This window comes from Myxocyprinus asiaticus, chromosome 45 (genome assembly GCF_019703515.2).
Source record: "Myxocyprinus asiaticus isolate MX2 ecotype Aquarium Trade chromosome 45, UBuf_Myxa_2, whole genome shotgun sequence".
NCBI classification, from domain to species: domain Eukaryota; kingdom Metazoa; phylum Chordata; class Actinopteri; order Cypriniformes; family Catostomidae; genus Myxocyprinus; species Myxocyprinus asiaticus.
This window is the reverse complement of record NC_059388.1, coordinates 15,829,479-15,943,241: the sequence shown is the minus strand read 5'-3', so window position 1 is coordinate 15,943,241 and position 113,763 is coordinate 15,829,479. Positions and strand designations below refer to the sequence as shown.

General features: G+C 38.0%; 4 protein-coding genes and 2 pseudogenes across 5 annotated transcripts in view; 3 read left to right on the top strand and 3 right to left on the bottom strand.

Moving 5' to 3' along the window:
• LOC127435475 (insulin-like growth factor I, adult form) overlaps nt 1–13,598 on the top strand; it is a 21,186-nt gene extending 7,588 nt beyond the window's left edge. The window contains exons 3-5 of the mRNA XM_051689011.1: nt 7,954–8,135; nt 8,782–8,817; nt 11,553–13,598. Of these exons, the coding sequence (XP_051544971.1) occupies nt 7,954–8,135; nt 8,782–8,817; nt 11,553–11,612 (278 nt within the window). The 3' untranslated portion in view covers nt 11,613–13,598. The remainder of the gene's footprint in view (nt 1–7,953; nt 8,136–8,781; nt 8,818–11,552) is intronic.
• Nucleotides 13,599–26,893: 13,295 nt separating this feature from the next.
• On the top strand, nt 26,894–29,899 carry LOC127435476 (pro-MCH 2-like). The gene is made up of 3 exons (XM_051689013.1): nt 26,894–27,136; nt 29,018–29,177; nt 29,850–29,899. The coding sequence occupies exons 1-3, from the start codon at nt 26,897–26,899 to the stop codon at nt 29,897–29,899; spliced, it is 450 nt and encodes a 149-aa protein (XP_051544973.1). The 5' UTR covers nt 26,894–26,896.
• Nucleotides 29,900–29,991: 92 nt separating this feature from the next.
• Nucleotides 29,992–53,829, bottom strand: LOC127435464 (PCNA-interacting partner-like). 2 transcript variants are annotated; one of them, XM_051688992.1, is made up of 11 exons: nt 53,716–53,829; nt 53,312–53,474; nt 48,607–48,840; nt 48,392–48,502; nt 46,810–46,980; nt 45,345–45,499; nt 43,684–43,861; nt 43,398–43,579; nt 42,777–42,858; nt 32,580–32,769; nt 29,992–30,633 (listed from the first exon to the last, which is right to left on the bottom strand). In XM_051688992.1, exons 2-11 carry the CDS (start codon nt 53,459–53,461, stop codon nt 30,314–30,316), a joined length of 1,773 nt encoding a protein of 590 aa, XP_051544952.1. In that variant the 5' UTR covers nt 53,462–53,474; nt 53,716–53,829; the 3' UTR covers nt 29,992–30,313. The 2 variants fall into 2 exon arrangements, with proteins under 2 accessions (XP_051544952.1, XP_051544953.1); XM_051688993.1 differs by having other exon boundaries at nt 53,582–53,726.
• A 613-nt stretch (nt 53,830–54,442) lies between these two features.
• On the top strand, nt 54,443–70,914 carry LOC127435473 (nucleoporin Nup37-like). Its single transcript, XM_051689009.1, has 10 exons — nt 54,443–54,550; nt 54,935–55,143; nt 58,346–58,470; nt 60,165–60,237; nt 61,577–61,671; nt 68,714–68,804; nt 68,989–69,170; nt 70,405–70,455; nt 70,531–70,624; nt 70,712–70,914. The coding sequence occupies exons 2-10, from the start codon at nt 54,988–54,990 to the stop codon at nt 70,823–70,825; spliced, it is 981 nt and encodes a 326-aa protein (XP_051544969.1). The 5' UTR covers nt 54,443–54,550; nt 54,935–54,987; the 3' UTR covers nt 70,826–70,914.
• Nucleotides 70,915–80,614: 9,700 nt separating this feature from the next.
• On the bottom strand, nt 80,615–88,506 carry LOC127435467 (tyrosine 3-monooxygenase-like; annotated as a pseudogene).
• A 1,113-nt stretch (nt 88,507–89,619) lies between these two features.
• Nucleotides 89,620–102,324, bottom strand: LOC127434927 (phenylalanine-4-hydroxylase-like; annotated as a pseudogene).
• Between the last annotated feature and the right edge of the window lie 11,439 nt (nt 102,325–113,763).

Sequence of the window (113,763 nt, the reverse complement as noted above, 5' to 3'; positions counted from 1 at the left end):
CCCCGGGATAGCGAGTGAACCTCTGCTACACTACAGTTTTATGTTGCCTCATTTAGAATTATGAGCAACTCCTCATTCTGTTTCCGATTCTAGTTCCACTTAAAGGAATATTCTGGGTTCAATACAAGTTAAGCTCAATCGACAGGATTTGTGGCATAATGTTGATTACCACAAAAATTAATTTAGACTCGTCCCTCGACTTTTCTTTAAAAAAAGCAAAAATCGAGGTTACAGTGAGGCATTGGCAACACAGTTGTAAAATTTTATATAACTCCAGCCTAAAGTATAGATAAAACAGTAATAGTTTTTGGTTCTATTTGAGATGGACATAACCAAATAAATGACTCATGATCAAATGATTATCTTAAGCACCACTCTAACCAATTCCAACCAATAATACAACAATGACTGATTTGTGAGACTTTTGATCAGTTCATTAAAAAAACTACGTCGGACTACACTGGTTGCGCTGTAAGTTTGTTGTTGTGTTCAACCAGTAAGAGCAATGCAGTTGAAAGTGTGTTGTCTATTTATTGTCTTTGTATAATTTCTTGGCACCCAGTCTTTCTATCTCATCACATTCAATTCATACTGCAAACTCACATCTCAGCAAAAAAATAATTTATTTTGTAGTGGCGCTGTAGATTTAGTGGTAACATAGCAGCTGAACAGCAGTGCAGAAAACACAACAAGGGGCCATTCACACTGAAAAAAAAACAAAACCTAAACACAACACAATGACTATAACAGAATAGGGGCAGTGGTGGCTCAGCAGTTAAGGCTCTGGGTTACTGATCAGAAGATTGGGGGTTCAAGCCCCAGCACTGCCAAGATGCCACTGTTGGGCCCTTGAGCAAGGCCCTTAACCCTATCTGGTCTAGGGGCGCTGTATCATGGCTGACCCCCAGCTTAGCTGGGATATGTGAAAAAAAGAATTTGACTGCAAATGTGTGATAAATTAATTAAATAAAATTAGAATGCAGCTGTCTCAAGACATATTTTTTAAAAGTTGAAGATCTTTTTAACTTGGCACAGCATCTAAAAAACACAGCACTCCTGCACAAGATGCTGAAAAACAGTGAGACACGGCACAGTGATCAAAGACATCCATCTAGCACATATTTATATAGAAAAACAGCACAGATGGACGCAAAAATGCATTCAGTGGGAACGGCCCCTGATAGTATTTCAGCACAGAGTTCTGTCTGCATCAGTGGGACATTGCAAGCTTTCACAGACTGTTAACAGAACCAAACATTATGAAAATCATTGTGTTCTTGTTGTTTTTAATACGACATTCACATTTTCAACCTTCTGTGACACTTTAATGGAATTTTAAATAAATGAATGACACAAGAATTGCTGGTTCAGTAGCAAAGACGAAAGGCAAAAAATCGTCAAAATGAATGGAAGTAACGTTTCATAAACATCACTGATAGGACTACTTTTCACAGTTTTGTTTGTCTAGTTTCATTATGTTTGAAGCAGCTGGAGAAGAGAACATATCAACAGCTCAAACACATAATCTTGGCTCTTGTCCTAGAGCAGTACAGGATTATGGGGGATTACAGGAGGATCAGGATGCCCCCTCCCGCCCTGTTGTTCTGCTGGACATGAGCACATTGCAGAAGGCACTGGGCATTCTGTGAAGGCCTCATGCGTGCAACACTTCCCTACTGAGAGGAAGGTGATTGTTTCCCACAAGGCATGAAATAAAAAGCTTTGAAAAGCTTTTCTGAATGCAAAGCTAAAATCTATCTGGCAATACAATGCCTTTCAATGCAAGCAAAACTTTCCTTGGCTGTTGAGAACTTTTATTCTATGGATAGGGAGGATGGTCGATCAGTTGTTCATTGTCCAAATTGATTAATGAGGTCAAATAGATGTCAAATAAAAGACCTAAACATCCAAAAATAAACAATACTGTCGGATTTCAAATTGCCTGCTATGAGCATAAAATAATGTTCCTGTTATACGCATATATGTATAACGGTAGCCAGCTGGTAGGTAGCTGTGCAGTGTGTAAACCTCACTCCCCTCAAGAGGCGCACTAGTGACTGACACTAGAGGCTGTAGCCTTTAGCCTCATCATTAGCGCACCCACCTCCCATGCCAGAGACACTGGTTCAAATCCTGCTCAGAGTGGGTTGTGCAGGACTGGTTACAGTGGTGCCGTGACCCAAATGGGAGTGAGGTTAAGGGGGGTGAGTGTAACGGTAGCCAGCTGGTAGGTAGTTGTGCAGTATGTGTAAACTTCACTCCCCTGGCCTCAAGAGGCACATTAGAGGCTGTAGCCTTTAGCCTCCTCATTAACGTACCCACCTCCAATGCCAGAGACCCTGGTTTGAATCCCGCTCAGAGCAGGTCGAGCAGGACCGGTTACATATGCATGTATGTATCTGTTGTTTAGTGATAAGTATAATATATATATATTGTATTATGTAACTGGCTAATAATATTATGTATACACTGGCAGTCAAAAGTTTGGAAAAATGTACAGATTTTGCTGTTTCGGAAGGAAATTGGTGCTTTAATTCACCAAAGTGGTATTCAACTGATCACAAAGTATAGTCAGGACATTACTGATGTAAAAAACAGCACCATCACTATTTGAAAAAAGTCATTTTTGATCAAATCTAGACAGGCCCCATTTCCAGCAGCCATCACTCCAACACCTTATCCTTGAGTAGTCATGTTAAATTGCAAATTTGGCACTAGAAAATCACTTGCCATCATATCAAACACTGCTGAAAGATATTTGGTTCATTAAATGAAGTTTAATATTGTCTTTGCGTTTGTTTTTGAGTTGCCACAGTATGTAATAGACTGGCAAGTCTTAAGGTCAATATTAGGACAAAAATGGTAAAAAAGAAACAGCTTTCCCTAGAAACTCATCAGTCAATCATTGTTTTGAGGAATGAAGGCTATACAATGCTTGAAATTGCCAAAAAACTGAAGATTTCATACAAAGGTGTACACTACAGTCTTCAAAGACAAGGGACAACTGGCTCTAACAAGGACAGAAAGAGATGTGGAAGGCCAGATATACAACTAAACAAGAGGATAAGTACATCAGAGTCTCTAGTTTGAGAAATAGATGCCTCACATGTCCTCAGCTGACAGCTTCATTGAATTCTACCCGCTCAACACCAGTTTCATGTACAACAGTAAAGAGAAGACTCAGGGGTGCAGGCCTTATGGGAAGAATTGCAAAGAAAAAGCCACTTTTGAAATAGAAAAACAAAAACAAAAAGTTAGAGTGGACAAAGAAACACAGACATTGGACAACAAATAATTGGAAAAGAGTGTTATGGATCTTAACCCCATTGAGATTTTGTGGGATCAGCTAGACTGTAAGGTGCGTGAGAAGTGCCCGACAAGACAGCCACATCTATAGCAAGTGCTACAGGAAGTGTGGGGTGAAATGTCACCTGAGTATCTGGACAAACTGACAGCTAGAATGCCAAGGATCTGCAAAGCTGTCATTGCTGCACGTGGAGGATTTTTTGATGAGACCTCTGTTCTGAAAAGTTCTGAAAATGTTTTTCAAATTGTAATAGTAATTTTTCACATTATATATATAAGATATTTGGCCTATTTATTTATTTGTCTGTCTGTTTCAATTCAAAATGAATTTGTTGCAATCTGTGCTATTTTTTAATCGTTAGGGTTAGGTTTGTTACATTCTGCTGTGCTCCATACATCTGTTCAAGAATGCACCCTGTGTAAATGCCCCTTTAGAAACATGTCTGATTAGGGTCACAAACTAAAAATATGTTGTTGTTTTTTTGCACATTCTTACTTTTTATACCACAAAGATTAACTGTTCCTACTGTCTGTCTCATTGGGCTCCCCCTCAGACCACTATAGGCTCCCGAGTGAGATCACTAATGCCAGTAAGTGTCATCATCTTATTGTGTAGCAAATAGTGCCAGAAAGAGCCAAGAGGCAAAGAAAAATAAATAAAAATAAAATAAAATAAAATAAAATAAAATAAAATAAAATAAAATAAAATAAAAATACAATAAAAAAAAATTGGGAAGGAAACTTCATCTTGCTATAACCTCTTTGTGGTACCATTGATAAAGAGGCAGTTTCCAGGACTATAGCATCTTTCATAGTCACCAGTGAACAATACATTTCCTGACACTCCACAGGCAGTGTATGACACCGGCTCCAAGTACTCACTGTTCTTTAATAACAAGTGTATGACTGTAAAAGTCAGCTTCCTCAGAGGAGCAATCAGATCCTTTACAGCAGTGTTCCTCAGAGGAATGTACGCTTTGTGATGCAACTGTTTAGCTAAAAGGGTATTGATTTTCAGATTCAGATTCAACTTATTCTCATTGTGTAGTGTACGCATACAGAGACAATGAAATGCAGTGTAAATGCTGGTTCACAAGCTAGACCAGTACCAAACCACCTGGACCCCTTTTCAGTGAGGTAAGCATCAGAATAAGCAATCTTAATCTGTATAAAGGAGACGAGGAAGTGATTTGCTCAGGTTTCAAAGCTCTCTCACTATGTTATGAATGGGTTTTATGGTTTTATTGGTCTGCTGAGTTGATAGCTAATATATCCCTATCTCATAAAGCATTAATCTTAAATGCATGACTTAATCTGTGGACAATTAATATGGATGATGAAAATCACAAACAAAAGAGTGTTACTAATCTGCTCCCCATAATGACAAAAACAAGAAAATTAAAACAGATTTTTATGTTTGTTCATGACTGATCCCACAATAACACCTTATTTTAGGATTAACAACTATGACCTCTTCAAAATCTGCACTTAAAAGCCCATTTAAACTGATTACACTGCATTATAAGAACTTCTCTTATTGTTTATTGCACCTGTTTTATGAAGGGTCATATAAGCTATTTTGAGCAGATGTTAATTTGGTAGGCTTTTGTTTAGAAAGGGATTAGTTAATTTTCCAGAAAACTATTTTACTAACTTGTGACAATGCGATTGATTGATTTACCACAAGATAACTCTTGTTTTTCTTTATCACTGTCTCTCGCTGTCCTTTTTGTACAGTACATACAAATATAAGAAAAACCTTCATTCATATGGGACATTTTTATTTTTCAAGTTGACTTTGTAGACTTTGAACACAAAGAGCATCTCTTGCCAGTGACATCTTGTAACTGTGAGAGCCTGTGTGTTTAAATAATAATCTGGGTAATAAATAATCAGGTACTTGCTAATATGACTATTACTGTTGCTCATTCATAGTGTTAGGTTTGTTCTAAACCCTTCATGGGAACAATACCTCAATTTGTGCTGATTGTTGAGGAGACTTGCGCTAGCACTTTTCTAAGTGATCTGACTCCCACTTGGCAAATGGTCAAAAAGGGGACCCAAGCCATATCTAGGGACCAGAATAGGATAGAAACTTGGGCTCTTTTGACTTGGGCCAGTAAGTAACCACCTAGCAACCACCCAGGCCACTCTGTCCACCGCGTAATGGTCTTAAACCCCCTCAGAACACCCTTGCAACCACATAGAAAAGTCCTAAAAACCACACACAAGACCTTCAACATGATCACACAGGAAATTGACATGCTGCGTCCAAAAGTTAATGTACCCTGAAATCAACCCCATTCAGCCCAATTACTGACAAACGGCATGACCATTCAGACATTTTTGCATCAATTCAAGTGTGAATACATCTTCTAGAGCTACTGCATTGCTCGAGCAACCTCTGAGACATGGGTTCTTGTCCTGTGCAAACCAGGAAGTAATCGTGTTCACAAAAAATGATTAGCTTGATTTGGAGGTTGCATTTTCACTCTAAAATTACATTTTTACTCAACTGATGGTTAGGTTTAGGGTTGGGGTTTAGGTAGGGAGTAGAGTTAATAAAATATGCATTCTTGTTGACTGCATTATATCATTTACAACAAAAAATAAAATCACACATGCCCATATGTTCAACAACACATCCAGTTTCAGGCACTGGGGGCAGTAATTAGATTTTATGCAGCAAAACGTTCGACCTACTGTTGCTGAATTCACAGTGTGATCAGTCTAAAACCTTAAGGGGGTCACACATTGGACATGTCTGGCAGATGAAACGGCACATTCTAAAATTCAAAACAATTGTTTTCTATGAATATATGCACACCGCCTAGCAATGACTCTTGAGGTTGCTCAAAATTCTGCAACTTTTAATTAAATTCAACCCTAATCATTATCAAAGGACATGGCAGATTTGGCAACTTCAATTAAACCTATTCAATGCTACATATAGAGAAATTTCATAATATATTATGGCATTTCAAATCATCCGTGTTTGCACAGTTGCACCTGTTTCATACACTAGCCTTCAAACTCTTCAACGTCACTTTGTAAATTAAAACCTTTGTAATTTTTTTGCAATATGGTGACTAGATTCACAACTTTGGACTGCCACCTGTCCTGCACTGACGCCACCTATGTGCAATACCTGTGCCTTGTCCTAGCCACGATGCGGCGTGGTGCTTCTCATCCAGTGTGCAGCAGGCTTTAGCATTAGTCTAAAAAGTGTGCAAACACCATTCCACCACTACAGATTCCAACATAAAACTCTCCGGATGCTTACGGCTCAGTCATACTGGTTGAAGATAACAGCTTCCTCTAGATCTCTCAGAACTGCTCTGCACCCAAGAGTTATGCAGTGTACAGGGATGTACCTTTGTCAGAATTAGAGCCCCTCTCTTTCCGAAACAACACTGTCAGAGTGCAGCAAGTGCAAAGCAGAAGTTAATGTATTTTGTCAGCGCTGGCAGCCCTGCGAGCCAAGAGCTATTAACTCTGAAAGGGAAAGGCATTTCCTCCTTGTAAATGCCATATTAAATTATTATTATTATTTCATTTGGTTACAGGGAAAAGCCTATTGGAGCTATATTGCCCTAGGTGAGTGGTGACTTGTAAAATGGAGAGTGGGATATTTTTTAAGGCCACCATGAGATTGGGGACAGGGCAAAAGAAACACTATGTTACTCAGGTGTCTATAGACTACCTTCAACATAAAACTTTGGTGCTACAGAGCTCACGTCTTGGCCTGGACAACCCAAATCTTGAATTATACGTTTAAGTAGCCTAACCCTGTCATTAAACATAATGTCTGAGACATAATAATGCATTGACCTCATTGACAGCACACAAAATGTATTCCCATGAGGCCTTTCTATGTTTACATTTTTTTCACATTGGGTAATTATCACCTAGTTCTGATGCAACAATAACAGGATTAGTTCATCATGGTCTTCTGGAGATTTGGTTCTTCTCAGCAGTGCTGAGATCTCCAGGGCCGGACTGGATTGTCAGGTGCAATTTGCAAAGCAGGGGAGTTTGCTCTGTAGGTTGATTTGACCCCATAGGGGCCGGACTTGGCGTCCCAAACCATTGGACTAGTTTAAAGATATCAAGTTTGAAACTGCAAAACGTGATATTCTCAACTTTTGGGTGAGTGTGACCTCCATTTAACTGGGGAGCTTGCCAAAAAGGGTCTGCTCTGTGCAAAGTGATACCCTGTAAATTTCACACTGAAGAAATGCATGTCATTAACACGTCCATATATCTGAATAATCAGAGCCATGGTCTGGCTACTATACTGAGCTTTTCTAGCACCCATAACTGGGCGCTTAGCCACGGGTTACTACCGAAAGTTTTAGAGATTTAGCATTTTGGTGCATGACCTTACTAGCCATAATTGTTCCTCACAAGCTGGTACCATGCCAAAACTAAAATGGATAAGGTGGATAACTCATGTTGATGACAGGCTTTATTTAATGTACCTGGGGTAAAACTGAAATTGAGCTCACCATTAAAGCATAGGTCCTCCCTCACAGCAAAGATTTAGGAATGCTTTTGCCTTTTTGTATGCTTATCAGACGGTACTTGCGGTAACGAAGGCTGTGATTCATAAAAATGTCTCAGAGGTTCCTTTTATGTGCCCAACAGGCAAACCGACGGGGTATGGGCCTAGTTCGAGAAGGACGCACAACCGTGGCATCGTGGACGAATGCTGCTTTCAGAGCTGTGAACTGCGACGGCTTGAGATGTACTGTGCACCTGTGAAGTCTGGAAAAGCTCCACGATCTCTGCGAGCACAACGGCACACAGATATCCCAAAGACACCAAAGGTGGGCAATAGAAATATACAGATGGATACTCAGCTACTGCGGTCACACTGATTTTACAACAATAGAACACCCTTGTGGGGGCTACAGTGGGGTCCAAATGTCTGAGACCACATTGAAAACCTGGGATTGTTTCTTCTTCTTTTAAACCTGGCAAAGTTTTTGGATTTTTTTAAAGTGTAAAACAAATAAAAGTTAGGACATAAAATGTCAGAAGGTCAGATTTCTTTGCATCAACTGAAGCACACAAGATGCTCTTTGGAACATTCATCAAATCATGCTAGCTAATATGGATCAACATATCTTGTACAAACTTGTGGTGTCCATGTCAGCTCGAGTGCATGCCATCATGATGCAAAATGATGCAAAATGGGGACATACCAAATACTAAGAAATTCATGTCAATTTTTTTTACATTCAAGTTTTCTCTCAAATTGTTGTGCAGATGAAAAATGTGAACATTTTCACTAGTGGTCTCAGACATTTGGACCTCACTGCACATACTTGTGCAAACCTGAGGCAAATGCCATAATATTCTTAGTGGATGCAGGTTGCTACATTTTCTTATTAATTACTAATTTAGTTATTTTTATAAAGAACATATGTCTTAAAAAAATGAATTAACTGTGCTGATTTTGTTCCTCTCCAGAAACCTATAACTGGACATAGCCACTCGTCCTGTAAGGTATGTCTTCCCTCGGTCTGAAAGCGAGCCATTGACCACGTTTACATGCACTTAAGAAAACGGTTTATTTTAGGGTTTTTGCAGAAAGCGGCGCTCTGAAACGTCATTTAAATGAGATCACAGATTTACTTTTGCCGCTTAAGGGATTAAGAGAAAGCAGTTTAACACACTTAATGTGACCATGTAAATGCATAAGCGACGTTCTGATGGGTGTTTAAAGAGTGGACATGTGCGTGAACAGACTGAATAACAAACATCATGGGATGGACCCCAACAACAATTCAACACAATGGAAACAATTTAACATTTCGCAGAGTACAGTGGGAAAAGCACATACACTATAAATTATACCCATTTATACACACCGATGTAAAATATCGACTGTCCCACATGTTCGCATATATGAGCTGGTATATTGGGGGAATCCCTGAATTTTCCGTAAGAGGGAAACCCCACTATTGCAGGGCAATTCCGCTGCAAGTCACAATACAAGTTAAGGAAACAAAAACAGCAACAGCTCTGGAATATCTGGAAGTAAAGCAAAGCAATGAAGAATAAAATAGCAAAGTCTTTCTGGAATGCCATGTTTGTTATTCACACAAGTGTCACTGGGAAATTACGTTGCTGTGGAGAAGGCTGTAAAGTGTGCACCACTTATACAGTGTATCTAAATGGGAACACTGCTTTCTCGCAATAAGCCGCTTTCTGGTGTCCATGTAAACGTTGACTATGCCATTTGTGTGGATGACAATCTTATTGAGCTTGAATGCTTGAATAATAACGTGCAGTGCAGTTTCTCACATTGTGGCTGTATTAAAGGAGTAGCACAAAATTCTGTAATAATTTGCTCACCATCATATCATTCCAAACCATATGACATTCTTTCTTCTGTGCAACACAAAGGAAATAACTTTAATGTTTTTTTTTTTTTGGCTGAATTGAATACAATGGCAGTAAACTTAAAATGACAGCACTTAAAAATGTCATAAAAGTAGTTCATGCATCCAAGTCTTCGGAAATACTTACTATGACTTTGTCTAATAAATAAACCATAATTTAAGTTGTCATTCACTCGCAAATCAGCACTGAAATCCAAAATGACAGCTACGTCAATAACATAGAATCTGGATGTTATTGGCGTGTTGCCATATTGGATTTCAGCACATTTGTCTGTGCTATTTGCTATTTTGATATGACTTGAGAGTGAATAAGGACTGCATCATACAATGTGATCATGTGCCTCCAGAAGAAATTGAGTGACTGTCTACTGCCATTGTATTGAATTCAACCAATGCAATTTTCATAAAATTATTTCATTTTGTGTTCCATAGAAGAAAGTCATACAGGTTTATAACGACATTAGGGTGAGTAAATTATGACAGAATTTTTAGTTTTGGTAAAACTATGACTTACTCATTTTAGACCTGAGAGATTAACATCGGTACATTGTGCTGTGATACATTCGCAAGGAAAAAGCAACTCATCTCTCACCTCAGCTGCCCAAATGTGGGCCATCCTTTTAAGTGCTTTCAGAGTTCCTGTCTCGCAAAAGAAAACCATTAGCAAGTGAACTGCCTAAGTGGTTTTTGTGGTAGACCTGCATACGCTCTCCACAGACATATTTCTGCACCCATACGTCATGCGCTGGAAGCTGAGTCTAAGGTCACCTTAGATTTCTGCATGCTAAGTTCAGAGGGCTCACGTACCGGCCTTTCTCTTTCACTCCCTGCATGTGGTTACATTCTGAGCTTAGCTTTCGTGAATTGCACTTATTAATCTTGCTGCGGTAAAGGCTTTTCATGTATTGCTTTGACAGTTGATTTCCTCAGCATTATGAAATAACAATCCCTTCACCAAACAGCTGTGTTGTTATGGGCACAAACGGCCGATTTGTGACCCAGCACTTTTCTCCTCTCCTTTGTCAGCTTTCTCGTTTCTGTCTCCGTTACTTCTCATGATCTGAACCAACACTAGTTCAGGTTTCCCATGGTCATGGAAATTTCTATAGTTAATACACATATTTCTAGTTTTGCTTTGCTCTAAAAAATTTATTGGCTAGAAATTGCTCTTCTGTAAAGTAAAACTTGCTCACAATACAAAATGACTTTCCATTTTTGGAAGTTCATCCAAAAGTGGGAATTCTGTCATACTTTACTCACCCTCATGTTTTTCAAACCCATTTGACTGTCTTTATTTCTTTCTTATGCAGAAATCTACAAAAATAGATTTTTAAATGAATATCCAAGTCCAGTCTGTCTTTTCAATGCAATGGCAGTTGATAGTGATTCATTTTTAAACTTAAAAAAGGAGGCAAAAGTACCATAAAAGTAGCCCATGCAAAATCTGAAGGCACACGATAAGTTTTGGTAAGAAATCACCTGAAATAAGTAATTTTTCAGTGAAAATTATTCATGAACACTAAAAGTTTGTTCACAGAGACGAGAACTAATGCACCACGTCATTCGGGTTTAAAGTGACATGAGGGCGAGCAACTTTTGAGAACGTTTAATTCTGGGTGAACTATTTCTTGAATCGTTTATTTGGGTCAGTTCTTTTTCAATTAATTTATCAAAATGGTTAAAAGTCTAAATGATTCATTAGTGAATCAGTCTGAATCGAAATTATTAAAAATAATAATAATATCCATTAATTCAAAACTAATGGAAAGCTATAAAAATTCATTGATCAAAAAGGGTAGGGATTGTGCTTATTGCCTTTCTCTCATTCAATTTCAGGAGGTTCATCAGAAGAATTCGAGTCGAGGAAACACAGGGGGCAGAAACTATCGTATGTAGAGGACAGCGGAGGGACTGGTTAAGAAGGACAAATGAAATTGCTGGACAGCAGAAAACAGAGGAAGAGAGAAAGGGTGTGGCCTTACTTGGTCCTCCACGGATGTGCTCCACTGTAAAAAAAAAAAAAAATTAACAACAAGATACTGGACGAATAACCCCAATGTAAGAAAAACAAACTTGCAACTAGAGAGAAAATCTGATGATTTTATACACTGCACCATTCAATTCCAAACTGGGGGGAAAGATCTAATGGAAAAACAAACTAAATTAGCTGCTATATTAAGCCAAATGATAACTGTTCTTTTACCTCCTTGTATGAACTGTGGAACCCAGTGGATGCTGATGCTTCTTATAGTGCCATTGCCCAAATATTGACCCCTCTCAATTGTCCAATTGTCAATATTCCACTGAATTCGAATGGCAGGACAGCCACTGGAAAAGAGGTAATAGGTGACTAGAGCAGAGGTAAAGGCCTTCTCTAAAACAAGTACCCACATGAAAGCATTGAATCACTCATACATAGAATTATGAAAAAGTCAGAATCTAGTGCAAGAAGGTTGCAATAGCATTTTTTTATCTCAGTTATCAACTCAAAAGCTAATTTGATCTCAGACTTGTTAGATGTCTCATATGGTCACGTGTTACAAGCTCCACCGCTGAGAAAGGAGTTCGCAGCCAGATCGTGTTCGACAGATCATGTTGACAAGAAAGGCTGTCTAGACAGTTTATACCAGATGGAAGTCTTGCAAAACAGATGCACAGAGAGATGATTGTCTCATAGAAACAATTATATTCTTATTTGATGTAATGTGCAAGACCAGATCAAGGGAGATTATACAAACACCTTATGCAGAGGTGCTCCAAAGAGGCTGAGAGCCACTACATGGCAATTTAGGATTGATAGAACATGACCTACATCCTATTTTTGTGTGTTTGATAGCCTGGGGAGGATTTTTTTTTTTTTTTGCTTTTTTAATCATTTTAAATGCATGGTTTTCCTTCATTAAAGATGAAAAGGGAGGTGAAAGCCATTCAAATGAACAGTTATCCACATGCATATACACCAGTGTATCAGTACACACTGGAAGGACAGAGGGAAGACTAAATCAACCACAAAAACTGCTACTAATCATAACGTATACACACAAAGAAGAACATACAGTAAGTAAAGCTTATGACACTCATCTGAAACCTAACATGGCAAATGGGATACCCTACGGTGTTGTGGACTTCACGGCTGTGCGCAAAAAAGACTATGAGGCTGTAAGTCAACATCAAGTGCACCATTTGTGACAGGGCCTGAGCAAACGTTGCACACCTTTTTTGAAAATTGGTTATCATACAGGAAGATGCATCTTTTTGGCAAAAGACTGGTAAGGTGAGGCGGACTGATACTCAACAGCTTCATTAAACCCCAATCCAAGCCACTGCCACAGGGGTTGTGGAGTGTGACCTGGCTGTTTGCACATTCCCTCTGCATGGAAACCCCACTCTCTGACCCCAGCGGATCACGTCAACCCACACTGTCTACTCTGTAACTTTATACTCTACCTATATTAACCTTTGCATTCTCTAACCATAATCATATGTGATGGCATCATATAGCTGAACTATATAAAAGATCAACCCACTGTATAATGGTGCTATTTTGTAGTTTGTTACTTGCAGGGGTTGGCTGACATCAAAGATGGCTTAATGTTGGAAGTCTTCCCTTTTGCACAGCCTTGTGGCCACCATTGTAATAATATTCTCTTTTTTTATTTTTAAACTATTTCAAAAAAGGTAACTCGAGTAAGCGTGTAAAAGTATTTTTGAGAGATCTGCTAAAGCATGGAATAAGGAAAGAAAAAATGATATTGCGGACCCCTGCTGATTAATTGCTCTTTTGTTTTCTTTAAGGTTTCTAAATTATTCTCATTCTGAATCATTAATCAACCCTATGCCAAATACAGTTGTGGCCAAAACTATTGGCACCCTTGGTAAATATGAGCAAAGAAGGCTGTGAAAAAAAAATCTGCATTGTTTATCCTTTTGATCTTTCATTTAAAAAAAATAATCACAAAAATCTAACCTTTAATTGAAGTAAAACAATTGAAACAGGGGAAATATCTCATTATTAAATAAATATTTTTCTCCAAAGCATTGGCCATAATTATTGGCACCCATTTATTCAATACTTTTTGCAGCCTCCCTTTGCCAAGATAACAGCTCTGAGTCTTCTCTTATAATGCCTGATGAGGTTGGAGAACACCTGGCAAGGGATCTGAAGAGCATTCATCCATACAGAATCTCTACAGGTCCTTCAAATTCAGAGGTCCATGTTGGAGGACTCTCCTCTTCAGTTCACCCCACAAATTTTCTATGGGGTTCAGATCAGGGGACTGGGATGGCCATGGCAGAACCTTGATTTTGTGGTCAGTGAACCATTTTTGTGTTGATTGTGTTTGTTTTGGATCATTGTCCTGCTGGAAAATCCAACCAGGGCCGATTGTAAGCTTTCAGGCAGAGGCTGTCAGGCTTAGGTGTTTTATCTGTTGGTATTTGATAGAGTCTGTGATGCCATGTATCCAAACAAGATATCCAAGACCTCTGGCAGAAAAACAGCCCCACAACATTAAAGATCCAGCACCACATTTAACCTTGGGCATTGGGTACTTCATCTCTGTGTGCGCCAAACCCATCTCTGACCATAGAACCCGGTCACATTTGAAGTTCCAGTAGTGTCTGGCAAACTGAAGACGCTTGAGTTTGTTGTTGGATGACAGCAGAGGCTTTTTTCTTGAAACCCTCCCAAACAACTTGTGGTGATGTAGGTGATGTCTGATAATTTTATTTTAGATTTTCTGACCCCAAGACCCAACTCATTTCTGCAGTTTTCCAGCTGTGATCCTTGGAGATTCTTTGGCCACTTGAACCATCCTCCTCACCATGCGTGGAGACAATATAGACACATGTCCTTTTCCAGGCTGATTCTTAAGATCTCCAGTTGATTGGAACTTGTTAATTATTGCCCTGATGGTGGAAATGGGCATTTTCAATGCTTTGACTATTTTCTTATAGCCACTTACCATTTTGTGAAGCTCAACAACCTTTTGCCACATATCAGAACTGTATTCTTTAGTCTAACCCACTGTGATTGATGATTAAGGGAATTTGGCCTGTGTGTTACCTCATATTTATACCCCTGTGAAACAGGAAGTCATGGCTGAACAATTTCATGTTCCTAGTCACCCAGGTGTACTAAAAAATGTCAAATATGAATGGAAATATACTACAGATATATTTTACACATACAAATTTCTAGGGGTGCAAATAATTGTGGCCAATGTGTTTTGGAGAAAAATATTTATTTAATAATGAGATTTTTCCCCTCTTTCAAGTTGTTTTACTTCAATTAAAGGTTTGATTTTTGTGAATTTTTCGAATGAAAGATCAAAAGGATAAAAAATGCAGATTGTTTTTTACAGCCTTTTTTGCTCATATTTACCAAGGGTGCCAATATTTTTGGCCAGCACCATAACTTGCCAGAAAGTACTGTGAACTTTACCAAGATTTTCATGCGCTACTTTCATTTATTTAGACATTTTGGCACTGATTCTACAACTTATGATGGATTTGGAAATGATGCAAAACAGTCATAAATGTAATACAGAGAAGAGAAAGACTCTTTCCCTCCCTTTGAGTAATGACACAGTTATACAGTATAGTTCAACCAGCTGGTTACAGTAGTGTGATAAGGCCAAAGTTGATGCCTGGCTGACATAAAGTAGTAGGAATCTATTCAGGGCCTTTGTTTTTCTTTTCACCTGCCTATGTTTATACTCATCGATATGTCTAGGGAGGTTAATTAGGAAAATTACACCATTAGTGCGATGAAAAGGGTTATTTATGTTTTAAATAGCAGCACATTATCCATGTAAAGAGAAATCATCTATCAACAGGATGATACAGATGGCTACATTTAAAAAAAAATGCCAACTACCTTATGCTTTTTCAAATTCTCATCATAAATTTTGGGGTTTAGTGTGTTTGTATGTTTGAACTGGACAGTAAGTCTTTTAAAAGGATGCATATTATCTATTCCATTATCATTAAGAAACAATAGGGAAAAAAACATGTAGAATCATAAACAATAGCTTCAGTCCACCCAGAATCTCTATATCATGTGCACATTAAAACTGAAGAGTTTTTAGAGGTAACAAATCTACAGCAATAAATGAGGTACCGGTACTCATGTAATACCAAAGACTTTAAATATCTGGTTAAAGATTTGTTAGATTAATAGCTTTGTGGCTGAAATCTGGGCAGCATTACCTGTACTTGTTTAATCTTCAATTTGAATGACACACTAAGGAACATATTATTACAGAAATAACATGCTTATTTTGAAGTTCTGTTTCCTCTTAAATTTAATCTAGGACTGGGATTTAAGAGCTTCTAAAATGAGGTTCAGACAGGGGTGGGTAATGTATATCACTGTTGTGTTAGATTATTTTGCTTTTGATAGTTTATTTTACTTGCTTTTGATAATTTTTTATCTGAACATGTCACTACATAAATTCTGAGACATTAACAGAATGGAATGGTAAATAATGGACATTCCGGGCATTTGTCACTCGCATTGATCATTTCATTAAGCATTTTTTTGATTGTAAGGCTTTCATTACTGGTGCTCAATTGCTTTCTGTAAAAAAAAATATGAAAATACTGACAGATTGTTCACCATTCCTGCTGAATAAACCACTTGTCAATATCTAAAGTCTCATAGAGTGATTATTATAATATAATGAGAAGAATTAAATATGGCAGTACTTTGTTTAACCCTAAAATGCATACGCAAATTTAAAAATGTGATTTCTGTGATTTCGACCATGGCATGATTGTAGGTGCCAGATGGGCTGGTTTGAGTATTTCTGTAACTGCTGATCTCCTGGGATTTTTACACACAACAGTCTCTAGAGTTTACTCAGAATGGTGCCAAAAACAAAAAACATCCAGTGAGCGGCAGTTCTGCTGACGGATACATCTTGTTGATAAGAGAGATCAATGGAGAATGGCCAGACTGGTTCGAGCTGACAGAAAGGCTATGTTACCTCAGATAACCACTCTGTACAATTGTAGTGAGCAGAAAAGCATCTCAGAATGCACAACATGTCAAACCTTGAGGAGAATGGGCTACAATAGCAGAAGACCACAACTGGCATTTTATTAGGACCAAAGTGTTCCTAATAAAGTGCTCAATGAGTGTGTATTTAAAATAACAGATGGAACATAAAAACAGTGTTCTACCAGTGTAATACCAGTTTAATTGAATTTAATACCACGGTAAACACATATGGAAAATGTTAAAATTGTAAGTTCTCATGGTCAAAGACGCTTTAATTGAGGCATTCCAGGAGTGTTCGTTAAAATTGATAACAGTTAAAAAGAACTGTTCATTTTTGACCCACATTCTGTATGTTTTATATGGTTAAAGATGATGTGTGGAATTTTTTGAATGTTAAAACATTTTATTCTTTCCCAGTTTAAATGCAGAGAAAACTACAGTATAACTAAGCCCTTTGTTGACTTCATGAAAAGTGTAAAAACTGTGGCTCTGCCATTTATTCAAAACATTCCTCTTTTTGTTCAAGCATCCTGACATAACAACATTGACTTGACCAATAATTTGAGTTAGGGGAGGGACTATCTTTTGGTCTCACCAATGTAGATGGAGAGTGTTCGGGAAACCTCTTCGAAGTTTTTTACTTTGAATGATAAACTTCAACTTTACAGCAGAGAAGCAATATTCCTACACCTTACAAAGCACCCTGGATACTTAAAGGTATTGAAAGAAGAAACTTGCATTCACCAAAAGTTTCATTAATGCATTAACGCAGCCTGGAGATCCTTTCACCATTCCAAAACTACACATTCACCGCATGACAAAGTGATACTTCCTAAAAGATGCCATGTTCCGCCAAGACAAACAAATGAGGCTGTGGCTTTACTGACGAGAAAGCTGCACATTCAGCTCATTCTGGGATAGACTCAGTGACAGGACAAAGCTCTTATATGCTGTCAGCTTTTTAATGGATATATAGTGGAACAATCAAGCCTTTTAATAGATAAATTGGCCACCTGACTTGGGTTCAGCAGACATAACACTTTCAAATGTGGAGCAGGCCGTTGGCAGGCATCATCAACAGTAATTTTTCTTTCCTTTTTTCCTTGTAGCAATACTAAATCAATTATTATCCCCTAATTAGACAAATTACAGTCTGCAAAGTCCTACCAGTTGTAGTTGAGTGGATTTGTTGTAGTGGATTATCCAAACCTGACTTCAAGCTATCTCCAAATTGGTACAGCAAATAAGAAATTACCTTTTTGTAAGTTGCTTTGGTAAGAAACCATCTGCAAAGAATATAAACAATGAATAGAAACTGGACCTCTAAACCACAGTCCACTAAGACACTCAGTGTACTTTCACTCCTCTTAAATCTTGTAGTGCTCCAGTGACATTCTAGTCTCTTAAAGGGATAGTTCACCCAAAAGTGAAAATTCTCTCATCATTTACACTCTCTTTGTTCTTTCAAGCCCGTATGACTTTCTTCCTTCCCAGAAACACAAAAGGAGATTTGTTACATCGGCAGAACAGTATGTTGGCCTTTCACTTCCACTGTATGAAAACAAATTTAAGTGAATGCCGACTGTGACTAACATACTGCCTAACATCTCTTTTTGTGTTCCACATCATACAAGAAAGCCAAACAGGTTCAAAACAACATGAGGGATAGTAAATTATTTTTGAGTAGTGAAAGTACACGGAGTGTCTTTGTGGACTGTGGTTGCAATGCACATTTCTAAGACATACAACACATTAAATTGTTACGCCATATGCCATTTAGCAATGGTAACCAAGGACAACTGTATAAAGAAGCCAGCTTCTCCTCTGCTGATCAAGTTCAGAGGGATTCAAGCAGAAAGCTCATGCGTTTCCCCCCTGATCGGGCCTACGGTAGCTCTCCGAGAGCTGAGTGCATTTGAGGACACTGTTCCTGGACCAAACCCTGAAACTGAAGCTCCAAGCTCATAAAACTTACGTGCGCTATTGTCTTTTGAATGACCTTGTGGTCTTTTTCAATGCTTTCTTCCATTTCCTAAGTTTCCCCACAGTAGTTTGAGAAGAAATATAATTAATGTAGGGCTGAAAAAGACATGTTTTCACTGCTAATGAATACAAGAAATCAGTTAGCCTGCTGGAACAGCTGGCTTTTGATAATAAATTATTAATTTATGTATTCTTAAGGGAACAGCGACTATTAAAACATAGTCTTGGCAGGTTTTTGGACAGGTGCACTACAACATCTGTCATACTATATGAGTTTGAGCATCCAGACATATTGTGTTCAGAAATCTTGAAAAGGTCATCAAACTCATGTAAGTACAGGGACCTAATTGCTGTTGTTTTGATTACTAGGGATATACTTGAGTGACAGCTTTACTATCAGTCCCAAAATCAGCCACATTGTAATGCTTATTCCTAAGAACAAAAATGCAACGAGTGCTACTTGAGTATAAAGTCCATATCTGCTAGTGCCTTTGGAAAAGGGATAATCTATCTCATGAAAAGGATAAAATAATGGCCAATAATAAAAAAACAACGAACCAACGCGTTGCGGCTAGAAAGCTTTCATGAGGGCGTTGGGAAAAAAACACTGAGAGTCCTTAAATAATTTGACTTATTTGACAAAATGGCAAACATCAGTACCAACAAAAATCCATGAAAGGGAAATATTTATGTATCTATTTCCCTTTCATGGATTTTTGTTGGTACTGATGTTTGCCATTTTGTGTGTAGCTTCTCAAGTGTTGTATTTCCCACTTAGAAGGTGTCACTGTCAGGTGATTGTGTCATGTGGTCCTATCATGTGACAATGTCACATGACACAAATTAGTCACATTATTTAAGGACTCTCAGTGTTTTTTCTAGCCGCAATGCGTCGGTTCGTGGTTTTTTATTATTTTGGCCATGGTTTAATAAAGACTTTTCTTAAATTATATATTTAAGTCTGAGTGCCTTGGATATATCCTTCTCATGTAATGGAAAACAGTCTTTAGATCCTTCTGTTGTTATCGTAAGTCATTCATTGTGATTTGCCATAGTAAAATAGACGACTGTAATTGCAGTCATTGGTAACCTGTTATTATCCTCAAGCAACAACTGTCCTCCTATTTCTTCCATTTGTGTCTTATTTCTATAAATATATAGGCAAACAAACCTTAGCATTTAAATACAACATGAAATCAAAATTGACCCTATTTACTTTAAATAAATATCCCTGGTCTTACTATGCACAATGCATCTGAGCATGTTAAGAACATTTTTTTCATAGTCTTTCATCATATTATAATACATTTTCCCACCTCCGAGACAAATTTTCTTTTTTTTTTTTTTTTTTTGTTGACATCACCAAGACCACCATTACCAGAAGTAATGTTAACCAATAATATCATGGCTAACTTTTCAAAATCTAATCAAATCTCAACCACAAGTGGATAAAATGATGTATTGCAATCAGGGGTTTAACTACTGGGAGGGCAGGGTGGGCAGCTGACCAAGGGCCCAGGGTGAGAGGGGGCCCACAAAGGTAGAGCAAAAAGAACCATAAAAATGACTGCGGGCCCAACGGGCAATGAAAACTTACCAAGGCCCCCCAAGGAGGGGCCCAAAAAGTTCTTTACACTGGGGCCTGTAAGATTCAAGTTATGCCACTGATTGCAATTTTATTGACGTGTCGCCATATTGGATTTGTGATCCGTTTTTCATTTTTGGGTGAACTATTCCTTTAATTGATAGTTCCACATACAGTATAGTCCTTCTCAATATACAATAATGAATAAATATATAAAAGATAGCAAGCGATATTCATGCCCCAACATACTCCCCTTCACCCTCTACCTCTAGATTGCCCGCTCCCTCAGCAGTGGAAATTCACTGGGAGCTGATTGTGGCAAGAGTGTAGGCTCAGCTGTGAGCTTTAAGAACCCATGATGTCAGACCCATATTTTCCTTGGAGAGTTTCTCATCAGCTGCATTGTTCCTGGAAACCATGGTCTGTTCTCTAGGCAACAAAGAAGCCAACCCCATCCCACTCCTCTGGTCCTGTCTGAGCCCCTAACAACCCCCTCAGCCCTGAAACTATAATTTACTACACCACCAAACAATATCAGAGTAAAGAAAATGGCTGGGCTGAGAGGATGCACGCCCGGTGCTGAGTTGCCCAATCAGCAGGAGAGAGATATAGGCGGAGCCAGGGATGTCGGAGAGAGAGAGAGAGAGAGAGAGAGAGAGAGAGACATGCACGGGGCTGTGTGTGTGTGTTGACGTCTGTTGTTATGTTTCAGTTCAGCGTTTGTGCTGATTAAAGTCTTGTTACTTGTTAATCCAGTTCCTGCTTCCTCCTTTCCCGAACCTTGTTGCAAAGTCTTTTTGCTTTCCATTGGGTATGACAGTGTGATGATCCTGGTGATGTCATCAAGCCAATTGTTCAGATAGCTTCAAGATTGACCACAAAACACATTTTACCACTTTACAGAAGTGCATCCTGATAGGTGGCTCAACCAGTATGTGCAGCAAAGAAAATAAATGTGCCCATGAGAATGCTCTCTGACAAATTGCTTTGTTCATGAGTCCCAGAGCAAAAATCTTTCAGTGGTATGTTTAAACTCATCACACATTTCCAGTTCTGTTGAAGAACTTATGTCTTTCCTCGAAAGAGAAGCATCCACATGTGATTTTTAATTCAAACCGGCAAAGAATGGAATATCTTCAAGTCAGTGGTTATAATCTGATGTAACTCTATACCACACAAAAAAACAAGTCATTCAGACCACTCTCTCTTTTTTCCATTACTGGGTATTCCAGCTGCCAATTCTGGAGTGGATACCTGATCCATCAATGGCAAAGACCATGAGGTGAGAGATGGGGCGAGATGGGGCCGTGGAGGAATTCAGGGCCAAAAGCGTGATTCTTTGAAACAGAAAAATTGCCAAAATTCTGATGTCATTACATATCCTGTGTCACCTCTGGCAATTCCCATGCAACGAGGACACAAATCGATTTCCATTAGATTGCAAAGTTTAAATTACAGGATGTCCGTGTCTCCAATTTTGGGGCAAAAGGATACAGTTGAAAAGGAGCAAACCAACTATTGTCACGGTTAGTCTGTACTCTTAAAGCACATACTACAACCTGCAGTGAATTTTTGCAGTAGTAAGCAATTGTAAAAAATGACAAATGCACTGCAACAGAGTCCCTTATTTTCACTATTATTATTTTTTTTTACTTATAATAATAGGCCTACTACTAGCATGGCAACATAAGTACTTGTGAATGAATAAAAGCAATTCAATTTACAACTGAATAAAATTAATTTACTTCACTTTAAATTCAGAATAATCAAACAGATGTAAGGAGTGGTTCACACCGAATGCGTCCTTGCGCTAAAAAAAAAGTTAGATGCAGTGCAGCAAATAGAACACAGGTGTCTTGAGATGCCTTTAGAAAAGTTGAAATTCTTTTTAACTTGATCTGGTATCGAAAAATTGTGGCGCTTCTGCGCAAAGCTCTGAAAAACAGAGAGATGCAGCGCTACAAAAGCACATGTTTACATAGCAAAACAATTGAATCAGCATGAAAAATGCAAAAATGCATTCAGTGCAAATGGCCCCCAAGAATGTTTATTTCCTGTATAGCGTATAATACATTCAATAGAGCAATTTATGAAATTAGTTAAATACATTTTTTGAGAAATCAAACATCCTTTTATATAAACCTTTGTTCATTTGCAACTTAGCAGCTTATGACAGTAAAAAAGACAGATCATAAGACCAATGATGTATAGGAGCAAGTCAGGCTAAATGTATCATGCAATACATTTTTGTTAAATCCTATAAATGTTTTTCTTCCTTGCTAATGACTAGCTAGTACATCAAGCTAGGTCCTCCTCAATCTTGGACTTTACCTATAGCTTGTGCAGCTTATCCTATATTAGCAAAGCAGTACCTAGCTAGCCTTCTAGCTAAAATGTATATTATCCTCGTCGAAAGTTCAAAAACCTGCTGGAAATCATAGCTAGTCCATAAATGTACTCATAGTATTTTGCCATGTTAGGGGCATAAAAGGAGATCTGTTGATGTTATCATGAAATTGCATATCAGAACATTAGATTACCGTTATGAGTACAATCAAAAGTGGAAAAAGGTAGATCTGGATGTTTTTCAGAGGGAGGGTGACACATCAGAAAACGTAGTGGCAACAGGCAAAGAGAGGTTACAATAACACAGCATCAAATTCTGAAGTTCAGTTCTACTGTTGCTGGAACAGTCCTGTCTATTTAGACCAGTTGAGTCCTTCAGTAGAGGCCCTCTCACTCCAACAAAAATACTCACTAAATAAAGGCTGAGTGTTCCAAGTAAAATAATTTCAGCTAAGTTCAATAACTATTATTCATGTCCCATTTCTTCTTGCTTGTGCAATAGCCTCTATGATATTAATAAGGAAAGCCCTTATGTTTTCATAAGAACTGAAAAGGAGCATTGGAGACTCTTCTGTTTTCTAATGAAGTATAGTTCTTCATATGCCTTTCTAATTTAATGATATTGTCTTTATACTTGAATTTACTTTTGCACTCTGTAGACATCTTAGGGACCATAACATCTACTTTTCAACTTTTCTTGGCAGGTTAGTCTTTTGAATAAGGCCACAAACACAAGCCCACCTTATCCTTCTTTGCCTTTATAGGCCACGTCGACACTAATAAGTCTTAGATTGAAAATGCACTGATTTTGCTACACTTCCACCTCCAGATTGGAACAGCGTATTCCTCCACAACAAACATAGACTTTTGAAAGCACTCTCTAGCATTGTTCCCTCTAACTTTTGTTCTTGCTGAGCAAATCCTATTTTTACTGGGCAGAACCTTCAGTCACCTGAGCAGAAATATATTTCCAGTGCATTCAGAGAGTATTCAGACACTTAAATTTTTTTTCACATTTTGTTATGTTGCAGCCTTATGATAAAATGTTTTAAATTATTTATTTTTCACATCAATCTACACTCCATACCCCATAATGACAAAGCAAAATCAAATTTTTTATAACTTTGCAAATTTATTAAAAGGAAAAAAATGAAATATCATAAGTATATGTTGACATAAGTATTCAGACCCTTTGCTATGACACTTGAAATTTAGCTCAGGTGCATCCCATTTCTCTGGATCATCTTTGAGATGTTTCTACACTTTGATTGGAGTCCGCCTGTGGCAAATTCAATTGATTGGACATGATTTGGAAAGGCACACACATGTCTATACAATGGTCTCACGGCTGAAAATGCATATCAGAGCAAAAACCAAGCCATGAGGTCAATGGAACTGCCTGCAGAGTTCAGAGACAGGATTGTGTCATGACTGCATTGAAGGTTCCCAAGAGCACAGTGGCCTCCATAATTCATAAATGGAAGAAGTTTGAAACAACCAGGTCTCTTCCTAGAGCTGGCCGCCCGGCCAGACTGAGCAATCGGGGGAGAAGGGCCTTGGTAAGAGAGGTGACCAAGAACCCGATGGTCACTCTGGTTGAGCTCCAGAGATCATGTGTGGAGATGGGAGAAACTCGCAGAAGGACAACCATCACTGCAACACTCCACCGATCTGGACTTTATTGCAGAGTGGCCGGAAGCCTCTCCTCAGACGGTAAAAAATACACCTAAAGGACTCTCAGACTGTGAGAAACAAGATTCTCTGGTCTGATGAAATGAAGATTTAACTGTTTGGCCTCAATTCCAAGCGTCATGTCTGGAGGAAACCAGGCACCGCTCATCAGCTGCGCAATATCATCCCAACGGTGTAGCATGGTGGTGGTAGCATCATGCTGTGGGGGTGTTTTTAAGTGGCAGGGACTGAGGGACTGGTCAGGGTTGAAGGAAAGCTGAACACAGAAAAATACAGAGATATCCTTAATGAAAACCTGGTCCAGAGTGCTCGGGACCTCAGACTGGGCCGAAGGTTCACCTTCCAACAGGACAATGAACCTGAGCACACAGCCAAGACAATGCAAGAGAGGCTTAGGGACAACTCTGTGAATGTCCCTGAGTGGCCCAGCCAGAGCCTGGACTTGAACCCAATAGAACATCTCTGCAGAGACCTGAAAATGGCTGTCCACTGACGGTCCCCATCCAACCTGACAGAGCTTGAGAGGATCTGCAGAGAAAAATGGCAGAAAATCCCCAAATCCAGGTGTGCAAAGCTTGTCCCATCATACCCAAAAATACTTGAGGCTGTAATCGCTGCCAAAGGTGCTTCAACTAAGTACTGAGTAAGGAGTCTGAATATTTATGTCAATGTGATATTTCAGTCTTTTCTTTTTAATACATTTGCAAAGTTATCAAAAATAATTTTTTTGCTTCGTCATTATGGGGTATGGTGTGTAGATTGATGTGAAAAAAATAATTTAAAGCATTTTAGCATAAGGCTGCAACATACCAAAAAATAAAAATAAAATAATAAAAAATAAAAAAGTCTGAATACTTTCTGAATGCACTGCATGTATGTGTATGTATATATATATACACACACACACACACACACACACACACACATTTTTGTTGGTACAAATACTGGTGAAATTTCACAATTCATAATATTTGAAATTTCAATACCACATAAAAACAGATAGGCTAATATGCTGATGAATACAATCCTTTATTTAAAAATGTAAATATTAATGTACATAATAACCTAATTAATTAAAACAATGGCATGTTGCCTTAGAGTTGTTTTCAATTAAGTAAACATTGTTTAATATTTTAAATTATTCAGGTAAATGGTCATAACAATAAAGTAGCCTAAGTATAAAGTAAACTAAGAACAAAGTAGGCCACTATATAAAATAATAATAATAATAATAATAAAGATCAGTCGGCTTTCTTTTCATTATTGTTCTTTGATTAATATTAACAACATGATAGAAACAGAGGCAGATCTATTAATCTGCATTAGTGCATTTACACTGCAACGTCTTATGCACAGATCAGATATGACACATGCCTGATTTTTGTTGCACCTGCTTGAATTCACGTAAGACATAAGCAACTCTTTATGTTAATCACTCGCGAGACGCAACAGTTCGGACGCGCAGTTGTATTTCCGTATTCACCATAGCGCTCGCGCCTCACAGTAAATGTTATTTTGGTTATTTGTATTTTGTTTCACGACTTAATAATGCGTATTTCCACCTTGTTTTCACACAAGATTTCACTCAACGTTTCAGCTCCATACTGGAAAAAATGAACTTTTATATGGACTCCAGCTGAAACACTGAGCATGCATTTAGCTCTAATGAAAGACATCTCTAGGTTTTCCTACATACCTTTGAATCTGCGCGCAGTGCGCGAATGTTTTTTTCCGTCTGCGCGGGAATAATATTAGAAGTGCGCGGCAACGTACGCATCTTAGAGGGAACAGTGCTCTCTAGTACCACATTCTTTGGTACACTATGATGTTAGGAAACGGAAAATGTTACCAACCAAAAACATAGTGTGGACGTGGCCTAAGAGAGGCCAAAGTGCTGCCTAACATAAAATTACGTATAATTCAGCTTTCACCTTCAAACAAAAAAAGGACAAGAAGATATTAGATGTACAATGTGGAGGGGGCACCTAGGGAATTGCATTTATATGATGGATGACAATGTCTCACAACAGGTATTCACCCTTCTTTGAGGCTCATTCCTTTCAAAATCGTGACCTCTTGGACTGGATTATTACTACTGCCTTTAGATTTAGACAAAATGTGACATCAGTGTACAACCTTTGATCTGCTACGTGAGCATGAAGAACCAAGTATGGCAGGGGGTGTGAAAGTGATAATATCAGAGGTGATGTCCCTTTTCCCCATACGGAATAAAATGATCCAGAGCACAGATGTTATTTGCCCTGTAACAAAGCCACAATGGTGCCTTTTTAAAAATGAAGGCGATTTAAAATATAATCCCCACCAGATTAAAGCATCTTGCAATATCAACCCCCCCCCCGGAAGGGGCATGCACCCCTTTTTTATTGATATGAAATTGCCTACTCACCAGGGAGAGCCACAGAAATCATCAATATAGCCTCTGTGACTAATAATAGATTAAATTGTCCAACTCATCATCATCATCGAACACTATAAAAGTAGACATTTGTTTCACTGTGGACATGCAAGAGCAACACCAGACACCTGCAAAACAAGTCACTTCCCAACATCATGGCATCCTCCTTTTCAATCATCTTGGCATTTGCACTTTTAGTTGAGTTTACTACTCACTCAGCCATGGCTTTTCCCAAAGGCAAGCTGGATGAAGATAGAATAGCTCAAGACCTGTCAAATGCAGGAGAAGATGATGTGAGTGAATTGGGGCCTGGACTGCTCTCCCTACGAAGATACCCGGTCATAGAGGGCAGACTGGCCGACGAAGACGGAACCAAACGAATCTTCATACTAGCTGTAAGTGTTTGCATGTTGCATACATGCCAATTTCCTCTTCCCTAGATTAGTTTAACTACAGACTATGTATAGCCTAGTCCATGCTGACAGCGAATAAATCATTGGATGTCGCTAGTAGGTGTTACTACTCAAACTGCAGTCGAATTGTATCAGGTGGAAAATTATTGTTTGCACTTCTAATTGGTACTTGCCACATTTAGCTGCTGTTCATTTGCATAAAGCTAAACTCTACCCCACATAACCCATGGTTGCTGTTGTTCATGTCTGCGCAAACTGCCAACTCTTTTTAAAATGACTTCTGCCAACTGTTTAGGAATGACTTCTGGTTTCTTTGTCCTTCCAAATCACTGTCAGTGTGAATGCTCATTTATATGTGCTCCCAGTTATTTAAATTTGTAGTAATTCGTTGACTTTTACCTTGTGTGATTTCCATGCACTTCTGAGTTATGGGCCATTCAGCCCAAACGTGATCTTGTGCTAAATAAGATAGACAAAGCGTAATGAATGGAACAAAATGATGGTGTCTCGAAATGTGTTTTGAAAAATTCAAGTTCTTTAACTTGACACGGCATCTAAAAAAGTGGGGCTCCTGCACGAGATGCTGAATAAAAAACGAGACATTGAGCAACAGTCAAAAATGTCTGTCTAGCATATATTTACATGTGTGAGAATGGCCACTTAGGCTACCAGTGCTTATATCTTCCAACACTGTAAAATGCTTGAGACCTACAGTACTGTGCAAAAGTCTTAGGCACATAGGATGTTTCACAAAATCATTTGTCTTAAGATGGTTATTTATATTTTCAGCTTTAGTGTATCAATAGGAAATATACATTTCAGACTCCCAAACATTTATTTTGCAAATAGAATAGAAGAACAGGGAGCCCTGCAACAGACGGCATGGTCCCCATAGAGCCCCCCACTGAATATTGAGTCAGTCTGAGATTACAAGAAGAGATAGAAGCAATTGAGACAGCCAAAATAGATAGAGCTGTGGCAAATTCTCCAAGAAGCTTGGAACATCCTATCTGCCAACAACCAAGAAAAAATGTATCCAGGTATATCTAGGAGAATTGGTGCTGTTTTGAAGGCAAAGGTGGTCACACCAAATGTTGATTTAGCTTTTTTATGTTTACTGGACTTTGTATGACGTTAATTGATAAATGAAAACTATTTGTAGCATTATTTTTGAAGACATCCTCACTATGCAACATTTTTCCCAAGTGCCTAAAACCTTTGCACAGTACTGTACATTTCCTTGAACTAAAGTGAACATACTGTAATAAACCACCATAATGTCCATGCATGTTGCCGGAGTTCTTGTTTGTTTTGGTTGCTGATATTTGGTGGGGAGAATTAGATGACCTTTCAAAGCAGAACACCAAGTGTTTGCAGGCATCTAACGGGGGTTTCTCAGTTCAAGGCGGAATCCTTCTCAAGTTGCTCCAATTATCAGTGCAGTAATGGAACAGTCAGAGGAGTATGGGAAGGACACAGTCACAAGAGGGAAATGGATGCTGTGGATAAAAGGGCCCATGGTGATCTTGTGAAAATTGGCTAAGTGAGGCATGGGAAACTTTGTCGCAATTCGACACATTTTTTCCATGTGGGGCTCCATGCACACGGCTTTACTCCAGTAGTTATGAAGAGATTTTGAGGCTGCCCTTGGGCGTGTGTTGTTCAAATTAACTTAAACATCTCCAGGTGTGGTTTCGGAATCACACAGACTTTAAAACACCAGAAAAAACCTGCAGAGGGAGCAGTTTTTTGAGTTTTCCTTTGTGCATCAGGCTGCATCTGTTCAGAGGCCCACAGTGAAGGCAAGTGGGTTTCCCAAAGGTTGTGATGTGCAAACTAAAAATGCCTTTCCCTTTCCACCAGAACACAGGGATAAAGGGGTCTACTGGTAGGGAGGCCAACTTTGCCTTCCCAAGAGCCTTCCCTGTGCTGCCTCTCCGTGAAATGGATCATGCTCTGGATGAATTCAGTGTGAGAGATGAGCGACGTAGCACAGGTGATGTGGACAGGAAGAACATAGACCGTAAGCATCGCCAAGATCCTTTTCTTGTTCCCCTCCACTGATTTAACACCTGATGTTCTTACCTAGGAATGAAAATGGCCTGATGTGTTGTCAAATTGGCTTCACTTTTCCATTCAGTCAAAAATAAACTGGATGGCATCGAGTTTACATGAGTTTAATAAGCAATAATCACATAAGCAGGAGTGTAGTGGGTCCGAATAGACCTTATTCACAATAGCACCATATTTTATTTTTGATGCAAATGAAAACAAGGCTGTGAGGGATAGACTTAATATCTTCTGGGAGTGCACTGTATAAAGCTCCTAGATTACATTTAATTTTCCACAACTCATGTTTTCTGGAGGTTTTTCTAGAGCCTGACATAACATCCAACTAGTAATCATTGGTACCTGTGAGTAAACAAGTAGCCTTATGATCACATAACCAGCCAAATACTAAATCTCAGTAACTGCTCTTTTATTGGACACTTTTACTCATGGATAAAATTAATCATGGCTTACTTTGAGTATTGAATTTCTACAATGACATTGGTAACCGAAAACTTTTCCTTTTGAATAATGCTGCATCCATGCCCCTGTGTGTCAGTGCAAGTCCAAGATGACCCAAAAAAGTACTGAGTGTACCTTTTAATGCTATAATTAATATGATTTGCTCTCTTTGTTCTCTTCATAGTGCTAAGGTGCATGATCGGGAGAGTATATAGGCCATGCTGGCAAGCTTGAACTGAGAGCAGCTGAAGACCCATCTGCATAATTCCATCACCTTTCCCTTTTTCCTGCATGTTATTCAAAATATAAGAAACAAACAACACCTGTATGGTTTTATAACTGAAATAAAAGTTTATTAAAATCTGCAAAGTATGAGTTGTGTTTAAGACATCATACATCATGAAATTAACTTAAAACTCAGTTTGAGAAAGATATATACAGGTTCTTTCCCTGCCAGCTCCACTTATCTTCTCCATTACACTCTCAAACATCTATTGTAATTGTGCTTAAGAGTCCTTATAAAGTCAAGTAGCCCATGTTGACATGATCTTGGCTTGTTCAACATTAAATGCATTTAGGCTACTAATAAATAACATGTGACCCTGTAGCTCAAATGGACCATCGCTACAGATGAGAACTGAGAATAAATTACAATCTAAAAAAGCTTGTGAGTTTGCCCTGACCAACGATGAGCTTCTTGCTGGCAGTTTTAGTGTTCTTTTTCCCTGGACCTCCATTGGGAACTTTGGCAGGGGGTCTCTTCTGAGGGGGCTGGTTCTCTTCGCTTCCCTGCTCCGTGCACTCCCTGTTGGCGAGCTTTCTCTTGGATGTCTCGGCTGCTCTTCTGTGCTGTGCTGGCTGGATCTTCTTCCCACCTGCTCTGTTCCAAGCATTTCCACTATGTTCCCCCAGAGAGGATTGGCCGGGACCTTCACGCCTCAAGATAGTGGCCTCCGAGTCCATATCCACTGAAAAATAAGATGGCAAAAGGGGGGAAGAAAGGGGGGAACAAAAGAAAAACACTAGATTTTGAGAATAAGCTTGAACTATGTGGAAAAAAACAAAATAAGACGGGAGGGCTGAGAATGGGGTAGAAAAGGTTATGATGAAATTGCTGACGTTAGTCTACAGTTTAACAGGCGGTGTGTTTATTTTACAGAGCTGAGGTTGAACATTTGTCATGTAACCTGGTGGAGCGAAGCCCGCGTTCCCACAACGAGAGAGTGAGAAATGGGGGGAGGGAGAAAAATGTGTGCTCTTAAGAGTTTTTACAACAGATGTGGGGGCAGCCAGGTTTTATGGGATGGGGAATCATTTAAAGGTTGATCTTAAGTACCAGTCCCAAAGCAGGGACTGGGCAGGGATCGATTCCTGGGCTGTGGAGATGGACCGGGCATCTTTCCAACTCTATTGCGTCAGAGAAAAAGGGAACAGGGTTGCTGCAGAGTTTTTAAAATCAAATTTAAGACTTTAAGACCTTTTTCAAGACCTGAACAAATAAAATTAAATACCATATCCCGACACCAAAACAAACAAACACAATCTCAACATAAATCATGCATCAGACTCTTAAACAGGCAGGGGCACACATTCAACATGGCCTTAGCATTGCTTATCAGTAGAACAGGGTAGGCTATATGCAAGTTTAAAATATTTAAGACAGTTTTCCACATATATATCACATTAAAATTGGTTTATGTACCATCATATAAACAGATACAAATTAGAGGTCAACCGATATTGGATTTTGCTGATTCGATAATGTGTTGAAAGTAAGCCAGTTAATTTGCCAATATATTTTTTTAATTGGTAGCCTATATTAAATGTTCTTAGTCTTTTCTTCCTGTGATGGGGAGGGCCAGACAGAGGCTACTAAGGCAGATTTGATTAATAGCGTGGAACTTTTAACTTTAAAAGCACTTTAACTGTTAAATACACTGGGGACTCTTATTTTGAAATGTTTGCGCTTCACTGCTTCCAGCTGCTCATTCAAACAAATAAAGGATATAAAATGTACACTCCTACAATAATCTACAACATATTACAATATAAACAAGTAAACATTGTCATATTTCATCAACACTAGATCATCATCATCAACAGTTGATCTTTAGTGATAGTTTGTAATACATTTCCGATATGGCTTAATGATAGCGAACTGCTCTGCAACAGCTGGAAACACAAGTCCCCACGTGCCACGTTTTCACTCTGAAGGATGCAGCGCATGCATTTATTTAATTAAATCTTATTCTTTTTAAGTTTGATAATCACATTAGGTCATATCAAGATTCCTGTCTTTCTGCCCCCAAATTTAAGACCTCTTTAAATAAAAATTAAGACTTTTGTTGTATCATTTAAGAAAACTGAATTTAAGACTTTAAGGCTTTTTAAGGATCCGCAGGAACCCTGAGGAAGCACTTCAGCGTGTGTGTGTGTATGTACAGCAAACAGACCATGCATGAAGGTTATTAAGTACACTAAGAACTGAGCCCCCTTGTGTTTAGTGTTTTTTCCTTATCTCTTCTAGCCCCCATGAAATCAGTTCTCTCTCCTGTGTTGATGCATTTCCTGTTGAAATAGGATGTTAAGGCAGGACATTTCGAAAGGCTCATTCCTTTTTCTTGATAAACAGCCAATAGGCTTTAGTTAGGTCATAGCCCTGAATGATGAGTTGCTACGTACTAGTCTGTAGCAGGTGGTATTAGCGGGAGGGACACTAATTCAAGAGAGCATCTGATTGGACAACAATTTGTGCAGTGCAAGATGCATCAATATTTTTGGTCTTTTTTCCCCAGAAGAGAGTAGACTATAGTTTGAATCGTCATTTTGTCAACTTTTAGCCTTAAAGTATATAGACATGGACTAAAAGCCCCCAAACTAATTTGTTATTTTCTAAACTTGGTAGAGATACTACCTGAGAGTCTGTTATCCATCCCAGTGGGGTCATGCTCTTCCTCCACAGTCACAGATTTGGTTTGTTTGGGTGCAGGGTGTATACAGGTGGGAAGCTGACTGGTACTGGGAAACTCCAACACCCGGTTGAGGGGCAGATCATCATGTTTGTAAGTACAAGCAAACTGAGAGCGGATGGTTGGCCGCAGTTTCTAAAAGAAAGTAAAATGCATTGATGAGAATGAAAATAAAATACTGATGGATTGGAGAAATCAGTGACTATTCAGGGCCAGAAGTTCAGATTTTTACTTTCCCTACCTATATATTTTCATTGGCCCCATCACAAAGAATTATATATATGTTTAGCTATTTTTATATCAGAAAGAAATGTTTCCCATTAAACATCTAGTTTCTTTTACAAAAAAGGTTTATAATTTGCAAAACAGTGCTGTGAAAAAGTATTTGTATCCTGATTTCTTCTATTTTGTGTATACTGTATCTCATACTAAATCGTTTCAAAAATTCAAACAAAATTTAACATAAAACAAAAGGCAATTTGGGTAAACAAAAATTACAGTTTTTAAATGATAAAGTTATTTATTGAAACAAACAAACAAAAAAAGTTATCCAATACCAACTGGGCCTGTGTGAAAAAGTATATAGTATAGTTACTAAATCCCCAAATCTATGAAACTGCATTCATAATGGGGTTCAACTGGACTAGACACACCCAGACCTGATTACTGCCAGCCCTGTTCAATCAAATCAACACAAATAGAACTTTTTCAGCAGTATAAAGTTGGCTAAAAGGTCTCACCCAGTGGCACACTATGCCAAGATCGAAAGAAATTCCAGAAATGAGGAAAAAGTTGATTGAAATACATCAGTCTGTGAAGGGTTACAAAGCTATTTCAAAGGCTCTGGGACTCCAAAGAACCACAGTGAGAGCCATTATCTCCAAATGGAGAAAACTTGGTACAGTAGTGAACCTTCCCAGGAGTGGCAGACCTTCCAAAATTCCTCCAACACAGTGACGATGACATCCAGGAAGTCACAAAAAAGCCAAGGACAACATTCAAGGAACTGCAGGCCTCTCTCACATCAATAAAGGTCACTGTTCATGACTATACTATCAGAAAGACACTGGGCAAAAATGCCATCCATGGAAGAGTGGCGAGGCGAAAACCACTGCTAACCCAGAAGAACATTAAGTCTCGTCTGAATTTTGCCAAAAGACACCTTGATGATCCTCAAAGCTTTTGGGAGAATGTTCTGTGGACTGATGAGTCGAAAGTGGAACTGTCTGGAAGACAGGGGTCCTGTTATACCTGGCATAAATCAAAAAGAATTTCACAAAAAGAACATCATACCTACGGTCAAGCATGGTGATGGTAGTGTGATGGTATGGGGATGCTTTGCTGCTTCAGGGCCAGGACGAATTGTAATAATTGAGGGAAACATTAATTCTGCTATCTATCAGAAAATCCGTGAGTAGAAGCTCAAGTGCAATTGGATTATGCAGCAAGACAATAATCCAAAGCATTTTAGTAAATCCACCTCTGAATGGCTCAAAAGAAGCTAAATTAAAGTTTTGGAGTGTCCTAGTCAAAGTCCTGACTTGAAACCGATTGAGATGCTGTGGCAGGACCTTAAACGGGCAGTTCATGAAAACCCTCCAATGTGGCTGAACTAAAGCAGTTCTGCAAAGAAGAGTGGTCCAAAATTCCACCACAGCGTTGTGAAAGATCTCAAGTTATCGGAAGCATTTGGTTGTAGTTGTTGCTGCTAAAGGTGGCACAACCACCTATTAAGTTTAAGGGGGCAGTTAGTTTTTCACATGGGTGATATAGGTGTTGGATAACTTTCAATAAAAAAAAATATATACATATTTGAAAATGTATTTTGAGTTTACTCAGGCTGCCTTTGTTTTATGTTATATCTCGTTTGAAGATCTTGGTGACATTTAAACCCTGTACCATCAGGCCATCCTTTTTTTGAGCCCTACTGATACAACTATGTGGAAATAACCACATCTAAAATCTTTTGTGAAGAACGTCAGAGAGAAACATTTTATGTAGATAAAATGTATTTATTGCGGTCTGGAGGTCGGCATGAGGAGCATGAAATAAGGAAATGGTTGCGCACACTGGTGTAGTGAACTTTTGAGATCCCAAGGGTCTCTGAGAAGCGCTGATCCACCTCTTTCAGGGCCTTTGATCCATGCCTGCGTAGGATTATCAGGATTCAAGGCTCTCTCCCTTCAGGCTAGCTGGCCGCAATAGGAGAGTGGAATTCAGGAAAGTAAAAAAAAACATACTGCAGGCATAGTTGAGTGGGACTGCAAAGCATGGAGAAACTGGGATGGGGGGGGGATTAAAGCTTGAGTGCAGCTTTTCAAAGCACTTTCTCAAAAGAGCACCTAAAACAAGTATTGCTCAATTGGGTGCTTTCATACAAGAGGTTTATATGGTATGTCTTCACTATCTGCTCATTAGTAAGGGTCTGAACATTTCATCCACTATTATTAAGGACGTCGCGCTAAACATTTCTTTGAAATATTGATTTCTCCTGACACTGAAGTTAGAACTGTCTCTGTCAAAAAGAGGTACATAAATGAGAACACTAGTGTGCAATTTATCAAGGCTATATCTATGACACCGAGTATATCTGCAGGCTGGGTTGATGTTCTCCTCGATATCTTTAACTCAAAAGTTAAAAATGCTTTTGATGGTATTGCTCCTGTAAAGGACAGGATGATTACTGGCTGGCATAAAGCACCTTGGAGAAACACAACAGCAGTGCAAAACATGAAAAGAAAATGCAGGAAAGCAGAACGAATGTGGTGGAAAACACAACTTGAAGTCCATTATAATGACCGGCTTCATGCTTTCAATTTGGAATTAGGCATTTGAGGCAATTGATGGCAAAACCCTGGAAGAAACAGTACAGCATCTTAAAACGTCAACCTGCTGTCTTGACACACTATCCACACAATAAAAAAAAAACAAAAAAAAGTGTTTTCAATCAGCTAAACAAATTCTTAAATCTCAAATGGCTACTTGGACAATTTCCAGTCTGGTTTCCGACTGTATCATAGCACAGAGACGGCACTCATAAAGATCTGATTAAATACTGATTCAGGCAAAATATCAGTGCTGGTATTATTACATCTCAGTGCTGCTTTTGACCACAACATTATCCTAGACAGATTGGAGAACTGGGTAGGGCTCTCTAGGATGGTCCTCAGCTGGTTCAGGTCATATCTAGAAGGGAGGGGTTATTATGTGAACATAGGCAACTATGAATCTGAGTGGACATTCATGACGTGTGAAGTCCCACAAGGCTCAATTCTTGCACCGCTCCTGTTCAACCTGTATATACAGGCTCTAGGGATGTGCGAGACTAGTCGACTAATCGGTTCTGATGCTGCTAGTCGTAGACTTGGCTTTGCCTACCTATTAATTATTTTCAACAATGTCCTCTCTGTTTTAATATGTTAATTAACTTATACTTGGTGAATTCTGCTTAGAACAGGCTGGGTTGCTCTATTGGTCCTGCACTATTCATTCAATTGTTTTCAATAAATATGCCTGTTAAATATTCACTAATGTTGATTCAGTGAATTCATTGCATATTCTATATTTAATGCACAATGATCATAATGCAGGTGAGCACATCGCAGATAAAAGCCCCTTTTCAGTGGAATTTAGCATCAGATTTGGATTAGATTAAGTATTTTTAATGGGTCGCATAAATAAATGTTTTTGACTGTTTTCTGAAGGTTTTTGACTGTTTTCTAAAGGTTAGTCTCTTTTTAGACTAGTCGACTTAAATTTCGTTTAACGTCAGTGAAATTAGTCATTCCACACATCCCTAATATGCTCCCACTAGGCCAAATCATGAAAAAGAACCAAATTAAGAACACCCAGATCTAACTAGCCCAATCGCTAAATGACTACAGCCCCATAGACTCTCTGTGCCAGTGCATTGACGAAATTAACAGTTAGATGTGCCTGAACTTCCTTCAGTTAAACAACGACAAGACAGAGATCATTGTATTTGGCAACGAAGGCTAAATTCCCAAGGTGAACACACACCTTGACTCCAAGGGTCTAAAGACAAAAAAAAAAAAAAAAAATCAAGTAAGGAATCTTGGTGTCATTTTGGAGTCAGACCTTAGTTTCTGTAGTCACATCAAAGCAATAACTAAATCAGCCTATTATCATCTCAAAAATTTAGCCAGAATTAGATGTTTTATATCCAGTCAAGACTTAGAGAAACTGATTCATGCATTCACCACCAGTAGGGTGGACTATTGCAATGGACTTCTCACCAGCCTTCCCAAAAATGCCATTAAACACCTGCAGCTCATTTAGAATGCCGCTGCCAGGATTCTCAGCCGAACAAAAAAAAAAATCAGAGCATATTACTCCAGTCCTCAGGTCTGTACACTGGCTTCCAGTTTCCTTTAGAATTTAAAGTACTATTAATCGTTTATAAATCGCTCAATAGCCTAGGGCCTAAATACATTTCAGATATGCTTGTTGAATATAAACCTAACAGACCTCTCAGATCATTAGGATCAAGTCCGTTAGACATACAGAGGGTTCACTCAAAACAAGGAGAGACAGCGTTTAGCTATTATGCCACCCGCAGCTGGAACCAGCTTCCAGAAGAGGTCAGGTGTGCTCCAACAGTAGCCACATTCAAATCCAGACTGAAAACACATCTGTTTAACTGTGCATTTACAGACTGAGCACTGTGCTGCACTTACTGATTGCACTGCATCATTTTATTTCTGTATTCTTTTTTCTTTTTTATTCACTTTAATAATTTGTATTTGTTTTTTTTAATTAATTTATTACTTTTTATTCTCATTTATTGCTCTTTAAAAATTTATTTTATGTATTTTCTCAATCATTTACGGTATATGTAAAGCACTTTGAATTGCAATTGTGTTTGAAATGTGCTTTATAAAAAAAACTTGCCTTGCCTAGCCTAGCCTATGTTGGGCAGCTCTGGTTGCATGCCAATAGAGAGCACTACAAACTATGACAGACAGAGTCTAACAGTGACTTCCTCTGATAAGCAAGTCATCAATAATTCAATAAGATTAGGTGTGTGTCTGCATGGCCAGCTGACCTGGGGCAAAAAGGGAACAAGGGACCAGAGAAAGTGGAGTATGGCTCTAAAAGAAACATTTGAACAAGAAATATATGCTATGCACAAAACCCTTGTGAACTGCCTACTGAGGCAGCATGTTAAGGCTTCAAATGTGCACCCGATGCAAAGACTGTACTGAAAGGTAGGCAACTTAATAGTACTGCCTCCAAAGATAGCTCATTTTAGGCAAATTCTAAGGCAGCATCACATGTACCCTTCAAGGTGAAGGCAATGGATTGCAATGAGCTTGAGAAGAGTATAGCTGCAGGCATAGCTCAAAAAAGGGCCGTGAGCTCCAAATCGCCATTAAAGATATAGGGAGCCCCTAACTTCACCCTTTCCTTAAAGTTATTCCTTTTGGAGTTGGCGCAACCCCCTTTTGGAGTAACCCTGCCCCCATTTGGAGGTCTCCGGCCTGCAGCTATAGGGCTCAGTGGGAGAAAAAAAAAGAAAAAGTAAAAGATGAAATCTGAAGCGAGAATAATGTATTGGTTTTTTTTCTGCCCAATTTGGAATGCCCAATTCCCAATGCGCTCTAGGTCCTCGTGGTGGCGTAGTGACTCGCCTCAATCCAGGTGGTGGAGGACGAATCTCAGTTGCCTCTGCATCTGAGACCGCCAATCCATGCATCTTTTCATGTGGCTTGTTGTGTGCGTTACCGCGGAGACATAGCGCTTGGAGGCTTCACGCTATTCTCCGCGGCATCCATGCACAACTCACCACATGCCCCACCGAGCGCGAGAACCACATTATAGGGACCACAAGGAGATTACCCCATGTGACTATACCCTCCCTAGCAACCGGGCCAATTTGGTTGCTTAGGAGACCTGGCTGGAGTCACTCAGCACACCCTGGATTCGAACTCACGACTCCAGGGGTGGTAGTCAGCATCTTTACTCGCTGAGCTACCCAGGCCCTGATAAGTGAGAATAATGTTGATTATAAATATTTAATTAAATCCTGAAAATAATCTATAAAATAGCTCTTAAAGCTTAAGCATAATTGGTATAACATTGTGCATGTAAAAATGCTTATTTTTCAGTACGTGTTTTAATGAATACTTGTGGGCAGAAATATGTAACCACCATGCAAACCGTGCTACCATTTTCAATATGCTCAACTTAAACAGAAACAATAAAGCAAGTTAAAATATGACTGCCCCCTCAGAGTACAGACGATGGGGTGGGGGGTTCATTGCAAGTTCATTAAACCTGACAACATAACCGTGCCTTGACCTCTTCCTCTGTGCCAGTCGACGTCAGTTTGTGATGAAACTATTGGAATACAGCAGGATAAAGTAATTCTGCAGACAACAGGAAACAATAATCTTTCAAGTTCCTCTTGCTAGCTGAGTAACGCCACTGATATAGCATGTTCAAAGTGAAATTAATGCAGAAAGCTTCCTCCCGTCCAGTTCAGGAAGCAGTGGGCTGCCCAGGGACCATTACTGCTCACTAACACAGGAAGGCGGCCAGAGAGTGTAGGTCTAAAGAGACATCTGCTAGTGCAATCAAATAAAGAAGCCATTTAACAAAATGTGTCTAGCATACATGTTCATAGAGGGCTCACAGTTTCTTTTTGATGGAGCTACCCATCCCCAAAAAATAAAGCTGCCATTTTTTATCAGTTTTAAAACGTGTGAGCAATCCACAGACTAGTTAAAGGACTAGTTCACCCGGGAATAATTCTGTCATAATTTACTCATGTCGTTCCAAACCTGTATGCCTTTTTCTTCTGTGGAACACAAGGAATTTAAGGACGTCCAGTTTGCAGATTTCAAAAGAACCGAAAATTGTCACAAAAGTAGTCCTTATGGTGTGTGCATCATATTCCAAGACTTCTGAAGGCATACAATAGATTTTCAAAGTAAAACACAATACATTTCAGCTTGTTTGGTTTTTCCTCACCAAAACCAAATGCCTTCTGAAAACTTACAAGTAGTCCATGTGATCCATGCATAATATTCTGACACTTTTGTGTCTTTAAGCTTTAAAGTGATACACTATCAACTACCATTCTGTTGAAATGAGCCAAAGGGACATCCTATAAAATTCCTCCTTTTGTGTTCTGCAGAAGAATACAGGTTTGGAACGTCATAATGGTAAATTTCTGCGTGAACTATCCCTTTAAGGTTTATTAAAAAAAAAAAAAAAAAAAAAAAAAGCTGCTTTACTGGCATCATTTAGTTCCTATTCATACAGTCGGTTTCTATTAAGGATTTATTCCTTTCAATGATTTTATGTCCAAACTGTAAAATAAAACCTTACAAGGCCAAAAGACAATCCTAAAATCTTAGCACATGCAAATTTAATCTTTCTTCCCTCAGCCGTCCAAGACTAGCAACACTTTTTTTTTATGTTTCTGGATAAGATAAATTGGTGGCGTATGGTGTGCAAGGAGCATGCACCCTGCCAGATGTAATTGGATGGAGTCTGGAGTGTAGTACGACACTAAATTTCACACTCGGCGGTTGTTTTTATATACCATAGGAAACCTACTGCACAAGCATCATGCATAAAAACAGCTGTAAAATGTGCATGATACAAGACAGGAAGTAGATTATATAGCTTGTGAAAGTGCATTACTTGCCGTCAGTTTAAAAAAAAAAAAAAACAACATCAAGTGTCACATTCAATTTTGTTCGAGCACTAGGGCTGTCACAATTATGAAATTTGGGTGACGATTAATTGTCAAACAAATAACTGCAATTATGACGATTAACTGTCTGTTTTATGGCTGTGATGATTAATAGTCTCGTTAAAGGTTTTCACGATTAATTCTCATATTTCTTAAGGTGCATGTGTGCTTCATACACCTTAAGAAGCCATTTTTACATATTTAACTTAAAATATATAAATCAAATAATAAAACAGGAATAAACTATGATTTCCTTTTAAGACTTTAAAAACTTATGAATGACATGAAAAATAATGTTTTAAATATCAAAATATTCCTACATACTTAGTCTCACTTTTTGGTTAACTTTAGTTTTGGTCAGTTTTACATTTACAGTTGTTTATTGAACTTGTACTTTTTTATAATTTTTTTCAACTGCTTTTATTTTCAGCAAACTTAACATGTGTATATATTTGTATGAACATACAAAGATTCAATTACGACATAAACTGAACAGGTTTCACAGACTAACAGAAATGGAATATTGTGTCCCTGAACAAAGGGGGGGTCAAAATCAAAAGTAACAGTCAGTATCTGGTGTGACCACCAGCTGCATTAATTACTGCAGTACATCTCCTCCTCATGGACTGCACCAGATTTGCCAGTTCTTGCTGTGAGATGTTACCCCACTCTTTCACCAAGGCACTTGCAATTTCCCATACATTTCTGGGGGAAATGGCCCTAGCCCTCACCCTCCGATCCAACAGGTCCCAGACGTGCTCAATAGGATTGAGATCCGGTCTCTTCACTAGCCATGGCAGAACACTGACATTCCTGTCTTGCAGGAAATCATGCACAGAACGAGCAGTATGGCTTGTGGCATTGTCATGCTGGAGGGACACGTCAGGATGAGCTTGCAGGAAGGATACCACATGGAGGAGGAGGATGTCTTCCCTGTAACGCACAGCGTTGAGATTGCCTGCAATGTCAACAAGCTCAGTCCGATGCACCGCCCCAGACCATGACAGACCCTCCAAATTGATCCCGCTCCAGAGTACAGGCCTCGGTGTAACGCTCATTCCTTCGACAATAAATGCGAGTCTGACCAGCACCCCTGGTGAGACAAAACCGTGACTCGTCAGTGAAGAGCACTTTTTGCCAGTTCTGTCTGGTCCAGCGAAGGTGGATTTGTGCCCATAGGCGACGTTGTTGCTGGTGATGTCTGGTAAGGACCTGCCTTACAACAGGCCTACAAGCCCTCAGTCCAGCCTCTCTCAGCCTATTGCGGACAGTCTGAGCACTGATGGAGGGATTGTGCGTTCCTGGTGTAACTCAGGCAGTTGTTGTTGCCATCCTGTACCTGTCCTGTGGGTGTGATATTTGGATGTACCCATCCTGTGCAGGTGTTGTTACACGTGGTCTGCCACTGCGAGGACAAACAGCTGTCCTTCCTGTCTCCCTGTAGCGCTGTCTTAGGCGTCTCACAGTACGGACATGGCAATTTATTGCCCTGGCCACATCTGCAGTCCTCATGCCTCCATGCAGCATGCCTAAGGCACGTTCACACAGATGAGCAGGGACCCTGGGCATCTTTCTTTTGGTGTTTTTCAGAGTCAGTAGAAAGGTCTCTTTAGTGTCCTCAGTTTTTATAACTGTGACCTTAATTGCCTACCATCTGTAAGCTGTTAGTGTCTTAACGACCATTCCACAGATGCATGTTCATTAATTGTTTATGGTTTATTGAACAAGCATGGAAAACATTAAAATACAGCATCTTGAAAAAGGGACGTTTGTTTTTTTGCTGAGTTTATTATATTTTTATTATATTGTGCAATAGTAAAACATTTCTTTCCTAATTTCTTCACTTTCACACATTATTTTAATGCTCTGAATAAACCCATGAGTCCTTATTTCTCATGAAGCCTTTGAGATTTCATTTCATCATTTTATCATTCCACAGAAATAGAGTAAGCGTGCATCTCCTCCTCTTTGTCACTGCATGTCATTAACACAGCGTGTACGAACCAGGAACATTTGCCATTACACGATCGTTTAAAGTAAAACCGGAGCACTTTGCATTCACTATCAAACTTGTTCCTTTAAATTTTCGCGGGAGTTTGGCGCAAGCCTCTGCTGACAGCGCGCACAGGACAGGAGCTGGTTGACCTCCACGGTGCGTCTCAGTGACGCTCGACTCGGAGTTCAACTGAATGACACACAAAACGCCATTCATGGCATTTATACAGTATATTCGCTTAAAATTCCCTTATTTGGGCATTAAAATGTGATTGGAATTTGAATGCCCAATAATTGCGGTTGTCTCAAATAATTACAGTTAGATTAAATAACAGCGATCAGACTGTTATTTAATAATCGCGACAGGCCTATTGAGCACTATTCGAGACTGGGGTCTCTGCTTACAACCCTGATGATTCTTTACCTTGGACTTGATATGTTCTTGTTGGCTGCAGACGCGGTTCCGTAAAGGCTTTGGAGAAGATCCCGTGGGAGCTTCTGGAGATCTATCGGCACACAGTGGAAAGAGACCATAAAGCTAAATAACCGAAGATTAAAACAAGGTGCTGAATTGCAAATCAAAATTATGATACCACACAAAAATAAACAGATTGGCAACAAACAAAAATTAGCAAAAAAAAAAAAAAAAAAAAGAATCCAGACTCCAAATACTGATTGGATAAGCAGTGTATGAAGCCGTTGTAAAAATGGCAATAAATGCACATACAACCTCACATTATATGCCAAATTGTTACTTTGCAACCATAAAAAGCTTACGGTTAGTAAAATTATCAATAATTTTCCTGATGTTTATTGATTGATTGATTATTCGTTATTAGATTCTTTTTAGTACTAATAACCATTTTTTAAACATTGCTGTCTTTAATAACATGGCTGCTGTCGCTAGATAAGCCACTACAAGCACAATGGTCAAAGACGGCCATCTAGCGAATGTTTACATTGTAAAACAATTGAACAACAGTGCAGCCAGATGCAAAACGGCCCCTTACTTCTAAGAAGTGGGATTTGGAATGGTAAAACTCACTTGAAAAGAGTGAGGAGACAAGCTCCAGCACTCCCATTAAGAACAGCATGATCTTCAGAGAGCAGTTCTGCCTTGTTCCTGCAGGGCAGTGCTAATGCCTCTTCATCCAACAGGGCAATCAGAACCTTGACAGTCTCTCGGCCCCCATATGCAGTGGAATGGTTAATAGCATAAGCTTTGGGCTAAAAAAACAACAACAGCAAGGGTTGTCTTACGAGGTTGACAAAAGGTATTTGGAAAGATCACGTTCATAATAGGCTGAGAGATTAGATCATTTATGGTTTACCCTTGCCGGACTGATCCCTGTGCCAGTTGCTGACTGCGTCTGTGTGGCATGTATTTGACTTATTTTTTCCTTGAGCTCCTTGGCTGTGCCATCTGCTGCAACATACACTGGGTCTCCACCACTGCGGCCTTTGACCAGAGCAGCTCTAATACTAGACACCAGCTTAAATCCAGCTTCTCTGTTTGGGACAAGAAAGTGCAATACAGTCACTTAACAAAAACTGATCTTTTCACATTTCAGCAGCCTTAAAGGGACAGTCACACAAGATTTGGTGCTCAATTAACTTCCATTTATATGCATGCAAATGCGGGAGAGTTGATACGCAAGCAGACAAGTAGAATTTTTGTCTTTCACTGCATACCAAAGTTCAAGTTTACTGAACTCAGACTTCCAAATTTGCATAATGAAAAGATGTTTGACCAATATAGGACATCACATATTGACATCTTGCCTGGGAATCTAGCAAAAAATGATGGTTCATAGCTATGAACTATAAACTAAAGCCCTTCAAAACAGCCCATCTAACTTTCTATTTCAATTGAAAATATAAAAAGAAAGAAAACTGTGCTCATCAAGCCATTTCATGGGTTCTTTAACTTTTTTGTAAGTTTTAATGTCAAACTAGTGCTATTGCTGCACTCCACCTGACTTTGTGTAAATATATGAATTGATTAAATAAATGTAAACATTTGGTCTACAGCGGGAAAGAGGCTCTTGCTTTTGTGAGAGGGAATTACAGTAACAGAATCATCTGGGAAAACAGATGTTAGCTGTATGCGAGACCCCGATTCCTCTGTAAGGACTGTTTGCGTGTGGTAATACAGTAATCCATAAGGTGCTGGGAGGTGGGGAACTGTGCAGGCAGGGCAGCAGGCCAGTGAAAGACCTCTTTTGGCTCAGAGCTCACACTCTCCCATCGCAGAAAAAGATCTGTGGTGGTGAACAGAGTCATTTGCAGCAGGTTCAAGGCACTTCTATCAAAAAAGTTGAAGTCCATTGATTCACTGCAGGAAATGACCTTGTGTTCTCTATTAATAACCCATTCATCTATGCAGTTCACCACCATGTGTTGTGCTGCCAAACGTCTTGTGGAGATTTGGATGTTTTGAAGTGAGTCATCAAGGAGAAATCTCAGCGTTATGACGTTTAATCAAAGTTATCTAACCAAGGAGGGACAAAGTCGTCATTTGTTGTTCGGTACAACACACTTTGATGTTTCTCAGATAAACACATGCTTGAACAATTCAGACGATTTAATTAATACTGGTGCAGACGTCATCACAGGTTGCTTTCGAGAGAAGAGGAGAAAAATATTTAGACAAATGACTGGTAAATGCCTCATAAGGTGAGGGGAGTAGCATTGAATCCATTTTGAAGATAGGACAAGACTAACAGATCCAGATAGCAGATAGGAGGTGTTTGTTGTTAGGCAAAGTGGTACAAAATCAGTAGTATAAATCAAAGGCTCCGTCTACAGCCATCTGGGGGTTTGAACTAATCATTAAGAAGGAGAAGGTCAAATCCAGGTAATGAATGTTTTGAATCAATACCAGAAATTAAGTTTTAGGTCTACATTTCCACTGTCTACTCCAACACTCAACAAACAGAGTTGAAACACAAAATAAAAGCAAGGCAATGTTCGAAAAAGGATGAGAACTTACTTTGGATTAGAGGTTTCCCCTAAGATTTCTTGAAGCTGGTCGACAAAATTGAGAAATTCTGTTAGGCCCTTTACATGCTTCCTTAATGGGTCAGACTCAGGTGGAGCGTACCCCTTTCCCCCTAGCTGTATGGCTCTGACAAATGATGTCACTGTCTGAACATAGAAAAAAGCTATTAATTGATAAAAAGAACATTCCACAATTGAAGTTGCCCATTTAAAGAGCATGTATAAATAAATGATTCTATTCTATTGATATAGTATGGAGGGCCAAATATCTAAATGATATAAGTCATTCAATATTTAAATAAATCTTTAAAATAAATCATAATCATTAATTAAATTTTACTAGCTCTGAATCAGATTTATAACTTACCATTAGCTTTGTTTTTGTTTTTGTTTTTTTTCTTCATTTATGCACAAGCTTTGTTCTTTATTTTATAAATTTGACTCACTAAGGCCTGTTCACACAAAGTGTTTTTGCGTTTAAAAAAACCTAAAGTACCACAAATTTTATGCAGGTTTTTCAAGATGCATTTTAAACATGTGAAGTTCTTTTAACTTGACATCTTAAAGGGGTCATGATATGAAGAATTCAATTTTCCTTGATCTTTTGACATATAAGAGGTCTTTGTACTATAAAAACATACTGTAAGTTTCAGAACTCAAAACTTTCTCCTCACTTCAAAAAGAGCATTTGTTGAAGCCAAGCTGCCAAATCGACTAGTTCTCTACTTCCTTCACATTGTGATGTCACACTGTTAGTCATTTATATCTGACTGCCTCCACAACAACACATCAACGCATGCTTTATCTTATTACTTCCGTGGCTCCGCACAGAAGCAGTGACGGCAAGTAGAAAGCAGGTCAATCAAGAGCAGAGCCAGTCGTAACAGTGGGTGTTTACTGTCAAGTCTTAAAGGACAAGCAGCACCAAAACAGAGCGTTTCTGAAAGAGGGTCAGAATGAGGGTTGAAAATGAACATGTTATAGAAATATATGACTGTTTTTTTGTGCCAAAAACTTAACTAAGATTATAAGTGAACCAGAACTTGAGGAACATAAAAAAAAGGCATGTCATGACCCCTTTAAAAACGCTGGGCTCATGGCATGAGATGCTGAAAAATCAGTGAGACATGACGCAAAGGACAAAGACATCAGTCTAGCACTTGTTGACATAGAAAAACAATTACAGAACGCGTCATCTGTAAACAATCCCTACAAATCTATTTTGGAGGGTAACGCCCACCACTTGCATTCAGTGATGTGCCTTTAACTGTAACCCTGGAAATAAAGACACGGTACTGAACTTGTATCGAAAATCAACACAAAGCTAATGGTAAATTAAAAAATAATTATTTAATAGTTTATAACATTTTTAATTCAGAAACAATTTCTTTAAATAGGTAAAGAAATCGGTAAATATGTAATTTAGGGAATCCATAAAATATATATCATGACTTTACCAGGAAAAGAGATGAGGCACTGTTGCGGGCTGCATGCCTGAGGTCAGTGAAGGCAATATGTCCCAAAGAACGGTTGGGGTTGTCTAGCATGTATGCAATGGCCAGGTCATTCTTGGAGTTTACCAAAAGGCCTAGATATGAACAGAAAACTCTCCTGACAACTCTCTGTATCTGAAAGAGGAGTTGAACAAAGACAGAACTTTACAGACACTTTTTTTTTTTTTTTAAATGATTGTGATTCTACAAAACAGTGATATGAATATTCATTAAAAAAATATTTATAAAAATAGATTTGCTTTATAACAGGAACAGCTCATTGTTTTCTGTCCTTCAATACTGATGAGTCAGTTGGACTTGGACTCATATTGTACAGAGGACAGGCTTTTTCCACAACCCCTTAAACAGGCCAGGCTCATAAACTTCATCAACGCCAGTATTACAGTGGCAAAGCCCAGAGTCTACTTCCACATAAATCAGAGCCCAACAGAGCAGCAGTGAACAGAACTGGGCAAGAGCAGCGCTGGTTTCAGCACACTATAAAGTGCTTTTAAAACATCCAGTTAGTAACTAAATGCACATTGCTCTCTTCTGAATGATATGACATCCTAGGGAGGCCACAAAAGTGATATTTAAAAGGTGAAGTGTGTCGATTCTGCACCACCAAACAGAAAAAAATATATATACACACTGTAAATGAAAAAATAAGGACTGTTTGAGACAGCAGTGTTGTCCCAAATCTCTACAATATTATGTTCCCGTTTCAGAATGTCTATTTACTGACCATTCGCTAAGCTCCGCCCCATTAGTTACTGTTGCTATGTCTGATAAGCTTCATAGAAATTGAGAAATCCTGAAAAATTGTCAGAGTTGCCGTAGCTAATAACAGTTGTCAAGCTATAATTGGACAATTAAAATTTCAGGGTAAAGGGGCAATTTTCCTTTTCATTTAGAAGAAAAAAACAAAACAAAAAAACAACAGGGCCTACACACTCACGGAGCACTTTATTAGGAACAATATGGTCCTAATAAAGTTCCCAATGTTGTCTTCTGCTGTTGTACCATCTTGTGTTCGGTTCGACATGTTGTGCATTCTGAGATGCTATTCTGCTCACTACAATTGTACAGAGTGATTATCTGAGTTGACGTAGCCTTTCTGTCAGCTTGCGTCAACAAGGCGTTTTCATCCATAGAACTGTCGCTCACTGCATGTTTTTTGTTTTTGGCACCATTCTGAGTAAATTCTAGAGACTGTTGTGCGTGAAAATCCCAGGAGATCAGCAGTTACAGGAATACTTAAACGAGCCCGTCAGGCACCAACAATCATGCCATGGTCGATATCACTGAGATCACATTTTTCCCCATTCTGATGGTTGATATGAACAATAACTGAAGCTCCTGACCCATATCTGCATTATTTAATGCATTGCACACCTGCCCCACAATTGGCTGATTAGATAATCGCATGAAAATGTAGGTGATCAGGTGTTCCTAATAAAGTGCTCAGTGAGTGTATATTTATGGTCTACTGGAAATTGAATGTAGTGAGAAGGTTTCTTCATAAATGCCTCAACATATCCTTTACCTGTGGACTGCAGAGTCCAGCCTTATTAGATGGAGTTGCTGGGCACAAAGGAAGAGAATCCACATTCTCTGAGCTCTGTATGTCACCACTGAGAAACTCAAACATCTGCATCTAGAGAATACACAATAGATGGTGTTCAACAATCACCCAGAAATATGACCAAGTGAACCCGTCCAAATCTGACGACCTGAAGTAATGTCACTGGCAGCACTTACAGCGGTTACGGGCTCCTCTGGGTTCTCATTCATCCGAAGCTCCTTGAACATAATGAAGACGTCGATCAAGTCCACAATATTGGTACGTTTCAAAAAGCAGTCATACTCTTTTATGATGAGGTCATAGTTTGGTGGAAGGGGCATATCGTTGTGGGATAGCTGGAGCTTATCCAAAAGGAAGTATTTCCAGGCGGCCAAGGCTTCACTCAAAGCTGCACCAAAGTCTCCACGTTCCTGTCAGGAGCAGAGTAAACACAGGGACATGCACGTCATGCACAACAGCCTAACAGAAAATGTACAGAAACAACAAATGTATGAGTCAATCTTTGTGACCCCTTACGGAAAGAAGTAGACAATCCCTCCATGTTTAAATTGTAACCATGCGCATGTATGTGCGTGTATAAATTACACATGTGCATTTGAAGTGTGTAATTTCTGTACCAAATGGAATTGCATGTTATGTCATGTCAGGCTGGTTGGGATGTTTTAAAATAAATGTTTTACACTTTTTGGATGAAAATCAACCTACAAATGGCTTACTTCTAAATGTATCTGCATATCTAGCTAGGATAGGATTAAGTATATTAACATTGTAAAAAAATGACACCACTCTCCTTCAAGTATACATAATACACATAAATATAATGTGCACGCACGCACGGCAAAAAGTTTGGAATGATGTACAGATTTTGCTCTTATGTAAAGAAATTGGTACTTTTTATTCACAAACCAGAGACTCCGATGTACTTATCCTCTTGTTTAGTTGTACATCTGGCCTTCCACATCTCTTTCCGTCCTTGTTAGAGCCAGTTGTCCTTTGTCTTTGAAGATTGTAGTGTACACCTTTGTATGAAATCTTCAGTTTTTTTGGCAATTTCAAGCATTGTATAGCCTTCATTCCTCAAAACAAAGATTGACTGATGAGTTTCTAGAGAAAGTGGTTTCTTATTTGCCAGTTTTTACCTAATATTGACCTTAAGACATGCCAGTTTATTGCATACTGTGGCAACTCAAACAAACACAAAGACAATGTTAAGCTTCATTTAACAAACCAAATAGCTTTCAACTGTGTTTGATATAATGGCAAGTGATTTTCTAGTATCAAATTAACAATTTAGCATGATTACTCAAGGATAAGGTGTTGAAGTGATGGCTGCTGGAAATGGGGCCTGTTTGATTTGATCAAAAATGACTTTTTTCAAATAGTGATGGTGCTGTTTTTTTTACATCAGTAATGTCCTGACTATACTTTGTGATCAGTTGAATGCCACTTTGGTGAATTAAAGTAGCAATTTCCTTCCAAAACAGCAAAATCTGTACATTATTCCAAACTTTTGGCCGCCAGTGTATATATACACAGCTCTGGAAAAAATTAAGAGACCATTGCAAAATTATCAGTTTCTCTGGATTTACTATTTATAGGTATGTGTTTGAGTAAAATTAACATTTTGTTTTATTCTATAAAGTACTGACAACATTTCTCCCAAATTACAATTAAAAATATTGTCATTTAGAGCATTTATTTGCAGAAAATGACAACTGGTCAAAATAACAAAAATGCAGTGTTTTCATACCTCGAATAATGCAATGAAAACCAGTTAATATTCATTTATAAACAACACAATACTAATGTTTTAGCTTGGGGAGAGTTCAGAAATCAGTATTTGGTGGAATAACCCTGATTTCCAATCACAGCTTTAATGCTTCTTGGCATGCTCTCCACCAGTCTTTCACATTGCTGTTGGGTGACTTTATGCCACTCCTGGAGAAAAAAATTCAAGCAGCTCTGATTTTTTTGATGGTTTGTGACCATCCATCTTCCTCTTGATCCTATTCCAGAGGTTTTCAATGGGGTTCAGGTCTGGAGATTGGGCTGGCCATGACTGGGTTTTAATTAGTGCTCCTCCATCCACACCTTGATTGGCATGGCTGTGTGGCATGGAGCAATGTCCTGCTGGAAAAACAAATCCTTAGAGTTGGGGAACATTGTCAGAGCAGAAGGAAGCAAGTTTTCTTCCAGGATAACCTTGTATGTGGCTTGATTCATGCAGCCTTCACAAAGACGAATCTGCCTGATTCCAGCCTTGCTGAAGCATCCCCAGATCATCACCGATCCTCCACCAAATTTCACAGTGGGTGTGAGACACTGTGGCTTGTAGGCCTCTCCAGGTCTCCATCTAACCATTAGAAGACCAGGTGCTGGGCAAAGCTGAAAATTGGACTCATCAGAGAAGATGACCTTACTCCAGTCCTCTACGGTCCAATGCTTATGGTCTTTTGCAAACCTCAGCCTGGCTCTTCTTTGCTTCTCATTGATGAAGGGCTTTTTTCTAGCTTTGCACTACTTCAGCCCTGCCCCTAGGTGCCTGTTTCAAACCGTCCTTGCCGTGCACTTCACCCCAGCTGCCGTTTGCCATTCTTTTTGTAGGTCACTTGATGTCATCCTACGGTTGTTGAATGACATTCAAATGAGTTGGCGGTCATCCCGGTGAATGGAGAATAATTTTCGCCCTCTGCTGGTCTGTTGCTTTGTTGTCCCCAATGTCTGCGGCTTGACCTTGTTCTTATGAACTGTCCTCTTTGAAATTTTAAATCCCTCTGCCAGTAAAGCCAGTATTGAACCCTACTTTTCCTCACTGAAGTTTTCTTTTCAACTCTTTTGGTTAATAGTTCTTTTTTTATTCCAATTACTTCTGAGGTACTACTAGCACTGTTTTTGCCATCCAGCTGGTCCTATTGCAAGAGGATAGTAACCTAGTTTCCATCCAATTTTCATGCTGTTTTGTTATCGACAAAGTGAAAATGCGAAAAAAACAATTATGCGAAATTTGCCGTCTTCTGCTTGTTTCCATTCAAATGGCCTATTATTGATAAAAATGGTGTGCATGATGACGTCATGCTTAAAACACTGTTGCATAAGTTTTGGTTTATTGCACAAGAAATCTGCCCTTAAGCTGTTTCCAAATAGAAATGTGTTTATTGCTAATCGTGTACCTTTCGCCTCACAGATGTCCCTCATTTTCTTTCCTCCGAAGTCTTTGTAAAATGGGGAGAGTATTGAGACAATTCATTGAAATTAGCCAGCTTACTGTCATTTTAATTTCACAAATAAATGCAATCAGAAGAGGAGGAATTGCAATCAAAAAGGAACTGTTGCCCTTCTGATAGGACTGTAATATTGGTCCTGATGTTGCGCCTATCGCAGGTTGCCAACGGTTCCGACCCGAAAGCGAATTGTAATGGCCCTGTTCATGCTGGCAACCTGCACCAAGTAGTGGGGGAAACTTTCGGTCTTAGTATAAGGATCATCCATCGATGTGTATATGCTGTGTGCACAGCTATTAAAGAAAAACTGATGCGGTGTAATATCAGGGTTTACATATGATACATTCCTGATATTCAATAGGCTATTTTGAACAATCATCTAATCTAAAGCATCGCCATCACAACTGCATTATGTCCCATATATTTGTCCAGCAACTTTTAATGACCAATTGAACATGATTGTCATCTCAAATTAATTTTACCATTATAATGCAATTTACATTTTCTGAAGAAGCTCAGCAAATGCGATCCGAGGTAAAGCTGGTCAGATTTAAAATATTTAAAAGTTTTAAAATGTTCAAAAGCTTGTTTTCTGAAAGTGAACTCCGCATTGGACAAACAGTTCTGATAGTTTATAGTCTTGAAAGAAGTGAAGAACATTCTGAGAATGTCATTCAGCTGACTTTTTTCATCTACAGAACAGGGTAAGGCAAATTTAAGTTTGTGTAAAGAAAAGGCATATATAGGTCCAACAATATTATTTTTTCACTTGGTAATTTATTTTTTTTAATTTAATGCTTTTTTCGTTTGGTAATTTAATACGGGAAATTTGCCAGCATTTTTTCAAAAGCTAAACAGTTTTATAGAATTGGTCTTTAAGTTAGTGTTCCAAAAAAGCACCCTAAGATTTTCTCCTAATGTTGTGTATTTATTTTTAAATTTAAAACATCTTTGTGCATAGAAATTGTTGGGTTTTTATTTTTGTACTGTGGGCTAATTCCGTGACTGCCATCTATTATTTTGAATGATGTTGAAAAGCTACTTAAATAAACGGATGGCTACCACGATTAAATTAATCGCAAAGAGTGGCCATTCATTTGTTATCCGTGCACTTGACGATGACAGTTGCATGATACGAGATATTTGTGTTGGCACACCTGGAAGTGTCATGACGCAGATGTGTTTGCAGCATCGGATCTGTGCAGGTATGCCGTTAAGACCAATCCATAACAGTGTGAGTACTGCTTCACGTAAAATAAATTAGCTTTCAAGGATGTATTCCTTGTCGTCATAATTAACACAGGCTAACGAATGGGGTAAATTCTGTTATGTGACACTACATTTTTGCGCTAATGCCAATTTTCTTGACAAAAAGTGTTTCCAAGCCAGTTTCTCGCAACATTTGAAGTATCTCTCTCTCTCTCTTTATATATCTCTCTCTCTATATTATATTATATAATATATATGTATGAGATCTGACATCCAAGTTTTGCTGCTTCAGAGATTTTAAATAGTTTTGTCATAAGCCAATTTGCAATAAACTTGTGATTATAAAGAACACATTAGGAAAACCACCACAACACAGAAGAAGACAATTTTATGTGTTTCATCAAAATGATGGAGGGATTAAATCTCCCATAAACTGACAATGTGACATTACCTGCTTATTAACCTCAGCCATAGCAAGCTGTAGGACCATCAGCATCCCATCAGCCCCTTGGATGGTGGTCCTCTCAGAGTCTAAAACCTTGTGACACTCTCTCCTGAAGACCCTGGTCATTGTTCTCAAGCCTGCCTCCACAGCCATCATTCTTCAGTCTTTTCTAAAATTGTAATAAAAGGACCAGAAAAGCCAGAAGTTCAGTACTACAGTGATTTCTTGCAGACAGCAGTTTGCAAACGAGCATAAAACTCAGCCAGTACCACTTACAGCTTTCCAAATCTACCAATGAGCAGGAACGCAATCCACAGACATCAAGCAAATCATAATATTAGACGGGAACAAGAGGAGCTCCTTCTCACTTTATTAAGAACAGAACCTTCAAACATCTTATGTCAACTCACCAACACTGATATGTTGACGCGTCATAGGTCTCTAATATAAAACAAATGGGAAAACAGATGTCGGTAGACGCCAGTTATTATGAAACACTGCGCTGCCTGTAAATTTAAATCCACGTCCGAGGACGCCTTGACCAATCACAGAGCGCTCCGCGTTGGCCACGCCCCCGCCAAACAGGAAGACACGCACAACGGAACTGCTGCCGTTTTCATTCAAACTGAATGTGTATCAGTGCGAGTCACTGTTTACAAATAATAACTAAACACACGCAGTGAGATTGAGGAACATGAGAGCTATATACACCAGTGTTAATTATAGATTATATTATATATTATCCCTAGCATTATGAATCAGCGTTTAGAGCAAATAAGCAAAGTAATGGGAATAGAAAACACTGAATTTGTATAATAGCTATTATGCTATTTTAAAGCATATTCACAATACCAATACAACATTACACATTAACGAAGGTATAAGAAAGCATGCATTAAACAAAGTAGAATTATAATTAGGTTATGCGACGCCAAATGCAAATTCATAATATAAAATACATTTTAGACATTTGCACAAAGAGCGATAATATTTTACCCCAAGGGATTTAAAAAGTGACGAACAGATCAAGATAACATCAAATAACTAAAATATATATTTATATATATTTTTTAATAACTACAATAAAAATTTCTACGCACAAGCCTGACGTTTACGTCACTAACCTGGAAGTAAACAAACGCGATCACGTGATAAGAAGGCGCGCGGAGAACAAGCGGCGCATGTGTTTCGCTAGAGCTCATTCATTCTGCTAAAAGATCATCTGAGCATATAAACTTAATCCAGGTTTGTCATATAAACCTATAATGCAGCTATCTTTCGTTTGTATAACGCATGAAAAGCCTTTGCAGTTTAACTGTAACTCTTGACTGTAAAATGAATGTATGGGTAGCTATAGAGTTAATATTTAGTTTTAATTATCCAGTTCTGGCTCTCTAACTCTAGATGAACTCTAACGCTAGTTATTTGTTGAGTGAAAAACATTTACTGTAGATGTACATACATACTATACATAATGTCCCACTAAAACACTTACCATAATACAGTAATACAAAAAAGTGATCTGCTTACATTTATTACCTTTTTCAATCTGGTCCCTTCAATTAAAATATTGCAAAACTCATTAATTTGTGTTATTCATTGTCTCTCCCTTTTACCTATCATTTACAGTGTAAAGTAACTCAACTTTCATCCAAAGACTAGAGGTTTCATTTGATGGAAGAATGCCAGATGACACTGTCCGCTCTGCCACTTACACAGTGTCCTGTGAGGACTACGTTCATGTAGTGGAGTTCAGTCCATTTAACTGTGGTTCACCTGCTTCGCTTCTTGCTTATGGAGGAAACCATTATGTGGTCGTAGGCGCTTGTCGTTTTAAGGTGAGTCTAGTATTTGTTACAGGGGTGTACAAGTGTGGTTTCTATGGAAAGCTGCTTAGCTGCAGAGTTACAGTCCTGCTTCAAAGCCTGTCTATAATTTTCAATTGAACATTGGCTTGATTAGCTGCTTCAGGTGTGTTTAATTAGAGTTGTGGCACTAAAACATCCACACTTTAACCAAATTTGATGGCTGTGTTTGAAATTCAATATTTGTGTACTGCATAAATTATTATTATTATTTTTTTTTACATAATTTTGTGTAAAAATGCCTTGCCTCTAGGCAGTCTGAACAAAAACAGAGTCAAGATGTTATATGTGGCTGATAATACTTGGTTTATTCATCACATGGAAATGGAAGCTCATGTCGTGCACACTGCATTGTGGGATATTGTATTCCACGATTGCCGTATGCTGTATACTGCACATTTGTACAAAGGTAGTATGCCACCTGGGTATTCTATGCCTACTGAAAATGTGCATACTGTGCACAGTATACATACAACATATTGCAGAAAGAGTAGCTATTCTAATCTGAATATAGCCATAACATACAGAACTTTTGCATACTGCACAGTGTGTTCATACTAGGGTTGTCACGATACCAAAATTTCAGTAGTTGGTACCGATACCAGTGAAATTTCACAGTTCTCAATTCCAATTTCGATACCACAGCAAAAATATGCTAATAGGGTAATGTGCTATTAAACACTTCTTTAGCCTATTTAAAAGGTTAAATTTCAATGTAAATAATAAGTTAAACAAATGTATGTTTCTCAATGAAGTGTTTTTAAGTAGGGCCCTTCTGAAATACTGTTTTTCCTTTTATTTTATTTTGAGAATTCAATGTTTTAAAGTTTAATTTAATTTCATCATCAAAAAGGTGTCTAATCAAATTAATTCCTAAAACGTTTAAAGGGATATTTCACCCCCCCAAAAAAAAGATCTCTCATTATTTTCTCACCGTTATGGCATCCCAGATGTGCATGACTTTCTATCTTCTGTAGAACACAAACAAAGATTTTTAGAAGAATATTTCAGCTCTGTAGGTCCATACAATGCATGTGAATGGTGACCAGAACTTTGAAGTTCCAAAAAGCAGATAAAAGCAGCATAAATGTAATTCATAAGACTCCAGTTGTAAAATCCATGTTTTCTAAAGCAATCCAGTTGGTTTTGGGTGAGAACAGACCAAAATATAACTCCTTTTTCACTGTACATCTTGACAGCAGTCTCCTTTGCGATCCTGATTTCAAGCTTGATTACACTTCTTATAGCACCATCTAGCGCACTGCGCATGCTTCAAGCACAAGGAAGTGTAATCAAACTTGAAATCATGATCGTGCCTAGCAAGATTTTTATAGTAAACTGAAATGAAATTAATAAAAAATAACCTAGAAAAATGAAAGGCCTGATCACCATTCACTTGCATTGTATGGACAGACAGAGCTGAGATACCTTTTTTAAAAAATCTTCATTTGTGTTCTGCAGAAGAAAGAAAGTCATTCACATCGTAGATGGCAATATGGCATGAGGGTGAGTTAATGAGAGAATTTTTATTTTTGGGGTAACTATCCCTTTAACAAATGCAAAAAGTACATTCATTTTCAACATACCGTTGTCTTTTTTTTTCTTTTTTTTTTTTTACCAAACTTTTATTCAGTACAACAGCTTGTGATGTATTGCTTAATTATTATTATTACTACAGTAAATACTACATTTTTCTGTATAGTTGTAATATATTGCTGTCGCAATTTCTTAAAATTTGTGTGTCTAGCTTTTATTTTGAATAAAGCTTTTATTTTGACGTGTGCTTTTGACGGAAGCTACACACCTCCGGATAAGCAGTTTGCTGCATGGCCCAGTGTAATTATTAAAGCGCAAATGCTGTGATTTAATTATATAAGTACATAGTCTACTAGGGGTGGGTTTAAAAATATGGATTTTCCGATGCATTGCGATCTCTATATGAACGATCTCGATATTGATTCTTAAATCCCAAGATCCAAATTCCCACAGATAAGATAAAGCCATTCGGGTCCTCTCTCGTTAACATGCGCTCATCTACAGACACTCTTTACAGAAATGCCGGGTTTGTTAATGAGACAGTACCGGTTTTAGCACGTGTTCAACAAATCAATGTAAATACTTGTAAATAGTAAAAATTAAGCAATAAACATTTAACAAAAAATAATTTATGAAATATTGTGAATATATATATTGTATTATTTATTTATTGAATACATGGATTCAAAATGTGACCAAAATGATGAAAAAGTATAATTAAAATATAATATAAAATAAAATATAATTAGAAAAATTTATATTTTTGTAATGTACCTAGTTAGAAGGTCCCCTGTATAATTAACAGATAATATCTTTCATATGTAAGCAAAAGGGACATTATAACTGAAATATACCTATATCAATCAATATCTAATTTAATTTGAACCGCAACTGAATCGAAAGCTTGTGAATCGGAATTTAATCGGGAAATCTGTATCAATACCCAGCCCTATATTCTAAATGCGCTGCGAGCTTCACAGTGAATGAGTGCTCTGCTCTGTCATCTCATACAACACACACAACGCGGTCGGCTTCACACATTCACTTTAAAGCACCTAGCTCATTCAGACTAAGATTGCAGCCTTTTGCGGTTTAATAATCACACTAGGACATTGATTGTGAATGAATTTTTCCCAAAAAATGTCAAATTCTTGTGTGAACATTTGGAAACAGTCCTTTGTCAGTCAGACAAGGTGCGGGTATCAAATTGAGTTGGTACTACCGGTACTGCAGTATTGTGACATCTTCTTTAATTTGCTATCGTCTTGGTACCAAAGTACCAGTACTTTTGACATCCCTAGGACATACTGTAGAAATAGTACACATGGTATGGTAGCATTTTATTCCAAATATAGCCATGCACTATTACTATTTTCTTCAGCAAACTATGTATTGTAAAGGACTATTTTTTTCCAAGACAGTACTGTACTAGTGGCAGCATGCTACAGCAGATCAATCCATCAGACTTATTGATTTCTAACTAAATAACTAAATTGATTTTTGTTGTGTTTGCGGTGTATATACCCAGATGTACGTGGTAATCAAGTGCCCAACTAAATCTTATCTGGCAAATAGCCTCAAATGGACAACATGTATTTCAATGAGAATATCAGAAGCCTGCCTATTTGTATTTATACAGGAGGAAGACTCAGAGATCGAGGATGTAGAGTTCACCTCTCTGCAAGTGTTCATGCATGGAGTACGTGTGGATGCCATCGCATGGAGCCCTGAAACCCGTCTTGACAAGCTCCCTCAGGTCATCAGGTACTACACTGTGTTTGAGTGTGTGTGTGTGTGTCTCTCTCACTCTGCCTGGGTTGAACCAAACAAAACTGTCATTGTGTGTAATGGAATATCTGGAATTGTGATGGAAATTATGATCTATGGAAAGAGCAGAGTTCTAATGCCAGACACCATACAAGTCTGCATCAGCTTTTGGGTTCCGTCTGTTCATTGAAGGCACAAACAGTATGAGAATTGGTATGTTCTACCACACAAATCCTGATATTCTTTTATATATTATATAAAATTGCTTTCTCTGTATAGCAATATTGAATTTCCTCTTGTAATAGATGTGTAAGACTTTGGATATTTTACCACACACACACTCACACATCCTAATTTGTGTTAAAATAAATATGCTTTCTCAGCGCATGTTTTTATCACAGAGAGACCCATTTTCCAGGATCAATTAATTACCAAGATTTCTATGTTCCCGTCAAGCAGTGGAAAGTTTCTATCGCAGCTGTAGTTTGAACCAGTTTGTATCAAGAGTTCTAAAAAGATCATTACCCGTTGTCAGTTTGACGTTTTTCATTAAGCTAAAAAAAACTGTGTGCTTGGTAGAGTTGGGGAAGTGTCCTGTAGGTTAAGCAGCATGGAAAGGGCAGAGTTATTCCCTGGTCATGCTGTGGTCGTTTGGGTTTTTTCTCTTTGTCTGTTGGTGAGCTTCTAGGGAATGTAATGGATGTCTCCTTGGCATGAGGGTCAGAGGTTATTGACAGATTGACTAGCTGCCTGCTGGTACTGTAAAACTGGGAAAACATGGGCTATGTTCTGAAAAGCATACTGTCATACTATAACTATAGCTGCAGTATACATTATGTGTACTGTGCACATTTTCGGTATGCATAGAATTCATAGACGGCAAAATGAGTAGTATACAATAGAGCTTTCATCATGGAATACTGTATGTAATACAATGTGCTCGACTTGACTTTCCATTCGCAGTGCGATGAATGAACCAGAAATAATATGAGCCACGATTTTTCTCTTTCTTATTTTTTGATTGGACTACTATGACTCAAGGCAACAATGTTTATCATGGAATAATGGCTACTGCTTCAAATACTATAAAAAAATAAAAATAAATATTAGGCTGTAGACAGTATGTACTGCACAGTAGAAAGCTAGTATTCCATTCCAAACACGGCCTTGCTTGCATATAAATTAATGGTACCTTTCTGATGTTACACTATATGCGCAACAGCCAAGCCAAAGTAACTCACAAATGAACATGCTGATAGAAGTATGTGATGGTAATTGGACCCTTTGACCTTTCATGGCAAGAACTCGTGTGACTCTTATTAGTTATAGGTAAAAAAAAAAAAAAAATGCCTGTGTGTGGTATAGTAACATCATTAAAACATGCGTGTGACTGTCTAACTGAAAGTGTTTTTCTTGTCAGAGGTGAGTTAGTGTAATTGTGTGAATAATTGCTGCTGCTGATTAGTGGCAGCGCTCTTTTATTAGGTTTGGTTGGATTTTGAACAGACAAATGTGCAAATGGCGTGATGATATTCTGACTTGAGTTGTTTGTCTTTAACATTATACATCTTTCCAGTGTTTCATCTTCTGACTGCGGTTCATTAGACACCCACATACACAAAATGGTGTTCTCATGGGAATAAAGGCAATGTTTTATTCTGTTCTGTATTTTTGCTTCTGTCCTGTTCCAGGTTTTGCACCGCAGCAGCTGACAGAAAACTCAGGCTGTGGACATCAGACCTCCAGAACAGATGTGATGTAAAGGTATCTCTCTCTCTGTCTCTCTCTCTGTTTGTCTGGCTATCCATCCACATAGAAATTACCTACAGGTATATGCTGTGTTTAGAATGGAATACTGTTTTACTACTCATTGAATTCTTTGCAGTATACACTATATTGTGTCGACTATTTTTTTTTTTTTAAATAGTGTGTGAAACAGTATTTAAAATGCAGTTTTATGCTTTACATCAGTATTGTTGTCACATGATCTCACGTTGCATTTTTAATCAGTGAGTTGTGTTATTTAGCATATTTAGTTCTTTTTAAACTTGTTTAAGCTAAACCATTATTTAAAATCAAATTAAATAAAGTCAAAAAAATGTTAAATATTAGGTTTTATGTTACTTCACGACAAGTTGCATTGTAGGATGCAGTATTCCACGCTGTGTGCTCTGCTGTATACTGCACATTTTAACAAATGTACTAGGTTATCCTGGGTAAACTATGCACTATGTATACAGAAAAAATGCATACTGTGCACTGAATAACTAGTACATACTGCAGAAATATTAGAGTAGTTCCGAACATGGCCATAGTCTCTGGCTGTGTCTCATTTCACTCCCTAGTTCCCAATGAGGTGAATCAATATATCATGAACATGAATTTGGGTACTAGTAAGGGGGAAGCATAATACCTACAAGTTTACAGAGTTGTTTCACTTTACATGCACATTTGGGATGAAAGATAATTACAAACAAAATGTATTTTAAAGACAAAAATGGCCTTTGTCTTGCGCTTATCCTCTGACGTCTGAGACTTAAAACTGAAGTATGTAACTTTTTCAACGTTAAAATAATGTCTTCTATCCCAGCTTAATATGCAGAGAAAGCTATAAGTAATCCAACTATAAGTAGGTTAATTTTCTCGAAAACTGTAAACACTATCTCTGTCGTGCTATAAAAACTGTGTTTGTTTTGTGAGACCTGCTTAGACTATCTGACTGTTTGAGCAACTGCAGGCGAGGGTTGTATTCTGAAAGCTATTTTGAAAACATTGTTAATTTTTGCAATTCCATTCGGTGGCACTAGGGTTGCAGAAATTACATACTTCAGCTTTAAGAAGACATGATGGGATTTCCAGTGAGCGAATATAGTGAGCAGCCGATGCTCATTGGTTTTTACGGGGCATTCTGGGAATTTCTTTGCAGCGCGAACTTGCACTGGAACGATTTCGACTTTGTGACAGTCCTAGGAATGGCTGACTCCTTGGGCAGTGCACTTACTACTGAACTAGGGAGTGTATTGAGCCACACCCTTTGTCGTTGACTGAATAATTCACTGCATGGAAATTGTATTTGATTTCCATGATTTCTTATGTTACCTAGGTGATGGAAGGCCACACCAGCTACATTAATCATATTGTGTTTGAGCCTGCAGAAGGAAAGCAAATAGCTTCTGTCAGTGATGACCACACTTGCAGGTTAGTTGCACTTTAGGCAATGTGTATGAGTGTGAGAAAGAGAGAGAATATATATATGTGAGTGAGAGTGTGTTCTGTTCTTTGTTAATGATGCAGAAAGACTTGGCCAAATTTCCACACTGAAATTCGACACTAAGCACAACACGGCCCACCGTGGCTCTGCGTAAGCGTCAACCGCCACTTGCTTGCAGAGTTTTTCTAAGTAATTGGTTAAATGTGGAAATACAATCAGCAGCCGTGGCTTTTCCTCTCCGTGGCCACAGTTAACGAGCTCCTCAAATGTGGCCCCACCAATCAGCGGCTGAGGTAAGTGTGGTTTCCCAGCAGTCAGAGGTAATGTAAGAGAGCGCTCCTGGAGTCTCGGGTCTTCCCTTCTGCGTCAGAACCGTGTAACTGACACACCTGGATGTTGCACTGCTGTGGCCTGCCACAACTCAATGGCCGGGCCTTTCTCTTCCCTGCTCGCAAACCCTAATGGCTTCAAGGTGGATGAGAACCAAGAAGATAGTTTCCATCAAAGAAATCCAAAGTTTAGCAGCTGGATCTTTTACGCAGACTTTATGATCAAAGTTTATTAAGATACTTCTTTAAGTTTGTATGTGGCAACGATGTTTCCTTAACATGATCAGGTGATTTGTTTGCTTAAAGATTTTGCATCCATTTGTTGATATTGCTGCCTTTGACCTCACTAGCTCAAGTGAGTGTAGGGCTTGGGGGTGTGCATGTTCCTGTGGTGCCATCAGCCAATCAGCATTTTCACTATGTCAGGATGACATTTTCCTGCGGCTCCAGAGTAATTAGCCACATGGCATTTATGACTCAATGGCCGCTTTTCCACCATCAGCCCAAATGGTTCTCATTGTGGAATTGTGCAGTTCTATACAGATCCGGGCTCGTTGACAGGTTATGGTTTCTTTTTCCACTCTGGCACTGCAAAATTAGGATTAGAATGGACTAACTGAGCAAATGACCACTCGTCGCCTTGTCACTATATAGGCGTTCCACCAGAGTATGGTTAGTTAACCGCACTGAGGAATCCAGGTTGGGAACGGTTTGCTATCGTACTATAACTGTCCATGCTCATGTGGAAATGCCACTGGAACCGTTATTCACCGTACTCAGAACTGTTCGGCCCGATTGTGGAAAAGCGCTTAATAGTCATGTTTCCGCTGACAGGCCCAATGAGGGCATGCTAGTGCGTGTCAGGGCCAGTTGCGTTTCCACTGTCACTTCCGGGGCTTCATCGTACCTCCTCGGGGCGTCCTCGGGGCCAACGGCCAAGCATCCTGGCCCACCAATTACCAATTCTTGTGCCAAAGAAGGCAAACTGAGGAATGAGGTGGGGTAAATCTAAAAGGCAGAGTGTAGCTTATTCAGGTCTCACTTTCCACCAAGCAAAGAACAAAATAAGCAAAACAAATGGCAGCTTCATTCTCCACTATGTTCATTTAAAAGGCTAGCTAATCTCCAGAATCTGATACCGCAGCTTTAGCTTCCCTCTTTCATGTGAAGAGAGTGTGTGACGTTGGCACCAGTTTGATGTATTAAGGATGGGTTTTAGGGCAATGCTGCAAGGCTATTGGCCTGATGGTGAGAATTCAGATCGATTTTGGTCTTGCGACTCAAGGTCCAAGGCTAGTGGCACCCGGCTGACCAGTTTATAGCCCTGGCTCAAGCTGGCCTGATAGTTGAAAGGCAGCTAATGAGTGCCAATGAGTGATGCTTGCAGATTGGAGAATGCGGATCGTGTACTTCTAGGACTGAAGTCACCAAGCAAGCAACTGCCATTGAGATCGAAGGGAATGTTAACAGAAAGCTTTCGCCAGGTATAAAAGACCTCCTTCCTCCTGGTGTGCTTAAAGATCATCTATGAATCCAGTGGATGTCTTAGTGCACACATCGCCAGTGTCAGCACCAACTCATTGTGCTGCAATAATGTTTTCATACACTCATTATCTGGGTGGTGCACCATTGAGAATATGAGCGCTCTGGGTCCTCTGCTCTTCTCACAGCTGTTTTATTGACATTGGTGGAGCTTCAGGCTGTGATGAAAGAAGGAATCACTGATCTTTATCATAGTTGAGGGTGAGACCGTTTTAGTTTGAAGCTTCTGCAATAATGGGCTTCTTCTCCGCCGCTTCCCTGCTGGAACCTGGATGTGCTGAAACCTCTTTTGTAATCCCTGATATCCTTTAGACTGGCCCAGTTAGAAGCTGCCTATTATTTTGATTTAATAATAACCATCTCTTATGAATAAATCATGGCCCACCCAACAGCACAGTAAGGTGCAAACCACTGCAGTTACCATATATTACTAATCCACAACTGCCAGCTCAAATGTGCGATTTAATATCATGATTCAAGATTTTGTGTCTCGCTGTGGTCATGCCTATAAGGAAAACAGCCAAGTGTTACCCAGAATGCCCTCCAAAATCATACTTTGCACATGACCATCAGAGTTTATCTAGTTTAGTTTTAGTTAGTGGATTTTTAGATAGTGTGTTTGGCGGGAGAGTAGAGGGGCCACTGAAGGGAACGAAGCAGGAAACATCCGCCATAAGCCTCAGTCTCTCTCTCCTGTAGAGCCAGAGAAAACAGTAGAGCACTCCATCTGTAGAAAGATTTAAATTCTGTCACGTTGAGAAAATATGGGACGCAGGAGGAACAGTGAGGTGGAACCAAAGAAAGATCAGGTTAACGTGAGAGTGTGAACCTTTTCCACTCAGGCCACACAAACAGTGCTTTTGATATAAATTTGGCTTTCCATTGAAGTGTACCTGCATGGGTGACACCTTTCCCTGTTGAAAAGAACAGCATTGCTGGTGGCCCTATCAGGCCAATCTGCTTCACCAAAAAGACCATACTGGTTGACCACTCCAAAGCCTGGGGCTATGATGATATACCAGCTTGGACCAGCCTGGATATTCACGCTGGTCTAAGATGGTCTTTTCTGCAGAGATGTTCTTGCACATAGATGTTTAAGGCTCATCTTGCCTGCCTGAAAGTTTAATTAATCACTTCTATCCTACGATCTTCTTGAATTCAAATGGCCTCAGATATCTTCTGGTGTTGCGCAATTCTGTGTGCGTCAGGGTAAAAGGGCATCCAGATTCTTTTGAAAATTCGAGTAGGTTTTTGCTTTTGTAGATCTGCATGCCTTAGTGCCATCTACAGATTAGTATAGGGAGTGCAGATCATCAGAGACCTTGTTAAAAAAATAAACTTCAGCCACTCATTTATAACATTTAAGATACTGTTAAGATAAGAATATGCAGAGAGACATGTTTGCTTTGCTTTCTTATATTTTATTTTTATCAATAGTTCCTATAGTGTTTAGGAATTATATTATCTGTCCGGCTATCTCATTACCTCACCAAGCAAACTTTCTGATTACAGAATTGGTGTCGTTGATGTGTAAATGTGGGTGGTCATGTGCTCAAATCTGTCTGACATCAGAAAGTTGCTGCTTTTGTAGCTTAAGCCAAGTGCACACTACAAGACTCGCAGTCGGCGCCCTGCTTACACTTGTCGACTTAGTCATTTGTTTTCAATAGAAATGAGAGAATTTTTTGTGATCACATGTCAACCAACAACATGAAAGAATGGTTTCTGTCTGTTTTTTGCACTGATTTGTACAGAACGGGGAAAAAAAAATAAAAACAGCGATTGATAAATATTGATTAGACAGCGTGAAGGGAGACGTGATTAGCAGTTTGATGTCTTTATTTTCAAAAAAAAAAAAATTTAGCTCCTGTTTATTTCATTGGCTGTTTCTCATTGCCCATCTCTTACTCGTGGGACAGTGTGCATACCAGACTACTCATCAGCAAGATTTCAAACAGATTTGAAATCCATTCTAGCATCTGCGACTAGTCAGAGAGAGTTGCACACTACACGTCTGTCAACGACATGCATGCATAGCGCTCTGAGACTTCTAGTCACAGACCAGCCGCCAACTCAAAGCATCAAAGCCGACAAGCTTTAGTCGTGTAGTGTGCGCTAGGCTTAAGTTTCAGTGTATGTTCTTTTTTGACTGGGGGAAAAAGGTTTGAGTTCTGAAAATTGTTTCAGTGTTCATTGTACAATGAACTGTTAACTCAAAAGATCAAGGAAAATGTGCTTATTCATGATATGACCCCTTTAAAGGAGCATCAGTATACTTCCCATAAAATAGGTCTGGTGATGATGGCTGTATTTCAGATTGTTAACGTATGAGCGTAGTTTCGCCTGCCTCACATCTGTTTCTGTTTATTGTTACAGAAGTGTAAGGTTTTAAACTTTTCATTCTCTTCATGATTGATAAAGTATACCAAACCACAAAAAATCTCATTTTGGCTGCTGAAAGCACGTGAATGCAAACAAAACCACTAACACTGTTGTTTTAAACGGGTCAGGTCAGATCTGTTATTCACACCATCTCTGACAACAAGGAATTAGCCCCTGACCAGAGTCACCACCATAAATGTTTGTTTCCACAGTTCTTAACACAATTTCAGCATTTCTTACCCATGTCCTGTCTACAAAATCACATCACACACTCAGCTTCCCGGTTGTGCAGTGTGGGAAAACACAGACAGGCCAGACAAACCTGCCCCTTGTTTTCCCGCTTAGATCTGCCATGACTTCAAACACTTCCCTCTCTTTCAACTCTTATTGTACATGGCTGCATTGTGTTATTCCACAATGCTGCGTCAGTCATTGAAAAGCCTTACGCAAAACAGCAGCACTTCACCTGTGATGCTTTCCATCGTGTTTGTGTGCTTGGTGTCCTTATCCTCATTTGGCACCATCAGTGTTTTAGAGAACTGACTTTTTGCCCTCTTGAACACCCTAGTGGTTGTCAGAGCTGGTGGTTTTGGTTTTGCGTGCTATTGAACTCTTGCTTGGCAGGGGGTTCTGAGTAAAAGGGTTTTAACCATGTTTGTGTGGTGAGGTCTGGAAACCTCACACATGCTCAGCAAAGGAGCCTGATCAGAGCAGGGATGCTTCAGACGAGGGAAGACAGTTCAGGAGTTCCTGGCAAATGTGTTGGGCAGAGCTTCGGTGCTTACAAAGCCCCTTGTCTGGGAGTTGTTGAGCATGGGGCATATCTTCCCAGTGCTGCCCCCATTGTCGATATCAATCTACCCAACTGCATGGCTGACATTTAGACAGGCATTGGAGTGCTTTTTGGGCTTTATTAGCTGAAGACTTCTTGATGACCTCATCAGCCAGTGGTCGTGCTTTGTTCCTATTAATGGGGGACTTCTTTTTTTCCCCTTTTCCTTCTCTTCCCCACATTTTCCCAGAAAACCCTTCAATGGTTTCATCTTGTTCAGTGAACTTGTGGTTCTCTTCACTCAGGCCTCTGTGATGTGGTAAACCTAAGATCTGATCTCCAACGAAACCATCCAAAATCTGATCTCCAGTCTTCTCCGTCCAAATGATTTATTGCATCTACTTGCAGGCCTCTCACTGTATCTGTACTTGCCCTAGCGTGTCTTCACAGACTTGCGAGAGGCCAGATTTGGAACGATTGTTCCTGGGAAGAAAAATCTGGGAGGTATTGGCAGTCCTGCCTCTCTGTGGAACACCAGGTCAGCTGTAGAAGTCAAGAGTTCCTGTAGTTTAACTAGCAGAGCAAGGTCATGGATTCAATTTCCAGGAAGCACAGATAAAAATGTATACCTTATTCACAGTTGCTTTGGATAAAAGCGTCAGCCAAATGAATAAAATGTAAAAGTAAGTCAAGGTTTCTGACAAGCAAGCTGTGCTCTGTCGTTTAAACAACACATTTGTGTTTTAAAGTTCAAGATTTGATCTAGAGGTTAAAAACTTGATGAAAACCTTTTCTATTGAAGTTGCATGTAAACTAGATTTTTGCACATCCTATAGTTTTAATGCAAGTTGGTCTTAAAGTCATACTTGTGTTGTTTGTGTGTGTGTGTGTGTGTGTGGGGGGGGTTCACTGTCAGAAAGCTATTTTTAGCATCTGGCTTCCTGATGTGTGCCTAATTGAGCGCTTATTAGAAGTAAGCTGCTTCTGATTAGTGTCCTGTTTCTGACAGTTCTTGAGTCTCCAACTCATTTACATTTTTACTTTCAGACTTGCTGTGTGAGTTTGTGTGTGTTTAACAGGGTAAGAACTCATTGAGACAGGGATGATGTCATTACAGAAGTCCATTTGCTGTTGCTGGCTTATTTCCTCTGTCACCGTGACCTCCAACTTCTCTTGCACCACATATAATTTATATTAAGTTGCAAATTTCTTAAGACAGAATGCTAATAAATGGGAAAGTTAAGGCAAGTCTCCATTACACAAAAGCCTCTTACCCCATAGTAAATTATCTGAGACTGCTTTATCACTGTTTGTCATGTGAAATATACATTACTGTGCAGAAGTCTTCGGCACATAAGAAGTTTCACAAATGCATTTGTCTTAAGATGGTTATTTATATCTTCAGCTTTAGTGTGTCAATAGGAAATATAAATGTTAGACTCCCAAACATTACTTTTGCAAATAGAAAAGATTAGAATAGAAGAACAGGAGCCCTGCAACAGATGTCATGGCCCCCACAAAGCCCCCCACTGAATATTGAGTCAGTCTGAGATTACATAAAGAGACAGAAGCAATTGAGACAGCCTAAATAGATAGAAGAACTGTGGCGAATTCTTCAAGAAGCTTGGAACATCCTATCTGCCAACAACCAAGAAAAACTGTGTCCAGGTGTACCTAGGAGAATTGGGGTTGATTTAAAGGCAAAGGTGGTCACACCAAATATTGATTTAGCTTTTTTATGTTTACTGGAATTTTTATGACATTAAGTGATAAATGAAAACTATTTATGTCATTATTTTTGAAGATATCCTCACTATGCAACATTTTTCACAAGTGCCTAAAACTTTTGCACAGTACTGTATGTAATTCTTTAGTCAAGGCACAATCATGAAAATATAACAGACAGTCTACCCATCATGCAGCACAGATGTTATGGTGAACACGCATTACAGCATTTAGCATTTTTTAAAATTATAGTTTATACGGTTACTTTCCTTCCTGCAGGGTGTGGGACCTTGATGGTAATGAAACCACTTCGTTCAGACTGTGTTCCCCTGGTGTAAGCGTCTGTTGGCACCCTGAGGAGATCTTTAAGGTTAGTAACAAAAGCCTTTTGGATGTAGAATCTGTTTCATTTCCTTAACACCACATTAGCAGTTTACTGAAATTTTTTACTGAGTTTTTGCACAAGCTGTTTAGTTTTTGAGGTTTGCACACACATTTTAAATCCAAAGGATCTTGACACGTTGATAATCCATTGATATCTCTTTTTAATACAGTTGATGGTGGCAGAGAAGAAAGGCACTATACGGTTCTATGACCTTGTTTCACAACACGCCATTCTGTCTCTGGACAGTGGCCAGGTGCCACTCATGTCAGCTGACTGGTGTCTCACGAACACTATTAAGGTTGGGGCAGTTGTATCCAATGATTGGGTGATCTGGGACATTACCCGCTCCAGGTAAACACAACTTCGTCACTCCAGTCAACAAAATCGACCATGCCACAGAATGTTTATGTAATGAGGTGCTTTTGAAGCAGAATTGCTTTGTATGGTCAAGAAGACCCAAGCTTATTTTCTACTAAATCCCCCGTTCCACTGAATGTAGGTAATTTTTTCAGAGAGTTACTCAACAAATTGTCTATAATGTGCAGTTACCATCAGCTTAGCTTTGGAGGTGCATGGTTAGATAGCTGCATTAAAAGTAGGCTTTGGATCTATGCCTTTTTCACCCATCACTGAAGATTTTTCTGATGATTATCATTATATATTGGGATTTTTTCAGATATGAATAGGGCTACTTGTTGCACAATAGTCTTTGTCTTTTCAAACATATTTCTCAACACAACTTTGGTAAAGTGTGAGCAGCAGGGTAAATTAAAGGGGGTTGCACACCGAACACGTCTGGCGGGCGACATGGCATATTCTAAAATTCAAAACAATTATTTTCTACTAAGGTACGCACACACCACCAACGCTCAGCGTCAAAATTCTGAAGTGCCACGGAGCGCAGCTCGCAATGTTTTCCATTAAATTCGACCCAAATCATTATTAAAGGACAAAGATTATTTACTCTAGTCATTGCTGGACGATATATTGTGTACATGTATCTTTCATATAGCCTACACAATGTATTTTCAGTTACAAGTATGTCGTTTTGTGGTTTTGCAGCTTGAATTAAACCTATTCAATGCTACATACAGAAAAATTGCATAATAAATGTCGCCGTTTCTAATCTTTCAATTTGCTCGTGACACCAGTTTCATACACTAACCTGCAAACTCATCAATGTCACTTTGTTCATTCTTGAAGTACAAAAACCTTTGTAAATTTGGACTGCCATCTGTGTGTGTGTGTGTGTGTGTGTGATACCTCGACCGGCTTCAGTAAATCACCTCTTGTCGTGTCCCAATGTTATTGTGCCGGATTGCTAAACAGAGTCCAACTGAGTGAATTGGAAAGCATGCAAATGTCGGCTAATTTTAATATATCGATGCCTCAAAAATCGATCAATAAAATAACGTGCCAGTCAATAATCAGTATCTTTTAACTGAATTTAACTGATAAAGTCTCACATCAACTTCAAAATAATCACCATCACAACATTAATATTAGCAACTTTGTTGACCATAATGTAATGTAGGAGTGAATTAAACTAAATGATGTAAATGATCCTTATGTGTTTTGCCTGTAGTTATCCACTTGAGAAGAGACCAGCTCATGTGGACAGGGCAAGACATTTCAGGTAAATTCACTTTTTTATTTTAAATTTGTTCGGACTGCATTCATGATAACAATTGTGGTGGCCTCTCTTCTACAGATGGTCAAGGGCAAATGAGAATCTTTTTGCTACCACAGGCTATCCGGGGAAAATCAGCAGTCAATTACTGGTGCATCATCTGGGCCATCCACAGGTTTGTGAAACGTACTTGTTTGAAATGGTTTTGAATTTTGTGATTTGCTGCTACCTCAAGTCTCATGGTATTCAATTGTCATTGCAGCCTGTTATGATTGGTTCAGCTTCTGTGGGGGCAGGGATAAGCTGGCACAGGACCCTACCACTTTGTGTGATTGGTGGGGACCAAAAGCTGTTCTTCTGGATGACGGAGATGTAAGCTGGGTTCCAGTGTTTCAGATTGTTGTCATTTGGAGAATGTTTCTATTTTCCTTTTTTCTTTTTCAATAAAGCCATATTTTTCCTGCACTGTCATTGTACTTTTTTATTTTATTGGCCACTTGGGTCAAAATTCAGACAAACAATTGTGGGAAAGAGACTCTCTCTCTCTCTCTCTCTCTCTCTCTCTCTCTCTCCCCCCTATTTTTCCATTTTCTGCAAAGCATTGTATCAGTGTTTTCGGTGTGGTGTTCAGCCAAGCTGGCTTTGAGTTGAGCCAAAGTTCACCAAACGGCAGGAGCTGGCAATTTCCATTTCAGAATGCTTGAGTGCAAGAAAAATCTCTGTACAGGTGCTCGTACAGACCGTCACATTGACTCTATCAGGATAATAATCTTTAGTCCCATTCCTAACACGATGGGCGAGCTTCCTCTTTTCGACTGTGACGCATGTGTGTGGTGGGGGAGACAGAAGCAATGCTATTTGTGCTTCAACAGTTGAACCCTGAAAATTAAGACAAGCATGGGAAACTGAAGTGCAGGGAGAACGAACAGTGTTTTTTCCAAGAAAAGAACAGGAGTCCTACTGAGGGGGGAACGAAGGTCCTCTCGGTCTAATAGCTATGTTTGGGCATGAGGCAATTGCCTTACCAAGTAAAGCCAGTTTAGTTATACAGAGAAGGGTTTTATTTAAACTGGGGTCCGTGGTCCCTGAGGGGGCTGCCAAGGGGTTCTGGGGGATCTGAGAAAAATTTCTGAGAAAAATAAAAAATGTCATATTTATATTTGGATAATATTAATGGTTAATTAATGGTTTGATTAATGTTCAGTTGTTGTAAATATTTACCTAATTTGACATACCATTTTATAATGCCTTCTAATGATTGGTTGCAAATCATTACATGAATTAATAATATAATTGTAATTGAATAATTTTTTTTACATGCTTAAAGTAAATATTTTCCAGATAATATATTCTAATCTTTTAGCTTTAGCAAAATTATTAAAGCCAATTATTTAATTTAGCAAACAACATGTCTTTGTGATTTCACACTTAGCCTATTTTTTTTCTCACACAGTAAAATGTAGTCTTTATACATGAAAAAAAAAAAAGGCTTATTTAGTTTAGGAAAGTGGTTCCTCGCAAGGGGATCATCATATTTGGGGGTCATTGGCGAATCTCTGATATAGAGATGGTTTCATAAAGCTCTTGAGATTTCTGCCTGTGCTCCATGTGTAACAGTAGGGCACATTGTGCATAGGTGTTACCGTGTGACTGAAAAGGGTGTATTAAGAAAGGGGGAAACTAACCTACACTCTTTCAAGCCCGTAAGACAGGCCTGTATGATTCTTGGAGCTCAAAAGCATACCACCATCCGCAATCATAACATGCTACTGCTCTCCTGGTCTGCTGGCTTTGTTTGAATAAGTTTGCTGTGGTCTGAAACTAGGGTTTTGTAGTGCAGAACGTGGCTGGTGCTGGACCAGCTGCATACAGCTTGGACAAATCAATGTCAGCCTCTTCCACATCTCTCCACACGCTCTCACACAAGGGATGCTCTTCCAAAAGATACAATAAATTTCTTAGAGAGAATTGAGAAAATCTTGAATTGAAAGGATTTTTAAGGAACATGATACAGCAAACCACCGCCTCCACAAAATCTACATTCAATCATCAATATTTAGTTGGGCAAAGAGTTTAACCCAAGATTGCCATCTGGTGGCTGGTCTCCTTACGTTTAACAATGTGAACCTTGCCAGAGTCCTGTGAATAACCCCTTTTTTACATAGAATCCAGTGCAGGATTATAGTGTGCATCATTTGGAAAAAGTTATGGTTTTATTTGGAATTTTTTTGTCACCTAGTGTTAGTTGGGAAGGAAAGACACAACAGACACAGACTATCGTGATGGAGAATGCTTATGCATTTTTTCCATCCAGCAGATGCGCCCTGACATGATGGAGAATGCCTACGTAAGTCTTCTTTCAAAGGCTTAATGCCTTAAGCCTTCAGAAGTTGGCGAGTAGTTTTAATGACCAAAAAAAAAAATAAAATACCATGATCAAAGCAACTCCAGCTAGGTTGAGAGTTTTGGCATGACACTGTAAGGCCTAATACTCTTCACTAAGAAAAAGCGAAAAGAACAAAGGAAGGAGGCTTTGCTAGAACCTATTTAGGGGGGCTTCAGTTACACCTCATTATTTTTCAATAATTCAGTGGGTTGAAGTCAGTTATTCTGCTTATACCACGATTACCTCGTGCACCTCGCATCTTTTAGGGTTTTTTGTCGAGACATTTTCAGGTTTTCATCCCTAAAACACTCTTGTTGAACAGGAGGTTGAACGGCTGGCTCACTGGTGCAGCCATAACAACCTGGAGCTCAACATGCTCAAAACAGTAGAGATGATTTTGGACTTTAGGAGGAGCACCCCAACACTGAACCCACTCACCATTCTAAACAGCACTGTGGCAGCAGTGGAGTCATTCAGGTTCCTGGGTACTACCATCTCACAGGAGCTGAAGTGGGAGACCCACACTGACTCCATTGTGAAAAAGGCCCAGCAGAGGTTGTACTTCCTTCGCCAGTTGAGGAAGTTCAATCTGCCACAGGCGCTGCTGATACAGTTCTACTCAGCAGTCACTGAGTATGTCCTCTGCACTTCAATATCTGTTTGGTTTGGTTCAGCTATGAAATCGGACATCAGAAGACTACAAAGGACAGTTCGGATTGCTGAACAGATTATTGGTTGCTCCCTGCCATCCCTTGAAGAACTGTACAATTCCAGAGTGAGGAAAAGGGCTGGAAAAATCACACTGGACCCCACTCACCCTGTCCACTACCTTTTTGAACTGTTGCCTTCTGGCCGACGCTTCAGAGCTCTGAGCACCAGAACCGTCAGGCACAAGAACAGTTTTTTCCCTCAGGCTATCCATCTCATGAACAGTTAAAACTGCCCCATTGTGCAATAATTACGTGCAATACACAGCTTAGTCAAATATATTTATTTAACATATCCTACCACTTCTGCATTACATTCCCTTGCGCTGTATATAACAGATTTGTATTTGTACATATGTACACTGGTGGCCAAAAGTTTGGAATAATGTACAGATTTTGCTGTTTTGGAAGGAAACTGGTACTTTAATTCACCAAAGTGGCATTCAACTGATCACAAAGTATAGTCAGGACATTACTGATGTTAAAAACAGCACAATCACAATTTGAAAAAAGTCATTTTTGATCAAATCTAGACAGGCCCCATTTCCAGCAGCCATCACTCCAACACCTTATCCTCGAGTAATCATGCTAAATTGCTAATTTGGTACTAGAAATTCACTTGCCATTATATCAAACACAGTTGAAAGCTGTTTGGTTCGTCAAATGAAGCTTAATATTGTCTTTGTGATTGTTTTTGATTTGCCACGGTATGCAATAGACTGGCATGTCTTAAGGTCAATATTAGGTCAAAAATGGCAAAAAAAGAAACAGCTTTCTCTAGAAACTCATCAGTCAATCCATTGTTTTGAGGAATGAAGGCTATACAATGCTTGAAATTGCCAAAGAAACCTGAAGATTTCATACAAAGTTGTACACTACAATCTTCAAAGACAAAGGACAACTGGCTCTAACAAGGACAGAAAGAGATGTGGAAGGCCAGATGTACAACTAAACAAGAGGATAAGTACATCAGAGTCTCTAGTTTGAGAAATAGACGCCTCACATGTCCTCAGCTGACAGCTTCATTGAGTTCTACCCGCTCAACGCCAGTTTCATGTAGGACAGTAAAGAGAAGACTCAGGGGTGCAGGCCTTATGGGACGAATTGCAAAGAAAAAGCCACTTTTGAAACATAAAAACAAAAAGAAAAGGTTAGAGTGGGCAAAGAAACACAGACATTGGATAACAGATAATTGGAAAAGAGTGTTATGGATCTTAACCCCATTGAGCTTTTGTGGGATCAGCTAGACTGTATGGTGCGTGAGAAGTGCCCGACAAGACAGCCACATCTATGGCAAGTGCTACAGGAAGTGTGGGGTGAAATGTCACCTGAGTATCTGGACAAACTGACAGCTAGAATGCCAAGGATCTGCAAAGCTGTCATTGCTGCAAATGGAGGATTTTTTGATGAGAAATCTTTGAAGTAGTTCTGATTTTTTTTTTTTTCAAATTGTAAAATACATTTTTCACATTATTAATGTCCTCAGTCAATGTATCTGTTGCAGATACATTGTGATCAGTTGAATGCCACTTTGGTGAATAAAGTACCAAAATCTGTACATTATTCCAAACTTTTGGCCACCAGTGTGTGTGTGTATATATATATATATATATATATGTTTTTTTGTTTTTTGTTTTTGTCTTATTGTGTATTTCTATATATACTTATATTTTCTATTCACTTTTTATTTTTATTCTATTTTTTTATTATTATCTCTATCTTGTTGTATTGTTTGTGCACTGGAAGCTCATGTCACCAAGAAAAATTCCTTGTATGTGTAAACATACTTGGCAATAAAGCTCATTCTGATTCTGATTGTAAGTAGAACTACTTTCTTGCCACGGATTCAGCGTCTTGCTTTGATACAGCCCAAACCTTTGTTTTTAGAACTAGTAACGGAGGCTTGGGCTGCTTTTATGCAATTTAAAGCCATATTTAATTGCATACTTAAAAAAAAAAAAAAAAAAAAAAACACGGTGACTTCAAATTTCACATTTGAGCTATGAATGTGTGTAATTTATGTTGTAGAACAAAACGTCCACATTTACCACAGACCTTTTTTTAGTTGAAAAACCCCATTACAAAAACCCAAAGGAAAATCCAGAGAGAATCCATGGTGAATTCTCTTCCAGGATTTTAAAACTACACCCTGAAAGTAAGCTACAACAAAAAACTGGATATTTGTACAGAAACAGAGCTAATTTTCCTCTGCTTAGTAGGAAGCGGATAATTGAAGCCATCTTTTTGTCTGTCCTGGATTATGGTGATGTTATCTATAGACATGCCTCTGCCTCCACTCTGAAACCCTTAAATTCAGTCTATCACTCCGCCCAAAGATTCATTACCGGCAACATTTATTCTACTCATCACTGCATTCTGTATGAAAAGGTTGGATGGGTATCTCTAACAGTAAGACGGGACAGGCAATGGTTTCTATTTATTTATAAATCCCTAAATGGCAACTTGCCATCATATATCACTTCCTTGTTAAACTGGACCCATAATCATTATTTGACTCGTTCAAGTGATTGGCTATTGCTCAAAGTCCCATGTGCAAACACTAAACTTGGGAAAACTGCTTTTAGTTTCTGTGCTGCACATACTTGGAACTTTTTACAACACACATTAAAACTTGACACACTTAAGTGTACCTAAAGGTCAATTTAAAACCATGATTACAAACTACTCCGTTCTTGAATGTAATTGTTTTTAACTGTGTTATGTTGTTGTCTGTTTGTTTATTTTCTCATGATATGTGTGTAATTCAGTTTTAATTGTTATCTCAACATCACTGAAAATGAGGGCATGCCCTCAATGACTTCTCGAGGCTAAAAAAAAGGTTGAATGAAAATGAACAGCTCTACTGCACCCCTTAGAACGTCTGTCAACCAGTCAAAATCAAGCATTCAGCTGCGCCGTGGTTCACAAATCACTTATAAGTCAGAGAAACTAGCGTGCAGCCATCTTGAAAATTTTGTCTTGGAACTTCCGGTCTAGTGTTTTCGGGTGTTGATATCAAAGTGTAATTAGCTAGCAAAGTGGATTTGCAGGTTATAGAGTTGTCAAAAGTTATCATGAGTATTTTAAAGTGTTCAGGGGATGTCATAGCAACTGGAAGCAAAGTGGGGAGATTTTAAAACAAGAGTACTTCATAAACAGTGTTGGGGTAATGCGATGAAAGTAACGTTTGTTACAGATTAATTTTACAGATTAATTTTTTTGAGTACCACACAATATTTTTTATATATAATATCTGAGTTATTTTTTAAGATAAGTAACGCGTTGCTTTTGTACACCTCTCCATTTCCCATATTGTGATTAATCAGGAGTAAAAGTGTTCAAACTTCGAGGAGGGGCATGATGGGCATTCTAGAGAGTGGGAGGCTTTTTAGAGCTGTTCAATGAAGTTGTAGTATGTGTGTGCATGATTGGCATTGTTGTGTGCGCTTGATGGGTATTGTAGTTCTAGAGAGTATGAGCCATGCTTATCAGCGATCGTCATAAACTTTGCCATTGTCATGAAAATCACAGCAAGAGTTAAGAATGTGTTCTCATAAGGCAACATTTTGTCAAAAATGTAACATTCGGGTAAGTGATACTTTGACTCTCACGATCGATTCATATAGGCTGCATTTAAAAGTGTGTAAACACACATTTTCATAGTATTATATAGCACAGGCATAAGACTTCCCATGGCCACGGCATGATTATACAGTTAAATACAATGTGGAATGATCGCTGACTGTTTGTGCATCTGAATTGCTTTGTTTTAAAGCTACCCGTAACTACTTCTCTAGGATCAGTTTGCATCTGAACTGCTCTGTGAGAAAGCATTTAACATTCAACATTCAGTTGAGTGAAACGCGATTGATTCATGTGTTAATACACACTGCATTAAAAAATCAGTAAACGTGTTTAGGCAGAGAGATTATAAGACTAGTCTTCCACTTGCCACGGCATGATATACAGGGTGAAATACTCGCTCAATTCACCGACTTATGCAGCCGAACTGCTCTGTGATACAGCTCCCCTTAACTGGGAGAATGGGATGAGAAAAGCTGGATCAGCAGCTGCAAGCAATGTACTACATGGTTTGTGTACGCAGACAAAATGTCTTAATTTCTTAAAATATTCAACATTTTTGTTCTATATTAAACAAGTAATTTGATTTGTGAAATATAAAGTTTTGAAGACATTTTGGTAGCATTAAAAACGATTCCATTCAAGTTGTATCAACATGCGAGTTTGCAGTTGTATGCGATCAACCAGTGGCGTCTGTATGCACCGTGGATCAGCTCAAAACAGGCGTGCACTGAGACGACTTAAGTGAAAAATATTCATTTATTCATCAGACTTATTCCTTGAACATGTTAAGTTGGCATTCCCCACTGAATTTTCTCCTAACTTCTGAAAAACATCTCAAGTTGACTCTGGCATTGTTGATGGGCACAGCACATGATGACATATATGATGCTGGTTTAAGTGTTGGACTTTGCTGCTTTAGGTAAGACATTATTATTCTTCATTATTCATGTTGGCTGCCATGTTGATGGAAAAACAAATCATGCATATTCCATTTATTGTGTCTTTATTATAAATATGACGTGAAGACCTACTGATTGTAGGCTTTCTACATATCTGTTTGTTTAGGATGTTGTTTTGACATGAGTATTGTACAGTAGCTAGCATGACCTGTAATGTCTCTACATATCTCATGTATTTGTATTGAATGCACAGCAGAAGAGAGAGTGGACGCAAAAGTAACATAAAGCTTTACTTTCAATAAAAAGTAACTTTTTAATTAATTTAGTTACTTTTTTAAGGAGTAACACAATATTCTTTTAAGAGTTACTTTTAAAAGTAATGTTACCCAACACTGTTCATAAATACACAAGATCCTACCTTCACGCTGTGGACGTATGCCTCCGTGCTCATGAAACTCCAAGAGACAACACAAAGTCACTAAAATTATCTCTGTATGACACCTCTGGCCATCTTCTCATGTCATTCATCCATTGTGTTATTGTTAAGGTGAGTATATTTTTTGAGTGTTAAACAGGGATGTGGGATTATACACACATACACACATATACATGTGAAAGTGTACGTTTTATTTTAGATTCGGTTTAAAACAATTTTGATCACATTTAAGCCTCTTAAAAATGTAGGGTGACAATTTAATTAAAAAAAGTACAAATGTAATGTCCTTAATATAATGAACATTATTAACAAGTTGAAACCTAACAAATTATGTATAATTACGCATATAACAATTAAACGCTTGTATCATGAAAAGGTGCGGTGTGTCATAGTAGCTGTCTGAATCTGATCTGCCAGGTTCAATGTACCTCTGCGGGTGTCGGAAAAAAACTAACATTTAGAGTGACAGCAAAACACCTCGCTAGCATTTTCACATAGTAGAGGGGTAAAGACTCACATCATCAACTCTTGGGGAAAAATACTTTCTGTTCTCCCACACATAATCCATTTTATACAGGAAAACCTGTACAACTACGTATTCATATGATTATCTAATCAGCAAATCGTGTGGCAGCAGTGCAATGCATAGAATCATGCAGATACAGGTCAGGAGCTTCAGTTAATGTTCACATCAACCATCAGAATGGGGAAAAAAAAAAATTGATCTCAATGATTTTGACCGTGGCATGATTGTTGGTGCCAGATGGGCTGGTTTGAGTATTTCTGTAACTGCTGATCTCCTGGGATTTTCACACACAACAGTCTCTAGAATTTACTGAGAATGGTGCCAAAAACAAAGAAAGAGGTCAACGGAGAATGGCCAGACTGGTTCGAGCTGACAGAAAGGCTATGGTAACTCAGATAACCACTCTGTACAACTGTAGCGAGCTGAATAGCATCTAAGTATACACAACACCTCAAACCTTGAGGCAGATGGGCTACAACAGCAGAAGACCATGTCGGGCATTTTATTAGGACCATAGTATAGTGGGAAGGTTGGGGTTGGCCTTGGAGTCCAAAAAGTTAAGAACTTCTGTCGTACAACATGATAAGCTCTCCATTCTGGCAGCCATTAAGACATGATGCACCCACTGACCTTCCACATAAGCCATTATGCCAAACGAACAGTGTCGACAATATTAGCAGATGGAAATGCCTATGTTCTGATGTGCAATGATAAGCATTTGTGATTGGTGGGTACAATTTTACTGGAACCTTTCGTGGTTATCTTATTGCTATGGCAACGTGCATTTGTTTTGAACTCAGTGGTTTTGAATCCAAGATGTGGTTTTCAGAGGGATTTGTGGATTGGGTTGAGCGTGTGTAAAATGAGATACGAGAGATGATTAAGTGTTTGAATTTGGTTTTTGAAAGCAGATGTGTGCGTCTCTCCACTCTCCCCCATTTATTACATTAATATCTTGACTAGTTCTCCCTCATTCTGATTTTAAGCACAAGTTCAAGGCAAAAGAAGGGCAGCCAATTGATAGAACCTCATATGCCCCCGAACTCAGTGGATTCCTCTCTCGTTGAGGTTAGTTTGGCTTATGCTTGGGAAGAATAAGCTGTAACTTGGTAGTTTAATCTTTAGCATGAATGGAACAGTTGCGTAGTTGTTCCTACTCCCTCCGTAGTGCAACCACAAACTGTCAATCAGTTGCTGTGACCACCTCAGTCTATATGGCTTTTAGCTCTGACAATCCCTGGAGCCAAAGCAGGAAACATGATTCCTAAAACATTCATAATTAACTCTTTTTAAAGATGAAGAGATTTAAAGTTATGCTTATTTTATAGACATTTCCTGCCTCCAGGCTTCTAGTCTTAATTAAATAAATATAGTGAGACCACATAACACTAGAAAAAAAGTTATAAAGCAAAAATTCAGCCCAGAAGTCAAAATAAATATATTTATTCTTTGTAAATATAACTGTTTATTATATTTGATGATGGTGATGCTGAAACTTATACACAAATGCAAGTTCCATTAAAACTCTGGAAGAATGTACCCAAACTCATGAATTCATTGGCTGTAAATGTGCAATTCCTCATATTTGTAGGTAGATGTTATTGATGATAGTCCATCCACTCTGGCTTATTTCTGTCCCAGTCTCTCCAATGCTTTATGCAAGATCTTTAGGTCGTCCCTCATCTGTCATAATGCATTCTGAATCTTAGAAGGCTCATCCAGAATGTCCATGCTGCAAGTTTACAGGTCATATTTAATGGAGAAGGGCTTCTGTATTGTGGATGAGTATTGCCTGTGGAACAACAGCAATAATGGGCACTAATGAAGTTAGTAAGGGAATGTATACAGCAACGTGTCTTTGAATACTCCAAAAGATGTATTATCCCATCTTGTACAACCTCTGTGAAAAGATCTATAAAAGAGAAAGCAACACATTAACAACCACCTCAGCTTGGTCTTGGCATCCTCAAAGCTCTCGGACACAAAGTACACAGGCTGATACGACTGGTCCTGGTATGGTTGGACTGCGGTCTCAGCTGGGTTGAATGGTTTGTATTGGGGCTCATTTGAAAGGGCATACTGGAAAAAGACACACTTCATTAATGAGTCAGAGTTCCAGCTGAACTAAGGCAGTGGTAAAAATGTGTAGAAAACAATATGTTTTTGAATGATGGGGTATGTATTCAAAATAAAACTCTTGGATGAGCTGTAGAACTACCACAAGAACTGAACTTTATTTTCTGGGGAAAAAAATATCACCCAAGGTTTGAGTTGGATAGATGCTTTGAGGTCTGATTGGTTTCTTTGAATTGCCCACCAAAATTAACTAATCATATTCTATTTTCAGTGTTTACCACTGTTTTAAGCCCTTGTTGGAGTCAAATAGCTTACACTAGACTTTATTACTAATAGACTAATATGCCATAGCAGGGCCGTTTCTAGCTAGGGCACCCAAGCCTCCAGGGGCCCTCGCAAAGCAAGGTAATTTTTTTTTTTTATAAAGTTGTTATTTATAACCATTTATTGTTTAATTTAATATTTGGATAGTTATTTATTGGTGATTAATTGTAATTTTTTTTGTTACGTTATTGTTGTTATTTATTTATTTATTTTTGCATTTTGTGTAATTAATATGTTCCAATTTTAAGTTAATATATTCACATTTTTTGAAGACTGTATTGTGGTTTCATTCTTGGGTGGGCCTTGGATCCTTGAATATGGGCCCCCATATGGTCAGAAACGGCCCTGTGCCATAGTAAAAAAAAAAAAAGGTGTATGTTCTCACTTTTTTATCTTTTGCCATGCTAATATAAACCACTTTACATTGTTATTCATAGTCGAGAAAGTGTTGTACTCAAGAGCTGAAGGACAAATAAAGGGTGTAGTATATTTCAGTCAAGACATACAATACCATAAATATGTTGTTGTTATTAAAAAAAATAAAATAGTAATAATAAATTAATAGCATTTTATTTCAAATAATAATACAATGTAAAGATGAAATCTATGTCTTACCAAAAGCTCTCCATAGGAGGACAGGAGGCCGGCCCCATAAGCCTTCACTCTTCCATTCTGCTTACAGAGGCCAAACTCCACTGTAAACCAGTAAAGCTGTGAGTAAAATATAGGGATTTTTCATTAGGTTATATATACTCCAACCTAAATACTATATACTGTACTGTTTACATAAAGGATGACCAAATCTTTATATACAACTGGCCTGTGGTAGACTACTTCCTAGACCTGTAATTTGAAATAAGCACCAGATGGGGGCACTAAAGATTTACTTTAATACTGTCCCTTGTAATACCATATTAGACTAAATCATCTTAGATATATTAGAATTTATCCAGGAAGATTTACTCACTGTGGACAGTTTCTCAATGTCCTCATCTGATGCCCCAAGTGAGGTAAGTCCAATCTCCTGCAGGGTAAAATAATCAGTGACAAATTTCAGTATTTCATTAAAGGGATAGTTCACCCAAAAATGAAAATTATCTCATCATTACTCACCCTCATGTCATTCCAGACTTTTTTTCTTCTGCTGAACACAAATAAAGATTTTTAGAAGAATATTTCAGCTCTGTTGGTCCATACAATGCAAGTGAGTGGTGACCAGAACAATGAAGGTTAAAAAAGCACAAAAAGGCAGCATAAAAGTAATCCATATGACTTGTGGTTAAATCTATATCTTCAGAAGCGATATGATAGGTGTGGGTGAGAAACAGATTAATATTTAAGTCCTTTTTTACTTTTAATTCCCCTCCCTGCCCAGTAGGTGGCGATATGAACAAAGAATGCAAATAGCCAAAAACATAAGAAGAATGTGAAAGTGAAAGTGGTGATTTATTATAAAAAGAACTTAAATATTGATCTGTTTCTCACCCACACCTATCATATCGCTTCTGAAGATATAGATTTAACCACTAGAGTCATATGGATTAGTTTTATGCTGTATTTATCTGCTTTTTGTAAATTCAAATTTCTGGTCACCATTCAATTGCTTTGTATGGACCAACAGAGCTGAGATATTCTTCTAAACATCTTGTTTGTGTTCTGCTGAAGAAAGAAAGTCAAACACATCTGGGATTGCATGAGGGTGAGTAAATGATGAGAGAATTTTCATTTCCGGATGAACTATCCTTTAAAGCAGAGGTGCCCAGACATTTTCCTCGGAGGGCCAAAAATCTATCTTGACTGAGGGCTGTGGGCCAAAAGAGAACATTGCATTATAACAAACTCAGGGGCATTACATATGGGGGCATTGCATAACGTGCATTGTTACTAAAACAATTTTTTTTCTCATTCACATATTTCCAACTATTTTGGCTATTAAATTAATAAGCCAATTTAATAAAACAATGAACATTATTCAGAGATATAAAGTGGTTAATGTTCTGTAAATTTATTATTGTATCATTAATAACGTTTTATTTAACATCAAGGCTATTTAACACATCCAGATATTATTTTTGTCAATATTATTATTAACTACATTGTGGCATTTGATAATTTTAGCGTGTGAGCATGACACCGAACTGATGCGGAGCGTGAGAAGGCGAAGTGCCCGTTTGTGCACGTTTATGGTGCATCCGCCACTGACTCGGCACCATCTGCAACGGTGGCACGAAACAAATAATGTTCAGCGAAAATTCAAATGAAGAACGCCATGGATATATTAATTTGGAACTATATCAGACTGCAGGGGGATTTTATAACCCAGAGCCTCCGCACATTACCGACCATGGATGGAACTAGAGATGGAGATGAGAGATGTAACAGGTGTTTCATTGTTTCTCTTCATCAAGCAGCTGGTACATTACACAAAGTATTTTTGCTATTTCTGCCTTTCTTGCAAATGTGCTGCATTATGAAAAATAAGGGAGCGCCATGATATGAAAGGGGTCGCCGTCACGCGCTTGCAATGTTCACAGCTTTGTTGATTATAAACAGGAACTTTATAGTTTTATCATTTACGGAGACATGGTATAACACCATTTGCATGTCGAATTAACAGGTTTAGAAAGGTTTATACATCTGTAACATCTTAAGTTCAGTATCTCTGCAACAAAGCACTTTTTCACTGTACATGCTCACACTTCTGACACTGCTGAAAGCCACACGAGAGAGAAAGTGAAATTCGTACATAATTTACGAGTTGGCAATTTCGTATGGTCTCGCACGATGTTGTTCGCATAAACTCGTACGACTTCATTACGTGAAAATTCCCGGATGTCTAATGCGGAACTAAACGCGAGTTCCACATGAGGCGTTAAGGACATGATTACCCAAACCCCCTAACTAAACCTAAACGATCAGTAGAGTGTGTAAACATGATAGGAAGCTGTTGTGTGTGACAGAAGCAAGTAATTGTCGTGTATTAGATGGAAACGATGTCAGCGACGTCATTGGCTGAAGTGAAAGTTGTAGGAATTCAAACGAGTGCACTATATCATACGAATTAGCCATATTTAGAAAAGTCGTATGAATCTTGACAATTTTGCCTTGAGAGTGTGTTGGAGAGATAGAGCGGATTTATTTGCACAGCTTCTGGAGATACGGTTTGATACAAAAACAAGTTTATTGATTTGATTTGTTCATCTGTATCTACTGGTTTACTAATATAGAGACTAATTTGCAGCTGCACTGTAAAGTGAATAAAAGTGTGCAGGAATTTCTCGCATTTTGAACGTGGAAATTGCGGGAATTTTTAAAATCGTGCGCAATAGCCAAAATCCCACGCCAAATTTCAGGCTCTGCAAACTGTCTTATATTAAAATATTAAAGTTGCCATGGTTCTCCTCCTTTATAATTTCATTATTAAAAAAAAACAAAAAAACAAAACAAAAAAAAAAACATTACTCCGCAAACTGCTAAATTAATGCAATGAAAAGCTGCGTCAATAGCTATTTTTTTTTCACTCTTGTCTTATACTTCAAGGCGGGCCAAATCAAAGGTCATCTAGTTTGGGCATCTCTGCTTTAAAGGAACTGATTGATTTACAGGTTCATATATGAATCAAATTTAGGGAACACTCTACCAGTAATAAGACAACTTACATAATGAATATTAAGCTTTGGTAGCATGCAAAAATTACATTGTTTCCAGGTTCATGTTTCCATCTCCGATTCAAGCGGATTACTATATGTAGCCGGGAAACCTAAATTGTACTGTGCTGGACAAATACATTGTACAGTAACCTGTAGGTAATTACACTGGTGACCATACCTGTGAAAACTGAGCAAATTCTTTGTCTGCAAGCATGGGGATATGTCCAAGAAGTTCATGGCAGCAGTCACTGTTAGAGTGGAATACAGTCAACATACATTTTTTGCATAAGGTTTGCAAAATAAAACGTGTTTTATGAGTCACTGCACGTACGGTTCAGGGGAATGCATTGGAGCTGAGGGGTGACGAATATATTGGGTACACTGGAACACCCTAAATGCCAGACTGGCTAGGAAGTCTCGGGCAGAGAGCAGCCCTGCCACTGGCCGCAACTGAAATCCTGTTCTCTCTAAAAAAGGGTACACACAGACAGACACGGGATCTGGTTAAATAATTTCACAATCTACTGCAATTTTGTGATATCCACCTTAAAGGCTGGTGTTTAATTAGCAAAATCCTGAACAAATATTGATTGCAGGAATATTTACTTTTAAGAAATGCAGACACTTCTCTCAGCTGAGGTATTTTGTCTTCCTCATACAAACATTGGCTCTCCAGCTGGCCCAGGGCTTCTAGAAACTGTCTGCATGCATGACTTGGGTAGAGACTGGCCAGAGTCCTGTAGACCTCCCTCCTGCCTCATCACAAAAAGAGCTCTTACATTATGCTAACCTACTAACCTTCTCTGAGCATACACTTGAAAAATTAAAAAATGTAAAGGTTCTTCAGCAGCCACACCAGTGGAACCCTCTGGAGATCCTCCAGATACCTTTCAGTTCTCTGAGAAACTTACTCTTATTTGCTTCAAGAACTCTGAAGAACTCTAAGGACTGTCAACAGTTCCTTCAGTAACCCCATCATAAGGGAAGCGCTTCAGTGCACTTGAATTACTTAAGGTACATTAATAGGATATTAGAGGCTCCTTTAAAGGTTGTGTGGAGGATCTCCAAATGGCATGTGAGGAACCTCAACTGACCCCTTTAGGATGTTTTAATGTTTACAGTACACCAAATATTGTTATTTTCTTGGCTCCAAACCAGGTGAATTAAGTAATTAGGAAAACCTACCAAGTGGCAACCTCTTCTGAAGTGTATTCCACTACAGGTAAAGGGTCACCGCTGCAATGACAAAAAAAAGATGGAATGTCAATATTTTTCCCTAAAATAAATGTATCTATTTGATGATTGATGTTAATGCATTGAAGGAATATTTTGGGTTCAATACAAGTTAAAGGGATAGTTCACCTAAAAAAATAAAATTCTCTCATTAACTCACCCCCATGCCATCTCAGATGTGTATAACTTTCTTTCTTCTGCAGAAAACAAACAAAGATTTTTAGAAGAATATCTCAGCTTGAATCTTATGGATTACTTTTATGCTGCCTTTGCATTTTGGACCTTTAAAATGTTGGTGCCCATTCACTTGCATTGTGAGGACCTACAGAACTGAGAAATTCTTCTAAAAATAATTGCATGTGTGCAATTGCAACAGAAGAAAGAAAGTCATACACAGGATGGCACGAGAGTAAATGATGATTTGTTTGGTTAACTATCCCTTTAAGCATAATCGACAGCATTTGTGGCATGATGTTCATTACCCAAAAAATAAATAAATAAAATAAGAAATACATTTAACTCATCCCTTCTTTTCTTAAAAAAAAAGAAAAAGAGGTTACAGGCACTTGCATTGAAAGTAAATGGTAAATTTTGGTGCATTTGAGCTGTAAAGTTGTTTAAATCGTCGTTTTTACAGTCGTTTTAGGGTTTACGGTGTTTCCTCCTAGCAATCAAGTTAAATTGGATAGGCCTACAGCTTTGCAAAATAAATAAATAAATAAATAAAAAGGTTAGTAAGCGATTTTATCACCCTAAAATCAGGTTAACACTCGTATTGTTTACGTCTAGTGGCTATACTTTTAAATTAGTGAGTATTTTAACGTTTATGGATTGGCCCCCATTCACTTCCATTGTAAGTGCCTCACTGGAACCCTATTATTGCCTTTTTTAAAAAGGAGGAACAAATCGCATTACATTTTTGTGGTAATCAATAGGCTATTGTGCCACAAATGCTGTCGATTGATCTTAACTTGTATTGAACCCGGAATATTCCTTTAATTTAATAATACATTGTTTTAGTAAAACAATTAACGCATTAATAATTACGATTTTTTTTTATTGTTGTTGTTGATTAGTTTATTGTTGTCTTCAGATTACTTACTGCTTGTAGTTGAACGCCAGTTCAGAGATGAACCCTCTTCGTTTTCTGTATAATGGATCGCTAAAACCCTGCACAATATCATTATTATGTATTATTATTATTCATAGTAGTATTAATAATAATAATAATAATAATAATAACGTCCCCGGTATTCCAATTGGTTTGAATAATACATAAGTAAAAACCAGAATTATAAAATGAATAAAATAGTAGCAGTCTGTAAGTTCACTTACAGGGTGATCCTGGTCCAGATCAGGGTCATATTTTGTGATCAGGTGATTGCATTTGTCCAAGTCAGCAATGTTCTTTGGAAACCAAGGAACTAAATCAAAGTTAAAAAAAAAAAAATATGAAAGAAATAAGTAACATAATATATATATATATAATTCTACAGTTTCTTTCTGATATAATTTAAGATATAATTTAGACAGAGCCTACTCTTTTCCTCCTGCACTATTCGCACGTCATCTGCAACTCTTTTTAAGGAGTTGGTGAAGATGTCAGTGTCGGAGCAGTGCACTTCACACCTCATGAAGAACTCCAAATCTTCTTCAGTGCTGCTGTTCTTCATCTTTCTGCTCGGTCTGACTCTCAAGATGAAGGAGCTTGGCTTCGAAAGTCTACATCGCAAAACCCGATACACAATTTTTGCTTTCTTTTTTTAATCATGTAAAAAATCAAATCATTCCAAAGCATCAACATTTTTCAAAGGTTTATTAAGAAAGCTTATCTTCAAGCAAGATATATTCATATTTGAATGTAGTCTAATCTACTGATCTGTCAGGCACTGTAAAATGTGTGTTAATATAACAGGCTGTTAATTCAAATTAAGTGACCAAAATGTTTTGAAAGACCCGTAATGTAAGCTTTCAACAGGGAAAAACATAAATAAAAGCGACTTATACCTCAAAGACTTTGCCAGCCTTGAAGAACCCCGCGTTTTTCTCACTTCTGAGCGCAGAGAGAATGTTCAGAGTGATCTTACCAATCTTCTGCTCCTCAAACACAAAGCTGTCCCCGCACCTTGAGGGGCCCGGAGAGGACGAGCAGCTCTCTCGCTCTCGCCGGGCCTCAGTCAGACTCCACTTTCTGCCGGTGAACGGAATATTCTGCACTATGCTGTCCGTCTTCATCGATTCGTGCTGATTTAATAGGCCACTATCTCAAATAAGTCTTTGCTTCGATGCCAAATCTGATTTCCTGCTCTGCCCAAATTTAGAGAAAACCGTGTGCTCGCTCTAAAGCCATAGTGCCGGCAATTTATATAGGACGGTGCCAGAACATTATGTAAATGTGCTGCGCAAATACACGTCTGATTTTAAGGTGAGATGCGTCACAAGCGGCACCAGACACGTCACTTTTCACAAGTGCTATACAGTAAGAAGGTACATAAACTAAATCCTATTTTTGTGATTGGTCTAAACTGAAGCTCTTTATTGAAAACATGTAATTAATTCAATAACTTCAATAACATAATACATGTTTAGGGATAGCCTTCAATAAAACAAAATAGCAAATATAATAACATTGTGGTGCTCTCCAAGGTACTGAACCCCACCTCTGCTGTGCGTAAATGCGATAATTGCGATAAATTAAAATAACTCCAAAACAACAACAACAAAGATGATAATAATAACAATAACAACAATAATAACTTTATTGATAACTTGAAATACATCATCAAAATGCATGCATAACATTTCAATTCACAATTTCTAAAGTCTTCAAAAGAGCCACCGGCAAATGATGTTTTCAGGCTGCAGAATTGCGTTCACAGTGAAGCGAAAGTTAACTAAAAAAAAATTCAAATCTTTTCGCTCTTTTGGAAGTAGCCAACTAGTAAATTATTACACTTCAATTTTATGAAGCATATGAACGATGTTTTAAATAAAAGCTGTTTTACTCAAGAAAGGATTTATTCCCCAAATTGAATTACTCAATTAATGGTATCATCAAGCCCTTCATCCCGTGATTTTCTGGAGAAAATAAATAAATAAATAAATAAAATAATAATAATAAAGATGGGCAATTCATGTACAATTTGTGATTGATGTTCTTTAATAAACAAACAGCAGAGAAAGAACTAATAAACTCAGAAGAACTCTGTATGTGGCTTATAATTATAATCAACCAATGTTCAATTCTTAATTTGAAAAAATAAAAGAGAACTGTCTTTGCTTATATGGGACAGAACTTTCCAATATATGTTTCATTCTTGATTCTATTATTATGGAGGGAACCTCAGTTTAATTGTTGAATAATACAGAACACACACCACTGATGCTGTCAGACAGGTTTTTGAGCTGCTGTGTGTTGTCCAACACCTCAGTGCTCTGTGTAGGCATTTTAGTGCACTGAGAAGGGTCTGGGAATGATGGCTGCAAATCTCCTATAATAAAAAATAAAAAAAATCACATATATCATTGGAAAATGCTGAGGGTTGGTTGTGGTGATGCTTTAATTCCAATCACATTACCTGACTTTTTCTTTGGCATCTTGGAAACTCTCAACCACAAAGTAAACTTGGGATACTTCTGCAGGCACGTCTTCTCAGGCTCAAAGGGCTGGAGTTTTGGTTTGTCTGTCAAAGAGTACTGCAAATACTGTATAACTTATTAAATATACTAAATTTAACTTATTAAATATAATAAACATATTTTCAACCTGCTTTCCTTCTCCTTACCCACTGAACTATTAACTAGTGAACTAATATGTTTTTTTAATGTACTGTATGTCTAATTGTAACCTAAAGCCATACTTACTGTAGCCAGCTTCTCAATGAAATCAGGGGCGCCCAAGGAAGCAAGTCCAATTTCCTGATTAGACAGAAACGTCATCAAATTTGGACATTCTATCACTGATAAATGCACATTGGAGACACAGCAGCATCCTATTCCTCAGACATATTTGCAACTTGCACTTTTGTGGCAAGCATATAAGGGCATCAAACCTGTGAGAACTTGGCAAAACATGGGTCTGCAAACAGTGGGACATGTCCCAGCAGCTCATGGCAGATGTCCCTGATGAAAAAAAAGAATAAAAATACATGATTAAGCCTGTACCTGTATGAATTGTTATTATATTACTGCCAATGTGACATTTCAGGAATTTCCTGTCATCACTTTTCACATTGAAACTACATAGACTATGAAATGCCTATAATATCTTCTCTGCATGTGTTCTCACGGTTCAGGTGTGTATATGGGCTTGGAGCTGTGGCGTATGTACTGGGTAGTGTGAAACACTCTGAAGGTGAGACCAGCCAAGAAGTCACGAGAGGAGAGGAGACTGACGGAACCCTGTGCATGCTAAGAAAAGCAGAAAAGGATGACTTAGTTTGAACGTGTATCAAAATACAAAAGGCTATAGGCTATAGGGCACTTAATAATATTACTGTGACTCACGCTGCATGAAACAAAGTGTGCAATATCTCCCCACATCCACCAACAGACTCCACTTATATCAAGATTATTTAGTAAAATTTCTGGAATCTGAACTAAAATTATTTTCTTATTGATTTCTTTGACTGCACTGACATTTTCCATACACTTAATTGCTCTGTTGAAGTATAAGAAAACAATGTAATTTTGCTTCCACTTAAACTGCATGTGACTGTGGAATTATGACTATGAAGCAGCTCTACTGAATGATCTTACACTGCAGGCAGTGTGCGATGTCCTCTAACTGTAGGATGTTGTCTTCACAGTACCCACAGTATTTCTCCAGCAGTGGGAAAACATGGTTGTGTTCACGGCAGGCGTGTGTGGGGTACAGTGTCTTTAACTCTTTAAAAACCATTCCCCATGTGGCCTTCTCTTCAGCAGTGTACTCCACACAAGGAATAGGCTGTCCACTTTGAGGAGAGGAGAGAGATACTAAAGCTAAGGCATCCTTTTTAAGGAAACAATTTATACTTGTATATGGGTGATTCTTCAATTATGACAAAAAAATCTGAAAACATTAATACTTGTTCAAATTATATTTCATCTATATGTCAAAAATAAATAACATTTACAGTATATTAGAATATACATCTGATCATGGCCTTGATCAACCTTTAATGGATTTTGGTATAATGTGCTATGGTATGAAGTTTTGATACTGTGAGTGATTTTAATGATATTTTTACTGTATTTTATAAGTATAAAATTTGGATAAGCCTAATAATTACTAATACAAATAATTAGCTACAGCAGCAGTCATTTAACACTGAACTTATAATTAAAAAAATAATAAAATGATTGTTTCTGAATTAAAATTCTCAAATACTAAACTAGTTTGGTAATTACACCGGTAACACTTTACAATAAGGTTTCTAGTCGTAAACATTAGTTAACACATTAGGTATCACAAACAAACAATTAACAATATATTGTTTACATCATTTATGAATCTTTGTTAATGCATGTTAATAAAAACACAATTGTTCATTGTTAGTTCATGTAAGTGCATAGTGTATTAACTAACATTAACATATATAAGTTTTGATTTAAAAAAATGTATTATTATTCACATTAACCAAGATTAATAAATGCTGTACAAGTATTGTTCATTGTTAGTTCATGTTAACTAATGCTGTTAACTAATGTAAACAAATGGATCCTTATTGTAATGTGATAACACTACACCTAATAAAGGAATTTTTAGATCATGAAGTAAAATAATTTACTTCAATTTCCATTAAAAAATGACAAATTTTACACAAATGAATTGCAAAATATGATTTTCAAGTTTTTAAAAAACATACAAAATAGAAAATGTCCCTTACTGTAACACTTCTTTATACATTTACTATAAAGGGAAGTTAAAATATGTGGTCAGGTGATAAGCCCAAAATGCCAATTTAACAGTTCAACACTACACAAAAATGTAGGTAGAATTATGTAATGCAATTAAAAAATGTAGTTTTTAAGAAAATATTTGCCTTAAAGTAAGTCACCCATATACAATTCGTCTATATAAACTGAAAAAAAAAATTTGGCCTGACACAACTATTAAAAGATACTAAAATATTTGTTTTTCAAAATAGCACTGAAACCAAGGGTGTTTATGTGCACTGACCATGCACTGCAGCTCAAACAGTATGTCATATCTGTTTGTGTTTAAGTTATAGAGAGATGAGTGATGTTATTATTGATGGAGCATATATGTAAATGGAAGCTTCAGCAGGGGGCGTAGCATTCAACGCTCCTGCCCTTTGTAGTGGCCGTGTGAATAATGCATCTCAATTATGATGACAAAGCTACCGGCACTTCTGACTGTGCTGGGACCCTGTAATTGACCCCTTTTGTTTGGCAGGGTAATTTTCCTTAGAAAGCACAACAAAAAAAGCAGGGAAAGAGCTAGAGGTGGGGATGATCTCTGTACCCAATGTGAAAGTGAGGGGCTGGAAAGAGAGAGTGAGGGGTGATATATATAGGGGAACACATGGGCAATAGTTACTGGCTGTAGTTGAAGGCAATGTCAGCAAATTCCTTTCTCCTGGCACGGTACACAGGGTCTGTAAAACCCTGTGAATTAAAGACACACGAGAGCGAAGTTATAGTGTGTGAGCTGTTATCACAAAGTAGATCTACTAGGTCTGATCTCTTAGTAGCCTTTGACAGTCCCATGGAGCAGAGACTCATTCAAATGAAGCCTTTGTAGAGTGTTTGCTGCTCATGATGAATGCATTTCAGTTTAATGTTGGCTGGAAAGGGGCAATTATTTATAATTACAGGGGCTCAATTAAAGCAATGACATCAATTTGAGGGCCCCCGCCCATTTCCATTAGAATAGAGAGTGATGCTGCTGACCCATTCTGACTGTGGGTTTTTAGTATCACATGGACAAACTATACACTTCTTTATTAAAACACTTGTACACCCACACATGCATGTGTACAATAAAAATGAAGAAGTTCTCTTTCACTCTCTTTTGTCTCACCCCTATGTACTGTGACTTCAAAAAGATGTATGACAACGCACACACACAAACATAGTGTCTTACAGGATGGTCTGCATCCAGCTTGGACCCATAACTGAGAATCCTGTAGGCAAAACGATCCAAGTCCTGGATGTCATTGGGGAATCATGGAAGTTCTGACACCAAAAGTAAGAAGTAAAGACAGCAGAATATTTTTGGTCAGTGACTGAATCATTCATTCATTTTTGTTCACATATAGCAACTTTCTAAATCGTTTGGATCTATGCAAATGTTTCTGACTATTAGGGAAGACTGGGGCTAAATGTCACATTTACTCCAGTTAATATTTCTCATGCAGGGTTGGTTTATTTTCTGTAAAGGCACATATCTGTAAGCAGTGTTACAAAGTAATAAGTTATTAGTTAGTTACTAATTAGTTAGTTACTGTAATCTAATTACCTTTAAGTCAAAAAGTAGTGTAACACATTACATTTATAAATTCTTGTAATTAGATTACAGTTACTGACTTTCAAATAAGTTCATTACTTTTAAGGACATTGCTTGGATTACACATATTTCTAAAACAATGGAAAGATAACAAGAATATAATGAGAAATACAGTATAACGATCCCTTAAGCAGAAAAACAAAATCTGTGTTTTTGAAAATAACTTAAAAGTAAAGTAATTAGTAAAGTGTTTATTTTTTTATACTGATAAAGTAATCAGTAAAGTAAACAGATTCTAAATTTGTAGTGCGTAACTTACCTATCACTGGTTTGTCACAATAACAAATTATAGTCTTTTAAACTGCTTTTCACCAAAATTGAAATAGTAAAAAAATACGAAGCACAAAACAATTAATGTAACAGCAAAAAAGTAAAACAATTGTTTTGGCCAACAGAAATTGCAATTCATTATTGTATTAAATAATATCAAAATATGTGACAACTTGCCCCATAAAAATTTAACACCCTGCCCCAACCTGACATTTATGAAAATACCCTTGTCCTGACAACTAAGTTCAACCCACAGGCGCCAATCCTGTGGGTGCTCGGGCGCTTGAACACCCATGGCAATGGCCGAGCACCCACAGAGAAACACAAGATATTCCCCATTAATTTTCTCCAAAGATATTTAAAAATATATATTTAATAAATATTTCTCAGCCTTGACCCAAACCAGAAAGCTCTATTATTAAATAATGACATTAAAACATTGGTTGGTCGTTAGGGCACCCATGGGCAGAAACATAAATCTAACTTCAATGTATAGTTGATCCTAACCTTAATGTATGCCAACATGATTTTATTGTGTTCACACCAGTTACTACAAAATATGATGATATTAAAATCTTAGTTTGGAACACAGAATTAACAAAATATTCTTATTTAAGACAGTTTTAGGCCACGTCCATATGAATCCATTTTTTTCTGGTTTGAAAGCTCCCTTTTTAAATTTCCTAAAGTCTTTGTTTTATAAAGTCTACAAAAGTCTTTGTTTTCAACGGAGAATACACTGTTCATATAAGAATGAAAGATCAAATAGTAAATAGCGAAATCGATTAGTGTGGACGTGGCTTTAAACTAGAAGTTTCGAAACCACCACCAACAACAAAAAGCTAAAGAAGACAAGTAACTGTCCCATGTGACAACTAACCCTAGTCTCCTCTATACAAGTATTCTGGATATATGACATTTATTAAGTTCTACAGAAATTTTGATTTTCAAAATTGATTTTCTATAGTGTTTCCTTTGTGTGCTGGAAACCAGTTTTATAAAATTGAGATTAATGAATAAAGTTCCGGATATGTGAGGAACTCGCTAATATCAACTGTGATTTCCACTCGTACAGGCGTGTTAACGGAGATAAATGTAATGACAGTAAACAGAAAGCATTGTGTGGAAAATAAGCCAGGGGGTGACAACACAGTCCAGGCTGCGAGACTAAATACAGCAACCATGGCTGTGTATCTTCAAGATTTATGACAGTTAAACTCGACATAGTTTAGCAGTGAGGTCCTGCCTGAGGCCCTCAGAACAAAAGACCTAGAATTGAGGCCTGCTGAACACCCAGACTGGTTTTCCTCATAGGCCATAAATGTGTATGAAAAATTGTCCCCTGCTCTGTGTTTTCTTATTGGATAGAGGGTGAAATTGTGATGGAGGTTGTTGGTCTCAGTCTTTGTGTTGAACTTTGCCCCTCACCCTGCTGAACTGACTCACTAAATTTGTTAAATGTGCTTCAGAGAGACACAATACATTTCAGTCCCTCTCTATGAGTCTGTTTGTGCTCAAAAATAAAACTAATGTAACTCTGGAAACAACCAATAAGAGGGGCTGAATGCAAGGGTCTGCACATACCATCTCCATAGTGACATTAATTGGTGATTTTTTATTTCTTCACATTCTATACTATCATATTCTTGCCCTCATTTGCTCTCTCTTCTGTTGCTCTTTGACACCGAAATGTCTTAGAAAACCAGCTTAACAAGTCTGGGATTCCACTTAGACCAGCTTAAACCAGCTAAGACCAGCAAACGTGCTTAGGTTGGTATAAGCTGTTTTTCTTTTCAGCAGGCCTTTCTGAAGGATCTAAAGATTAAAATTTTTTACTGTATATTGATAACTTATTCTTTAAATTGCTGGCCCACTTTCTGTTTCACCTGTGTCTTTTTGTTTGTTGCGAGACAGCTCATACACTTGGCCACTGATTTGTGTGTGCAGACCATCCACAACTTCAACGAGAACACTAGAGGAAGCTGGATTCACGCTGATGAAGAACTCATATTCCTCTTTATTCTTGCGTGATGGACCAGTGTGGGTCAGGTTAATGCCTTTCTCCTGTAAAGTACACACACAATAAAAGAAGAGAAAAACTTAGGACAAAAGGATCCAAATCTAAACTGGGAAATCAACTTAAAGAAACATCACAAACATTAACACTTATGTATTAATATTTATCATGATAAATATTAAATATTTCTATTAATATTAGTATATAGCTGATGAGCAAGTTACTTAATATTTACATAACTAATATGATATTTATTTACTCTTTACTTGGCTTTTTAAAATTAATTGTTGTTTAAGTACACTTAGAGAATTTTAACAGTCAAGACATTTTTATTTGTATAGCGCTGTTCACAACACACATCGTTTCAAAGCAGCTTTACAGGAAATCATGCATTAACAAAAAAATGAAACTGTAATATCTATAAAGTCTTAAGAGTGATCATTGTGAAGTTTGATTAAATATGATTGTAAATTGTGTATAAAAATTAAAAGAATAAATAATTAAATCATAATTGTATTTAGAACCCCTTTGAGCAAGCTGAAGGCATTTGTGGCAAGGAACACAAAATTCCATAAGATGTTGGTTAATGGAGAAAAATAACCTTGGGAGAAACCAGGCTCAATGTGGGGGCCAGTTCCCCTCTGGCTAAACAGCATGAATATAATGCCAATATTAGTTATTTGTGTGCAGTGCAAGTCATGGTTTAAAAAATTTAATTTAAGTAAGCATTAATGTCTAGTGTTTAAAAAACAAGAAGATTTTTATGAACTTTAAGGTATATGACTAATGTCTTTGAAGTTCATAAAATCAAATCAAATCAAATCACTTTTATTGTCAGACAACCATATACACAAGTGCAACAGTGTGTGAAATTCTTGGGTGCAGTTCCGAGCAACATAGTAGTCGTGACAGTGATGAGACATATACCAATTTACAATAAACATCAGATTACAAAACAATTTAAAATCTAAAATACACATAATTACACATAACACAATATACAAATAATAACATACAATGTACAGTATACAATACACACAATATAGAATACACATTATACAATAAAAAAACTATATATAGTATATGTAAAATGTACAGTAGGCTGTATTGTACTGTATTGACATTCAGGCTGTCGGTTGATAGTCAGTTGCCAGTGTGTTGCCAGAGAATATAATATAATAATATTATAATTTATGACAGTCCGGTGTGAGATATAAGAGTAAGGGTAATAAAGTGCAGTGCTGATGCATATTGATCGCGAGAGATCAAGAGTTCAAAAGTCTGATTGCTTGGGGGAAGAAGCTGTCATGGAGTCGGCTGGTGCGGGTCCTGATGCTGCGATACCGCCTACCTGATGGTAGCAGTGAGAACAGCCCATGGCTCGGGTGGCTGGAGTCTCTGATGATCCTCCGAGCTTTTTTCACACACCGCCTGGTATATATGTCCTGGAGGGAGGGAAGCGCACCTCCAATGATGTGTCTGGTAGTTCGCACCACCCTTTGCAGGGCTTTGCGGTTGTGGGCGGTGCTATTGCCGTACCAGGCAGAGATGCAGCCAGTCAGGATGTTCTCTACAGTGCAGGTGTAGAACCGTGTGAGGATGTGGCGGTTCATTCCAAACTTCCTCAGCCATCTCAGGAAGAAGAGGCGCTGATGAGCCTTCTTCACAACGGCTTCAGTGTGGATGGACCATGTGAGTTCCTCAGTGATGTGGACACCCAGGAACTTGAAGCTGCTGACTCTCTCCACTCTCTCCATTGATGGTGATGGGACTGTGTTCTCTATCTCTTCTCCTGAAGTCCACCACAAGCTCCTTTGTCTTACTGACGTTGAGGGAGAGGTTGTGCTCCTGATTAACTGCAGAAGTTCTCACAGATGCATTGTCCTTTGTAAGTTGGCTGATGAAGGCTTTTGTTGGCAATTCAATTATAGTCTATGTATTCCATTTCAAGAGTGTAGTCCATCAATAGATAAAGGTGACGCAGGCAGAGATCAATGAGATGCATTGCAGTTCAATGGCAGGTCATTTCGGTGAGGTTCGGTGGGGTCCATCCTAAGTCCAAGGTTCAGGAAGTGGCATATGAAGTATCCAATGTCTTAGAGTTGGAGCTGGCATCAGTTCATCCTCTGAAGTCAAAAGACTGAAGTGATGTCTGGCTAGCACCGGCTGTAGTTTGTCGTCATCACTCAGCGACACGTAGCAGTAGAGACACCAAGCAGGAATGGAGCTGGATCTGGCCGGCTCTGGTAACCTCGGATATGAATCCCGAGGTTGAGACATGGAAACAAATAAAATAATATTAGTGTAGATGCCATTCAATTTTATGCAGAGTTATAGATCATGATAGATGTTTCTGGTTCCAGCAGACCTAACTAAAGCAGCCTAATTGTGAGTTGATGGATAATTTAGGTGTATGCCTGGCTAAATAGATGAGTCTTTAGTCTAGACTTAAACTGAGTGAGTGTGTCTGTGTCCCGAACAGTGTTAAGGAGACTATTCCATAGTTTAAGAGCCAAATATGAAAAGGATCTACCTCCTTTTATGAATTTTGATTTTCTTGGAATTATTAACAAGCCAGAATTTTGTGATCGTAATGAACGTGATGAAATACAATGTGTCAGAAGGTTACGTAAGTACTCTGGAGCTAGACCATTCAAAGCTTTGTAGTTAATAGAATTTAAAAATTAATACGAAATTTAACAGGTTGCCAAAGTAACGACGATAAAATTGGGCTAATATGATCATATTTCTTGGTTCTAATCAGCACTCTGGCAGCTGCATTTTGAACCAGTTGAAGTTTATTTATTGAACTTGCTGGACATCCTCCCAGTAATGCATTACAATAATGTAGTCTTGAGGTCATGAACGCATTAATTCGTTTTTCGGCATCAGCAACAGACAGCATGTGTCGTAACTTAGCAATATTTCTGAGGTGGAAGAATGCTGTTCTACAAACATTGGAAATTTGGTTTTCAAAGGACAGATTTGTATCAAATATAACACCTAAGTTCTTCAATGTAGAAGACGACGTAACAGTACATCCATCAAGAGTCAAATTATATTTTAGCGGCTTATTTTTAGAGGTGTTTGTCCAATAATTAGTACCTCTGTTTTGTCGGAATTGAGAAGAAGGAAATTTCTGGCCATCCAATCTTTGATTTCATTGATACACTCTACTAATTTGGAGAATTGTGAATTTTCGTTGGGTTTAGAAGAAATATAAAGTTGGGTATCGTCAGCATAACAGTGGAAACTTATTCCATGATTCCTGATAATATCTCCCAAGAGAAGCATGTATAAGGAGAAAAGCAGAGGCCCTAAAACTGATCCCTGTGGCACTCCATACTTAACTTGTGTTTGATTTGACAATTCCTCATTTACACATACAAAGTGGTAGCGGTCTGATAAATAAGACCTAAACCATGCTAATGAAAGTCCACTAATGCCAACATAATTCTCAAGCCTATTCAAGAGAATGTTATGATCTATCATGTCGAATGCAGCACTAAGATCTAAAAACAATAGGAGAGAAGTGCAGCCGTGATCAGATGATGAGAGAAAGTCATTTGTAACTCTGATAAGTGCAGTCTCTGTACTGTGATGGGGCCTAAATCCTGACTGAAATTGTTCATATATACCATTTCTCTGTAGCAATGAACATAGCTGAAAGGACACTACATTTTCTAGTATTTTCAACATAAATGGTAGATTTAAAATCGGTCTGCAATTAGCCAATTCTCCAGGATCAAGCTGTGGCTTCTTAATAAGCGGTTTGATAACTGCCATTTTAAAGTTTCTTGGGACATGTTCCAAGGATAGCGAGGAGTTAATAATATTAAGAAGAGGTTCTGAGATTACAGGGAATACCTATTTTAAGAGCTTAGTTGGTATTGGATCTAACATACATATTGTGGCTTTTGATTTTTTGATACGTTTTGTTAGCTCTTCATGACCTATGACATTGAAGGATTGGAGGTGCTCATGAGGAAAATTATGAGACACTGTTTTCTGAGGTGCTGTCACAGTTGATTGCTTAGTTCCAATTTTATTTCTGATGATTTCAATTTTATCAGTAAAGAAATTCTTGAAGTCATTAATATTGTGCTGCGATGGAATATCTGGTTCAGTCGATGCTTTATTCCAAACCAATTTAGCCACAATACTGAATAAACACCTAGGGTTGTTGTGGTTATTTTCTGTGAGTTTGCTCAAATATGCTGACCTGGCAGCTTTTAGTGCCTGTCTGTAGCTATAGACACTATCCTTCCATGCACCGCAATATATCTCTAATTTTTTTATTTTACCACCTGCGCTCCATTTTCCGAGCTGCATTGCAAGAGAAATGATCATTGTACCATGGTGTGGGGCTTTTTTCTTTAATTTTATTTAATCGAAGGGGGGCAACACTATCAAGAGTGCTAGAGAAGACTGTATTTATATTTATCTATTATTACACCAAGTTCTTCTAGACTTTTTGGCTTACTGAGTATGCAAGACAATTCTGGAAGATTATTAGCGAAGCTATCTTTAGTGGTCGAATTAATAGTTCTACCTGAACGATAACGTGGCCTAGATTGTGTGACATTAGCTGATCGCAGCAAACAAGAGACCAGGGTAATGATCTGAGATGTCATCGCTCTGTGGTAGAATTTCTATAATATCAACATTAACTCCATATGACATAATTAAAGCTAGCATATGATTATGGTGATGAGTTCGGTCCTGTCATTTTGTCTGACTCCAGGAGAGTTTAGAATATCGATAAATGCTAATCCCATTGTGTCATTTTCATGATCTATTTGAATGTTGAAGTCACCAACAATTAAATCTCTATCTACATTAACTACTAGATCTGATAGCAAATTCACCAAGGAAACCAGAGTACGGCCCGGGTGATCCATATACTGCAGCAAGGGTAAAAGACGATGGAAATTGTTATTTATATCTGACGGTGTCACATTAAGCATTAATATTTCAAAAGACTTGAACTTATATCCTGTCTGAGTAACACCAAATACTTCACTATAAATTGTAGCAACACCTCCTCCTTGACCCTTCAGACGAGGTTCATGTTTATAACAATAACCTAGGGGAGTAGATTCATTTAAACTAATATATTCATCTGGTTTAAGCTAGGTTTCAATCAAACAGAGCACATCCAAACTATGATCTTTAATAATTTCATTTACAATTAGTGCTTTGGTAGAAAGAGATCTAATGTTTAGTTCCCCTACCTTTATATGATGTTTATCTTGAAAAAAATATTCAAGTTTGACCTTAATAAAAAATGTCTAAATAATTTGGTTAGAGTTTTGTGTTTGGTAGTTTGGGGAACAGACACAGTCTCTATATGATATCTAGGTGATACAGTCTCTATGTGTTGTAGTTTATGTGACCTGTGTGATGTCTCAAGGCAGCTAGCAGACATTCGGATTAACCCATCTATCTATCTATCTATCTATCTATCTATCTATCTATCTATCTATGCATTTATTTGTTTGTTTATTTATGAGGGTTTTAAACCCAGAACACTTTTATAATATCTCTTTTCCCCACTAAATGTCTAAGATGCACCATTTACATGACATTATTCAGAGTATTGTGTGTGGTCTTCTCCTTTCCTAATTACTTGGCAGTACAACTAATTACTGTTCTGCATCAATAATAGCACTGTTCCACACACACACACTCAAATTGACATGTGCAGCTTTTTGTTGACCAATAGGAGAGAGGGAGTCTTTGCAAGTTTTAGATGCCTGTTAAAGCCAAAACCTGGTTTTATTTATTAGGGATGGGCACGAGTACCCGGGTACTCGGACGTGGCAGCAATGATCAATCATGAAAATGATGATCGATGGTGATCATGCATGATGTGACTTTTTATTTAATTCAAAATTCAGTGACAATTACCTGACAACTAAACACAAACGTGTCAAAGAGGGAGCTTATTTTTAAATTTGAGATTGATTACGTTGTGATTTTAGGGGTAGATTGATTGTCAGAGACGTCTCATAGCAACCAAACTGATATGCGATGCTGCAATGCTACTGTTACTATAATCAAAAAAGAGTGTAATTAACCATGTTTTGAACACCTGTCTCTGCAAAACATTTGCTAAACACGTTTTATTATCATTTAATGTAAGAATTTTGACTCGTTAATGGATATTCTTTAATAAAAGTGAATGTTTGTCACTGACTGTAAACCTCCCTGCCCTGGTTGCCGAAATGTTTGTTATGTAACACACCTGCATCTCGACGAAATGGGAGTTGAAGATTTCCGCATGAGTTTCCAAGTTAGAAGTCTGACATAATGTGTCATTCCGTTGCACTTTTCCCAGTTGAAAAGTGGAAATTCCGACTCTCCGAATTTAATGGAATGCTTCATGAATCATCACAGCAACAACAATATGGAGCATTGTGGCTTTCCTCACAGGAGCAAACACTTGGGGAGACACACACACACACACCAGGCGTGTGGCAGTGGACTCAACCCACTGAAACAGCACATATACAGCAGGCGTGTGTTTCAATCAGCTAGACAGAGCGTTGCTAAATCTTCAAAACTGAACTTCAACTTAACACGCATATTAAAAACGCGATGGTTATGGCATCTCTTGTTAAGCCAACAGCAATTTGAAAAGAGACGGTTCAGACAGTCGCTAAATAACTGGTGCGAGCTTACCAAGATTACCTCGGTAACCTGAAGGAAGAACAGACAGATGCGCGTTGTGCACATTCTTTCATTGAGTTGGGCGAATCTTCACATAATGAAAAAATATGATGCTTTATATTTTGATTATGCAATATTTTGTAAATTTTGTAACAGATTCTTTTATAACAGCCTATAATAATGAATAGATGATACACTGGAACAACAAGATGCAAGGCAGCTGCCAAAGACGTTTGTCAGACATGTTATTATAAATACAGTTATGTACATGTCATTGCCCCTCGAGTACTCGACGAGTACTCAAGTAATTATTCCAAATACTCGATCAGACAAAATGACCAAAATGCCCATCAATAATATTTATGTAGTTTTACACACGCAGAGGGAGGACACCCATTGCTGTCTGCCATAGGCCCATAGAGGAGGAGGGTTGGAGTTTACAATATCTTGGACCCTCTCTAGTCCTTTTTCATCTCATTTTTTCAAAGCATAGAATTGCGCAATTATTTTTCTGTATGTCTGGGCAATTTGTTTTAGAGTTAGGTTATTGTCTCAGTGTCAGCGGCTTCAGTCTGAGCATTTGTTTTAATCCTTTCCTTCAATGTTCTAGTGCTAAAAGCCCCTATTATTCTTTGGTCCACATTAAATAGTTAATCATACATACTAGTCTATTCTGTCAATCATTGCTTAAATCTAGTATGAGCTTTGTAAGACTGTCTACAACAAAATGGTGATGCTAAAAGAGAAGTTCATGTTTTGAACTGTGCTGAGAATCTATTATATAAAGTTATTCATTCAAATCATGCACCTGGTCAGCTTTATTGTTGAATGAGTAGTTGACATGGAATATTTTGACCATTTGTGTCAACATGTCCTGTGGGATGACATGATAAACTCCATCTAAAACTATTTTAAACAGTATTTCGGTAATATTTAATTATTTGCATGCAGTTTTTATGACCTCAAATTAATGGACCATTTAAAAATAATAAATGATTAAAAAAGGATAAAAAATACAAAAACAAAAAAATGCATATTGTACAGAAAATATGCACTTTACCTTATACATTCATATATATTACAACCTAAAAATTTTATTTTTATGTAAAAAATAAAAATAAAATAAAAATTGTATGTGCCTACACAAATTCAGAATAGAAAGTTAGCGAACCATTATAGTTGGTATAAATATAATGTTTTACGAAAGCATCCTCTCTACATCAAACATTCTGTGTGGGCTGCATTAAATTGTAAATTGCTCTTGATTAGGCCATGGAAGTCTCTGGTAGTATTTGTGTGTCCAGAGTGAAAATGGAGGGGTGGAGTAGGGGTGTTTTCAGGGGTGGAGTAGGGTGGTACAAAACAACAAATCAGAACCCAACAACCAAGCTTTTATCTTTATAGTGGCACCAGGGGGTGCGTGTTTGGCACACACCCATTATTGATTTGCATGAGAGCAAAAAGAATCACAGGGTAACAGCCAGTCTCATTTATTTGGTTTTAGAGTTGTATAAAGCAGCAGGTGTGCTTGCAGGAAAGGGGAGAATATAACAGTATACAAAATGCAGGATGTAATGATTGCTATAAGTTATCAAACCAATCAAGTTATAGTTTCTTTGCTATCATTAAATGACACCATGTGCATTGTATCACGTTTCACTGCCTGTTGTCCACAGAATGTTTGACATGGTTGACTTCTATCCATCTGAGTGTTTATCCTACAAACAGAATGATATGGACCAAAGAGCAAAGAGTATATACTTTTAACCTTTAAAAAAACGGTCAATCTGGAATTGATCAATACTTCCCCTCCAACATGCCTGCAGGACATGTCTCACCTTACCACACAAGCTTAACTCCAGTAAGTCTCACATACACGTCACATCATAAGGGGCTCAAGCCCTTTAACAATGTGTGCAATCTCATTTATTTTCACAAAAAAAAAAAAAAATGATCTGATTTTGAGAGCACCACAACTCTGTTTTTTATTGTAGTATTTAATTTCTATTGGGGTTGCCAGCTTCTGCGATATATTTTTAATGCAGTGTGGACCGATCGCATACAATTCAGAAATAAAATTAACTTTGCAATGTACAAGCCATTTTTCTACTGAATTTCTTGATTGTATTTATATCTATTGAACTTATAGGAGTATATTACAAAAAAAAAAAAAAAAAATAATAAAAAAAAAGGTAAAAGTTAATTTTGGTGGCTTCGCTTAGAATGTTTCCTGTTACTACTTCTTAGCTTTTAATGTTGCCACTTGCCCTTTTTGTATATGCAAATGGCAAGATGTGTAATTTGTGAAAGTCATGGACCAATAGCAGCCATGAGTGTCATGGTGGGAGTTCCATGTTATGGAATTCAGTTGGAAACTTCTGGAAAAGAGGCTGAGAGGCCAGAGGGGCCTGTTTAACCCAAGCACTTGGTGTCAAAGTCATTGGTCAGAGTTATTCTGACATGACCTGTAGGCCAACATTCATTCGCACCTCTGCAGGAATTTACCATTATACCTCTATAGTCTTATTTTACAGCATTCATACCGCAGATCAAATTAATGTTTAATTAGCTGAGGGCAGGTTAGAAACTTACCTCCCCTTAGACTAAACTTACCTGCAAACAAAACCTTACATCACATGCACAGAATTGCCTAATCTCATCACTTGTGGTGATTGGGGTGTGGTCGAGCGACATCTGTAGAGAGCAAGGCTGGGAGAGGAAGAGCGGTAAGGATTGACACGTGTGGGAAATTCTCTAACAGCTGTTCTGTGTTGCAGTGAGAGTTGGAGAGGGATAAAAGGGCAGTCCAGACTGCCGGAGGGGAGAGAGAGATGTACAGAGCTATATGTGTGTGCGGGTGCAGTGTATTGCTGAAAAGCATTGTTTTGTGTGTAGACTGAAAAGTGTGCAAAATAAAGAATTACGTGGACTGTTCACCTGGCCCCCGCTTACTCCTTCCTAAAAGAGAAAGGGATCTTTCACAGGCCTGTTTAGTTTTTTGTGTTTTATTACAGATTATGTAATACAACCCCAATTCCAAAAACATTTGGACAGTATGAAAAATACTAATAAAAGCAAAAAGGTTATCTGTAAATTATATTCACCCTTTGCTATATTGAAAGCACTACAACTAAACATTATGTGATGTTTTTCCTTGTGAATTTCATTATATATATTTATATATATATATATATATATATATATATATATATATATATATATATATATATATATATATATACGGTTGTGCTCAAAAGTTTGCATACCCTGGCAGAAATTGTGAAATTTTGGCATTGATTTTGAAAATATGACTGATCATGCAAAAAAAACTGACTTTTATTTAAGGATAGTGATCATATGAAGCCATTTATTATCACATAGTTGTTTGGCTCCTTTTTAAATTATAATGAAATCACCCAAATGGCCCTGATCAAAAGTTTACACACCCTTGAATGTTTGGCCTTGTTACAGACACACAAGGTGACACACACAGGTTTAAATTGCAATTAAAGGTTAATTTCCCACACCTGTGGCTTTTTAAATTGCAATTAGTGTCTGTGTATAAATAGTCAATGAGTTTGTTAGCTCTCATGTGGATGCACTGAGCAGGCTAGATACTGAGCCATGGGGATCAGAAAAGAATTCTAGACACTCTGCCATAAGAAATGCATGTTAATCTTCTTCTAAATAGGTTTGTTGACTGTGTGAATTATTCTTATCAGTTAAAATGCACTTTGGTGTTTCATGACCCTTTAAGTGCCTTTGCTGTTTTTCTCATGAACAGACAAATAGCTAGTAAAACACACACACAAGGGTACAATGGGGCTAAAGGCCCTTTGGGGTAAAAGGCACTTTTGATTTTTATTTTCTCCCAAAACACTAAACAGCAACCAAAACCACCACAGTACTTTCCTAAACACCTGTTTGTCACTTTACACTGCAAAATATTCCTGATCCATAAAATCATTGCGTGCAAAGTCTAAAGTTTGATTTTGAGGTACTTTGATCTAATATTTCATCATTTTTAAAATGTTGCAAATTTATGTAGCTAATGAGAATCCCAAAAATGATCACGTTAATTTTAAGACAATATACTTATTTGTCATTTTCAGTTTTGTTCAAGGTGATTAAATCAAACTTATTTTAAAAACTGTTCAATAAGTGAAAGGATGGTGTTTGGGGTAAAAAGCCCTCCTGTTGCAGGGGCTAAAGACCCCCATAAAACACATTGTTTTTCTTAAGTGGGCCGAATAGATGTTATGAAAAATGTTCAAAGTGGGCTCATATTGACTGATTCAAGATAATACTGTACTTGTTCAAAATAACCACATCAGAAAAGGGTTAAAACATTTTCTGTTCATTTCAATCACAATGGAGATTAATTTGTGGATGTTATGAAATGAACAGAAAATGTTTAACCCTTTTCTGATGTGGATATTTTGAATAAGTACAGTATTATCTTAATTTGTTACTCAAAAAAAGAAGCATATTGCTGTCTTAAAAGTATTTGCCTTAGTTGACAAATTTTGTCCTATTACTATTGTCCCTACATATACACTACATATGTGTAGGGACAAAAGGCCCTGAGTGTGTGAGCCTTTTACCCCAAATGCAGAGTAAAAGGCTCCCTCACGACCTTTAAAAAAAAAAAAAATTAATCAAAACAACCTTCATTAATTATTCTTTTCACACAAATTATTTCGCTCCATCAATATCAATAAAAATAAATGTATTTTTTTTTTAAAATCTTGATACACTTTGTGACCAGAAAAAAGGCTAATTTTCCTTCCGCCCTAACAATTCTTATATTTTGTTTCATTAATTAAGGTTTCTTAAATTAATTGAAGCAACATTATGTCAAAATGGTATATGATTATCCTACTCAAATTCATGTGACATCAAATAAACAAACGTTAGGTCAGAGGTAGCCTAATCCAAAAGCATTAAGATTAGATAAAAACTGTAATCTATAAGATTATGTAACTAATTACAATTTTAGTAATGTAATTTGTGATCAGTACCGGATTACAATTCCAAAGTAATATACCCAGCACTGTTCAAAACTCATGATCAAAGTCACACTCGCATTCCTGTGATCAGAGAGTCAATATCATAACTCTCACCCCTCCCAGGCCATAATCAGCTCCAGTACACTTTAATGGTCACAAAAGAATATACAATATCCCCCTAAGCATCCAAATTATATCTTAAAACAAATTAAGAAGTGAATCATTGAGCAGTCTTTGTGAATTACTCAATAACTTCACTGCTTCAGATTAATAGTTGGGACTAATTTCATCTATAAACAAACAAACAACAACAACAACAACAAATATTCACTGCAGTCTTTCTATTTATGGTACAAAGCTTGCCTTTATTGTTTTGTCTGGAGAGAATTTTCCAGACAGGTGTGACAATAATAAGCAGAGATGAACTGCAATGTCAGGTTCACACAGAATGCCCCTATTTTACTAAAACTAAATTCAATTTATTTATCCTGTTAGAAAACATATCTTTATTCCTATTTCCTGAGATGTTGTGGAGGATATATACATAATTATAATTTATAATTTTATTTATTTATCACACATTATACATTTGCACATATACAGTGAAATTCTTTTTCAGCCATGATACGGCGCCCCTGGAGCAGATAGGGTCAAGGGCCTTGCTCAAGGGCCCAACAGTAGCATCTTGGCAGTGCTGGGGCTTGAACCCCCAACCTTTTGATCAGTAACCCAGAGCCTTTATATATATATATATATATTCTTCTATTCTTTTCAATATTTGTTTATTTTATTTACATTTTTAATTATTTTTTAAAAGTCTCGTTGCTATTTTGTATTGTTGTACACTGGAAGCTTCTGTCACCAAGACAAATTCCTTGTATGTGTAAGCATACTTGGCAAAAGTGAGCATTTCATAACGATTACTTTGCCCTTTTGTGTGGCTTCTTACTTAATTAACTTAATTGTATAAAGATGTAACTGGCTTGTAAATACATTTAATAATTAATCAAACCCGAAGGAATCGAGTTTTAAGAATGATAAGTAATAAAATTGGAGTGACAAAATGTTCGATAATCTCTTGCGCATCCACATGTTGATGTTCGATTTAAGACCACGCGATGGCGGCAAATTAAGTTAATTGAGTCCAGGTGAACGCATGCGCAAACCAAGCGTTGAATATATAACAGTTTAACAAACAGGGGCAAAATTTAGTGTGCATTCAGTTCAATAAATAACAAAGAATTAGGAAGCAAAGACGACAACTTTAAGCAGATCCATCTTTTAACTTGTCTTATGTTTTGTCTTATGTCTAAATTTATTGACACCTGCCTGGCACACATGCTTATACTAACGATGACCACTAGATGTCAGTAGTACCAAACAACTAACTAAAATAATGGTTCACCCAAAAATGAAAATTCTGTCATCATTTACTCACCCTCATGCCATCCCAGATGTGTATGACTTTCTTTCTTCTGCTGAACACAAACAAAGATTTTTAGAAGAAAATCTCAGCTCTGTAGGTCCATACAATGCAAGTGAATGGTGACCAGACCTTTGAATGTCCAAAAAGCACATAAAGGCAGCATAAAAGTAATCCACATGACTCCATTGGTTATATACATATCTACAGAAGCAATATGACAGGTGTGGGTGAGAAACAGTTCAATATTCCTTCAATAATAAATCATTTTGTTTTACCATAAATCTCCACTTTCAATTTCAAAATGTGAAAAAATGTGAAAGTGACAGTGAAAGTGGAGATTTATGGTTAAAAAAAAAAAGGACTGAAATATTGATTCTGAAGACACTGGAGTTGTATGGATTACTGTTATGCTGCCTTTATGTGCTTTTTGGACCTTCAAATGTCTGGTCACCATTCACTTGCAGTGTATGGATCTTTAAAGCTGAGATATTCTTCTAAAAATCTTAATTTGTGTTCAGCAGAAGAAAGAAGGTCATACACATCTGGGATGGCATGAGGGTGAGTGCATGATGAGAGAATTTTCATTTTTGGGTGAACTATCCCTTAACTACGATGTAGTCCACATCGGTTTAGGATTCAAGCATGAACCTTTGTGGTGGTGTATTGTCAATAACATTAACTCCACTCTTAATATTTTTTCATAATATACCATACATGGGCTCATCTTTTAAATTGTAATTGGTGAATACACTCAAAGGTATGCAAAACTACATTTTTGATAGCTACTTTATCGTACCAAATACTTGGTAATCCAAATTCAGTTATTGCCTATGGAAATATTAGCTAGCATGTTTGCAATGGGAGTGCAGAAAATCAAGTTTTTGCACAGGAAAATAGAAGGAACGTAATATGATATGTCCTCACAAAGTATATAACAGCCGAAATACTTTTTTAAATGCACCTGCACATGTGTTAAGGTAGAGTAAGTTTAGGATACAGTAGACTCCCTCTGTATAGAAATCTTATCACACATCAGCATCAAGGCATAGTGTAAGCGCACATATTCAAGCTGAATAAAACAGAATGAATGTCTTATATGCATGGCCGGGTATAAGGGGTGGCTGGGGGGGCATTTCCCCCCTGGATTTTTATTATGAGACGTTAAACATACAAGTGCCCCACGAAAGGTCGCATCCTTGTACCGATGCCTTCTTATAAGACAGACAAAGAGCTTTTGCTTCAAAGGACAACATTTTTTTTTATGACAAGTTTCTCAAAAACTCCTTTTTAAGCAAAGTTTGTTTGGGCTTTCAAGTTTCTTTCAGTTCTTTTCTTTCTTTCAGTTCATGCGTTCAAGAAGAAATAGGTCACGCTTTACATTACTGTTCATAAAAAAACTGTAAAACTGTATAACGTACACTTCATGTGTAATTATGATTATGTCACCGACTACTTTATTGAAAGTGTAATCACATAATTACTAATTACTTTAAACTTTTAAGTTACTATCTAAAACACTTCTGCTCAACAAATTCAACATAATGTCTATATTTCCTTCTTGTTCATTGTTACACATAAGTCATAAATAAGAAGTAATTACATTAATTGAAAGTCAGTTATCAGTAATCTGATTACAAGATTTTATATGTAATGGATTACATTACTTTTTGACTGTTCAGTAATTATATTACTGTAACTAATTACTTTGTAATCAGGTGACACCCAACACTGCTAATTAATTATAGTAAGATGTAGCATGCGTAACAAGGACACTGCAAAGTGTTTCCAAAAATGTTTTTAAGCTATGTATGTATAGGCCTATTTCATTGTGGGGTGGTGAAGAAAGTGCACCAGGGCATCAGTGTTTGGTTTAATCACATATATACACTGGCGGCCAAAAGTTTGGAATAATGTACAGATTTTGCTCTTATGGAAAGAAATTGGTACTTTTATTCACCAAAGTTGCATTCAACTGATCACAATGTATAGTCAGCACATTAATAATGTGAACAATTACTATTATTGCAACAAATGTTCCGAACTTAAACTACTTCAAAGAGTTCTCATCAAAAAATCCTCCACGTGCAGCAATGACAGCTTTGCAGATCCTTGGCATTCAAGCTGTCAGTTTGTCCAAATATTCAGGTGACATTTCACCCCACGCTTCCTGTAGCACTTGCCATAGATGTGGCTGTCTTACAGTCTACCTGATCCCATAAAAGCTCAATGGGGTTAAGATCCATAACACTCTTTTCCAATTATCTGTTGTCCAATGTCTGTGTTTCTTTGTCCACTCTAACCTTTTCTTTTTGTTTTTCTGTTTCAAAAGTGTTTTTTTCTTTGCAATTCTTCCCATAAGGCCTGCACCCCTGAGTCTTCTCTTTACTGTTGTACATGAAACTGGTGTTGAGCAGGTAGAATTCAATGAAGCTGTCAGCTGAGGACATGTGAGGCGTCTGTTTCTCAAACTAGAGACTCTGATGTACTTATCCTCTTGTTTAGTTGTACATCTGGCCTTCCACATCTCTTTCTGTCCTTGTTAGAGTCAGTTGTTCTTTGTCTTTGAAGACTGTAGTGTACACCTTTGTATGAAATCTTCAGTTTTTTTTGGCAATTTCAAGTGTTGTATAGCCTTCATTCCTCTAAACAATGATTGACTGATGAGTTTCTAGAGAAAGCTGTTTCTTTTTTGCCATTTTTGACCTAATATTGACCTTAAGACATGCCAGTCTATTGCATACTGTGGCAACTCAAAAACAAACACAAAGACAATGTTAAACTTCATTTAATGAACCAAATAGCTTTCAGCTGTGTTTGATATAATGGCAAGTTAATTTTAACAAATTAGCAATTTAGCATGATTACTCAAGGATACGGTGCTGGAGTGATGGCTGATGGAAATGGGGCCTGTCTAGATTTGATCAAAAATGACTTTTTTCAAATAGTGATGGTGCTGTTTTTTACATCAGTAATGTCCTGACTATACTTTGTGATCAGTTGAATGCCACTTTGGTGAATTAAAGTACCAGTTTCCTTCCAAAACAGCAAAATCTGTACATTACTCCAAACTTTTCTACACCAGTGTATTTAATATGAAGATTAAAGTAGCCTACCACCGTCTCATCTGGGTCAACACACACTCATCTACAAAAATTCAAAAACAAGCTTTCTAAAATAGCAGTGCATAAACGCACCTGCTCCAAAAGTAAACCAATGAATAGTCATTGAATCATCAACCTTGAATCGATCACACACACACACACACACACACACACACACAAAACTTTACAATGTAGATTTAACAGCTAACAAATTGAAATATAATCCTGCATGTCAAACTCGGTCTTATAAAAGAAAACAAACCACTTTGTACAAGTTTTTGTTTTGTTTTATTATTTTACAGCAGATCTCCAGAGTTGTAAGACAGGCAGAGTTGTTTCAATAGAAGTTTGGACTCCCAGATGCCATATTAATTATTACTCTGGGGAATGACTGGAACCTTCCCCGAACCTAGAGTTTTATGAAAGAAAGAAGGGCTTACAAAACACTAATTGGACTCTGCAAATGCACTGTCAGAGCATGGTGGATATGTTTCAGAGTGTCCCAGCCCGAGTGAATAGAACCCACGCTTCTTTTCAAAACGAACTTGCTGCGCTAAAAAAGGGAGAGGGAGAGAAAAGAAAGTTAGAGGGGGCTGGGTGCTTGAATGCTGGCCTGATCTTGAATGCCTCAGCCAACTAAGAGAAATTACACAATGTATTGTCCCCTCCTTTCCACTCCACATGCACTGCACACATACACGCACAAAACTGGCGCAGGCAAAGTCATTCAGACAAACTTGGTTGGTGTTTGCTCGTCGCGAAAGCACTGTTCCATTATCGTCCTCTATGAAAGAAACGAAATTAATCGAGAGAGATGCTGTGTCACGTCGTCTACTGTAAAAACAGCCTGAATACGGTGTAACGAATCACGCGCAGAAGCTTTTCTTAACGCGCGCGGCTCGCAAACAAAATAACCCATCCGTTCCGCTTCACCAACTGTGATGATTTCCAATAATGAGAGCCCAAATTCGTCTTGGCTGGACAAAGATTCCTTATATCGAGCAATATCTATGGCTGTAATGTGTTAACAATATAACTGAAGCCAGACGGGAGTTATCAAACTCAAAAACAACCGTCTTTGTGTCCCCAGGGTGAGAAGTGTTTCGCTGCTTTACTGAGTGAATTCAAGACTCAACTACACCTGTGTAGAAAACAATGAAAGGGTGCAAAGTGCTGCTTGTTAATGGGGTTATTCCCCTCTGTCCATGTTATTCAACTATTTTTGCAGCACAAGCAGGTTTCTATGTTCGGAGTGAAGGGAATATCTTGTTCAAAACAGAAGTCGCAACTTGATAGTCCAAGACAGAACACGCACATCTCCGAGATGTCTGTTTAAGAGCGTTTACTGTAATCTGGAAAGCGTCACATTCTAATTAACATCTGCTAAACTTCTTAAAAAGATCAGATGTGCAAACATTCTAAATCATAAACGTCTCAAAAGACATTCGAGATATTGACATACGTCTTATAGACGTATTGCAGAT

Bases quoted from the DNA above. Each gene is read 5' to 3' on its own strand.
- LOC127435476 (XM_051689013.1), top strand. From the start codon at position 26,897: ATGGCATCCTCCTTTTCAATCATCTTGGCATTTGCACTTTTAGTTGAG. The intron at 27,137-29,017 runs GTAAGTGTTTGC...CCTTTCCACCAG, and splicing joins AACGAATCTTCATACTAGCT to AACACAGGGATAAAGGGGTC. The intron at 29,178-29,849 runs GTAAGCATCGCC...TTCTCTTCATAG, and splicing joins GGACAGGAAGAACATAGACC to TGCTAAGGTGCATGATCGGG.
- LOC127435464 (XM_051688992.1), bottom strand. From the start codon at position 53,461: ATGATGGCTGTGGAGGCAGGCTTGAGAACAATGACCAGGGTCTTCAGG. The intron at 43,580-43,683 runs GTAAACCATAAA...TTGTTTTTTTAG, and splicing joins CAGGGATCAGTCCGGCAAGG to CCCAAAGCTTATGCTATTAA. The intron at 32,770-42,776 runs GTAAAGAATCAT...ACTTTCTTTTAG, and splicing joins AAGAACATATCAAGTCCAAG to AAACTGCGGCCAACCATCCG.
- LOC127435473 (XM_051689009.1), top strand. From the start codon at position 54,988: ATGCCAGATGACACTGTCCGCTCTGCCACTTACACAGTGTCCTGTGAG. The intron at 58,471-60,164 runs GTACTACACTGT...GTCCTGTTCCAG, and splicing joins AAGCTCCCTCAGGTCATCAG to GTTTTGCACCGCAGCAGCTG. The intron at 68,805-68,988 runs GTTAGTAACAAA...TTTTTAATACAG, and splicing joins ACCCTGAGGAGATCTTTAAG to TTGATGGTGGCAGAGAAGAA.